General features: G+C 51.0%; 2 protein-coding genes across 3 annotated transcripts; both read right to left on the bottom strand.

Moving 5' to 3' along the window:
- Positions 1 to 8,363: 8,363 nt before the first annotated feature.
- Capzb (capping actin protein of muscle Z-line subunit beta) lies at positions 8,364 to 106,805 on the bottom strand. Of its 2 annotated transcripts, none has more exons than XM_052177873.1 (9): positions 106,357 to 106,467; positions 56,725 to 56,814; positions 38,258 to 38,379; positions 34,893 to 35,006; positions 19,484 to 19,625; positions 19,030 to 19,146; positions 12,738 to 12,803; positions 12,001 to 12,077; positions 8,364 to 8,840 (listed from the first exon to the last, which is right to left on the bottom strand). In XM_052177873.1, exons 1-9 carry the CDS (start codon positions 106,357 to 106,359, stop codon positions 8,753 to 8,755), a joined length of 819 nt encoding a protein of 272 aa, XP_052033833.1. In that variant the 5' UTR covers positions 106,360 to 106,467; the 3' UTR covers positions 8,364 to 8,752. The 2 variants fall into 2 exon arrangements, with proteins under 2 accessions (XP_052033833.1, XP_052033834.1); XM_052177874.1 differs by lacking the exon at positions 8,364 to 8,840 and adding an exon at positions 10,879 to 10,996 and having other exon boundaries at positions 106,357 to 106,805.
- LOC127681531 (40S ribosomal protein S27-like) lies at positions 68,157 to 68,391 on the bottom strand. Its single transcript, XM_052177875.1, has one exon. It carries the CDS (start codon positions 68,374 to 68,376, stop codon positions 68,218 to 68,220), a length of 159 nt encoding a protein of 52 aa, XP_052033835.1. The 5' UTR covers positions 68,377 to 68,391; the 3' UTR covers positions 68,157 to 68,217.
- Positions 106,806 to 128,929: the final 22,124 nt, after the last annotated feature.

Here is a 128,929-nt window from a genome sequence, read left to right as displayed (position 1 = left end):
GCTGAGGGCCAGAAACTCCACAGCCGGCACCCATGTCTTCTTGGCCCACACTTCTTGGGTTTTGCAGGCCAAGGAGCAGTGGGCTGCTCATTCTGATGTAGCTCCTCGGGTCCTTCCTCAGGCTTGTGTGTGGACATTGTGGTTCCAGACCAGGTTCAGCCACAAGCCTGCCAGGGGAGTCTCCCTCAAGTCACTCAGAGGGAGGGGGAGGAGACTGGGCCATGAGCCTCCAAGTGGCTATATTGAGACAGCTTTTACTGTAGCTCATACCAGCCTGAAACCCACAATCCTCCTGTCTCTGCTTCTGAGTGCAGGGACAACATACAGGTATATGTCAGCCTGCCAGGCTTCTATAAGATGCCCTGTAGGATGCCCCTCTCCTGGCACCTGGCCCTCTATAAGAGTCACACGGGTTTGCCACCCCTAAAGTTGAGGGCAGGGGAGCCAGAGGCAGAAGCTGGGCCTTGCCAGGCTAGGCCTCTCTGGTTATTTATCAGACCTGGGATCCCTCTCCACCCCCTTCCCTCTGCCCCTCCTCTTCTCCCTCCCTCCCCCCAAACTAGGACAATATGACCTCCCAGTCTTCTCTTCTCCAGGAAGGGGAGCAGTTCCAGATGCCTTCCCAGGGAACTAAGCAGCTGTGAGCTCTAACGGGAAGGCTTGAAGCCGCTACCTCATGGCAGGGACTGCTTTCCCCACAGGTTCCGTGGGCTCAGGTGGTAAGGTCCCAGCCTGTCTCCCAGCCCTGCCCAACAACTCTAAGCACACAGCTATCCCCAATTCCACACCCGAGTCAGACCACTGGGCACAGAGCATCTCTCTGTACACCTCTTTGCCCCCAGTATACAGAAGATGCTCAACAAAATCTCTGCAACTGTCTGGAGGCTCTTGCAGAGGTGGGAATTGTCACTAGCAAGCACTGAACTTTATAGGGTGGTTGGTGAATAAGAGCTTGATTCGCTATTTGGAAAGGTGTCATGTTACCTGTACAGTGTTAAAACTTTTGAATAAGGTGTTAGAGATAGTATATAATTACATCTTTCAACATTCCTGTGCATGTCCAATCCAGAGGATGCAAAGGCCAACTGTAGAAGGAGCTGTGTGGTGAACTGCTGAAGAAAAATAGCCTATGCTGGGCAGTCTAGAGGGAAACATCCGCAGGGATAATACTTAACCCACAGCACATCTGCCCAGAGGGAAACATCCGCAGGGGTAATACTAAACCCACAGCACATCTGTCCAGCCCATTTTCCAAATTGGAAAATTTCACAAAAGAGGCAGAGGTATAGCTACCAAGAGACATTCCAAATGACACAAAATAACGTCTTGGCTTGGGGTACAGCTCTGTTAGGAGGGAACTTGCCCAGTATGTGTGAGGTCTTGGGTTCAATCCCCAAGGATGACACAAAAGTGTGGTGGTACACATTTGAAGTCCCAGCACTCAGGAGGCAGAGGAAGAAAATGAGTTCAAATCCTTACGTATATTGTGAGGCTAGCCTAGGCTACATGAGTTTCTTTTCTTTTCTTTCTTTCTTTCTTTCTTTCTTTCTTTCTTTCTTTCTTTCTTTCTTTCTTTCTTTCTTTCTTTCTTTCTTTCTTTCTTTCTTTTTCTTTCTTTCTTTCTTTCTTTCTTTCTTTCTTTCTTTTCTTTTCCTTTCTTTCTTTCTTTCTTTCTTTCTTTTTCTCTTCTTTCTCTTCTTTCTCTTCTTTCTCTTTCTTTCTTTTGTATTTTGGAGTCAGGGTTTCTCTGTATAGCCCTGGCTGTCCTGGAACTCACTCTGTAGACCAGGCTGGCCTCGAACTCAGAAATCCACCTGCCTCTGCCTCCCAAGTGCTGGGATTACAGGCGTCCACCACCACAGCCCACCGCTACATGAGTTTCTGTCTTAAAAACAACAAAATCCGCGACATAGTAAGTTGAAATAAGGCACAAAACATCAATGTAAACAGATCTCAGAGTTCTGCGAATTTACATAAGATGTTTATATTCTGCATTTTATGGTTTATAAAAATAATTATTGAAAACCAAGCTCGGTCATGGCTGGAGATAGGTTTCAGTGGTTAAGAATGTACTGTTCTGCCGGGTGGAGGTGGCGCACATCTGTAATTCCAGCACTCTGGGAGGCAGAGGCAGGCGGATTTCTGAGTTCAAGGCCAGCCTGGTCTACAGAGTGAGTTCCAGGACAGCCAGGGCTATACAGACAAACCCTGTCTCGAAAAAAACAAATCCAAAAAACCAAAAAAAAAAAAAAAAAAAAGAAAGTCCTGTTCTTGGGATTGGAGAGATGGCTCAGCGGTTAAGAGCACCGACTGCACTTCCAAAGGTCCAGAGTTCAAATTCCATAACCACATGGTGGTTCACAACCATCTGTAATGACATGACACCCTCTTCTGGTGTGTCTGAAGACAGCTACATTGTACTCACATATAATAAATCTAAAAAAGAGAAAGAATGTCCTGTTCTTGCAGAGGATCAGAGTTCAATTCCCAGCACCCACATCAGTTTACACCAGGTAATCTGATGACTGCCCTTCCCCAGCAAGTAAAGAAAATAGAAAAGAAACGGAAAAGAAAACCAAGGTTGGCCAGGCAGTGGTGGCATATGCCTTTAATCCCAGCACTTGAGATTAAAGCCTTCCCACTTGGGAGGCAGAGGCAGGTGGATTTCTGAGTTCGAGGCCAGCCAGGTCTACAGAGTGAGTTCCAGGACAGCCAGGACTATACAGAGAAACCCTGTCTTGAAAAACCAAAAAACAAAAACAAAAAAAACAAAACCAAAACAAACAACAAACTAAGGTTGGTGGCACAGGCTGATCTTAGCACTGGGGAGGCTGAGGCTGAAGCAGGAAGAACACCTGAAGGATAGCCTGGGCTACAAAGCAAGTGAAATGCTAGCCTGGACAACTTAGCAAAAATAGCACTAACTAGTTTTTTTTTTTTTTTTCTGGGCAACTGTATCTGTGTACAGTAGCCAAGGGTGAGCCTGCCTCCCCCTCCCAAGTGCTGGGATTCCAGGCTTGCGCCACCATACCCAGCTCTGCAATCTCTCTTGGTGCATCTTGATTATAGAGAACTCTACCCTTTAAGAAGCATTGGGAGGCAGAGGCAGGCAGATTTCTGACTTTGAGGCCAGCCTGGTCTACAGATTGAGTTCCAGGACATCTAGGGCTATACAGAGAGACCCTGTGTTAAAAACAAACAACAAAATATAAAATATATAAAAAAAGGAGCAGGCTCAATCGTGAGTTTGCTCTCTAGTGATTTAAACATGTTACATCGCATGCTGACCCAGGACCCAGAGAGACACAGTAGAATGTATCTTCCTAACTCACAAGTATCCCTAAACAGGTGTCCCACGCATTGAGAGCTGTGCCTGGTAGTGGCACAGGCTCTTAATCCCAGCCTGGTCTACATAGTGAAACCCTAGCTTGAGAAAATAAACAAGACCCAAGCATCTGTACAGTGGCATTACGTGCCAGCCTGCATAGAGCCCCACGATGGGAGCCTGCTGCTCGTGTTCCGTGTGTGTCTAATAAACTCTCTCCTGCACTTCTGTCCTGGTGGATTCTCTCACTGGCATCACTAGTCTGTCACTGCCATTCCTCGTATGGCAGGGAAGAGGCACTACCACATCCGTGTGGCACCCAGGAGTGGTATAACAGAAAGATTGTCCTGGGCATCAAAAGCCTGAGCTACTACTCCACCCTCTGCTGAGGCTCCATCTCTCTCTCTCTCTCTCTCTCTGTGTGTGTGTGTGTGTGTGTGTGTGTGTGTGTGTATCAGCACAGGGCCTGCCTTGAAGTCCTTGGTCACTGGGCTTCTGAATGAAGAAATCTTGAGGCAGGAATCCTCGGGCCTCAGAGGTTGGGGCCATTATGTACAAGAGCTGAAGAGACAGCTTAGACCAAGATGGACTCCTGACCCAGGGCTTCTGCCATGGATACCTTACCCAGGCTGCTTACTGTTCTGTGAACAGACACCAGGGGTACCTCCAGGTGGCCGGCAGAGAGCCTGTGGGACATGCCACCAGCTGACAAGACCCAGCTCAGGAACCAAAAGAGCTATTCAACCCTTACCCCAGCTGATGGTGCACCTTTTGTGGCAAGCGGGGGCCTTTTTTTTTTTTTTTTTAAGATAAGGCTTCACTATGGAGATCTGGCTGGCTTGAAACGTGTAAATTCGCTTCTTCTTCCTCCCAAGTGCTGCTGGGATTACAGAAGTGTGCCACAAAGCTTGTGGGTAGGTTTTTTTTTTTTTTTTTTTTTTTTTTTATTTATTTTTTTTTTTTTTGAGACAGGTTCTCCCTAGATGGCCTTTAAGGTTGGTTTTTGTCTTTAAGACAGGGTTTCTCCCTAGAACCCCAGTGCTTGCCTCTGCCCTTGAGCTTTTTGTTTGTTTGTTTTTGTTTTTTGGAGACAAGGTGTCTTAGTCAGGGTTTCTATTCCTGCACAAACATCATGATCAAGAAGCAAGTTGGGGAGGAGAGGGTTTATTCAGCTTACACTTCCACATTGCAGTTCATCACAAAAGGAAGTCAGGTCTGGAACTCAAGCAGGTCAGGAAGCAGGAGCTGATGCAGAGGCCATGGAGGGATGTTCCTTACTGGCTTGCTTCCCCAGACTTGCTCAGCCTGCTCTCTTATAGCACCCAAGAACACCAGCCCAAAGGTGGCACCACCCACAAGGGGCCCTCCCCACTTGATCACTAACTGAAAAAATGCCCCACAGTTGGATCTCATGGAGGCACTTCCCCAACTGAAGCTCCTTTCTTTGTGATAACTCCAGCCTGTGTCAAGTTGACACACAAAACTAGCCAGTACAACTGACCCCTTGTCAACTTGACACACAAACACATCACTATTAAGTCTCAACCCTTACTTTCTTATTCAGCCCCAAGATGTAAATTACTTTAAAAGTCCCACAGTCTTTACACATTAAAAGTTCAATCACCTTAAAATGTTCAATATCTCTAAAATTCAAAGTCTTTTAAAAATTCAGTCTTTTAACTGTAGGCTCCACTAAAATACTTTCTTCCTTCAAGAAGGAAACATATCAGGGCACAGTCACAACCAAAAGCAAAACTCAAACTCCAATGGTTCAATGTCTGGGATCCAACTCACAATCTTCCAGGCTCCTCCAAGGGTTTGAGTCACTTCTCCAGCTCTGCCCTTTGTAGCACACAGCTTGTCTTCTAGGCTCCAGCTGCCTGTACTCCACTGCTGCTGCTGTTCTTGGTGGTCATCTCATGGCACTGGCATCTCCAAAATACTGCTGACTTCTACTGTAATTAGGCTTCACCAATAGCCTCTCATTGGCTCTCTTCATGGTGACAAGCCTCTGCTCCTATGCATGACCCCTTCAAGTCCTGGGCCATCAATTGCAACTGAGGCTGCACCTTCACCAATGGCCTTCCGTGGCCTCTCACTGTGCCAAGAGCCTCAGCTGCTCTTCATGACCCCTTCATGCCTTCAAAACCAGTACCATCTGGGTGACTCTTACACAGTACCAAGTCCAGCCATAGCACAAAATACAACTGTGACTATCTCTGGAACACATTCTCTGTGCTCTCAGAAAACACTTCCAAGAAGATTTCATCTCAGTGATGCTGGTCTCTTTTTAATCACCACTAATTTCTTAGCTCCAGCTAACCAGCATCAATAGTTTCAGCAACACAAAGGTTTGCTTTAGTGGTTCTGGTATCTTGTTACTCACAGTTGATTCTTCAGCCCCAGCTAACCAAAACCACAGAATCTTCACAATCAAAACATGGCCACTTTGTCTTTAATCTTCTCTCTGAAATTTCACAAGCCAGGCCTCCATCTTTTGCACTGTTCTTAACATTGTCTTCCAAGCTCCTACAGAACTTTCCACCGATCTCTTAATATTCTAATGGCTTTTCTAGCTCAAAGTTCCAAAGTCCTTCCACAATCCTCCCCAACACATGGTCAGGTTGTCACAGGAATACCTCACTACGCTGGTACCAATTTGTTTTAGTCAGGGTTTCTATTCTTGCACAAACATCATGACCAAGAAGCAAGTTGGGGAGGAAAGGGTTTATTCATCTTACACTTCCACACTGCTGTTCATCACTAAAGGAAGTCAGGACTGGACCTCAAGCAGGTCAGGAAGCAGGAGCTGATGCAGAGGCCATGGAGGGATGTTTCTTACTGGCTTGCTTCCCCTGGCTTGCTCAGCCTGCTCTCTTATAGAACCCAAGAGCACCAGCCCAAAGGTGGTACCACCCACAAGGGGCCCACTTGATCACTAATTGAAAAAATGCCCCACAGCTGGATCTCATGGAGGCACTTCCCCAACTGAAGCTCCTTTTTTTTTGGTGATAACTCCAGCCTGTGTCAAGTTGACACACAAACTAGCCAGTACACAAGGTTTCTCTGTATAGCCCTGGCTATCCTGGAACTCACTCCGTAGACCAGGCTGGCCTCGAACTCAGAAATCCACCTGCCTCTTCCTCCCAGAGTGCTGGGATTACAGGCGTGCACCACTACCGCCCAGCACCCTTGAACTTTTAAACTTTTATTTTTTAAAGTTTTATTTTATGTATATGAGTACTCCCTCGCTGTCTTCAGACATATCAGAAGGGGGCATCAGATCCCATTACAGATGTTGTTAGCCACCAGGTGGTTGCTGAGAACTGAACTTAGGACCTCTGGAAGAGCAGTCAGTGTTCTTAACTGCTGAAACATCTCTTCAGCCCAACCTTGGACTTTAAAATCAATTTACAAGAATGTCCTCCCTTAGCCGGGTGGTGGTGGCACACGCCTGAGAGTTGTTTGCAGCCTGGGAAAACACTCTGTCCTCTCCCAAGGGTCTTCCCTTTCCATCTGAAGAATGCCCCCGGGGCTCTGCCAGCTGTCATGGCTACAAGCGCTCTTTGACTTGTCCCATGCTGTCCCTTAGCTAGGTATCCCCACTGCACAGAGGGTCCGTCCCACTCACCCCACAGAAAGGTTTTTATGAGACAGGGTTTCTCTGTACAGCCCTGGCTGTCCTGGAACTCATTCTGTAGACCAGGCAGGCCTCTCCGCCTGCCTCTGCCTCCCAAGGGCTGGGATTAAAGGTGTGCGCCACCACTGTCCGGCCATTGTTCTGACCTTTAAAGGTTGCTTTATTAAGGTAATCAAAAGCCAAAGATGAGTTTATTTGTGCTTTATTTGCTGTGTCTCTCCCTCTGAGTTCAAAGCAACTAAATGTACTAAAAGCACTAAAAGTAGCTGTGTGTGTGTGTGTGTGCTGTGTGTGCATGTGTGAGCATGCTTGCACATTGCTAAGGGCGGCATGTGCTGGTGGAGTGCTTGGTTAACTGTCATCCCAGCATCTCACTTGGTGCTTTTTTTTGTGTTGTGTGTGTGTGTGCACACGTGCATGCTTGTACATTGCTAGGGTGGCATGTGCTGGTGGAGTGCTTGGTAACTGTTATGCCAGCATCTCCTTACTTGGTGCTTATTTTTGTGTTGTGTGTGTGTGTGTGTACGTGCATGCGTGCGCTCGCCTAGGCACCAGTCCTCTCCTGTGTGGGTTCTAGGGACTGAACTTGAGCCGTCAGGCTTGGTGGCAAGCACCCTTACCCACGAGCATCATCACCTCGCTCGCCCAGTCTCACTATGTGGGTCAAGCAGGCCTGGATTTTGTGCCAACCCTCCAGTTACGTCCTACCTTTCTGGTGCTGTCGTTACAGTGTGTGCCGACACGCCCAGCCTTTCCTTTTCAGTTGAGACAATATATGGCTATGGAGGCCAGGCCAACCTGGAACTCAGTCCTCCTGCCTCAGCTTCAACGTTGCTATTATGGGTATGAGTCATGACATCTGGCCAGCTCATTCTCTGGTCTCCTATGGAATTCTGTACTTTACATACAACCAAATATGAGAAGCCAGGACTGAGTCCGGGGTGTCACCAACACGGGGTGGTGGCAAGCAGGCAGGGGAGATGACGGGTGCTGTCCCCAGGGAAGGCAGCGCCGCACGTCTGGAGAGAGACGCAGGTAAGCAGGAAGGCACAGGTAGCACGGATTGTATCCCAGTTTCTTTTTATTTATTTTTTTTGTTTTTTTTCTTTTTTTTTTTAAGTATGGAGGCTCAAGTAGAAGATGTAGATTTTTTTGTCTGTTTAAGCTTTACAAAAAAACAAAATAAAACAAAAAACTCCTTTTGCATTCCATAAAAATTGACAGAAAAGCACCTGGCCAGAAGAGCAGCGGTCGCCAGCCCCAGCCCCACCCCCACCGTGGTCTCCTTGGGACAAGGGCACACCTGTGCGGGACAGTGCTGAGGACCTCACTTCTTCCTCCATAGCTGTCCCCTGTCCCCCGGCCCCGACTCCAAGCAACTCCCAAACACACACAGGATCAGATCTCCAGTTTTTCTTCTCTTTCACACACCAGTTAGTTCATAAAATTTTTTTGTTTTACATTTTTTACACCAATGTAACAAAAAGATGGAGGGAGCGGTGTCAGACAGGGTTTCTGTGCCTATAAACGGGCAAGGGAAGGAAGGGGGACAGGCGAACAAAACCACACGGTCTCTATGGAAACGTTGTGGGAAGCAGGCCTTGGAGCCAGAGGGGGGTGGTTATTGGACTTTATTTTGGGGGAGAGATGGCGCTGTGGTCGATGCAAACTGTTATGTGACCTGTCAGGGAGGGAGAGGAAGAGGGGAAAGGAGCAGAAAACGAGTTTTCTAAAGAAAGGAACCTAATGAGTGCACGGCATGTCCGCTCAGCGCGAAGCAGAGGTCTTTAGCACTGCTGCTTCCTCTTCAAGGCCTCCACCAGGTCGTTCTTAAGCGCTTCTTGCTTTGATTTGTCTGCAAACGTCTGCACAGACCTGCGGGGGAGAGAGGACATCAGCAGGCAGACCCATGAGAGGGAGGTGGCCTGGGCCAGTGTGGGGCGCCAGGCTTCAGTCTATCCTGGAGAGCGGGAAGGGGGCCCAGGTACCTCAGTACCTTGCTGGCCATCATGGACAGAGGTCATCTCTGCTCAGGCTGGGGGCAACCTGGCCTTTAGATCCCTAGGTCCATCATGGCGGTGCTGTTGGGAGCTTTCAGAGACCATGCAGCCCAGGCTTTCTACCTCACACCTGCTGCCCAGGTTTCTGGCAGAGAGGTGAAGGCTCTCGAGAGTGAGGACCTTTTAGTGAACCATCCACCCCACCCCCTCCACCTGCAGCAGAGGCTAGCTCGTTACCCTGAAGAAGGTCTAGCAACCCCCCTTCCCTACCAGATGCTTAGGAGCCAGCCTCCGAATGGCCGGGCCTCTGCTGCATGTCAGTGCTGCTGGCTGCAAACCCAGCCCAGCAGAGTCCCGCACGGCTGCCCTTGGAGAGGGTGAGCACCCTGGGCCCTGCTGTTGCCCACTGGGTTGGCAGGGAAGCACCAAAGCCCACACAGCTAAGGCTTGGAGGCCGGTACAACGTACAGAGCGCTTTGCGCACACACGGCTCACTCCTCAGAGCCCCCAGGGTGAACCCTCATCATTAAGTCTCATTTCCAGATCAGGCAAAGAAGGAGAGTTGGAGAAAAGTCCCCTGATGGTTCTTTCCACGACACATCGGTTAGTTAAGAGCATACTAAACTCTATGCAGCAACTGTGGAGAGCTCATAAGCGGTGGAAGAGGCAGGGCGCATGCTCGCAAGCGGCTCAGGTTCACACGGTGAGCGCACCATCTATCAGGAAGTCCATCCTCAAGTGCTCAAGTGGGGGGAGGGCGAGACAGAGTGGGACAGAGAAGCGAGTGTGACAATGCCTGAGGAGTCTTCAAGACAGTGAGGACAGGACCTGAGCAGCCACTGCTCATATGCGTGAGCTGCTGACACCCAGGGTACAATCGCCTCCTCAGGGGTGTTCAGGGACTCAAGAGGCCAACGCTAGACTAACAGTGAGGGGGGCTTAGGCAGAGCTGGGGCAGGGGTGGGGCACATGTGGCTGTCGGGCTGCGCTCCCCCCAGGACAGCTCTAGCTGCCTTGCTAGAGATGGCAGAAGCAGTATCCCTCAAAAGCGTTTTCTGCAGCAGGGGCGCAGGGAGGCCTGGGGATGCCACCAGGCTAGAGCTGCCGGCTGCTTTGGACCTGAAGTCAACGCATGGACCAGACCACACTGGCGGGGAGCCCAGCTCGGAGCCTCAGTGTAAATCCCAAGGCCTGTGTCTGGGCCAGGCCTTTGGTGTCCAGCCCTGGCCTGTGGGTCCTACCAGCCTTGTTTTGAAGCCTCTGGCTGCATCTGCATCTGTATTTGTCACAAGCCAAGTCATGGTCGTTGGCCATTGTCAACAAGCAAGATTATTTTCCTTCCCATCAGCATGGCCTGCTGGCGGACAGCTGCAGCTCATTAGGGGAGGGTGTGGGCACCAAGTGCCCGGCAGTGGCCAGTCTGGAGGCTTGCTGGCCTGGCTTGGGGAGGAATGAATGCTCAGTCACTCTTGGAGACTTAGAGAGAGACCACGCTTTCCAAGTCAGCAGCCCAAGGGGCCCTGGGGGGGGGGGTGTAGCTTGGAGACTTGCAGGATCCTTGGTAGAGGAGGCGGAAGAAGGATCTAGCTGTGCTGTGAGACCTGAGGTGAGCCAGCAGAAGGCAGGGCACACAGCCCTTGCTCCTTGGGCTAGTGGAGTGGGTGCACCTAGCGCCCTCTGCTGGAGAGGCTGTGATAATGCCACAGATTGAGCATCAGGAGCAAAAGCTCAAACCTGGTGTTTGCCCAGAGTGCAGAGCACACGCAGCACACACACACATGTGCACACTACGTGGGGCCGGGGCTACGCGTTAATGTGGCTGCCCACTAGCTGCGAGCAGACACAGGTTAGTGGCAGGGGCTCGGCAGGTTGGTGAGTCCTGTTTAGTTGGAGGCCTCACGCCCTTCGGACAGGATACCTGGGTCGGCTCAGTTATCAGGCTGGATGTAGACCTGGCGCTGGGTCAACACTTGAGAAAGTTCCCTCTGCAACTGCTTAAACTTGTGGTTGTCGGGGATAGCATCAAGAGATCTACAGAGAGTGTTCAGAGAGGGTGAAGCCGCAGCAGGAGAGCAACAGCAATGCTGAAGGAATGGGGCCCGGCAGCCGTGGGCAGAGGCAGAGACAGGGGAGGGCCGCCTCGGCACCGGGACTGACCGCACACTGCAACCGCAGAGATTTCTGCGGGCAGAGGCCCCGGTCTTTAGGGGTTCACACCTGCCTCCACACAGGCTCAGATGTTCCTCATGTTTCCCTCATTACTGGGGCTGCCGGCAGGAGAGGGTGCATTTGGTACCACAGCTCCGAGTCAGGCCTGAGCAGATACTTGGAACCACTGGATACCACTGCTGGGCAAACTCCCAAGTTACACCCTGCCTTTCCGGGCTGGGGAAGGACATCAGAAGATTGGGCCCCACAGACTCACAAAAGAGCCTGGCTGCAGAGCCCTTCCCAAGCACATCAGCTCTCCTAACCTTGTCAGCACCCTGCCTCTCAGATGGGACAAGGCCACTGAGAAAGGAGTGGGGCAAGAGGAAAGAGCTCAGACAAGATCCTGGCCACATGACTCCAAGGCCAGTGCTATCTCCGTCCCTCCTCAGTCACAGCTCTGTCCCCAGCTGGGCCCTGTCTGCCACTCCCACTACACTGGAGGCCACAGTGAGTCCTGCCTACTTCTGCAGAACTCAGAGCACGAGACAGCAGCAGGGCTCTCAAATGGAACCCCAGGCCAGGCTGCTCAGTTCTCTTCAGTGTCTTGAGCTCTGCGTGGGGCCTCCCAAGCCCAACTCCACAGGGCCTGGGCACATTTTGTGGCTGGCCGGTGGTCAGCTCCACCATGAAGGCTTCAAAGCTTGCCGTGGTCGATGAACCCAACGACCAGAACTGGGAGAGGTCAGAGAAAGTGCTGAGTCAACCTCTGAGCCTTTCAAACTGTGACGCCATCCCTGACCATGTCTTGTGATGAGGAGCTGAGAAGCCCAAGACCTCAGATCACTATGGGGTCTGGGAATCAAGCCCTGAGTTTGTTACATTACCTCAGCCCGTTGACGATGTCCTTTGTTTTTCCAAAGTAGATCTCATTCAGCGTGCTTCGGATTTTGTTTTCCATGTCCTGGGAAGGGAGCTGAGTCAGTGGAGCCAGCAGACAGGAACCCAGGCCCACACCCACCTGAACCACCCAGCCTGCAGTTCCTGCCTTGGCCACAGGGTGGAGCTGTGGGGCCGCTCCCTTGTGTTGAGAGCCAGTGCCAGGCTGCCAGAACCCCACCTATAATTTGTGTTTTGGGTCTTTCTTATCCTCAGGCATAAAGGAAGCCAACACCTAGGGGCTGATGGCCAATTCTGACCACTGCTGGGAACGGGTCTAAACCACATCACCAGAGCACTGCCTGGCCACCATCTCTGTGAACAGTTCTGTGAAACCAGAGAACATGTCTCCAGTCCAAACAACACCCCCCCCCCCCTTCCAAACGGGACATGGTGGTGACAGGCGAGACTGCAGCGGCCACAACTGAAGCCGCTCCAAGGCCCCTGGTGTTCCAACCATCTGTTTGCACCCTGAGTTCAGATCACTGTTCACACACAGCAATCAGGGGAAACAGGGCGGAGCAGGGGCGCTGGGGTGGGTGGGCCTGGAGCCCAGCTCCGCTCGCATCCAAGTCAGAAGAACTCAGAAAACCGGAGGCAGGGTGGGAACAGCTGCCGCAGATGGAGGCAGTGGAGGAGCAGGCCGGCTCATGCTGCCCGTGCAGGGTGAACCTGGACCACTCACCTCCACCAGGCGTCCGATGTTGGCTATGTGTGGGGAACAGTCGCTCACAGTTTCGTCTTTCTCCATCTGCAGAGACATTGTTTAGTCAGAGAAAACTGCAGCCTGCCACCAACAACACACCAATACTCCTGCCCTTCAGTCCTCTGTCCCTGCGTGTCACAGTCTTCTGGCGGCTGGTGGCTCTGTGGACCTGCTGTTACAAGGCCAGTTTTCTAGCACTAATGACTGAAGTTTTGGGTTGTACACAGCCCAGCCAGCAGACATCCCAAAGCCCTATCATTTCCAGGGTATTGTCTCTTGATGCTTGTTTGAGAACGGACTTCCCACTTGGCTCCTAAGGCCGCTACAGGGAGGGCAGCGGGCCACACTGGTCAGATCACCTATGGTCACATCACTCCCGGCAGCCACAGGTACAGACTGCAACTCAGGTTTGGGTGAGGCCTGCTGTGGCATTGGAATCCTCCTGTGTCCCAACATTGCCACATCTTGACCCACCCAGCAATGGCACCATGGACCCTGTCAGCTAGTACCTGCCTAGGAGGGACTCACAGCCCTTGTCAGCACCCCCGCCACCCCAAGGGCAGGAGCTAGCAGTGCAGGGGACCGTGAGACTCCTGGGTTACGCGGCCCAGGGCCAGCAGCCAGCTCAGAGTGTGAACAGAGGAGCCGGAAGAGAGGTAAGAGGGTCTGCGGGGTTCTGGCTTCCTGTGGTGAGCTTTATCTCCCTGACAAGGGCGCGACAGAGCAGAGAGCGGCCCATCTTCAGATGCACAGGGAACCAGGAGTACTAAGTATTTAAAAGCTAAATATGGGGGCTGAGGAGAAGGCTCAGTGGTTAGGAACACAGGCTGCTCTTCCAGAGGACTGGGATTCAGTTCCTGGAAGCCACGTGGAATGTAATTGTCTGCAACTCCAATTCCTTCCTCCTGAACCACTGAGATAAAGGTGTGGCCTAACTCAGGACAAGAGCTGGTAAAGGCCAGTATGGCAGAGCGGGCCCAACAGGTTCTAACAGAATTGTCCTGACTGGCACCTGCTTACACTAGTCAGAACTGGACCACTGAGGTGGCAGTCTAGCACCATGCTGCAAGCTGAGAATCCAGCTTAGAGTTCTAGCCTGGACCCATGGGCCTTGCAGAGCCACATGATGCTTTGCAGAACACAGTTCTGGTACTGCCAGGGTTGCGACTAAGTGCTGCCCAGAGGAGGTGGTGATGGGGCTGTGAGAGCCCGGGGCCTTGGCCTCCTAGCCTAGACCCTGAACTTTGCTGGGTATCCTTTGTCAAGGGGGTCCTGGAAGTCTTAGACTGTGACGTGTCTTCACAAAGCTGCCATTGAGAGTGTTCATGACTGCAGTGACAGCCACAGTCCCACTCCAGGTGTGGCCTGCACGGTGCAAGCCGACTGCTTGTGTGTGCATGGGACATAGCTGGGGAGCACGCCTCAGAAAAAGGACGGGGCCTGTCAGCCATTTTTGAAAGGAGTTCTTAGAAGCCAACAATGCTCATGGTCCCTGTGTCCAGCCTCGAGACTGCTTAGCTGCTCCGGTGGGGGGTTCTGACCAGTGAGCTGCCCTTCTCCAGACCAGTCTCTCAGTCCTCTGCTTTATGTAGAGGGAGACTCTTGCCTCCACAAGGGAAGGGATGAAGGCTTTGAGGTCTCTCAGGGGCCATTTTAGTGAGTGGTGGCGGCCTGGGACACCTTGTCACCATGTTTCAGAATCAAGAGCCACCTTCCAGCAGGAGAGGCTGGACCCCAAGACCCTCAAAGAAATAGTGTTTGTGTGTGTGTGTGTGTGTGTGTGTGTGTGTGTGTTAAGGGTTAGGGGGTGGACTCCCCAGGAGCACACGGGGCCCCAAAGCTCAAGACCCTGGCCCACGCAGGCAGTTTCCACGGCCCTTCCTCCCACACCTGGCTGGGGCCAGCCTGCTGGCAGCGCTGGCCCTCCAGGAACAGGGCTGTTTTTGCAATGCATCTATCATTACACCCTCATAAAGGACGCTGCCAGAAGGAAACATTTTTATGTTCTGTGGCAGCACAGATGTTCCATGAGGTGGTTCCAGCTGAGTCTGTAGTCAGGGCGGCCTGCCTGTCCCCATCAAGACCTTTCCTCCTCTCTGGGGCTGAGGTCCTCACACGGGGGTGGGGCGACGGTTCCCACCGCCACAGATGTCTTTCCTCATGAGTTCAGTTAACAAGAGGGCCCGGCCAGCAAGGTCCTGGCTCCTGGGTCATGCCCAGGTGCAAAGGGCCCTGTCCACCTTGGCATCCATGCCCTGGCCTTTACTGCATGCTAAGCTAATGAACACACACGCAGAGCCAGTGCATGCCTTGCAGCATCTACCACTTGTTAAAGCACGCACCATGCCCGGGGCCCTGCCGCCTGGCCAGAGACAATGCTCCCACAGCACCCTAGGCAGGAGGTGTGTCCGACTGCGCTGGCCACGTGGAGGACTAATGGGAGCTGAGGAAGGAATCGGATTGGCATGGGCTTCCAACAGATGCCACCACAGGGCACACAGAATTCTACAGAGTGTAAGCTTTGTCTGGCACATGGCTGTGGGGGGACAGGGCTACAGCCTGCACCAAGTTCTGGAGGATTCTGAAGGCAGTTTGCTTTGAGACAACCTCTCTGGTGGGTAGATATTATATATGTTTACTAGAAAAGCCAAAGAAAAACCACAGTTCAGGGTTCAGAAGTTCTGGGAAGGATCCAGCCCACCTTCTTCTGCCTCCCGGAGGCCCAGCACAGCCAGGCCCGGTCTGTGGGTGGTGGTCTCACATCAGGTTTTCTAGTGCCAGGCCATTTGACAAAGACTCAACTCTTAGATAGAACACTCAGATGGCACCAGGCTGACCACCGCACTCACTGCGGCCTGCTGCTGGCAGCCGAGCTGGCAAGGTAGGCTGGCTCTAAAAGTGCCCAGCCTTCATTCCCACCACCTGCAAGTCAAGGCCACGGGCTTGTCTTCTTACAAAACTATCTTGCATGGCCTAACTGCCAAGCCCAGGTCAGGAGGCCTTTCCTGTCAGGAACTACGGCAAAGACCTCTGGTGGCTGGGCCTTTCCTGAAGACCTGGGAGTAGCTGTGGCTGCTGGGGAAGGAGAGGTCGGGGGAGGCAATGACCAGAGAGCCCAATCTCCTCTCTCCATTCGTCATCCCACCTTTGCGTCTAAATATTTAGAGTCTGAAAAGAAAATGAAGCGAACATCTGTAGCCCTGCCCCGGATGGGAGTCTTTGGATCTCTTTCCAGAGATTTCCTTGCCTCATTCCCACGCCTCTGCTGTCACACAGGTGAAGTGACCTTTCCAGGCGGCTTCCTTTTCCTATCTAGGACTTGGCACACCGCACCTTTTCCCTTGGTCCCGGTCTTTCCACTGGGCCGCAGTGGCAGCCCACCAGGGGCACCTTCCACTACCCGCCTCTCTCGTGGAGTCTGCCTTGGCAGGAAGATACAAGGAAGCTGGAGAGAGCTCCTCAGAAGGCCTCTGCTGCCATTCCCGCCACCCCCTAAAGGCTCTCGCCCATCTAACGGGTGTCCCCAAGAGACAGCTTTGAGTGGAGGCAACGATAGGACACAGTGGGGGTGGGGGAGGTAACGCTCTCAGCAGCTGGGATGTGCAGCTGGGGCCATTTATCATCGTGACAGGTGTCACCAAGAAGGGTTCTCAACTCCCTCAATGTATTCTCAGAAGCTATATAAGGAAAACAGGACAAGGAGCAAACCTGCAGGACTCCTGGGACGGGACCCCTGAGGAGAACAGCCTCTGGTCTTCTGTACATGGGGCCTGGGAAATGAGGGAAGTGAGGGAAGCCCCCAGGGTCAGGCTGAGGGGGAAGAACTGCACTGGGGACATGGGGACCTACTCATCCTCGATGAGGGGTGCTCCTCACAGCTGGACAATGGCGGGCAGGGTCATGGCCTGGCACCATGGGCCTGGTGACAATGTCCTTCCTGGCACCGTGGAGTGGGTATGTATGACAGAGAAGGAAACCCTCTGCCTACTGATTGCCAAAACTGTGTTGTGTGTGTGTGATCACTCCCAAATGGACGTCACTGGAGCTCTGACCCCAAGAGTATATGGGAGAAAGGGCACTGTATTAGATACGTGGGTTCAAATCCCGGACCTGCTACTTTGGTTCTAGTCAGTTATGTAATGGCCAGAGTGGGCCTCAGTGCCCTCTCCTGTTAAATGGCAACTGCCTAGAATCTACTCGACAGAGACGGCCATATCTGCTTGCTGTAGGCTGATCCATACAACCTTCCTGGAACCCCAGCCACCCATCCAAGGCCTCCACAGAAAAATGTCCAGGGCTCACATGGGACTCAGAGTCGAGCCGCTCACCCCTGCTGCCATGTCCACTCAGGAGTTTACTTTGCTAGTGTCCATCTGTCCATCTGTGGCGTCTCCTCTTTATAGTTACTCACGTGGAGGCAAGCCTCAGCATTAACACACCATGGATGAATTATGGCCCTGGCCCTAAGGCTGCTGACAGCAGCACGGATTTCCTCAGGAAAGCCCCAAGAGCACAAGGCAGCAGAGGCAGTGGGGACAAGGTGTGCCGAGGACAGCCACTCGGCAGGCTACGTTTGGCTTGGCAGGGCTACTGAGGACGGCACTACTGAGCCAGATGTTTGCCATGGGCTGGCAGCGTTGACTTAAACTATTAGGAAGACGGACGACTAAATGTTACAGTTCACCGGGTGTGATCAGACAGTTCCCAGCAACAGGGAAGGCAGGAAGTAGCCTCCGGATGGACTTAAGGGTTCCCACCCATTCACTGGCTAGCAGGGAGAAGTGTGGGCAGGCTGTGTTGGAGTTGGCTGGCCTGCCCATGTCAAGGGCCTGAGACACTGAGGGTGTATGCCCACACAGCAGAGTGAGTTCTCACACAGCCCTGTCTAGAGGACCTGGGCTCCCTGTGGCCTCTAGCCCTGACACTGGCACAGGTCGTGAGGGTTTTGCACAGGAGACTGTAAGCCTCCAGTGGGACCCCAGATGTGCAGGCTGGCATTGGCCTTATTGCCTTTGCACCGCTGTTTTTCAACTGCATGTAGGTTCCCGTGTAGCTTGTAGACTGCAAACCTACCCAAGAGTTGCAAACCCAAACTTTTCTGCCATTGCTTCTCTCTCTCTCTCCTCTCCTCTTCCCTCCCCCCCCTCTCTCTTTCTCTCTCTCTCCTTCGTGAAAGGGGTTCTCTGTGTAGCCCTGGCTGTCCTGGAACTCACTCTGTAGACCAGGCTGGCCTCGAACTCAGAAATCCACCTGCCTCTGCCTCCTAAGTGCCGGGATTAAAGGTGTGTGCCACCACCACCCAGCTCCTCTTGCTTCTCTTAAGAGCTGTCAAAAATAAAGTTATCTTGGGTGGCTTGGGTACTGTGAAATGAACCTTCTAGGCAAGTATTCCACCACTGAGCCTCACCACTGAGCCTCATCCTAGTCCCCAGTACAATAATCTTATTGAGAGTCTTTTGAAGTCAGACATTCAAGAAAAGGAGGGGCTCTGTGTAGCGGGTTCCTAAGTGCTTCTCCTCCCGAGGACCTTGGCTGTGTTTAGTCTGCTCCTCTGTGCTCCCTGAGCACAAGACTTCCTGCCACACCAAACAGGTGGCATAAAGTGCTCCCCTAAGATGGGCAGGTGTGTAAGGGGCCCTGAAGGTGTCAAGGCTATAAACACGAACTCTGGATGGAGTGTAGAGGGGCTGAAGGCTGTCTGGGTGCATCTAGTAGTTCCTAATGTAGATGCTGAGAGACAGGGCATGCAGGGCTGAGAAGTTCAAGTTCTATGTTCTGCTCACAGTCTGAAAGGGACATCTTAGAATATGGCTGCTAGAGACAGTCAAGCAAAGGACAGGCGAGCAGACGGGACGGGCTTGGCAATCTTCAAGTGCACCAAGCCGGAGAATGGGCAGGCAGGTCCCACCAGAACCCTCTGCTTCCAGTAAGCAGGCAGAGCTCAGACCTGGTCAGGGAGGCGAGCAACTGGCACTGATCTGCAGGGAGCAGCTCACGTGGGGGCCCACGCCTAACCGGACCGCCAGCAAACTCAGCAAAGCATGAGCATGGACGACACCAAGCCCTGGTGGGTGACAAGCTGGCCATCACCCAGTCCTGTCAGACAGCTGGTGCATCCACATGCAGCTCAGCCGGCAGTGATGTGCAAACGTCAAGGACCTCAGCAGGTGGACGGGCAGCTGCTCAGACACGCTCTTTCTAATCAGGGCAAAGTGCGCATTTGCCTCTGGAGGCAGCGGGCACTGGCGCGAGGCTGGGGCGAGGGCTCTACCTGTCTGGTTAGGCTGCCTCCCAGGTTCATGGTGCCCGAGCCCGACTTGTTGGTCTGCAGCCACAGCATCACCGTGGAAGTCAGCTTGTAATGGGCGGTACGGCCACTGGACTTCTCCTGGGGGACAAGGAGGACATTGTAGCCTTGTAAACCGGAGCCGAGGAGGGAGACGTGGAGCCCCCCCCCCCTCCTGACACCAAGGTCATTCCTCTCTAATGAAATCCCCATGTTTGCACTGGACAGAACTGTCATTGTGCCTTCAGTTCTCTGGGGGCTTTCAGCATCAACGATCATGTCACCCTGACTTTACCCACGTGGGTTCTGGGCATGTTTAGGAGTCAGTGGGGCTCAGAGCCTAGCGCGTCCCTTGCAGAAGCATCTGGGGAATCAGAGCTGTACTGCAGTGCGGCGCCTGCGCTGGGAGACTGGCCGCCGGCTGGGGCGCTGTCTGTACCTGCACCTCCACCACGTGGATGGAATCCCAGCAACCTTTGATCTTCTTCGATCCATCCCCAGCTTTCTTTATGAGGATCACCCCAGCAAAGCCGTGATCCAGATCCCAGAGGTAGACTGACGAGACACCGCCTTCAAAATACCTGCAAGAGATGCGCCCACGGACCGTTAGAGTCAAGCCAGCAGGAGCAGAGTCCTCCGCCAGATGCTTCCTTTACTGCTCTGCCCACCTGGCCCTGCAGAGCACAGGCCCCGAGTCCTGGCCACCACCGTCCTTCCTCCGTGTACTGCTTGAAAAGCCACCTGTCCTGTTGTTCTTGTCACAGACTCATTTCTGTGAGCTGGCTCAGGCTGCCCTGGCGGGGACCAGCAAACACAGTGCCTTGAAAGCATCTGTCAACACTATCTAGTGACCAGGACAAAAGCACTAGGTGACCTAAAGTGAATCCCTAGGAAACGCCCTCGGTGCTCTAGAAGCATTTATAAGGTGGCACGGCCGTCTCTGCTCAGGTACCTCAGTTTCCCCCACAGGCCACACTGGCTGGGTCTAGAGTTTCAAATGCTAGAACTGAAGGAAGCAGAAATGCAAGCCCGAGGGTGACCTCCTTGTGGGCTCCCCTCCCTAAATTAAAAAAAAAAAAAAACTTTTCTCAAGAAAAATAAATTTAAAAATCACCCCATAATACCACAAATCGGCATTTCCCACAAATCTAATTTTTCCGAAGTTCCTTCCAGTCTTTGTTGAGATGTTGGATTTTTATATAACTCTAGGGGATGATGCCAGGATGGGGGAGCGTGGCAGTTTTCACCAGGCAGCTGATGCTCAGTCCTTCTCCACAGTGGCCAGTGTCCATCGGGAGGTTCCCCACTGGCCACAGAGCAGAGGCCATGCTGCCAGTGGTCTGCCACACCCACTTTCCCCAGGAACTGGAGTGTTCTCTGCGGGAGCAGGGCGGACAAGATGAGACTCGGTTCCTCAGACAGGGCCCCAACAATTCAAGAATGGACTTGATTCCACACACCAAGAAGGGGGACCTCAGGGAATTCACTCAGCTGCAAGTCTCAACGAGAATGTCTAATACAAAGGGACTGAAACCAGAGTGATTAGAAGGGCCGTTCTGGAATCATCCGGAAGCCCCAGCTTGGCTGGCAAGCACTGCCAGAAGGGAGGTGGCCACGGGGTGCTCAGACAGTTGTACCCCCATTATATGGTTTATGGTTTCACTCTGCGTGTGAAGCATTAATTAAAGAAGGTCCTCAACAGGCTTTGAAAACTTACCCTTACCTACTGTACTTTGATCATGGTGACATGAAACACGGAAAAAAATAATTTTATGTGGTTCACATTTATGAGTTTTTACATAAAGGCTTTTGTGGGTATTTTAAGAATGTGCTAAAATGTTGTCTGAAACCACATGAAGCCATGGGAGGCGTTGCCCGCCAGAACTAACAGCACACACATGGAAGCACTTTGATTGGCCTTTGTACATTTAATGAGTCAAATAGTATTAATATTGTTTAAATGCTCACATGCTATTTCAATGAGGTGGCTGTGCCACGGCTCCAGGCCTGCCCTCAGGCCTTGCATGTCAACAAGACTGTGGAATCCAATGTGGCCAAGCCCTGAGAAGTTAGGGGACCCAGCTGATAGCACTCTGAAACCTAACTTCAGTTCTGGCAAAACTCCTGGTTCTCTAAGGACCGAGGAGAAGGGGTCCAGGCAGGAAAGACCACAGGGCTCCGACAGCAAGGAGCTCAGTTGGGTGGGAGGACAGCAAGGAGCCCAGTTGTGTGGGAGGATGGTCCTTTTTTTTTTTTTTTAAAGTCACAGGTGACTAGGAAATCTTTTTTTTTAAAAAAAGATTTATTTATTATATGTAAGCAAGTACACTGTAGCTGTCTTCTGACACCAGAAGAGGGCATCCGATCTCTTTACGGATGGTTGTGAGCCACCATATGGGTGCTGGGATTTGAACTCATGACCTTTGGAAGAAGAGTCAGTGCTCTTACCCGCCGAGCCATCTCTCCAGCCTCAGGAGGGCAGTCCTTAAGAGAGGAAAGGACAGGCTCCTTTCAGGCCTGTTCCCTCATAGAAGCGGGAGCAACAGAGGGATGTAATCACAACACACAACCCAGATGCCACGTGCTCTGCTCAAATCAGGAGACAGCAGCTACCTCTCAGGAGGACCAGAGATGCCGTTTTTTGCAGAAGGTTGGGCCATGAAGGGAGGAGTGGAGCCCCACCCAGAAAGCCTCATAGCAGACTCATTGACAGATCACCAGGGTGTGCGTGCATGCGTGCGTGCGTGCGTGTATGTGTGTGTGTGATCATCTTTGCTGGTACCAGAGGAGTAGACGCACATGAGGCATAATTCCTATCAGAAGCCCTGGCGGCCCTGGCTGTCTACAAAGGAGAACAGACCTGCGGAGTGGTCTTGTGGACCTTGAGAAACGGGGGTTTCAGGGGAGAAGCTATAGTTGCTCTGTTTGGGAATGACAAGGTAACCATTAAGTGACTCGGGGCACAAGGGGGTACCTTTGCACAGGGGGATGAGGCAGGGGACACAAGGCAAGACCCTCGGAGGGGCTGGCCACTGCCAGTGAGGCCAGTCATAATTATGCACCTACGTGAGCATATCCTCTACCCCCCTCAAGATCCTTAAACTGGATCACAATCTGTCTTCTGAGTTCCAGGTGACTACTCCCTCCAGCTGCATACCATCAGTCACATTCAGAGTTCACGCCACAGTCTGCACTGCGGAACCAAAAAGCGAAAACAAACCACAATCAAAATGACCTACTCGAGAGAAGTAAAAGCAGCCTTCTGGCCCTGAGGACTTCATGGAGCGTTTGATGCCGAGGTGTGCAGGGGCCTTGGATGGAAAGTTGCTTTGGAACCTGAGCTGTAACTGTGACCCACCCAAGCTGCAGCCGCGGCCAGCCCGAGCTGCAGATGGAATGAGGAGATGGGCCTTGAGTGGCTTTGGAAGCTGGCCTACAATCCTGCCTCCTGGGACAGTGGCCAGGTCCAAATGCAAAGGTTTCACATGCACTGAGTCCCGGACCACAGCCTTTAAAAAAAAAGCAGTAAGGCCAAGGCCAGGACAGTCTTGCTGGAGCTGACCTTCCAGCACCCTCTGAGACACACACTGTGGTTCTAGGGGTCACTGGGACCTCCCTTCAGCCATGGTGGGGGGGGTTGTGGGGGTTGCAGGGGGGGCTCTGCCTGGGCAACTGGCGCAGGTCTGGGCACAGGCCATGAGACTCCAGTAGACTCAGACCTGAGATGACCATGACACTGACCCAGCTCACAGACCCAGCTATGTCAGAGGCTGAAGGAGGAAATGATGTTTCAAAGATGCGAGGTGGGGATTTTCTTCTGAAGCTAGACTGATTAAATAAAGCCAAGACATCCAGGGCCGGCGGCACACACCTCCAAGCCCATCCCTTAGACGGCTGAGGCAGGAAGGTCTAGAGTTGGCCCGTGAAAGGAATGGGCTGGAGACAGCTCTGTGGGTGAGAGACTTTCTGTGCAAACAAGAGGACCCAAGTTTGAAAAGATGTGCTGGGTCAGCGACATGGCTTAGCAGGTAAAGACATCCACTGCCAAGCCTGACCTGAGTTCAATCCCCGGGACCCACATGGAGGAAGGAGAGAGCTAACTCCCACAAACTGTCCTCTGACCTCCATATGTAAATAAATACATTAAATAAATACATTAAAAAATGTAAGTTAAAAAAAGAAAAAAGCTGAGGCCGGATGTGTGGTGTGTGTTTCTCTGCAACCCCAGCACGTGGGAGGCAAAGGCAGGGGAAGCCAGTCCGCTCTACAGAGTGAGTTCCCCGTCTAGCCAAGGCTACATAGTGAGAAACAAAACAGAAAATCCAAAACAGACAACAATCAACAAGAAAGAAAAGCCAGGCATAGCTGCAGGTGTGCTCGCCTGTCAACCTAGTGTTGGGGCGCAGAGACGGGCAAGCCTGGGGCTCACTGGCCAGCTACTCTCTGTGAAAGGCAGCTTCAGGCTCAGTGAGAGACTGCCTCACAGGAATAATGCGGAGAGCAGTAGGGGAGACACCTGAGGGCTCCTCTATGAGCACACACGCGCACACACACGCATACAACCTAATAAGGCCAAAAACAAAGCTGAGAATATTGATTGGTACCAATATGGTGCCAAAGACTATTTCCTCATGTGGAAATCAGGGAGTTGGTAAGAGTGAGCCTCTCAGCCCTACACCTGTGACCTGGGGCTGCACAAGGCTGAAGAGGTAGATACTGAGTGTCATAAAGCTGGTTCACAGCATCTTCCGTCTCTGTCAAAAGCTCCCGCTACACAGTTCTAGGCACAAGGCACTCAACAGCTCCCAAGGCAAACGCTTCTGTTTTGGATACTGGGCACAGTTAAAAGCTCTGCCTTTTAGCGTCACCTAGAACAGGAATGTCACACTCCTCACAAAACTCAAGATGGCTCCCATGGACTCTAAGAGTTCTCAATCTCATAGTGTGTTCTTCCTGTCACCACGACCCACCTGTCTACCCGCCCGACACCCTGTAGCTCGCCAGGGTCCTTCCTATGGTGGGAGAACAGAGAGCCAACACTGGTAATACCTGAGCCTCCCGTTACCCAGACTGCTGGGCAGAACGGTCCTCGGCTCAGCAGTCCACAGCAAGGTCCACGCCGAGCCTGCAGACACCCCAGGGACCCCTGCAGCCAGCCACTTGCCTCCCACCCTGTACATGGATTCGATTCTGCTGTCGCCCACAGCCCCAGGCTACCCTCCCAAAGGGATCACTGTGACTCAGACTCTATGAGAGGAAGCGGGAGGCAGGAGAGTAAGCAATGCCTTCTGGACAGACACAATGAGGCCTGGGGGAGGCCCTGGGGGGGGGGGAACCGAGGTCCCCCTACATGGAGGGGCTGAGCTCTGGCACCTCTGTCAAGATGAAGGCAGACCAAGACAAAGGACGGTCTCAAGACCTCTGAGAGAGTCGACGGCTAAGGGAGACTGGCTGCAAAGGCGCACGCAGGTCTAGTAACCCTGTAAGCCTGGTCTAACTGGTGATGCCTTCATCCGGCGTCAGGCTGGCAGTGCCAGATGCTCTTGGATCCTGAAGCTTTCCCTTTCCTTCGTCACCTTTCTGTCACAGCCAGGGCCTTCTGAGACCTTACCAACACAGTCTAGTAGCACAGACTGTCACAGATGGCTGCTGGGACATTTTTACTATAATCACAATGTAGGCATGGCAGGGACAAGGTCTTTCCTGCTTGATGACAGAGTTTGTGGTAGGGAGAAAAAACCCCACAGAATGGAGCCTTCCTAGCAGGAGCAAGGCTCTAGCTCTCAGACACCAGACTTCTTCACGTGCCTCCCCAGACTACAAGTACCAAGTCCTCAGTTACCAAGAGTGGCTGGCTTCTCGGACTACCCTTCACATCCTTCTTATGTGAGAAGGGTACCTGCTTTCCGCAGGCGAGGGCAACTTAACTTCAGCCCAGGACTGAGAAGAACCTCCAGTGCCCAGAAAGGCTCTGAAGCCGGCTCCTTCTTTCTGTGTGACGAACATTCCTTTGCACCCAGTGGCTACAAACTCCTGATTTGTCTATCTCCTGCCAAGAAGAGAGCCCAGGAGCTGCCCACATGGGCCAGAGGGAAGCCCAGGGAACTATGGATGTCTATAACTCCAGGGCTGGGCAATAGATGCTGTTCTGACTGCTTATACCAGCTCAGTTTAGGGGTGTATGTGGACAGTATGCTTACAGACAGGAGAAGGTGCCTGTTAGCAGCATCAAACTATTTCCCTTTGCACCTCTGTATGCTCTGAACCGCCCAGGAGGCCTTCCCTCAGAAACATGAAGTGCTGTTTGATGTGAGCAAAATCCCGCCTCCACGGCTTGGGAGCTAGTCTTGGCTACACACAAAATAGAGAAATTAACCTTGGCTTTGGGTGGCTGAGCTCAGATATGACACAGAAACCTAGTCACCCTTGTTTGTGTGTGAACGGCTGTTTTACCACAGTTTATAGAACATGTCTCAGTCTGCCCACAGACAAGGGGCAGGGATTCTGTGGAAATTCCTTCCAGTACACACAGGTGCAACGATCCCCTGAGCAAGCATACCGATCGGCTTAGGCACGTGTGACTTTAATGCCAGCCATGCTCACACGTGCACATCTGGGCCTCGGCTGTCCTTTACAGCCTCTTTTTACAGCCTTCTGTTTTTTGATTTGAAGGGAAATGAAGACTTCTCTGGGAACAGCTGTGTGACTGGAGGAACTTGGGGATCTGAGAGGGCATCTACACTCAACGCTGCAGTCACTGCGTCTGCTGCAGCCACTCCCTCTGCTCGGACACTCCTCAGGGAAATGCAGCCGGCTCTGTGGAGCCCAGGCCTTGAACAAGGCGCTGGGATTACCAAACCACCTCCATTAACCAAAGCTCCTTTTTTGGGGGTGGGGGGGTGGCTCGGTGGGCCAAGTGCTTGCTACGGAAGCGTGAGCGTGTGAGCTGGGAGTTCCACAACCCACATAAGAACTGAACTGGCCAGGGCAGTGTGGGCTCTCTGGCCAGCCAGGCCGGCTAAGCAGTAAGCTCGGGTTTAATGACAGACCTTGTCGCAAAAAAATAAGGTGGAGATTAATAGAAGAAAACATTTGATGTCAACCTCTGGTTTCCACACATACGAGGGAATGCTTTCCTACACACACACACACACACACACACACACACACACACACAAGGGGACATGGACGTGTTTATGCGTGAACTCATATACATATAACCCCAAGTAAACCAAAACTGCATGCCAGAAGGGTAGGGAATCCAAGGAAGTCTCAGGCTGAGAAGTAGGCAGCTGGAACGGTTGTCTGGAGTGGCTGGTTTAAGGCTTATATTTTGTGCCCACACCAGATCGACTGGCCTTGTGCAACATCCTACCTGCAGGCAGAAGTGACATAACCTTCAGGCTGTAATTAAATGTACACATGAAAACCACCAGGAAATCAGAGCAGGCCAGGAGCCCATTGGTGGCTCAGAAGCCAGGAAACGACACTTAAGACCCTTACAAGGAATTCGGGAAGGAAAGCCCCTGCCTTAAGGAGCATTATGGAACTCTGTCCTTGATCATCTGCCCCAAGCAACCGTCCGTCTGTCTGCCTGTCTGCCTTGGAGGCTGCTCAGCCGGGGAGGAAGGCACTCTGGAGAGACAAAGCCTTGACAGTGGGGGAGCTAGGCCTGGCTTCCAGAGAGATGTTTTATTCCAGCATGTAGAACCACAGAAACCTGAGTGTGACTGAGGGCCATATGACTTCACGAACCCAGAATTTGGGGGGACTCAAAGTCCCTGATCATTTTCATAGACCAACTGCCTTTCCATGCACTCCTGTTTTCCTTTTTTTTAAAAAGTAGATGAAACTCAGACAATGCACAACACACCAAGGCGACCGAACCCCTGACTGTAGTCTCACAATGCCAGATGGTGGGAACTGGAGTGAGCTCTTTAACACTAGTCTCCTGGGGGTGTAACATTAAGTTCTACAGGGACTCTGGGAACTGCAGCAGATACCCATCTGAGAGCAGGGGATTGAGGGGTATGGGAGGTGGGTCGGAGATCCCAGGAGAGCTGCGACCTAGGCTGGGCGATCAGGAAGCTCAGTCCACTCTCGGGGCAGAGAGGGTCCTCACCGCCCATCTTCCTATTCAGTTCCAACAACTCAGCTGCAGTGGGCCGGGTCCTTAGTGGCCCCCCCACCCTTCACACAGACAGACAGACAGACAGTGCTAAGTTGTGCTCCCAGGAGGCAAGATGCTTTCTGAGAGCTGGAGACACAGACCTACGGGCAGCGACAGGGAGAGGGCCACTGTTACATGCTGGCCTGCCTCGACAGCTCTAGATTTTTCTGGCATGTTCTCCATGTTGCATGCCTCATGTTGACCTGGCTCTCCCTTCTTCCTCAGCCTGTTGTGGGGGCTCTGCACACCTGGGCCCGCAGTTCCGGTACTAGAAAGAATAGGGCCTTGAATTATAAACCTCACTTGGCCAGACAGAGAGAAGAGCCAAGCTTGGGACCAACCAGTGAGTCTTTCTTTGCTGGGCCTCTGCTCCAGGCTCCATGCCAGGCCATGGAACCTTCCAGAACCCCACCTTGAGCCAGTGCCTGTGGGACCATGCACCTCTCCCTGCAGTCTGTCTAGAACTGCCCTTAAATCAGACCCCTGCCTTCTCCACTGCTCAGAGAACAATCATGAGCCACCCTGCCTTCTCCACTGCTGTGCAATACCACGGACCAAGGATGTGCTAGGAGGGGCCACAGGACCCAGTACAGAGCTGTATTCACAGCCAAGACATCAGAATGGGAAGAGAGAGAAGGCGGGGGAAACGGGTCCAGAGTTTTACCCGTGTCCTTACCACAGTGTATCCTCAACCTTCCACTAAACTACTTTTACTGCTACTTGATAACTAATTTTGTTACTGTTCATGAATTGTAATGTATACACTTTTGCAGACAGAGCTTTGTAGAGGGGGTCACAGTCCACAGGTGGAGAAGCACAGCTTTAATAGCTAGTGAGACTTCAGGGTCTTAAAAGGGCTGAGCAGCTTTTGCACAGGCCCCTCCTACGGTTTATGCCTCAGAGGATAGCAGGCTGGTCCCAGAGCTGCAGGCTCACACCAGCCAAAGCTAGTCTTACCAGCAGGCTTCCTAGAGGACCACAGCCTCAGGCGTGTTTGACCAGCTCTCCATCTATGCAAGGTAGACCAGATGGTTACCCCAGCTGTGTCAGTCAGGCCTGGTCCCTGCTCTTGACTCCCTCAGTGTCTGCTGCACCTCATCTTCAGGACTTACGAGATGCTACAGGCATCTGTCCATTTGTCTGTCCGTAGTCTGTTTCTGCTTCTTCAGTCTACTGGGTGGGAGCCATGTGAGGCAGGGTTGGGTCTGGCTCTATCGTGGCTGAGTGTACAAGCCTGGCCCAGTCCATGGGATGGCCTCTATAAATGACTGCTGGATGGCCTCTCCAGCTGCCAGGGTAGGAACCATCAGCGCTGCCTATGTCCTCACTGTACCCCAAGGGAAGATTTCACAAGAATCATTAACTCTAGTTCCCAGACATTTATTTGATGCCTTACTATGTGGGTGTTGGCTGAACACAGCTTGGCCTGTGACACTGTTGGCATAGCTGTCACTGCGCCAAGGCCACCACCACTGAAATAGCCCCATACCACTCTCAGACAGCGTCTACACAGTAACTGCTGCAAGCAGAGTTAAGTGTGTGTCATAGGAAGTCAACTTTATACCCAAGTTACTCAGTGAGAAAGGGCACGACCCCCCATGTACTGACCCACAGAATGAGATGATGCCTTCACAGGTGGTTCCTGAACCCCTGGATGGGGGGGGGCGTCCTCAGCTTTGACATGGCTTCCCAACTCTGCGGGATCTCCCCAGGAAACCCCTCCCAACCATTTCCAATTGTCCCAACAGAGCGGACCCTGAGGGCCTTCATCCTTACAGCACACAGCACAGGGGATGTGGTTTCAAGGTTCTAGGACACTACAGTGACAAGCTTTCACATACAAATGTATTGTCTCCCTCTCTCCCTCCCTCCCTCCCTGAGCCAGGGTTGCTAAGATGTCAGATCCTGAGAACAGGAATTAAGGAGCCTGGAAAGGCCATCCACCAAGCACCCCAACTACTCCTGCAGAGGCTCATGGGCCTCTGGCGCTGCCACAGGAACGTCAACCCTGGTTCACTCCGTAAAGTTCTTCCAGGAAAGCAGGGTTGATTAGAAAAGCTAATTACAGCTTTTGAAGATCTTCTCAGACCCCAGACAAAGCAAGAACACAGGGCTCCTTCCCACCCTGATCCTGGACCCCCAGACTCTGGCCTTCATTAAGTTTTGATTTCAATCAATTGCACACCCCCTAAAATTAACTTATAAGGCCAATAAATTGCAACCGCATGTTTGAAGGCATTATCTGCTCTGAGCTAAGAGCCAGGGATTGCAGAGCGCAGGGCAAGATGTCTGCTCCAGATGGGAGTAATCAGCTCTGGAGGCCAGCGGTGCCAGCCCCCCTTCTCAGTTAGAACATCTGGTTTGGGGTAGAACCAGAGGCCAGGCTAGATCCAAACTGAGAGTTGGAGTAGGGTAGGTCCCTGTCGTCTCTGAGAACCTGAAAGATCAAGGTGATGAAAAAGATCAAGGCTCCTATCAGCCTACTGTAGCTGCTCTGGCTGGCGAGAAGGACCTGTCCCCAGCAGCGAGGAGACATTGCCCTGCATGGGAGCACTCATGTCCAAGCTTCTCCCAAGAGAGTTAGGTCTCGGGCCATGCACTGAAGCTCTGACTGTCAGAACTAGACACGATCTGGGACTGGAAGGGCTGAGGATGGCCGCTGCTGGCAGATTGCACAGTGGCCCATCAGTTTGCTGGCATGCATTCCCTACATGGAGCTGGCTGTACTACCAATGACAGAAAACTTCCTTGGGACTTGGAAGAGAGAGATCCCAGGACCAGGGTGGAAGTGACAGAACTGAAGAGGACCTAGAGCAGGTGGTACCCCACTAAGCACACCTGGCATTTTCTATGTAGTTTCACAAACCAACTCTATCTAAAGCCTGGTGCTATCTGGGCACTGCTGTCATGGGTACTCTCCAGGAAGAGAAAAATTATTGTGATTATTCTACCCAGGAGGGCAAAGGACGAAGGCAGCAAATGAGGGTGGGGTGGGGTGGAGACGGGCTGGGCGGAGGGAAGGAAGGCCGGGGAGGTAGAGTGGGGAGGGGGCAGGGAGCAGAGGAAGCAGGAACCAAGGGACTTCAAAGGTAGTCAGGCAGTGCCCCAGCTTGGATCCCTGGGTCCTACTTGCCCCTGTCCATCCTGAGGACTGCTAACCCTTTATCCCTAATTGGGAAATGTTCACAAGCCCGCATGTGTGCTAAATCCCCATGGGAGATATAAGCCAGAGGGCCTGCAAGGCAGCCACTCTGGCCCCAGCCGCCACTCCGCCCAGACGGACTCCATGTGCGGGTGATTACCTCCAATTCCCTACAAAGTCAAAGTCTTTACAGACTCAGGATCAAAGCTGGGGCCTGAAGATAGAATCTAGTCTCTCCTTGGCTCTCACGGCCGAGGACCCTCAGGGAGGCACAGAGCACTCCCCGTCTCTGAGAGGGCTGGTCTGGGCTGAGGCAGCCCAGCACACGTCCTGCCCACTGTCTTCTAAGGAGAGCTTATAGGAAGAAAGACAAGGTCACAGGCTTTTCGGCAGGCAACCATGACCATAAGCAGTGTTGATGCTGTACACATGGCCTCATGGGCAGCAAACCCCGGCATCTAGGCCCCTTATCTGTTTGGAATGTACTGAGACTCCTGTATGTGTTGGTCCAGTGTGGCTTTCCCAGTATTAGGGAGAGTTAGACCCTGAACACGAGGCTCCTGAGGTTCAAAGAAGCCCCTATGTTCCTCACATGCTAGGGAGAAGCCCAGTGTTCTCCACAAGGACCCAGCAAGTTCCTCATATGCTAGGAAGGTGGTTGCTCAAGCCTGGCCTCTACTCTGTACCTTGCCTTGATCCAAGAATTCTGAACTACAGGGGACTGTCGTAAGTTGAAGACGGGCCTGCTTTCACACACCCACCCAGGGCACCGTGGCTTCAGTTACTCAGCCTTCCTGGGAACAGCATGGGCCTGGCCTGCTTGGAAGTGCCAGATATTTAACTGTTCGTTTTCCTTCAGGAAAGGGTGGCTTTGCTTGAAGATACATGTATTTCCAGTAGACCTGAAGCCAGTCTGCTTCCTGGACTCTCAGGGGACAGTTTAGCATTGGGTGGGATGTCTCCTCCCACAGGGACCTGTGTGTTTGGTCTGCCTGCCAACATGAAAAGGCGAATGCAGGTATCTCAGGGAGCTCCAAAGCTCCACTCACGGGGACAGCCAAGTCTTCCTGTGGCATAGGCACAGCAGGAAGGGGCAGCAATGAGGGGAGAGGCATGGCTGCCCCTGGACCCCCGCAACAATGTGGAAACCCTCAGTGCCACACGAAGGTCTCCTAGACACACAAGACCTTTGCTCCAAAGCCCTGGCAGAAAGAGCCCTGTCTCCAGGGCCACTGACACCCTAACAACACCCAGAGGCAGAGAACTGGGGGTAAATGATCTTACGTACTTAAAAAATGAGAAAAAGATTATCTTTTTCTTAATATTTGCCCCAGAAATGGGGTGGATCAGTTCATGTAAGTCCTCCCAAATGTTCTTAGGAAATTCCTTAGCCTCTGATGACAATGGATGGTAGGACCCACGTGACAATCCCCAAACGTTCCCTCCAGTGAGCTTTGGGGAGAAGCTCTGATGACAATGGATGGTAGGACCCACGTGACAATCCCCAAACGTTCCCTCCAGTCACGTGGAGAGAAGCTACTATCACTGTGTCCAGCCAGGCAGGGGACCCCTGTTCTCTAAGAGCATCTGCATGCACCCCCTCTTCTGGCTCAGCTGCAGAGTTGGAGCCTTGGGCACCTGGAGCAGGAAGAGTCCATCCTGTCACCCTCCTTAGAACAGAAGAAGATGTCCACCATAGTAGCCAACCAAGCGTCTCAGCGGTGTCCTTGCATGTGGCCAGGAGACAAGCAGAGACAAAGGGCGGCAAAGGGGAGAGCACTGCTGTTTCTAGACCTGGCCCTTGCCGGCAGCCCAAGGCAACATGAGGGAGAAACACCCATGGTTATGTCCGTGAATACTCAGAACCGCCCTTAAACCAAATTTAAACAGCCTCAAAGGTCTTGGTGAGGCTGGGTGGTCTCCATGGACTCTGCAGGGACACTTGAGGAAGCTCAGCTCCCCACATGTGGAGACCCAACATACACTTTAGAGAGGCACTGCCCACTCCTATCTGCTACCTGGGGAGGGCTGTCTTTCCAGAGAGTTCTAAGGTGTCTGCGAGAAACTTTCAAAGTTATAAAAGGCTATGAAATATGACAGGCTTTCAAATCTGCTTCTGATCTCAGAGACCAGGTGTGTGCCGGTCCAGGGTGGCATCCTGGGGACACTGGTACCAGAGTTCTGCCCACCTAGACTTTGGACATTAGTTTTCAGCTCTAGAGTCACCTCCGGGAAAGGCAGCAAGCGGCACTACTTTCCCACCCCCCAGCTGTTCACTGACTTTCTTAAATGTCTGCTACTGGCTCTTCTCCCCAGCCCCGCTGTCTGCATACGAGCAAACATACATACGAATGAAGGACTCTGGGTGACAATGTGTCCTGATTAGCTTTTATCAACTTGACATAACACAGTCGCCTGGGAAGAAGAAATCTCAACTGAGGAACTACCTCCATCAGACTGGCTCGTGGGCAAGTCAGTCGGGGCATTTTCTTGATTAATGATTTATGTGGAAGTGTGGGAGCACCCAGGCCATTGTGGGCAGTGCCACCATTCAGAAGATGTAAGAAAGTTAACTGAGCAAGCCACAAAAATAGAGCCAGGAAGCAGCAATCCTCCATGATCTGTCTCGGCCTCCCCCGTCAAGGATTAACTAAACCCATAAGCCAAGTAAACCCGTTCCGCCCTAAGTTGGCTTTAGTCAGTGTTCTCTCATAGCAACAGAAAGCAAAGGAAGGCAGGATGATACTGTCCCCCTAGCTTGGCCATGTTCTGGTGCTTCTTTGTACTTCTGAGTATGTCAATTCATTTCTGTAGGCGGCCACACTCACGGTCACCAATGACTGACTTATCACTGTCTGACTCTCAATATTGCTGCAACATGAAACTTGACTCCCCTTGGACACCCGGGTTGAAGAACTCACTTACAAAGCCAGAGCAGGCTTTTAGCACCATTGGGAGGAGCGATCCCCAAAGGGGCAAAACGGGAGATGTGAGACCCCTTAGACACAAAACCCCGCTCTAACTGCGAGAGTAATGGTTGTGCAAAGGTCAAGCAAAAGGCGATCTGAGTCCCAGCTCTCTCCATCCCTGCTCTCTCCATCCTCCTCAAGGGGGCCTTGTAACTTTTCATTAAAACACATTTCATATAAAGCCTCAATGTAGGTTGAGACAAAGATGCCACACAGATGTGTGTGTGTGTGTGACACACTGAAATGTCACCACATGCTGGTCAAGAAATGTCACCTGATGACTGTCTGTCTGAGAAGGAGCCTCTTCCCCCAAACCATGTCAGCAAACTGATGCCCATGGAAAGACCAGTCCACCAGTCCATAGTACGTGACCTCGTAAGGTCACATACACAGATGCAAAACCAAGCTCAGCCTTCTCCTCCTGCAAGCCTAATCTGGTCACTCTCTGGCACGTCCTGGGAGTGTGCCAACCCTTGTCCCAGACGTGGGATTTGTACTGACTTCGCACTACTATATATCTAGTACAGAACTTAATTTAAAATGAGATTCTATTGATTAAGCACGGCCTTCTCTGGAGCCCAACCTCAAAAGTGTCACAGCTAAATGGCCTAGCGTTCGTGGGCCAGGGCGGTGTGCAAAATGAGAGCACAAGTGAGCTGAAACAGGCACACTGGATTACTTTTACAGAGATGATGCATGCATGCACGGGGACCTGAGTTTCCATCCCTGCACACACGTAAAAAGCTGAGCATGCTAGTGTGAGCCTGGAACCCTGGCCCTTGGCGGGGTTTGGGGGGGGTGGAGTGGGGGGGTTGGGGGTTTGGGGGGGTGGGAGGTATGAGATGAGGAGGATTTTTGAGTTTGCTAGCCAGTGAGGCCTGCCGAGCAGGTGAGCTTGCTTCAGCAAGATGCAGAGCAACAGCAGAGGATGCTCGGCACTGACCTCTGACCTCCACGTGCACGTGCATCCACATTCACATGTACATGCACACGAACACACACTCATGCCTACATCACACACATGCAAAGGAAGGAGGGGAGGGTAGAAAGACTGCATGAGACCTCAGTTCACTCTGCCCTGGGCACTGGACGATCAGTATGGGCCCAGAGCTCCAGTCCAAGCACGGCTCTAACAGCTAAGAGCTGTGGTGTGTTCTCACACACACCTATCACACATTCAGTCAGCCCAAGCCTCACAGAGAGACTGAACTTTAACCGTGCATTTGTGATTGATCAGCTCTGTTTGAGTCTTAGCTCTGCCCCTGCCCTGGACAAACTCCTTATTCTCTGTGTGTGAGTGCGACATGCTGGCTGTGCCACTGTGGTATCCAAAGCACATTACTGTTACTGAGAGAGTGAGGATGTGAGACAGTAAAGTGCTCTCCCCACTTACCTGCCACAACTGTGAATGGTAACAGAGTAACATGGTCATGTCTGCGTGGGGAGCTCTGACTTTTAGCAAGCTAGGTGACCAGGCAGCGCGGCCACGAGAGAGCTCAGCCCAGCCACACTCTCATACAAGGCCCCCCAGCGAAGCTCTTGAACTAGCGTGCAGAGGGTCACTCACAGGTCTCGGTATTGGTCGAAGGCATTGTTGGCCTCTACCTCCAGCTTTCTGAGCCGAGCAGATGGCATGGCCCCATCTTCCAAAGGAGGGTCATACTTGTTACTCCACGGTGACCTGGAAGGCAGGGAGGAAGGAGGAGACGGTTCTATGAATCATCCCAGAGACACTCAGCACCAGCTCAGCTGCCTGAAGTTCAGGGGCCAAGTTTTGGAGTTGTACAAAGCAAAGGTTCCGGAAGAGCCGGCAGACCGACTAATGCATAAACACCTTAGCTCCAAGCATTGCGTCCTCCGGAAAACAAGGCTACCATTTGCTACTGTGTACTATTTCGAGGAACCAATAGAAAGAATGGCAGGAGCCTTGGCCACAGACACCATAGTGTTTCCCGATTCCTCTGTGCTCACTACAGCGGTCGGCTGGTGCCCCTCACCTCCCTGACTTGCTAGAGGCACCTCAGGCCTCAGACAATAAGTACTAAGAAGATGGCTGTAAGTTACAGGAGAGGCAGTAAGCCTGGACACTGGGGGGTGGGAGGGATATGCAGTGTCTGGCTCCCTAGGGAACACAGTCACGCCCCAAGTCACAGGGTTAAGTACACAGAAGCCTGGGGAGTCAGGAGAACCAACCCAAAGACTTGCAGCAGTTAAGGAACGCCTTCTGCCACACAGGAGAACTTTTAGTCACTGAGGGAAATGGGAGGTGATTGAAGAGGGTCTCCTGTTAGTTCCCAAGGGTGGAAGTCTCAGGCTGCATCTTCCGGAAGAACTAAAGAGGAGGCTGGAGAGATGGCTCGGCCATTAAGAGCACTGCTGCTCTTCCAGAGGACCCAAGATTGATTCCAGCACCCACGCGGCAGCTCACAAGCTGTAACTCCAGTTCCATGCACCCACCATGCTCTTCTGGTCTCCAGAGGCACCAGGCATGCACCTGGTACACAGACATACATGCAGGCAAAACATCTACACACATAAAATAAAGTAAAAATTTCAACAAGTGAGGGAGTCTATGGAGGGGAGGGGGAGGGGGAGGGGAAGGGGAGGAGGTGTGATCACCCAAGAGAAGCCCTTGAGCTGCTTCCTCAGGGACTCATGCGGCCTTCCTTTCTCCTTACACAGGGGCATTAAGCCTTACACCTTTTCAATTTGGGACTAACATTAAGAGAGAAAAAATACGCTTGCTGTCCCTTGGCCCCCCACCTTGTCCACACAGATATCTCTTTCTGGTACTCAGTCTAGCCATGAGCCACAGGAAAGGCGGAAGCTAGGTGTTGGGGGTGGCTGTAGAGGTACGGTGTTCTCAGGGACAGTTGGTCCAGAGTGTGCTGGAGAGGGGGCTGAGCTGCTGTGTGTGTAGTCCCTTGGGGGCTGCAAATGTACCTACACACAGAAACACACCCACCCACAGAGGGCGGGGCCTTTTTAAAAAATAAATAATTCATTTTATGTATGCGAGTACACTATAGCTCTCTTCAGACACCAGAAGAGGACATCGATCCCACTTCAGGTGGTTGTGAGCATGGCTGGGAACTGAACTCAGGACCTCTGGAAGAGTAGTCAGTGCTCCTAACCTCTGAGCCATCTCTCCAACCTGAGCAAGGCCTTTAGAAACCTTCCCATGTTCAGGTGTCTAGACTCAATTCCCAAACAAAACAAGAAACTTCTTTTCCAAGTTCAAGCCCACCCACCACTCCCCAACAGAGTTGGGGGGACCACACCCCAAGACCAGCACTAGCTTGAGTCTTTGACAAAAGGGGCCTGTGGGATGTCTGTCTTCATGGCACTCTGACAGACTCTGCAGGTCCTGCAGACAGGGAGTAAAAATGGAGCTGAGGCGGCAGTGCGTGCCCACAGCCCTGGCCATTGTGAGACAGGTGCAGGAGTCACGTGTGAGCCCAGCCAGGGCTATAGAACCAGACCCTATCTCCACACAACAAAATGACGACGACGAACAAAGGCAGGAGGAGGTCGAGGGCAGGAAGGAAGGAGAGAAACTCACAAGGCTTCTTGCCTCAGATTTCTGAGGCCAGCTGACAGGTGCAGACGGTTACCACTACTCACAAGTCAGTGAGGTTTGGCTCTTCCACTGTGGGGCAGTGAGCAAGAACCCAAAACTGTGACCTGGCCCCCACCTCCCCAACCCTGCTTCCTCTGAGAAGCTCCTGGCAGGGCAAGTCCCCTCTCCACACCAGCTCCTTCACACGGCACAGGAGACCCAGCCCATGGCTCTCTTTGAAAGCAATCTGGAGCCAGCAAGACGACTCAGGCAAAGGCGCTTGCTGCCAAGCCTGATAACCTGAGTTCAGTCTCCAGGACCCACATAGTGGAGAACTGACTCCTTCAGGTTCTAACCTCTATAAGTGACAGACACAGACAGACAGACAGACAGGCAGACGCACACCCACACCCAGAGCAGCGTGCTAGGACACAAGCATCCACTGCCGTGCAGAGCGGGGCCTGAAGTCTAAGCAGTCTGTAAGTGTGTTCCACATTCCTCCTGCCTCACTGACTACAACGGCATTTCAAGCCGTTGGGCCTGGAGCCAGGGTAATTGTAGCTAGGGGAAAAATCATAACATTACCCAGAATATTCTTGGTGGAAGGGGCACTCAGAACACATTTAAAAGCTTAAATGGAGGTCATTTGAGAAAAGACAGATGGACAGGAATGCTTGGATTTCAAAAGTCAGGCCTTTCATTTCCCCAGAAGGCTTCTTGTTTCAGCTAACAGGGTTCAATCCGCGCTGCTGGCAGCGGCCTCGCCATAAGGATCTTATTTAGGCAACGATCAAACACAGGATGGAAATGTGTGGAGAAAATCAGAGGACCTTGAAGTTTCAGATCCAGAAGGGGAGAGGGGAGTCGAGCCCTCTCCTTCCTGCCTCTGCCCCCCTCCCCAGGCTCCCATTCCCAGAGTCCTCTGGTGCCTGGGGAGTCGGGGTGGGGCCTGCAGGGTGAGGCCCTGGGGGGGGGGGTGACAGCTGGACTCCACCCTGCCCCGCCCTCCCACTGAGCAGCTTCTCACCTGGAGCTTTCAGATTTAAAAACAAGAAAAGCAGACCCTGTGGCCACTGAGATGGTCTCAAGGACAAGGGCAGACCCAGTGGCCACTGAGACTGGGCTCAAGGACAAGGGCTTTCTGGGGAAACCCGAATGAGCCCAGGCCTGTGAGGGCTTTCACTGGGGCCTTGTGCTCCCTGGCCTGCCTCATGCTTATCACCTTCAAGGAAGTCTCCTCGAGGGTTGCCCCTGCACATGTGCTGGGGACCAGTTCTGCCCTGAGTCGAGAGGAGAGAGAAGGACAGACAGACATGTAGGTGGGCTCCCCGGGTGTCCCCATGCTGCGAGGTGCGCCGCCGAGGGGAACTCACCTGTAGGAGTCCCCGTCTCTGTTGTAGTCACACAAAAGGTAATCCTTGCCCACCACTTTGTCTCTGGCAATTTTCAGGGGCTGGTCAACAGAAGACAGGAGATCTTCACACAGACTGGGGACCTGGCAGAAATAGAAGACAGGGAGAAATGTCATTAAAGGAACACCTCCATTTCAGGTCCTGGTTGACATCTGGCTCGTAGTACCCTGCCAAAATTCGGAATCTGTCTGTTCCTCCCCACATATGCTCAACACCAACCGCGTCTCTATAAAGAAACCTGGTCGCGAGTTGTTGTGGAGCGTGACTTCCAACGTTGTCTTCTTTCCAAACCCGGGTGTGGCTTTCATTACCTGACCACTAGGGTGGTCTGTGAGTATGAGGATGTGTGTGCTGGGTATTGGTCTCTGGTGGACAAAATACCAGCTCAGGCCCTGAGAAGAAGGCAAACACTTCAAATACACAGGAATGTGAAGAACTCAAAGAATAACGGGGCTCTGGAGAACTCCCGCAGGCTCCCATGCCGGGAGGAGTTTCCAGTTCGTTCCAGGCCTCTGGCCAAGCATCGGCAGGCTGTCACAGCTGGCTGCATCTGCTACAGAGGTGGATGTCCATACACCTTCCTCAGCAAAGCACAGTCGGCTCACCTGCAGCTCTTCCTGGTCTGCACAGCAAAAGGTTCCAGGAGCATGGCTTTGTGGTGCCCGGGGGGGGGGGGGGGGTGGGTGGGGGGGGGTGGGGGTGGGGGTGGGGGTGGGGAGCTGGAACAAGTCACAAGGTGCTGTCAATCCCCACCACAGCCTTTGAGGGAGCAGGCCAGGGCTACCTCCTCCCAACACAAACATCAGTCTCCACGAAAATACTCCAGGAAGGGATGGCAGCCCTTGTAGAAGTGGATGGCTTTCTGCTCAAGTCACTTCTACCCTGTTTCTACGTCCTGACTTTCTCACCCCGGGGCCTGAGTTTACCAGGACCCCTGCTTCGTCGGTTACCACAAGGGGCTAACAGAGGGGGGCCACGCAGCTCTGGCTCTATGCCCCTCCCAAAGGCCAGAACTACTAGGGCACATCACAGCCCACTGTACAAAGTACCCCTTGCTCCATGACACTGTCCAACTCTTATACTTACATTGCCCCCCGCCAAGGAGAAGCACATCCTACTCCCCCACCCCCCCCCATCCCCCCAAAGCACGACAGGCTTGTTTTCAGAACCCAACCAACAGGCAGGGTCATTTTCAAAGTTCGCTTTGGCAACATCTATCTGTCACCTCTACATGCCTGTTGGGATGTTGAACCAGGTCTCACAAAGCACGCTCTTTACCTAAGTGCCCATGCCAGGGCATGACGTGGGTAGCCATTACCTTATTTTACGGATTACAGAGCTGAGACCCAGAATCATTTAAGCTGTCCAAGGTTCACACCAACAGCTAGCAGTGAATATAGAAATCCAATCCTGGACTAGGTGACTGACTCCCAAACTCCTTCACCCTGTCACTCTGGTCTCTAAGGACAGTGAGCAGTAACAGTCCGTAGCTCCTTCCAGCTCCCACTGCAGCTCAGTTATAGCTAGAGTCCTCCACCCGGGACACCCTAGTCGTGGAAGGGAGTGAGTGCTCCATAGCTCCCATGAGGTAGGTAGGTCTGAGGCACTGGCTGAACTTTATGGGCCCAGTGAAATGACCCTGGCTCCAGGCCTTCATGCTGCAGCTACTGAGGACCCACTCGCGCCACTGGGGGGGGGGATGGGGTCTCCTTGCAGATTGTCAAGTCCTGTCTTGAGCCTCCTAGTCCCCTTTGTCTGGACTCAGTCCACTGACTGGGTAGCAATGCCGGCCCTCTCTGTACCTCAATGAGCCTTGCTGCTTCAGACAGCGGATGCTGAGGGATGCTTGGGAGGACAGATCTCCTTTACCAGCCAGGCTGGCAAGACAATGGCACCTGCCAGGAAAGAGACTCCATTTCTAGCTGGCACAGTTATGTGCCTTTGTAATCCTAGCTGCTTAGGAGGCTGAGGGAGGAGGATTATTTAAGATCATGAGTTAGTGCCACATCAGTATGCCCAGGCCTGGTGGCACAGTTCTGTAAGCCTCAGTACTTGGGAAGCTGAGGCAGGAGGATCCTAAGCTCAAAGACTGGCTGTGTTGTAGAGTTAAGCTTCAAGCCTACTTGAATAACTTAAGACCTTGTGTTATGAGAAAATAGATGTCTGGGAAGATAGCTCAGTGGTGGCGAGTTTGCCTACTGTGCGTGAGGTCCCCGGTTCAATTCTCAGTGTCTCAAGTAACCAGCACAACAAACAAATAACATCACCATCAAACCAACAGCCCAAGCCTGGCCTCAATAGTCACAGCGATGACAAAAGGACAGAACCAGGCAAACCATGCCAGCCACCAGCCACCCTGAAGAGATACTCCTGGACCTCTGCAAGCCCACAAGTCCCAACCAACCACAGGAGAACAGACACTCAACTGAGCCCCTCCCTGGGCAGCACACGGTGGAAAGCTATGGTGACTGTGCAGAACACAGGATGTGCGCGGTATATAGGGTAAGTCACAGCTAGCTGGCTCTGCCTGCTCAGGTTCCTAAAAGACAAGTTCTTAAGTTGGATCATATTTTCAAGTTCTGTTTGCATCAATCCCTCTTCTGGTCAAAGACAATTTAGTCTATAGCAGCCACACTACGGAAACAAGTGCAGACTACACAGTGTGGCCAGGGAGCAGCTGCCCCAGGTGCATGGGGTGCGTGCGTGCGTGCGTGCGTGCATGTGTGTGTGTGTGTGTGTGTGTACACCATGTGTCAGTGCTGCTCCTCATGCTGTCCTCCCTCCACTGGCCTCCTAGCTATCTCTTCAACATACTAGTTTGTATAAAAACCCTCCCCATTGAGAGTTGGTGTAGAAACTGTAGGCTGCTGCATTAAATTGAATTTTGATTCACAAGGAAGACCGTGCCTTAGATGTTACACAGGACAGCTCTTTTTATTTGTTCAATCTAACACTCAACCGCATTCCCCATGTCTCCTCCAGACCTGTCCTAGACTTGCACTTTTCTCCAGGCATCCCAGAGTTCCACTGATGGATGGCACGGGACCCTGAGTGCTTCTGAGCTGGCTGCCTAATACCCCCAGCAGAGACTATTCTTCCCTGCCCTTGTCAACTCTCCTGGGTTAATGCTGTGCCTAGGGAGCCATGAGGGGACCCCCAGCCCAGCACCGTGTCCCATCAGCTGCAGAGGGTTCTCAATCCATGCTTGGGCCCCATGGGGGTGGGCATGGGGTGGGTATGGCGGTGGGCATGGAAGTGGCTCTTTCTGCCCAAGAGCATCCTGGAGAACAGTGGCTGCTCAGCTCTGGAAACCAGTCGATTATCTAAATCCCCACCTCAGCTCGTCCTGCTCCTAGCTGTGTCAGGATTCAGGGTGTCAGAATCCTGAGTTTGCAGCAATGAATGAGCTGAGTGACCAGGTCTACACACCCGAGTCTACTTTGTACTACAGTGCAGTGAGGAGCAGAGCCAGCAGAAACTGTTTGGCTGTGCTCTACACTGCCTGCCATCATTAGCTTTTGTATAGAACATCCATCTAACATCAATGGTGTTGGCCAAACCAGGCTGCTGAGGGTTCAACTTAATTTCCAGTGACCTGGAATAGTAACGCTGTACCGCTGTCGGGACAGGACCTGCCTTTGCCCAGGAGAGAGGGCTCAGAGTGCAGCGGCAGGAACTACCAGGCATTCTCACCTGGGTTTGGGGTCAGCCCAAGCACAGCAAAGAAAGCTTTAACAGGAGACAAGACAGTGGCACATGCCTGTGGTCAAACTACCCAGGAGGCTTGACTCCACTGAGTTCGGGACCCACAGAGACAACATGGAAAAACCAGACAACAGTGATGATAAACCATAAAAAAGACGAGTGTCTGTCACCATGGGATCCAGGCCATTGCCATCACCCCTTTGTCCCCAGGACAGGTTTTCAGAGACGATTTTTTTCTTTAAGACTCATTCATTCATTCATTCATTCACTCACCCACCCACCCACTCACCCACCCACTCACTCACTCACTCACTCATTTTTGAAGAAGGTGCCCATGCCATGGTACAGACACAGAGGCCAGAGAACTCTTGAGGGAGTTGGCCCTCTCCTTGCACTAGGTGGAACCTGGGAATCAAACTCAGGTCTTCAGTCTTAGTGGCAATGCTTTTATCCATTGAGCCATCCTGCTGGCCTACAGACCTCTGCTTTAAAGAGAGGCTCATGGGACCTGGGAAACAAGCTGGCCCAAGTCACACAAGCCAGGAGCCAGCATCTAAGGCGGCCCAGGGACACCATTCAGCTGGGCTGAGAGAGAAATCGCAGCGCTGCTCCTGCCCAAATGGCGTATTTTCCTACTATCTAACCCAACAGCTGATCGCATGAAAGGCGACACAAATCAGAAGCTTCCGGCCACAGGCAAGGCCGTGTGCACTGTCATATGGTTCCACTTTGCCTCTTCCTCTTCTCCATTAGTTATTAATGTTGAAAAAAATCATTCAACCAGAAAAAGAAACTTGAGATGAACCCTTAAAAAATAAAAAAAAAGGCACAAAAGCTGGAGCGGTGCAGCTCTCCGGATAATCTAATCCCGGCGCCCTTGCCTTTCAGAAGAGAACCTCTGGACCTTGATTTTTTTTTTTTTAAAATGGCCAAATGAACACATTCCATCTTTTGATCTGCCTGCTGGCGGAGAGCCCGCCACTGGAGAGATAAGGATCGAAAGCAGACCCTGTCCATTCGGGTGCACATGCAAGTGAGTGGTGGGGAGGCCCGGCTGCTCAGAGTCCTGGCTCGCCCCACTCCAGACGAAAGGGGTGGGTGACGGAGACCCCGATGGCCAGCAGGGGGCTCTGCTTACAACCTGATTCTTCTGTTTTCCCCATGGCCCTGAAGTTATGTTTTTAAAAAAAAATCAAACAATGAAAGCAACAAGAGTGTCCCTAGAGGCACACTTGGCAGCACCAGGACAGCACACAATGAGAAACCAGACAAGGCCCAAACTCTGCTCTGCCATCACTAGCCTAATCCGGGAACTGTGTGTGTGTGTGTGTGTGTGTGTGTGTGTGTGTGTGTTCAGCACCCTGGGAGAAACTCTTTCCACACACTAAATACCGAGTGCCACCACCACAGACAAGTGGCCACACGCAGTTCTGAGGCCAGCATGGTCCAGCCATGGGCAGAGAGAGAGAGGAGAAGGTCATGCCAGCAGGCCCTCTCCAGACTGCCAGGGCAGTACAGAAACCTGAGGACACGAGGGGAGGCTGGGGCTCTGGGGACAGCACAAGAATGACAGGAACGGTGAGGAAAACAGGAGGGGGCAGCACACAGCTCTCCAAGAGACACCAAGGCAAAAAGGAGAACGGTCCCTGCAAGGCACACAGCAAGACAGAAAGAAGGCCAAGAAAGCAAGCTGTCCCCACCCAGTCAGGCTGGGAGGACAGCGAAGGGGACTGAAGAGTAGTGTGTGTTTGCACCCACGACCCACTAAGCAGGACCTGCTCTCAGTGCTCAACCCCAGCACACATAACAGGGCGTGACCCCAGCTCCTCCAGGCCCCACCTTTGTCCTTCTTCACCAAACACCAGACTCCTAAGCAGAAAGACAAAGCATAAACCTCATTTGAATACCCTGCCTTGTAGGGTCATTACTAATACTGTTAAATGTACATGTCAAGCGTGAAGTCCCTTCTCAACTTTAAAATGCTAAGTGAGCCACGAACCTGGCTGAGGCAGCTGGCAAAGTAGTCCTGCCCCTAGACGGCTGCCATAGTGGGCTAGTGCCCTGGTGACTGAGGGCCCAGAGCTAACGGAGATGAGATGCCTGGCACGGACATGGCACTGGACCTCTGGACAAGCCATGGGGACCCAGCTTACGTTCCCCAAGGCTGGTAAGTTACACTCATGGTGCACCTTAGTGTTTCCGGCTCGGGGCGAGGGAGCAGGGCCCCACAGCCCTCTGCCTATCCTAGGGCTCCACTAGCAGTTAGGAAGCTCTGGCTCAGTTTTGAACATTTCATGGCTATGGCTTAGATAATTTTCTTATCTCTATGGCCATCCAGGACAGGGTTCTCAAAAGCTCACAGCACTCTGTATAAAGCAGTATCTGTGAGTTACAAACTGTGGAGGCCCTGCCCCTCACCAAATACAAATTACATACCCTGTGGGCCAGGAGGGAGCGTCACAGTCACACCAGCATCTCCCAGCTCCGTGTTCAAGTCAGATTCGCTCATCAATGCCAGTGCTAAGCAGCTACACCTAATCACTGCAAGGCAAATGGTCTCATGTCGTCCAGGTCAGCCTCGAAGTTTCTATGTAGCCAAGGATGACTTTGAGCATGTGAGCCTCTTGCTTCTTTGTCCTGAATCCTGGGATTATGGGCATGCACCACAACACCCAATTTATGCAGTGCTGAGGTTGAACCCAGGATTTTATGCATACTAACCAGGTAAGTACTCCACTGACTGAGCCACATCCCCAGCACACTAACTTTCCTTTGATACATGCTCACTATAGCCTTGGCTGTCCTGGAACTCACTCTGTAGACCAGGCTGCCTCCCGGGCGCTGTTACAAACATGTGCCACTACTCCTGGCAGACTTTTTAACATGTATGATGTTTTGTCTTCATAAGTATCTGTACATCATGTATGTACAGTGTGCACAGAGGCCGGAAGAAGGAAGGCATCAGAGTCTCTGGAACAGGAGTTACAGGAAGTTGTGAACTACTATGTGAGTCCTGAGACTTGAACCCAGGTCCTCTGAAAGAAAGAGCAACTAGTACTCTAACAACTGAGCAGTCTCTTCAGCCGCACATGAACTTTAAAGGGAAGTATGGAGTCAGTAACGCCCTGGCTCCTTTAAGCATGGCAAACTCCAAATTCCTCCAACAACTGCCTCCCCCAGCTGCCCAGCCCACATTCCTGGCCTAGTTCAAACATTCAGGGGAAGGAGACCGAGCATGTTATACTCTCATCAAATGTCTTTACCTGTCTCCCACCCCACGCCTGTTTATGAGACAATCTAGGCCCTCCCTGCCCAGGATGGAGTCTGCCAGCACTGCGGAGAAAAGACCTTCCGTCTCTGGTCTTTGGAGGAGGCCCCAGCTCTCTCTAACTCACTTTTATGTTCTTGTTTTTTTTCCTTATCAATCAAAATGTAGAATGTAAGTTAAGGGAACATCCACTAGACCCTCCTGGTTAGATGTTCCCAAGCTTTGGTTTCCAACAGCACCAAAGGCAGATCCTAAACAGGGAAATCCCGTGAAGGCAAGGCCAAAACCAGGGTCTTAGTGCAAATGAGTCATGTCATGCCCTCATCCAGCCCAGCCCCCACCTCCTCAGCTTTACCTGCTCCCTGATAGCTGTCTAAGCCACCTGTGTCCTGAAGTGAAGCCAAGGGGGGCTGAACACTCTGGTTCATTTTCCTGGAGTGCAGACAGACCAAAGTCTAGCTCTTGATCCCCTCTCTAAAGGGATCCCCCAAGCATCACTGTAAACAGCGAAGGTTCGCAGCGCATAGCTTGCCACCTTCCAATGTCAAGGCAAGCTCAAATTAAAAAAAGACACAAGCAAAAACAAAAACCAGAGCCTTTCTACAATTACAGAAACTTAACTTTCTTATGCACAGCAGAATAAAAACCAACAGGAGGCCGATGGGAAAGTGGCCCCAAGCAAAAACAAGCATTTTGGAGCGATGGAACCTGAAACTCTAACACAGAAGGGCAAAGAGGCCTGCGTACAGTTAGGAGCCCTGTAACTGGGGGAAGATCTGCAAGGCCCGTGGAACTCTGGCAAGCCTCTGGGATGGAGAGCTGGGGACCAAGGGGAGCCACCCACTTCAAGTTCTCTTAGATACACGCCTGAGAATGACACGTGGCCTTGCCATCCCTCCAGCAGCCTCAGGTCATCCCTTGCAGGCCACAGAGGCCCACCTGGCTGAGGAGCTGGGGTGTGCTCTTCACCCGCGGGTACCTTCAAGTCTGAGAGGGAACACGCTCCTGCTGTTTCAAAGAGAAAGGGTATGAGAAAGCTGAGAGCTGGGACTCCGACAGTCGCACATCCCCATGCACAGGCAGATGATATAAAATTGCAGAAAAATGGCACATGCAAGGTTGCTGCTCTTGACCTACCGTGACCTTCCCAGACCAGCAGGCCCCACAGCAGTAGGCTCTCAAGGCCCTGCTCCCCTGCTGTCACTAACTGTGGATCATCACTCTGAAGAATGAGCTTGTGCCTGCTACCTGCTGCTGACTGGCACGGGACCTGTGAGCGCAGACCCAACACCGGGCTCAACCCCCAGGTCTCCGGCAGACATGCACCACGCAGACTCTGCCAGCTTGCCCCTTCCACTGCCACCCATCTTCGATGTCTCACCTGCTCCAGGAAGCTTCTCTTGCCCTTACTTGTCAACGTGGATGAAGCCTGTCACTCGGAGGCACCCAGTGTGCTGGGCTCCGGACGCCTGTTCTAGAACTCTGCTCTCTAGCTGAGGTCTTCTCACTATCAGAACAGCTGTGCTTACCCACAGGAGATGATCACAAGATCGGACCTGTTAACATTTCCTTGTACAAATGGATGAAGGACACTGGACCCTGAGACTCCAAACCATTCCCTCGCATGTCCCCTCAGCTGCATGTAGCCTCTGATCTCAGCACGTGCAGTAAACAACCCAACAGGCAGCACTGTGGCTGGGGCTGAAGAATGGCTCAACAGCTCAACGGAGACAGACAGGAGACTAGAGCCAGCACGAGAATGTAACCCAGCAAAAGGACACCATGTCAGAGCGTCCAGACGGATGAGTCGTGGGAAGGAGGGGGTGGGCAAGACAGGCCCAGCTGTGTTCTCTGACTGTAATCCAGACAAGAACCTGGAGCCTTACAGGCCCAGGGTCAAAGGTAAATCTCCAAGAGTATGCTCTGGCTGTGGAGAGAGGGGCCTACAAACAAGGAGACTGACGAGGAGTGTCTAGGGAGGTGTGACTGTACTCACACCCAACAGGATGGCCAGGTAGTGTTCTCTGGTAACAGCTGAGCATGAGAAGCGAGTCTCCGTGACCCCCAGCAGTCTCCACCGTGCGTTGTCTAGAGAGCCTCCATCATGCTGGTCTCTCTCCTGGACTCATCCCAGGGGTTCTTTCTGTCACATGCCCTGCAGCCTCAAGGAAGTACTAGAGGTGACCCTTGTCAGCAAGGGGCCCACCCTGGGCTGGAGCAAGAGACGTCATTAGAGAGTATAGATGAGGAGAACTTACCCATGGCCAGCCAGTGAGCAAAGCACTGGCCACTTCTGCCCAGGGCCCACAGTCCTCCTTCCTAAGCAGGCTCAACAAGGAGGGGAAAGGCCGCTGGCTTGCTGATCCCCAGGCCCCAGTTTCCCTCCATTCTCATGCCACAGAATCCCATGAAAACAAGAACTGTCACCTCCTCGCTCATCACATCAGTCAGAACCACCTCTAACTGGCAATTCATGAAGCCCTTTACCCATGGGAACTTGGCAGAGTCCCTTGAGAACAGGGACATTTCAAACTCTTTCCTGCACAGCTGAGGAAACGGATCCTGGGCTTGAGACAATTGCCTTGGGCTCACCTGGATATTTGGGGGTTCAGAGGGAGGGGCTAAAACCCAGCTAACTCAGACCAACTCACTGGCTGCACGGTGATGTCCCCAGTCACACAACTCAGTTCCAGGAGACTTCCAAATCCCCTTTCATCTCTGATCACACATCTTGTAAAGTGTGTACAGCTCTTGCCTCCCAAATCTGGGGGGTGGGGTGGGGTGCTATGTCCACCTATGGTTGACACACAGCCAGGATTTATTTTACACACTCAGGAGTTGGAAGAATGAACACAATTCTCTCTTTGGGGTCTCAGGAGCCAGTGGGAGCGTACTTGGGAACTAGGGACTTGAAGTTACAGCGTACAATTAATTTTCAATAATCCTTCGTCGTTGTATGCAAATGGAAGGAAGGCCAGAGAGTCACTGCTATGGGAAGGCAGGAGGACCTCAGTTTAGAACACATCTGCCACACCTCCCTCCTCACACTGGCGATGGGTGGGGGGAAACTGACTTATGTGAAGGATACTCATTTCTAGCCTGGCATAAATCTCCTGAGGGCTGTGTTCTCAACTGGGAATGCTTTTCGAGCTTCTAGTCAACAGTAATTAAGTATCCCCATACTTTCCAGAAAGAAGGGTGACAGAGATTAAGGACAGCCCAGTCTCCTGTTTGGCTCAGCATCTGTCCTTAGAGTGGCCTGCTGTCAGGTCCCCACTCTGGGCCGCCATCTGATACTTGTCCACCATCTGTAACTTCAATTTTGCTCTTAGGCAAAGGTTTCAATTACATAAAAGGTAATAGGCCCGCCAGGACCTGGCAGTCTGCAGTGTGGCCAGAGCTGCTCGCACCTTTCCTGTGGTACACCAAGCATCCAGAATCATTTGCAGAGACCAATTTCACAGAGGCCTAGGGCTCAACAGCCCAGCCTTTCAGGAGGCCTCTCCCAGGCAGGATCTGTGCACATTATGACTGACAGGGTCGATAATGAGTCTTAACTGCTAGCTCAACAGGCAGCAAAGGGGCAGGCGCAAACCACCAATTACAGAGCCAAGTGTCTAGCCAGATGAGGGCCACTGACCCAAGAGGAGGGTGGGCCCAAACTCCCAAAACACCTTGCCAAAAGCAGGGCAAAGCCTTGGGGTGTCTGGAGCCCACTCTAGCCCCAGCTGGTGTTGCCACTTGGTGTTGACACCTGACTTCAGGGTCCTGTGTGGGTACCACGGCTGCCTCTCTCCCCATCGGCATTTCTCTAATAATGGAGGACAGAGTCGGGCGGTGGTGGCGCACGCCTGTAATCCCAGCACTCTGGGAGCCAGAGGTAGGCGGATTTCTGAGTTCTATGCCAGCCTGGTCTACAGAGTGAGTTCCAGGAGAGCCAGAGCTATACAGAGAAACCCTGTCTCAAAAAAACCAAATCAAAAAAAAAAAAATATGGAGGACAGGTACCCTTGCGGCATGGAGAGGTAAAGGCCACACTGGACAGACACTGAGCAGCGGCCTACTAGCATTTCTCTGGTGGTGACATCTGTATTCGAAGCCAGTCATCTGCTGGTGACCCGCAATAATGAGGAAAAGCTACTCCTGGGAGCAGCTGTGGGCATGACCATGTAGCAGACAATGGGCTTTGGAGCCACTCAGGCTGGGGCTGATCCCAAGTCAGAGTTAGCAGTCAGCTGAGAGAGTCTGGGACCAAGCACCTGTGTCCCCCACCTTTGGAAGACAACCCTCGGAGCCCTGTAGAGCGCTGCTACAGTTCTCCAGTGGAAAGTAGACTCCGGGACCTGAGGAGGGGTTAGTGCATGAGAATGGAGAGTCCTGGACCCACCCAGGCAGCTGCTGCAACCAAGGGCAAGGTCCCTTCTCACCTGGGAGGAAACTGAGACCACGCGAGGAGGGCAACCCACTTTAATGTGCCCAAACACCCCTTGCTTCACCTTTTAGACACCGAAACACATCAGCACCCGAGAAACCCCTGGCTAAGGATTCTGCAGGAGCTGAGCTGCAGGTATGGTAACCCAGGCGGCCTCGCAAGGGAGGGGCACCAACTGGACACATTTGCTTAAAGTGTGGAAACCAACTAGCTCTCTGCTTGGGGCTCTGGAGTGATGCCTGGCCGCTGGCACCACAGAGTGTTTTCTGTGTCAGTGACCTGAGTAGGTGTTAGCAGGTGAGGCGCTCCAACAGCCTTCAAGAAAAGAAGACTCGGACAAGAAGGGGAGAAAGCTAGAAACTGTCATTTCTCTGACGGTCTGGAAGGAGAAACTCCTAAGCGTGGGAGGGTAGAATGGATCTCTAAGATCTGGCTCCTGCAGGCGGTGGCTGGGGATCGCTCGGTGCGTCCTTGTTCACCACGACTCTGTAATCACCATTTAATCTGTGTGGCCTACCCCATCTGCTGCCCCGCCTTGGGCAGTTTGTAGATCCAGGGCACTCAGGGACAAAGGTGCTCACTCTGCATCCAGGAAGTACAGTAGGCGGATGAGGAATCAGCTAGACTTCTGAACTCTGGAGAAGCCAATGGACACAGACTCAGGTTTGCCCCTCAGATCCTCAACTCGATTTGGACTGGAGGCCTTCTTCCCACTTGGAAGCTTCGTCTCTTCAGATCAGGGCAAGTGAGGGTAGACTGTTCCCATGACCACCCAAGGACCAGTGGAGGCCTAACCTTCCCTCAGCTCCAGCTTAAATAAGCGGAATCCCTGTCATCAAGAGCTGCCCTGCTGTGGCAGCCGAGGCTGGGGCTGGGCGCACCTGTGAAAACACAGCCCACAGCCCGGAGGGTGGCTCTGGGCGTGAGCACAGCCTCTGGGTGGGCAGGACTGAGGCTCCGGGTCAGTGAGGCCAACATAGCATCAACTCCGATTTATTAGGCACCTCCCTGCCTCCCCTGTTGGCACTTTGGAAGTGTGTTCCTGAATCTTCCTCTTACCCCATGAGACAGGTTTTATGGGCCCCATCTTATATTGGAGGAAACTCAGAGAGGCAAAGTATGTGTGTCTAAGACCTCAAAGCTAGAGGCACCCAGACCCAGGCAGTCCTAGGCAGCCACACACTGCTATAGTAACCCTGGGACTCAATGTTGGAGGCTGTGTGGTTCAGAACTGAGAGAACTGAGTGTTCCTTCTGCTAAGAAAGGGCGTGCTGGAAGTAGAGACCTCAACAGGGGCACCCATAGCCAGGTTCCTCTGCTTCTGGACCTTAGAACCAAGTCTGAGAGAACGAGACCACTAAGCTGGCAGAGATGGCAGCCGCCTAGAGCCGCCAGCAGAGCTTCCTGATGCGAACCAGGCATTTCCAGTCACGTCTTCACACACATCGCCTTTCCTTCCGTTCACAGGCCTGCTGGCTGTCAGAAATGGTCTACTGTGCGGTGGGTTGTTTTAAGGAAGGGGACAGTGGGAGTCACCAGAGCTGTGACACACCCACTGCATGACAGGACTGGACTCCAGGAGGCAGGCCCTCACCACCCCATGCTTCAGTTTCTCATCTGTACCTCACAAAGTCACTTCAGACGAGGCAAGGTCACAGTGAAGATTACCTGTGACAAGGGCCCATAAAATGAATTTATCATCTCCTAGCTCCTACTAACATTACCTCTGTTTCCCCAAGAATGGCGTCAGATTCTACATGTGAGAACAAAGTCAATTCCCATCCGTATCCTGGACCTCTCAAGAGTCACAACTGTGCACTGAGTTTCTGACATAAGGTGCCAGTGAACAGAATACCCGGCCAGGGGCTGCTCTGGCCCACTGGGCACACTCAAGTCTACTGGTCCTCTTCTAGAGCTGTTTAAGACTCTAAGAAAATGTACCACTGTGGGCTCTCGGCTCCACTGCCTGGGCAGAACTCACAAGAGGTAAAATTAAGTCATGTGTGTGTGTGTGTGTGTGTGTGTGTGTGTGTGTGCGCGCGCGCGCACGCCGGCGCACACTGTCCAAAGTCAGGTCTTCCTCACCTGCTCACCTGCTTTCCATCTTTTCTCTTCTCTTTGGTGGGGGTGGGATTGTTTGAGACAAGGGTTTTCTGTGTAGCCTCATAGACCAGGCTGGCCTGAAACTCGCAGGCCCTCTCACCACACCTGGGCTCACTGATCTTTCTGTCATGGACCCCTACACCTGGGGCCATGGCCACCATGCCTTGCTTTTCTAAGTGTGCAGCCACCCAGCCAAGCCTGGGAAGTGGGTGGGGAGGCCTTCCAATGCCTTCCGAGCCTGCTCATTACCCAGCCAAGTTCATTCCAGGATATCTCTCCCTCCTTAACAACAGCCAGAATGCTTCCCTCCAGAACTAGAAAGGGCCACGAGGGGTGGAGTAGGGGGATTTGTATGCCATACCCAGCAGTGACTGCATTTGGGACAACTCCCACAAACTGCCCAAGTGGCATGAGGTCTCCAGGGGCATGACGGGACAGGTCAGAAGGCCAAAATGGCCAGGTATGATTATACCTTTGGGCCATGGAAACCGAGTGTGTGTATGTTGGGAGGCCAGTGAAGGAGCCGGTGTCTTCCATTGGCACGTCCCCTGTGTCCCCAGCTCTCCTGTCACCAGTGGGCAGACTGAGCATACACTTATTAGCCCTGGATTTACAGACGAGGCCTTCCCTTTTTGTAAGTTTGGGTACACCTACGAACAAAGCCTCTGAGTTATTATAAGAAGGAAAAGTAGGAATTACAAAAGGAAAAAAACAAAAACAAAAACGCCCCCCCACCCCTCCAGTGATTGATGTCTGCAAGCTGAGTCCTCCGCTCCCCGCCCCGGTCAAACAGATCCACAGCTATATTTGGCATAGTCTTAAAAAGGCAATGGACGGACGGACGGCCTGGTGGGTGCCAATCTGTAGAAACAAACTCCTTCCTCAGCTCAGGGCTCAAAATATCCCCCAGCAGAGAGGCTCCAACTCTAGCAGCCAGTGTGCAGGGAGAGGCCCTAGAAGGTCAAAGGAGCACCTTCCTGTCACATGATCCCTGGTCCACATGGGTGTGTGGTATTTTTGAAACAGCTTAGCAACCAATTTTGGTCAGTTTCCCTCTAGCACAATGGAATTAGTATGTAATAAAAATGATGTTTTGACCATCTGCAAAGGACAGTCACTCCCACCAGTCAGCACGCTCTGGAATCCCAAGGCAGCAGAGGCCATGATGCTGGGGGGTGGGGGGGACAGAGTGCTGTCCTGGCAGGGCCACGGGCCTTGGGCCTGGCTGCCAAACACAGGCCACACTCTGATGAGACTCGGGAAGACACAGACAAGACAAACGGCTCTGCAGCAGCCTGGTTCTGATATGTAAATGAGGGGGAGCAGGGCAAACCCCAACACCCCAAGAACAGCTCCTTTCCTTGCTGGCTTGAGCAGATGAGCACACAGGAAAGCTGGGATCCCTGGGTGAGCCCCACTAAAGACACCCCTGACCCCAGACAACGGAAACATAGCCATAGGTAGTGCGAGTTTTCTGAAATTACAGCTTTGGGAAGAAACTAAAACCACACGTGACACAGAACACAACAGGACACAGAACAACAACGTGTACAGAATGAGAGGACTGACTCCGCAAGTTTAGTTTAAAAAGAAAAAACTGCCATGTCTAAGCATGACAGGAGAAAAACCTCAGCGAGGGAACACACGTTTAAAGCAATTCTTACAGCCATTGGTGGATCCAGAAGAGGCAGCTCCCTCTGCACACATGCACTGTGCACACAGGGACGCTGAACCAGGCCGTCTCTCACGCGTGGCCACTGCACGTTGGTATGCTTTTAACGAGCCATGCTCGGCTGGACCCTAATCTGTTGAGACGTCACGCCCCATTTCCATCCTGACATCCATCATGCTTCAATTAAAAATTAGTAAGCACCCCAAATCCCAACCCACTCTCTGAGAGGGGTCTGCGGTCCAGGCGATGCCAAGGCTGGCTCCACATGAAGCTGCGTCTTTCAAGCCACACCAGGAAGCTATGGAAGTTAACCCTCAAACGCCTGGCGCTACGAAGGGAAGTCTTTCATGTCCCACAGAATATCTTTAAAGTGCAACAAGTTAAAACTATACCTAGGTATGGTAGCTTAAGCCTCTGATCCCAGTACTAGGAGAGCTGAGGTAGAAGGTCAAATCCAACAATAGGATATATAGCCAGACCTTTTATAAAAAAAAAAACAAAAAACAAACCAAGCAATAAAAAAGAAAAATTTTGTAGAGCATTCCTGTGTCCTAACATCTCACTTTTTTAATGTTCATTGGCATTTTGACTGCATGTATGTCTGTGTGAGGGTGTTAGATCTTAGAGTTATAGACAGTTAAAAGCTGCCATGTGGTTGCTGAGATTTGAACCCAGGTCCCCTGGAAAAACAGCTGGTGCTCTTAACTGATGAGCTATCTCTCCAGCCCCCTAACATCTCACATTAGGAGGGAATCAAGCTATTCGCCATGCTTTCTACACAAGGGAAAACCTGGCACATCATGAAGACATGCCATGCTGTCTCTTGCTGGGTGTCTCCACTCAAAGGTGACCCAGGCCCTGAGTATAGACCAGGAGAGACCGGCATTCCTGATGCCATCTGGCCACACACCTCCCCTGCAGCTTCAGTTTCTCAAAACGGTGGGTTAGACATGTGGACCTTCAAAAGGTTATTATAAAAACTCAGACGGAAACTCTGCGCTTAGCTATAGGCCTGCAGAAGTATGAAGCATGCAAGGTTTCCATTCCTGTGACCAAATTCCTGCCACAACTTAGAGCTAGGACATGTCTCCTCTGGCTTGTGGTTTTGGAGCTCTCTCTCTCTCTGTCCACGGTTGGGACTCTGGGTCATTTGGGTCTGCGGTGCGGCCAAACATCAGAACATGCAGTGTGGGGTGCGGCTGCTCACCTCATGCACACACAACCAAAGGAAAAAGGCCCAGGGTCCCCACACCTCCTTCACAGGCTTGCCCAGAAGGCTAACTTCCTGCTACTTGGCTCCACCTCCTACAAGTTCCACTGCCTTCAACAGTGCCATCAGCAGAGGGTCAAGCCTTTCACACATGCAACCCTCTGGAGGTCTTTAACTGTTGGGCACAGTCAACCGCTAGCCCTACCCCCAAGCCTGGTCTCCCTGTCCCTCGGCCCCTTTCTGGCCCGGTGTTTGTAGAAGACAGGGTGACTAGAGGAAGTGAGCTCAGGCGCCAGGGCAGATGTAGTTTGGGGCACAGGCGGCCGGAGGCAGAACCCTGACCCGGCATGTGGTGGAGGGCGGCTCTCAGTCTCTCCTTCCTTTCCTGTCATGCTGCTATTCCTCCCTGGACCTGAGGGGAACTAGCATCTATCTGCAGCAAAGCTACAAACATCTCAGAGATGAGGGATGGGGGGCCCCAAGGGGAATCTGCAGCTGGAGCATGATGCTTTGGTCGCCACAAGAACAAAACAGCCCGCTAAACACCACGAGCCATCAGAAGAATGTGTGCCCGCCCCTTTGTGCTTCCTCGTCAGGGTTATTTCAAAACTGCAGTAATAACGGAGCTGACCGCCAGCTAAGCACATTTTCATACAGAGTTTAAAAGGCAACTCTCCCGGCTGAGCAGAGCGGCCTTGGTCACGCCTCCAACAATGGCCTCCCTCATCTACACAGGATCAGGCTGTGACCAAGAAAAAGCCAACACTTCCCAGAGTGCACTTGGCAGAGCACACAACATGTAGAGAGTGGCGGATGGAACAATCACTACAACTTCAAGTTTCTCTGACTTCCTAGATGGCGCTGCCATCCTGACACAGCATGCTTGTGTGCATGCATGTATGTATAGGTATGTGTCCGTGTATGCATGTGTCTGTGTGTGCTCACGAGCAGCCTGAGAGTATCTCCTTTATACCCACTTTCTCTTCAAGTCCAGCATGAGGCAGCCAGGCTGCTCACAGAGCTGCTTAACTCCTGAACTCCCACCCCCAGTCCTGAGAGCCCCCCCAGTCTTGAGGGTTCCCCTAGTTTTGAGGGTCTCCCCCAGTCCTGTTTGCACCCCCACCCCCATCGGCCTGTGTTTGTCTCACACACCTGCTCACAGCTGGAGCTTCGGACCTATAAACCGAGATGGTTGCACTGGGGACTTGCAGGCTGCTGGGAGAGTTTTATCTGGGATTGAGGGTCAGCTCCTCCTATCCAATTGTTTTCCTGGTGAGAATGTTCTCAGCCCCAACAACAGAATCAAAGTAAATGAGCAGAGCAGAGAAGGAAGGGCTGAAACCCCAGCTCTCAGGGGTGCCACATGGCTTCTCATCTGGGAAGACGCAGGACACGATGGAAAAAGCAGACTTGGTTCCAGGGCCCCATTAAATCACTTAGGTAAGCTGGAAGGCCTCCTGGGGCGGATTTCAGTTATTCCTGTGGCTTTACAATGTTGAGTATTTTAATATTTTCACACAGTATCTCAGTGCCAGCTCATCCACATAATTTTAAAGCCCATTATTTTGTTTAAATTTTTAAAAAAAGTTTAAAAAAGAGCTTAATGCTTAAAAAAACAGATGTAATAAAACGTTTTGTTGTTAAACCTTTCAGACTGGAAAGGACAGTGCTGCTGAGGGGCTGGCTGAGAAAGCTCGCCCGCATGGGGGCCCAGGTGGGGGCCTGGGTGAGCTACCTTTGTAGATGCCTGCAGCGGTGTGACCCAAATGCAAGATTCTAGAAACTAAAGCAAGGTAAGCTGGGGAAGGGGGTCATAATAATAAGCTTTATAATCAATGCGCATTGTGGGCTTTATCAGTACAGATGGACTCAGAGTAAGACCAACACATGAAACTCATCTTCTCTGTAGGAAGAATCTCAGAGCCCAGAGGTGGGGTGTGGCCTGGGAGAGAAGAGAACCGTTCCTGTGTTTTGAATTTCACACAGAGCCCAGATGGCCTTACTGGCTTGAGTGAGAGCATATGAGGTGGGTACGCACCAGGTCGATCAGATCACTGAGGTTTTTCTCAATCTGCTGTGGAGGCAGGCGCCTCATCAGGTCCAAGGCGCAGTCCAGCTGCTGATCGCTCTGTGGAGGAACAAAGAAAAGTGCTTAAGTCTTTACACCGATGATAGGAAGAGCTCCTGCAGAGGCTTCCAGCCCTTCTGATGCTGCTTGCTCAGGATACAGAGACCATAGGAGCCCTGCGGGAGGCCCTCTGCTAGGCCTAGATGGGTCTGCAGCCTGGATGGATGCTGTGCAGACAGCCTGCTCCCTGTCTGTGTGAGATCCTGAAGGAAGAGAAAGCAAGACGGCAGGCAGCCCACCAAGAGCTCCTAGTCAGCAGAGCTGACATCTCTGACATCTCCAGGTGCCAACTCCCGGGCTGGTTCTACAGTAAGCAGATTCTTGGAGAAAGTTATGGTGACCTCTGCTCTAAGCTGAAGATGAACACCATCAGGTGACACTGCCAGGCCAGGGACCCTGATAACTGCACCAGAAAGAAGGAAGCAAAGAACTGGGACCGAGGTGCCCGATGGAATTACGAGGGCATCATTCGGTGCCTCAGAGCTTCCTGGGCCTCTCTGCAAACTGGTCTAAAACCTGAGGCACGGAAAGTCAAGAGCTAGTTGTGCGTGGTGGCGCACACCTGTAATCCCAGCACTTGGGAGGCAGAGGCAGGCGGATTTCTGAGTTTGAGGCCAGCCTGGTCTACAGAGTGAGCTCCAGGACAGCCAGGGCTATACAGAGAAACCCCGTCTCAAAAACCCTAAATAGGTAGATAGATAAATAGATAGGTAGATAGGTAGGTAGGTAGATAGGTAGGTAGGTAGGTAGATAGGTAGGTAGGTAGATAGGTAGGTAGGTAGGTAGGTAGATAGATAGATAGATAGATAGATAGATAGATAGATAGATAGATAGATAGATAGACGCACAGATAGATAGAAAGTCAAGAGCTTGTGGCGGGTTGGCTGGGAGGAAAAGCACCCGCTACCAACCATGGCCACCTGAGTTAGGGCTGACTGCTCACGAGTCATCCTCTGACTTTCACAAGTACACTTTGGCATATGCACACGTGCACAAACACAAAATAAATGAATGAACTTTAAGAAAGGCTCACTCTAGCAGTAAAATACAGCACAGTGAACTGTGCCATCTGCTGCCCGCAGGGTACTGGGGACCAACTCTGCTCTCGTCCCCTGAGCACCTTTCCGGAGTTACACACGGTGTAACCCCACTGACTGACATTCATGGAGGCCCCAGTATACCAAGCGCCAGAGATACAGAAACAGTCAAGGGCGGGGTGAGGGAGAGGACGAGGCTGAGTGGGGCAAAACCGTGAAGAGCAAAGGGAACTTGGTGCACAGCGGGTTCAGCACAGAAAGTCAGACCTGGGACTTTGTGAGGAAAGTGTGCTTGGGAGGAGAGAGAGGACCGGGTCAGGGTGGGGTCTTCTGAGGACAGGCAGCCATGGGACTCCCCAGTACCAAGAGGCTTTGATTTATATCTGATACCTACTGTGGTCCAACTCAGGACTTTTGAAAGCCCTACATGAGTAAGCCAGAGAGTTTCACAGAATATACACAGGAATCCTCAGGACGCCACATTTGGCTGTAATGCGCCACAACCATCTCGACTCTACTAACCGCAGCAGGCATGAGGCAGAGGCCTACTTGTGTCCACCACAGACTGGCACAGGGCTATCTGGAGCCAATGTTATTTTCACATATACATACATGGCAGACTGCTAAAGGAAAAAAAAGTCTGTCCTTTGCTCAAGATCATTTGATCATTTATTCTCAGAGAACAAACTCTAAAGAAAACAAAGTATCCCAAGCTCCTGCTGCTGCTTCTGTTTAACGAGGCATTCAATCTCCACGCACTTCTTGCTTGTACCATACACTTTTATGGCAAGATACTGCAGCCAAGGCCATAGTAGCATGGATTTGGCTCATTAGCATGGGAAGGTAGTGTGACACATCCAGGGTACAGCAGAGAGAGCTCATGGACTACAGAAAGGCAGTTCCGCTCTCAGTGCCTTGGGCCACTTTCTTCACCTCCACCAGCTTCCACTGTGCACAAGATGGGGAAAGGAAGCTGGGTATGGTGACTTGGGTCATAACATGCATGGGGGTCAGCACACAGTAGCAACATGCGCTTAGGACCTGGAGCATCTTATGTAAATATTGTTCAGGCCTCACATATGTAAAACACTGACCTAAGGGGCTGGAGAGGCGGCCCTGAGGTTAAGAGACTGTGTTGCTCTTCCAGAGACCAGTTTGATTCCCAGCTCACACTAGGTGGGTCACAATCATCTTTTTTTTTAAAAGATTTATTTATTTTATTATATGTAAGTACACTGTAGTTGTCTTCAGACACCCCAGAAGAGGGCATCAAATCTCATTATGGATGGTTGTGAGCCACCATGTGGTTGCTGGGAATTGAACTCAGGACCTCCGGAAGAGCAGTCAGTGCTCTTAACTGCTGAGCCATCTCTCCAGCCCCGGGTCACAATCATCTAACTCCAGCTCCAGGGACCCTTTACAATCCTGACCTCTAGAGCACAAGTATACAACTGTATGTGTATACATGCACATACCACACACACACACACACACACACACACACACACACACACACACACACAGAGTTTTATAATACCCCCTCCTATCTTACTGTGGCTACAGACCACCACAAGGTGTCTGATCTTATCTCTGCCCGCCCACAGTGAAGCCCCTGGAGTAGGAGGTGTGCTTAGGCGGCAGACCGGTTGCTTAGTGTGTGCAGGGCCTGTGCTCAGTACCCAGAATAAACCAAGCACAGCAGTACTGCCTGCAATGTTAGCACTTGGGAGGCAGACAAGACACTCACAAGCTCACCATCAATGTCACCTATGTAGTGAACACAAGACCATCTGGAGACACATGAGACCCTGCCCCCAAATATCGGTTTGGGCAGGTGCTAGAGAGATGGCTCAGTGGTTAGGAGCACATGCTACTCTTGCAAAGGACCTGGGCTCAGTTCTCAGTACCCTTGTGAGGAGGCTCACAAATGGCCACAACTCCAGTGCAAGGGCATCTAACGCTCAGGTCTCTGAACGTGCACACATACAAGCATGCATTTAAATACAGTCATTTTAAACGAAGACTGGAAACTCTCCATGATTCCACTGGATCTAGTGCTTCTCATCCAGAGATGATTGCTGTGGGACTAGCCATTTCCACCTGACCTGCTGTCAGGACGCATGAGAACACTGCTGCCTGTCATGACAGGAGGGATGCTGTCAGGACTTAGAACTAGGGGTCAGGAATCCCACTCAGCATCCAACACACAGGACAACTCCCACACAACTGCCTGCTAACTGAGTCAGTTTTTGTTTTGACTTTTGTGGGAGAACAAGGGAGCAAGCTCCTAGTACTCTGGTCAGAGCAAGGGCCCTCTTCAGAAACACTAGGCACGCGTTTACACAAGACCACTCAGGCCCTAAAACTTGTGGGTTTTAGAAAATAGACATTAGCAACCTTCCTCAGACTGCTAAAGAAAACGTCTACATATGTAAGCCACCCTCATTTACAACTATAACCCCAATGCATCTGGACTTGTGGAGAAGGTGAAGGCCAGAATGCAAGAGCACCATTCTGATCTTGGGGCAGCCTCTTCAGACCCCCAAACCCCAGCGTGCCCTCCTCAACCCCAAGGTGCCTCTACAGAAGGCCTTGCTTGCAGACTGCCAGGCTGCACGCCCTGGCAGGCCAGTCCCTACCCCGCTGATCTCACTCCAGCTCACTGGGTTCTGTGCTGCCCCAATCCACCCTAACTGGAAATGTTTCACAACGGATTTCTGGGGCTAAGGATGTTTAACTCTCATTAGGTAAGGAAATGACTAAATGCTTCCCGTAAGTGAAGCAACATGGGAAAGCCTACTGACAGCCCGTAAAAAGTTAAAATTAGAGCGGAATGGACTGGAGCCACTCGCTACGAGCCACACCAATCCTGGGGGTCTGAGGGGAGCAGCATCAAGAACACCGAGAAAGCAGGGTGGTGGGGAAGGGTCCCCTGTGGACAACCCAGGAGACACCCACAGTTTCATGAGGTGCAGAAACAAGTAATGGGGGAACTTGTCCGCTATACATGGATGTATGTGTACCTCAAACTAGTAGAGCAGCCTAAGAAGAGTGAATACAGAATTCCTTCCTGTGGAAGAGTTACACAGACACCAGCAAACAAGACAATGTTGTCTGGGTCTTGCAAGACACACTGTGAAGCTTCAAACTGTGCTAATCTGTTACTTACAGTCAGCAGATAGATAGATAGATAGATAGATAGATAGATAGATAGATAGATAGACACACACACATACATATTAATATTTATTTTATGTGTATGGATGGATTGCCTTTATGTATGTCTATGCATATGCCTGGTACCAATGGATGTCAGAAGATCCCATCAGATCCCATAGATCTTGAGTTACAGATAGTTGTGAGTCACCTTGTAGGTTCTGGGACTCGAACCGAGGTCCTCTGAAGATCAACAAGCACTCTTAACTGCTGAGCCAGCTCTCCAGCCCCCTAAATGAAGTACTAGGAAGAAATACCACAGGAGCAAGTGAAGACAGGGTGCAGCAGAGGAGGAAGTCTTTCCTGTGACTAGATGTCTGTGTGACTTCAATCTGTGCCTGGCTGTGGCCTGTATGCCCTCTGAGATGCCTCCTAACTAGACGCCTCTTTCCTCCTCCTAAGAGCAGATGCATGGCTGGGTCCCTCTGCCCTGCCTATCTATAAAACCACCCTTCTGGATTCGCTAATCAATAACTGGCATGGACAACCTTGGGCCAGGCCTGAATTTGGCCTGAGGCATGAGATTTGTTCCCAATTATCACAGAACTGGTTGTTTCTGTTTTTGTTTTGTTATTTTTGGTTTTTTGAGACAGGGTTTCCCTATGTAGCCCTGGCTGTCCTGGAACTCACTCTGTAGACCAGGCTGGCCTCAAACTCAGAAATCTACCTCCCAGAGTGCTCTCTGCCTCCCAGAGTGCTGGGATTACAGGGGTGCGCCACCACCGCCCAGCTGATTATCACAGAACTGAGCCAAGGGCCAGGCACTGTGCTATGGCACATGACGGGGACACAGCTGGTGCAGTGGTTGACCTTTGTTCCTACACCCATCTTCTTAGGCCGCCCTCCCTCACAGTTACTTCTTATTTTGTAAACTGCAAGCCCTTGACTAAAATGGCTTCTTGCAAGTGCCCTCCTTCAGGAAGCCAGTTTTCTGGACTTTCCTTCCCACTGCACTGGTGGTCATGGGATGGGATGAAAAATGAGTAGCCAAAGAAAGGCCATCCACCACACCTTCCACAGCTCTCTGCCCATCCAATTAGTCACTCAAAAGTTATTTTTGTTGCCTAGGTAACCAGCTCTGTTTTTGATGCTCAATAGTGAATACAAAGTCCCTGGTCTTTACAGAGCTTACAGTGCAGGGGAAAAAAAATCAAAATCAATTAGGAAAAAACCACCCTGGGACAAGAGTGGAGAGTAGGAAAGGATCCGGTGCCAGCTTCTGAAGTCCACCAGCCAAGGCAGGACGGGCTGGCTTCTGCTACCTTTCCCATGACTTTAAAAAAGTCACAAAACTGCCTAAATCACCTGGCAACAAGTAAAATAATGTTCATATAAGCGGGAACTAAGAGTCAAATCAAATACCACGGGCTAAAATAACTGGAGAGTACAGGCGCCTGCGGGTCATCCAGTCTTTTGCACACAGCCACACCTGCCCTGCTAAATACACAGAGACAAAGTTCCCAGGGAAATCATCAGCAAAGTTAGCATCGTCGGTTCCGGTGCAGGGCACACGAGAGCCGGGCACACGGCTCGCCGGGCACACGGCTCGCCGGGCACGCGAGAGCCCGGCACACCCCAGCCTGGGATAAGCCCAGCAGTCCTCGCATACACACTCCCTCCGCGATGAGAGCTGGACTGAAAGCCAGTCAAGACTCCCAGGGACATGGAGAGGGGGAGTGTGATTCTGTATCCTAGGCAGCCCCTGGGGGAGAGAGGGGCTGATGGTGATGGTGAGAGCTTGCCTGCTGCCCTGGGGTCAGCACAGCAGAGGGGGAGGAGCCTCGGTCTGGAGGAGGAGGGGACTGGGCCTTGTAATGAGTGACCTGTACTCAGCCCCAAGCTTCTCACCCCGTCAGTGTCAGTGTGGCTCTTGTCTCTTGTCAGGGGGGAAGGCTTGTATTTTTGTGATATCTTCTCTGGATTCTTTAAAATCCACTGCTCTGTATAGGTGTAGGAGCTCCTGAAGAGTCCGGAGGAATGTCACCACCTCTATCACAGGAGACTGATTTCCCAAAGTCAGCCATAACTAGGCACTCTACCCTCTCCAGCATGCCTGGTCAGCCTCCCTGCTACTGGACTCCCATGTCCACATACATGGACAGCCCTTTCTTCTCAGAAGTGGGATGCGTCTCATGACTACTTTGGCAATCCTACAGCAAGTCTGACCTTGAGTGACTTCTGAGGACAGATGAGACTGGCAGCTTCTTTCCACAGGAAAAGAAGCTCTGACTTTATAAGACTGACAGGCCCCTAAGCCCCAGCACTATGTACGGCTCCCACTGTGACTACACCAATACAAGAATGGCCTGGCCAGGGTGTCCCTGAGCTGATGACCACAGAAACTACTCTGGAGGAACTTTGGAGACACTAGGGACTCTCAGGTAACCTTGTCAGATGGCACTAGCACACAAAGTTTCTCACAATGACCACTGGGGGGCAGTCTCACTAGATGAGCCTTAGGCAGAACAGTCATCTCACGCATGCTCAGAAGGCTGCAGAGTCAACAGTTAATAGGCAGAACAAAGGTGGGGTTGAAAAGCTAAGAGTGCATGCACTCTGGGCATCCTTTGAAACATGGCCCAGGGAGAACCAGGAGCTCACACTACTAGTACTTGAGGCAGAAGTGAGCCTGGTCCTCCTGACTGGTCAGCTGATCTGGACTCTGGTGGCATCTGTATGTAAACAGAGCCTGCAGAGCTGGTTTACATTCCAGAGAGGTTTAGTGAATACTCATTTCACAGACTGCACAGGGGTAAGCTGCTGGCGCCTGGAGGCTGGGCTGACTTACCACAGACTTGTGGTGTCTCACTTGACCAGGACTGGCCTCCAGGATGGTCTTGTGACCCAGCAAGCAATTGTTTAGCACAATCTGTTTTCTGCCTTGGAACACAGAACAGTTTGTGCCGGGGGCTCTTTGGGAGAGAAAGGAGGGCAAACCCAGCCTCTACATCAGGTGACTCCTCAAAGACACACATTTTGGTTTAATAAAATGAAAAGTGATTTTTCTAATGAATAACTGCCCCTGGGAGGCACACTGGTGACAGTGGCCCAGACACAGTGTACTCTCAGGGTGGCATTTGTTTCCATGGAAAATCTACTGAGGGGACAAAACAACATCTACTTGAGCAGAAGGTACGTCCCTGAAACTTTGGGGTCTACGGCACGCTGCCATGGATGGGTCAGTGACATCTCTTAAAACAGGCTAAAGTGAACATCACGTGACACATCAGGAACCTTTTAGCACTGTCTTGGATCATGCAGACATCCCTAGAAGATGGTAATCTCTCAGGAAGAAAGGAGCTCGGGTCCCTGAATGTCCTGCCAGCTCATGTGCAAGAAATAATCCACTGCTTTACCTCAGCAGAAATATGAGCCCTTTAAAGCAAGCAGCATGGTGCAGAAGCAATCCCCTTCTGACAGTGCGTCCTTCTCACACTGCGGAACTCTCAGCGGGCCATAAGGACATGGCTTCTCTGCCAGGACAGGACACGTGCTGGGCACTCCAGGGCCCATTCTTCCCTGGTTTCTGTCTAACTTGACACAGGCTTTCCATGTGGGCTGCCAAGGGTCTCTAGGAAGCAGGGGTATCACTTCAGGTGCCAAGTCACTTCGTATCAACTAAGGAGGACAGACTTGAAAGCCAACATCTGCCCCACAAACCCCCTGCCTTGTGAGCCATTGATTGACGTTCCCTAACGCTGCAGTGAGAGGAGGGGCAGAAGGACAAGGGCGGACCAACTCCACAGGTGCTGTCAAGAGGTCCTCCAGGGAGCACCTGGCAGCCTGTTCCCTGATGCCTTCTCATCCATCTGTCCCACAGCGGTTGCCCTGAGAACAGCTGACTATCATCTCCTTATTTCCTGGTGTCTCCAAGCCCACCCGAGGTTATCAAAACTGTACCAATGTGACAGGCTTAGAAGAGTCCCAAGACACCTAGACATCTGAGCCAGCAGTGGGAATTTCCATGTGTTTCTCCCTGAGGAAACTAAGCAACCTGCACGCAGCTCCTGTCTAGGTCTACAGCCACCATCGACGGACTTTCCCTGACACAGTCCATGGAAGCAGAGTGACCCTCAGCAGCGCTTCTGCTTACAGTATCAGCTCCCACCCGTAGGAATCAGGGTCGTTTCTCCATGGAGCCTGGAATTCACTCTGCAAGGCTGGCGGAAAGGCAGAGTTCTCTGACAGGAACAGGTCTCCAGGAGGCACGGCTGTGTTGGCACCTCTGGGCTCTTCTACCTCTGTCTAAGGCAGAGGTCCTTCTTGTACCCTCCTCTTCAACACTGATGGGGGCTGCCCATCCCATCACATATCTGCTCTGTGTGCTCAATACCTCACCCCTCCCATGTTCCTACAGGTGACGCTGCCTGCTGTCCATGCCTTGGACTCACTAAGGCAGCAGGGATGGCCGAGGAGAAACACGCAGGTCAGATGACAACAGGAAGTATGTGGCTCTGCCACATTGCCAGGACGTTCTTGGGCAAGCTGGCTAACCTGGAACAGAAGCTCTCGCAGGAGATACTCGCTCGCCTGTCCAGGCTTGGAAACATAGAGCTGTTACACTGGCCGGGTCTCAGAAACTTTCTAGCTCAGTACATAGACAACCCTACAGCAGGTGAACCAGGACCCAAATCCAAGCACCGTCACCAGCTATAGCTTAACCACTGCACAAACTGGAGGGTGAAGCTGGACTGGCTTCCTCCCCAAAGTACCTCAGAGGTTCTGTGTCGGGAGGACTGACTGAGCCACAGTATTCAAAGGCCTGGGCTCAATGGAAGGAGATCGATCAGAGAAGGCAAGAGAGGGCAGCAGACGGACATGCCTCAGGCAACTCAAGAGTCTGAGGGTGGACTACTTGCTGTTTTCCCCAAGGCATGGTGGTGCATGCCTTTAATCCAAGGGCTTGGGAGGCAGAGATACTCCAGGAGTTCAAGGCCAGCCTGGTCTACAGAGTGAGTTCCAGGACACGGAGAAACTTTGTCTTAAAATTAAAACAAAAAACTCAATGTGCAAACCAATTCCAAAGGCAAAGAGAAGGAAGGGGGTGCCAGTTTCACAGGTGAGCAAAGGCAGTCAGACAGCTCAGGCCTCTTGGCCTGGAGCCAGAGCACTGTGACACTGAGACAGAGACTGCCCTCCACACCCACATGTTAGCAGAGGCCACTGAACAACAGTATCCAGTCTAACATCCACTTCCTGTAGCAGCCTGCAGGCTCAGACAATCAATCAGCAACAGCGAGGGTCTTCTCCCAGGACGGGGTTGGGGGTGGGGGGCCCAGTTCTACCACCAATCTGTCTCCTGGGATTACAACCAGGGTCTCACACACCACTGACAGGTGATTTCTTAAAAACACTAAAGCTTTTTGGAGACAGTGTCTCTGGTTGATGGCTTCCTGGCCCCTTTAGAAGAGTCCACAGGGCGCCATCACCTGTGGTCTGTTCATTAATGGTTCGCAGATGTCTCCAGCTGCTGCCTCTGCACCATCCTGGCTGGTTTCATGTAACCAGCGACTAATCCCTCCACTCTGTCAACTGGCAGCTACACACACAATTAGGGGCAGTCCCAAGATGTCTCCAACAGACGGCATGTGTGCTGTTCACATCCACTTCGATGGAATGGGAGACAAGAAGACTCGGCTCACAGGCCAGACAATTCACCCAGAGTGTCCCTGCATTCCAAACCTGGAAGAAAAGTGTTTGGAAAAAGGTCTGCACATGCACTGGCCGAGAGAAGTCAACTCCTTTTGTAATAGCAGCAGCCAACTGACAAGAACCACTACATTCCACATGCTATTTACCCCAATAAAGTACTTGCACAGCTTTCAAAGGTGGTGGTGGGGGGGATATGACAGATCCACTTCCATCAGCCAATAGCGCAGATAGTCCCAAAGCAGCAATATATGAAGAATGATGGGGAAAGTCTCCATCGACCCAAGCATTTTACCTACAAGTAGAACAGAGCTATTTCTTGATTTAGATCTAAAGGAAGGCTTGAAAGGAACACAATACTTATGCATCATTAAGCCCTGGGTGGGCTGGAAGACAGCTCAGAAGTAAAGCTGCTTTCCCAACCCACATGAAGCCCTGGGTTCAAGTCCCAGCACAGCAACAACAACAACAACAACAACAACAACAACAACAACAACAAGGACTTGTAGCTATTTTAAAACATTTTTAAACTTTTAACTCACACCCACACTTGCACATATGTGCAAGACAGGTACCAATCAGATCGAGGCCTCTATGCAACCTGCCATGCATTTCTTTGTGCAGGGTCATTCAGAATCCTCCTACCAGCTACTTTGAGTATACAGTTAACTGCAGCTGCCTGCTGGGCTGTGGGACACTGTTGTCCCAGGCAGATGCACCTCTGCACTTGATTTCTCCTACTCCCCAGGCCCATGTGTGAAGGACATCTGTACCCAACTTCTGAGCATTGCTGTCTGCTTGTCCCCACTCAAAGGTAGGTGCTACTCTCAACTGTCAATCACAGGTTCAGAACAGCAGACAACAGAATCCCCACATCCCTCCACTGTATCAACAAAGCTATTCTGCTGATGGGTACCTATGACGCAATACTTTACCAAAACGTGACATGCTTGCAAATTTAAACTAAGACCTGGTACTCCTCTCTTCTGGTTTATATCATGACCTAGAGGGCAAAGAGATGACCCCCCCCTCCCAAAAAAAGACTCTGGCTTCACTGTTCAAGATAAGGTAGCCTGGCAAATCTGTCAGACGAAAGACAGTAAAGGTGTCAAGCTTACACCTGCCATATCCTAGCGGTGGGGTCTGGACAAGTCAGTCACCTTCCTAATCCTTAATTCTTTCATCTGTTAAATACAACTAACTGTGCTATCTCCAGTGCAAGGTTACTACTGGAAGGCTAAGAAGCACCTGTGGAGAAGCCCATACCATCTAAAACTGTGCCCAAGGAAAAGCAGGGATCACAAAGACCCTCTCTCTTACAGCTGATCCAGTCCCGGGGCCAGGCTCCAAGGTTTCTTTCCTTTCTTTCTTCTTTCTTTCTTTCTTTCTTTCTTTCTTTCTTTCTTTCTTTCTTTCTTTCTTTCTTTCTTTCTTTCTTTCTTTCTTAATATCCAAAATGCGTTTATTGGGAAGGTTCCCACTCATCTTGAATCAGGGGCTTTCAGTGCTGCTTCCTCCTGAAGGAGCATCCTTCTGTCAGCCTTGCTTTTCCACCTGTAGGCTGACAGAGGACAGTGGAGCAGCCAACACGCAAGACTACCGTTTGTGCATGGCTAAAGACCGTGGTGATTTTATAGTATCCTAGGCATTTCACATCCATAAAGTAGGAATTGGGGCTCTGCCACGCCTGCCCTCTGCTTATCAGTTAACATTACCTGAAGGTAGACAAGTCAAGAGCCTCCAACAAGGGCTTGGAAAGCCAGTTACAAAGCTAATCCCTTTGGCTCTTCATTAAACCAAAGCACTCTCTCTAAGAGGACTGGTGCCCCCCTTCCCCCACCTGCAGCTCCTCTGAGTTGGCACATACCTTGGCAGCAAGACCCAGCTGCAGAGGCTTGGAGTCCCTCCCCCATCCTCTAATGAATGCTGAGGGCAGGGTTTCTGTCAGGGAAACTGTCAGGGGAAGGAGTCAACACCCATGAATGGGCAGAAAGAGGTGGACGGGACAACCCTGGGCATTACTGCTGAGTACCATCAGGCTATCGCCTTGAGCAGCCCTGATGACGTCAGGACAGCTCCCACTATGACAGAAGTAGCAGGCTCCACCTCACAGCCTAGGAGACATCAGTAAAACTATAGCTATAGCTTTGTATGTGTGTGTGCACATATGTGTACTTGTGCATATACACAAATGTACGTGTGCGAACCAGGAGACAACCTTTCTTATTTTATTATTTAGATAAAGCCCTCACTGGCCTAAGACTGACTCTAAATAGGATCTGCCTGCCTTGACCTCCTTGCTGGGACTGTAACACACAGCCAAGGTCACTGCCTTGAGTGCCCCACAAGCCCATGCTCCCTGTCCTAAGACCCTGACTTCTCTTAGTGACATTTCTAGTTATTCAACATCTGGGTTGGTACCACTGAGCTACAGAGGAAGTGGTCAGTACCTTGGACGATGGATGATGAATGAGAAAGGTCTACCTTCAGAGAGAGGTCTGCATTTAGATTTAGACCCCATCAAATCTGTGTGCATGGCCTGGGGCAGGCCTCTAAGCTCCAAGCTAAAGTCCTCCCTAGAAACTAAGGGTAGGAATGTCCCTGCTTTGTGCTTTTAAGAGGAAATGGTGTGACTAATACATACCTGGGACATTCAGTGTTCAATGACCTTTACATGTGAGTCAACAGGAAACAGAAAGGCAAAGAAAAGATTAAAAGGTCTCACATTTCAAACTGAAGGCCTCTAGCCACCTCTAGGAAACCATGCTGGATTCTCCATCACAGCACGTCCAAGACTGTGCCCAGGGAGACCCGGAGATCCGTGAACCTGGATGGTTCTGAGGGCAGATCAAAGGGGATGGGCCAGCTTCCTGACTTGGACTATACATCTATACAGGTACCTGTAAGAATGGAACCACAGGAAGGCCAGGAGAACCAATCTCTACAGACCCCAACACTCGGTTTCTCAGAATGGCACTTTCCATCCCAAGGCAAATAAACTCTCATCCAGAGATATATGCCCTCATCCGACAGCTTTCACTAGTGGTAAACACCCTTAGTTGGGGATATAGCTCACCTGTCACAGGCCAGCAGTCACAAGGCCCTGAGTTAGACCCCCAGTATTGACCCCTCAAAACTTGACAATCACATAGCTTTCTGTAAAATGTTGCCTCTGAGAGCAGGAGAGAAGAGGCTGAAGGAAAGGCTGAGAGGCCTATCACCTCTACACTGTACATTCAGATAAACATGGCTGTCAGGGCTACATGCAACCCTACAGAGAACTGGAACACAAAGAACCCCTCAGAGGCCGGAGCTACACCCACAACTCCATCGAGCTCTGAGCTACATACAACCCCCACCGAACACTGGGAGACACACTTTCCCAAGCAGCACAGGAGTAATTTCCAAGAAAGAGAATACACAGTGTGCCTCAACTGCCTCTGCCTCTCAGCCCCGTGAATGCCTGAGCTGCCTGGGCACCCACCCTCTGCAGAGTGAGGGTCGGTGTGAAGAAGGGGACCCTACACCAGGGGACAAGTCACAAGGGCAGCAGGGTTACTGTCACAGCAAGATGTCCTAGTACTGCAGTGTTAGAAAGGCATCTATCTGGGATCCTCCCACCAGCACGGAGAAACCAGATAAACTGCTACCCAGGGGCCTCAGCAAAGCCAGCTTCAAAACTCACCCACGACACAAAGAGAAAACATCTTTGCTCCACTTTGCCAAGTTTGTTTGATACTTAGCTCATAAATTCTGTGCCAGATAGAACAGGGCCAAGTCCGGGGAAGCGAGGGGGTGGGGTGGGGGGGGCCCTGCTCAGCTTTCTGCCCACGGATAGGTAGAAGGCGTTTCCCCCAGCTAACCCCTGACTCCCCAGACAACAACAGTGTTTGCATGGCCAGCAAGTGCTCGGCTTTGTGCAGAGCCCACAGAGAATGTGTCCATCCCTCGAGCATTGTTCTTACCTCCCACCGCCCACGGCAGGAGAGGGGCCGAGCGAGCCAGGCACATGGCTCTGAGGTCACGTTCCTCACTTGAAGAACTGTGGGAAGAATGCTTTCGGACACCCTTGTCACGGCTCTCCCAGCTGGAATAACTGCTTCGGGAGAGGCTGGAGAAGTGGGGAGTGCAGACCCCCACATGACACAGAGGCCATGCAGGTGCTGGGACCATCGCTAGTGACCCCACTGCACTCTGTACACAAGCCCAGATCCATGCTTGAGGTAGGTGCTGCTCAAGCAGGAAGTGGGGGTGCCCCTGCGCCCCTCAGGAATGTGATGCTCCCTGCAGCTTTGGGAAGGCAGATTGTAATGAGAAAATTCTATTAGGAAGTGAATCAAAGACAGCCAGAATGTACTGAAGGAAAAGAAGACATTTCCCAAGATGACCCACTGGTCTTCCGGCACTGGCGTCTCTTGCTTCTAAGTGGCAGGGGCGTGGACTGCCTATCTGTGTGCTGTTTCCCACAGAGTGAGACTCTGCACAGGGCCTGCAGACCATGTCAGAGGCTGTGTCTGCACCTCAGCGCTGGAACTTAGGACTGGTTCCAAGACAGTAAGGACACAGGTGTCAGGCCTGAGTCCCCAGCAAGGGCTGCCCCCGGAGGCCTCACGGTCATCAGCAAGGCTTGCTCCCTTTCTTCCTGTTTCCCTTGCGGCCTTTGGCTGAGGAACAGGACTTTGCTCCTTCTCAGGAGGACTAATTCCAGAGCAAGGGGCGGTGTAGGAATCCGTTTCTAATCAATGATGGAAAACAGCTTTGCTCTTCAGCCAGATTTATTCTCGTGTGCGGTCCCTCCAAGACCACGTGGTATGGAGCATAGAGGGCCAGCCCTCAACAGCATCGGCTGGCACAGAAGCGGCTGGCCTTAACTGTCTGTTCACCTGAGATGAACACCACAACCCGAGGGAAAGAGGTGAAGTGCTGGGCTGTCCCAGCCCCACCAATGGGCATCATGGTTTCCAAAGCATCTTAGGACCCCCCCCCTCCAGTCCTGTAAAACACAGCCAGACACGCTTGGAATGGAGTGCGGGAAAGCCGGTATCAAGTAGCAGGAATTTTGAATTAGAATCTTTGTTCCTTAAAGAATAGCAGACTCTTGGGGAAGTTTAGTTACTCCAGAGTCCCCTCCCTCCACAACCCCCGAAGCACTCCGGTCCCTGCTAACAGTTTCCCAGGGAACGTTCCTTTTCACAGGCAGCCTGCTCACAAAGCACTGGCCACTTGGTAGAGCTTCCTCCCACTAACAATTCTCTTCTGTCTGCCACACCCAAGTCCAGGCTATTCTGGTTCTATGCCACACAGCATTCTCTAAAACCAAAAGAACTGAAGCTGAGCTGTCAAACTTGTCAGCTGCTGTCCCCCAGCCCCAGCTCCACCTATGTCCTGTGCACAACAGACTTGGGACACTTACTGGGCTTACTGTGTGCCACTTAGAATGTTCCTGACAGAACTGGCCCTTAGAAGTAAGTATGTATGCGTGTGCATGTATACATGAGGGCAACCTTAGGTACTGGTTTTGTTGCCACCGCATACCCCAGGTTAGCTGGCCTGCAAGCTTCGGGGGACTGTCATCTCTCTTCCCATCCCTTCTATCTCACCAGAAGATTACAGATGTGTGCTACAGGTCCTCATGGCTTGGAGGCAAGGGCACCTGCACCATCTCCCCAGCCCACTGTTCGCAAAAGAATGAGGTCTTAACCCCCACAACTTCTGCTACAGCTCTTCCAGTTTCACTCCTGATTTTAGTCCAGACACGAAGCCCAGAAGATTAGGCCAGGGTACATCCAGGGCACGGAGGGTGGGAGGGGGGACAAGAGAGTACAACTCTTCCCACAGCTAAGGGAAAACACACACACACACACACACACACACACACACGCGCACGCGCACGCACACACATGCACGCATTGATTAGTTCAGTGAGCTGCCTAGAAAGTACCTGAGAACTCTCATTCAGGGGGCGTGTTAATAAAAGTGATCAATGGCCATCAGAAATGGATGCTGGCAGGGTGACGTGGGAACAATCAAACATCTCTCCTGAAATCCAACCCTAGCGACTCTCTCCACCCTTTCTTTACAACAGCAAAAAGGTGAATCTGAGTCCAGCCTAAGACCAAGTGTTCAGAATGACAACGGGGGTCCCAGCAAGGCGGTGGTACCCTGAGCACACCAGGAGTCCGTTTGCTCAGAGACCCTGCTTCCTTCCAAGTGAGGCCAGGGGGTGTGGAGAGGGGCCCGCAATGCCCTGACCTGAGACACAGCTTTGTGCCAGCCCAGGCTGGGGCAAAAGAGTCTCACCGGTAGGCAGGGAAGAACAACCTGTCAAAGGGGTGAGGGTGCGAAGCAGGCTCAAGACACAAACTACACTTCACTCACTGAGCGACTACCACAGCGGGTGGCAAGGCAGCACGTCACATGGCTGCAGTCACTAAGACTATAAAACTGCAGGGACCATTTCACCCGCTCTCCAGGTGCCTTGGGAACAAACAAATACAAACAGAGGAAGCCAAAACCAAACCCTTTGGACACGGCACTGGATGCCTTTGGAGAGCCAGGCACTATTAGATACTTCTAAATTAGGGAAACAAACCGCCGAGGGCCAAACTGCTGTCTAGACTGCAGGTCTGCAGCAGCGCCCTGGCCTCTGTGCCCGGCTCCGGCTCCACAGCCCTGCTCTCTCCTCCTAGGACTTTAGCCCTCATAGCAGATCCGCCCTGGGACCTGGAGGCAATGAGCATGCAAACCATTTTATGGACTAGATAAAATTCCAGCGAGATAGCTACAGAGTAGTTTTGCAACTAAGTTTCAACTTGGGAAGAGAAAGAAAAACAATTTAAGGGGTGGACTCGAACCCTGTGACTCAGGACTCCATACAGAGCTATCAGAGGCTCTGACATAAAACACACAGCCCGAAGAGAAGGCAGCCTTGATTGTGTATTATTACATAATCACATTAAACACACCGCAACTTGGCAACTTAACAGGAAGTTTCCAGAAGACCTCAGATGATGCTGTTGCAAAAAAAAAAATCCCAAAATATAAAGGAAGTTTTATCCATAAAAAGTAATTCTGAGTAAATTATCCTTCTTTCCTGCCTCAACAGGGTTCCTCTGGGTAGCCCAGGCTAGCCTTGAAAGTAATCCTCCTGCTTCAGCTTCCCAGTACTAGAATTATGGGTATGCACCACCAAGCCTAGCAATTCTCTTTGTTTTTTTGGATTTTCCATAAGTAAGGCACAAGCTTGCCCATTTACCAATTTTTCCTGATCGTCTGTGTGGATGGATGGACGGTGCACTCTATAAAATGTCATGCATTGCCAAAGGAAAAAAAAAGGCAACCTTCCACCCCCAAGATCCCTTTATCCACACATCCCAGAGGGAACAGCCAATAGGACAGCCTGGTCCCTTGAAAATGTTTTCTGCTAAACAGGGTAAGGTTCAGTGTAGAGCTTTTGCCTAGCATGCACAGGGTCCCGGGTGTAACCCTTAGCTCCACAAATGCTACTAACTTCTTTAAGGAATCTGTATGGTCCACTTGTGTGAAATGACCAGACAGTGGGGGCCTGGGGCAGGGTGGGAACAGAGATGGTAAGGGAGGCGTTCTAAGATTAGACTGTGTTCATGGTTATACAACTCTGTACAATTACTAAAAATTGACAGACCTGCCTTAGACAATGAGTGCTGGGAATTTTTATTTGAAAGGAAGAATGAGAGAAAGAAAGAAAACAAAACCGTAAGTCTCAGAATAGAGGAAGAAATGGTGGTGGCTTTAAGGAAGGCAGTCATGGCTTAGTCTGTTGCCACAAAAACAGGGCAGGAACATGTGGTACATCAGGGGAGGCTCACTGCAGAGATGAGTGGGAATGAAGAGGGGGGGTGGAGGGAGGGGAGGGGAGGGGAAGGTTGGTTCACAGCCTAAGTGCTATGCACAGCTCGGGCAGGACACACGGTGCACTGGAGAACTGAAAACACTTGGCTTTTCCTCAACAGGAACTATAAAGCCACGGGGTCAAGATGTGCTGGGGATGCTGCGGAAGTGATCAAACGAAGTGGAGGAAATGGGTGAGAGCTAAAGTGTGTGCTGGGGAAGTGAGGGAGGCTAGCGCATTACATAACGGGCTTGGTAAGCAGAGGCACACAGGCTGGATGCCGGCACAATTCTCTGAGGAAGTATCTGGCTATTAAGCATCAAATGCGATTACAATGTTCTTTTCCTTCTATGCCCTACTCAAAGGTGGCATTGGACAGAGGTGAATTGCCCCTGCTGTGTAGACATGGAGACCCATCTCCCAATACAAGCAGCGGCTGAGTCTTCCGCAACCATTACTAGGTTTGCAGTGTCAACACTCAGATGTGGATGGCATGGGTGAAGAGAGAACTGAACTTAAGAGTGTTAACCGATGACTGACTGAAAGCTCCTTTTCTTGGCAGGGAGGATGGTGTTCTTTCCTCCTCTTACACATTTTTGTTTGCTTGTTTGTTTTTCGAGACAGGGTTTCTCTGTAGAGTCCTGGAACTCACTCTGTAGACCAGGCTGGCCTCGAAATGAGAAATCCGCCTGCCTCTGCCTCCCAAGTGCTGGGATTAAAGGTGTTCGCCACCCCTGCCAGGTCCTCTTACACGTTTCAATCCAAAGTATTTTACAGCAGAACTTCTCAGACTACGATCCATCCATCAACTGGGTCCTGTCAATTCGAGGGGCTTTATTTCCTTCAGGGACAGTCTTTTTGTTTGTTTGTTTGTTTGTTTGTTTGAGACAGGGTCTCTCCTATGTAGCCCTGGCTGTCCTGGAACTCATTCTGTGGAACCAGGTTGGCCTCTCAGAGATCTGCCTGCTTCTGCCTCCCAAGTGCCAGACATCTAGCTCAGACACACCAGAAGAGGGCATTAGAACCCATTACAGATGGTTGTGAGCCACCATGTGTTTGCTGAGAATTGAACTCAGGACCTCTGAAAGAGCAACCAGTGTTCCTAACCACTGAGCCATCTCTCCAGTACAGACACATTTTTTTACAAGTGTTATGAATATTTTGTCTGCATGTGTGTCTGTGTACCATCTGTGTACAGTGCCCAAGGACACCAGAAGACGGACCTGGGAACCGAACCTGGGTCCTCTGGGGTATTAGCTAGTACTCTTAACTCCTGCGCTCTCTCTCCAGAGCCCAGACATATAAAAATCTAACACTGAGCCAGGCGGTGGTAGCGCACGCCTTCAATTCCAGCACTTGGGAGGCAGAGGCAGGCGGATTTCTGAGTTCGAGGCCAGCCTGGTCTACAGAGTGAGTTCCAAGACAGCCAGGGCTACACAGAGAAACACTGTCTCAAAAAAAAAAAAAAATCTATCACTGAATATGTGTTTCATCAAAAGTACAAACTCACTGTCCCAAACCAGACACCCCCATGCTGATGACCACAGTGGTCGTGACCCCAGCCCGCATCAGAAAGCTTTACTGTGAGCGCTGACAACCTCTGCAAACTTCAGTGTGATGGAATGCATTTAAAATGTGGCTAGGATTCCGACAACCTCTCAGGAGCCTGCTTCCCCAGGCTCCACAGAGTTCCACGGCTCTTCTTCCAAGTGTCCACGCAGTGGCAGAGCCACGTGACCTCAGTTGACAAGCACAAGTCCCCAAGCCCAAGGCCAAGAAACCTCACTCAAAACTGTCCCAGCAGCTCGCAAGCCAACACCATGCTTTGCCACATCAATGTCTATCAGTAGTTCAGCAGGGTGCTTAAGAGCCTGGTTCAATGCCTGGCTCTGCCCAAACAAACAAACAAACAAACAAATGAAGATTTAATCACCTGCTCTCTCTGACCTCCATCCTGTGTTCTAAGTGATCTTCAGAGCAGCAGAAGGCAGAGGGTATTCTACTTTCCAAGAGTTTTGGAGACAAATTAACATCGTGCTTTCCTCATCCTGTTTAATCCACAAAGTTCAGAAAAAAATCTCCCACCCTGTCTCCTTTTTGAATCATGAGTGGGACCTGGGTCTTGCGACTGTGTGGACCAAAGGATGATGTAGTGGCCCACATTCCCTCATCCATGATAATGCCCAGCATCCCCACTGCACTGCACATGACCCTGCCTGCTGACTTTACTTCCCCAAGAGCCAACAAGCTGTCACCCAACCACCATGTTTCCTAGGGACGCTTTGCAGCAATGGGTACTCAATGATTTCCACCAACTTTGCCATTTAGTTTCCTCCTAGTTCCTTTACTTTGGTCACGGGCCTTCTGACCCTGGTGGCCATTTGGTCACCTGGTGTCTTTCTCCCACCAGACCTGGAGTGAGTATCACCATGCTCTGGCCCTGGTCACATTTCTGGACTGGTTGCTGCCTAGTCCTGGACTACCCTAGCATTCCAGGACACAAGGGTTAAGGCAGCAGAGGCAATGGTCAGTGGGAAGAGACCGCTGGCCAATGCCCCAGGCTACCCTGCTCCCATCTGGCTCCCACATGGCCCACGCAGCTGCCCAGGTGGTTTCCATTTGCAGATGAAGCCCCAGCAGCCCTGTGGCCACAGAAACGCCTGACCTCGGAGTCTCTTGGAGGCTGACATGCACAAACCGTACTTGTGTGTCACTGAGCAGAGCTAAAAGGTCACACTCCACAGCTGGAAGCCGGAGGGCTACAAGAACAAAGTGGGACCTCTTGGACATGCTGATGACAGCCAGTCAAAGAAGGCCCTAGGACTGGGGCTAAGAAACAGTGACACTGCCCTTCATGCCTGACTCAATCTAAAAATGCGTCTGTATTGTATGTGGCACTCACGGTAGGAGAAGCTAGTCTTTCCCACGTGTCCAACAGCAGCATTGTGCAAAAGAGGAAAGCTGGAGTCCTAAAGAAAGCAGAGCTGAGCCCTGCTGAGTGGCTCAGGGGTAAGGCCTGACTCACGTGAGGTGGAGCCTCGGACCCTACATGGCAGAAGCGTCAACTTCTATAAACTACCCTCTGACCTCCGTGTCAGTTATGCACATACAGAGACTTCTGTACACAGCACACTATACACCCATGACTGTGCCAGTCTATAGCAGGAGCTGCCAGTGGGATTTTCAGTCGGGCACTGCATGGGTGAGCTCATTATAAAAGATCTTGCAGCAGCACTTCCATTTCAGAGCTGAGGCGACTATGGCAGAGATGCCAAGAACTTGCCAAACTATACCTGGTGGGGCTGGGATGGACTCTCAACCCAGAATCACAACATTAACTACCCTGCCCTACTATCTGTAACTGTTCTTTAGTAAAAGCGGTGTGCGCATGCGCATCCCCCCCCCCCCCCCCCCCCCCCGCCACCAAGATAAAAGATAAAAGGCCAGAGAAGCACCCTTCAATACAAGTCTTGCCCAGGCCGTGGCTTGGGGCAGGGCTTTTCTTCTCTGTGGTACGCTACTAAGTCTGTAACTTCTCTCCAACTATAACAGCAGGGTGTGGCCATGACATTCATCGTTTAAGACCTTGACAAGCATGCAGCTCTGCCCCTGGCATTCGGGCCAGCTGGTCATGAGACAGGGCAGGCCTGGTGAGACTCCCATATTACTTAACTCAGCTCCTCCCCTCGGGCACACAGTGGGAATGCCACGGCTGAACCTCAGCGGCCCGTGAGGATTAGGGGCAGAAGGGTACACTGGAGTGGCTCCTGGGACACCGTCTACCATGGCATCCTTTCCAGGGAGTCCCAAACATGAGACTTTACAACAAATACCTCTGGGCCCACCCCAGGAGATACTGAAAATACAGTGTTGTCAAAGGGAGGGAGGCTGGGGACTTGCTTTGGAGTCACAAGGCCTGTTAAAGGCTGAACCCACGAGATTCAAACGAGGCTTGGCCAACACTGGGGACGGCTCCATTGCCAGCTGCTGCCCGTGCAAGCTGCAGGGGGAGATAGGCAGGACGGAAAGAAAGGATGCAGCCTCTCATCCACGCCCTACAGAGTCACAACTCTGCCGAAGCGCAGCCAGCTCTGCCAGTGCAGCTAGCTCCAGGGTCTCAGGTCACACTCTAAGCCAGGTTAACTTTTAGTGCTTAATTTAGGAGGGAAAAAAAATTATGGCAGCTATCTGTCTGTCTCTCACAAGCACACACGCACACACACACACACACACACACACACACACACACATACCCCTTTTTAATATTTTCCTTCTTTTTGAAGAAAAGATTTATATGTATGTGTATGAGTGTTTTGCCTGGCACTGGGGGTCATAAGAAGGCAGTGGATTCCCTGGAACTGGAGTTAGAAGCAGTTGTGAGCCCAAGGTCTCACTGAACTAGACAATGGCTCTGCCCAAGTTAGACAAGGCCTGGCTATGTTGCCCAGGCTAACCTGGAACTTGTGTGCCTCATGTCCTCAGTCTCCAGAGAGCTGGGATTCCATCATGCTCTCCCACACCCAGCTCTGCATTTCCTGTTCTATTGTGGTCAGAAAGCTTTAAGTATCTCCCCCGGGTAGGGACCTGTGACCAACACTCCACTGCTGCCTGGCCTGTGGGCACAGCAACAGCAGAAGACAAGGCCTTTTCACCTGCTCAATTCCCGTCTGATCCAGGCAGGGAAGAGATGGGGCCACTGGTCCCAGCTCTTTCCAACTGGACAAAAATTCAATCCCAACAAAGCCCAGAAGAGTAAAAAGGCAATGATGTAACTATAGGTGGCACTCTTGACAACTGAGAGACAATGTCCCTACGCAAAACGATACCAGGGCACCTGCAAACAGGCGCCTTAAAAGACTGACACTAAGCCACACGGAGCAAGACAGGCTTGCTGCGCCCTGCCTTAAGAAACCAGACCACGGCTGGGCAGTGGTGGTGCAGGCCTGTAATCCCAGCACTTGGGAGGCAAAGGCAGGTGGATTTCTGAGGCCAGCCTGGTCTACAGAGTGAGTTCCAGGACAGCCAGGGCTATACAGAGAAACCCTGTCTCAAAAAAACCAAATCCAAAAAACCAAAAAAAAGAAAAAGAAAAGAAAAAGAAAAAGAAAAAGAAAAGAAAAAGAAAAAGAAAAAGAAAGAAAAAGAAAAAGAAAAAGAAAAAGAAAAAGAAAGAAAAAGAAAAAGAAAAAAAAAGAAAAAGGAAAAGGAAAAGGAAAAGAAAAAGAAACCAGACCACAGGGCTGGTGAGATGGCTCTGCAGGTAAGAGTACTCACAGCCTGAACACCGGCCCCGGGTCCAGTGGACCCGGGTCCCTGGAGCCTGCAATGGAAGGAGAGACCTGCTTCTCCCAACTTATTTTCTGACCACACACCAGCACGCATGGCACGTGCCAGCACTCTGAAGGGCAGGAAACCAAACATGAGCATCCTGGCCTCCTCCTGCTGGGCTTGTCCATGAGACAGAACGGTGACCTCTGAAATTCCCTTACAGTTCACCATGGGGCCCCTTAGTGTGGCTGGCTCTGCAGGAAGTCCATGATGCCAACTTAGCATGCGACACAGCATGTTTGCAGGAGCTGAGAGCAGAGGCCCCTAGGTTGCTCCTTGGCGGTGCAGGAGAAGAAGAACCCGCGGAAACCATTACTGAGGAGAACTCTCTCCTCCCAGACAAGACAACAGAATCCAGAAGGGCAGAGACTGGCCCAGGAGTCCTGGGAAAGAAGACCCTGACCCTCGTCCCTTCATGCTTTGAGACTGGTGTTCAGACTGCTATGAGAAAATCATGTGTCCCTAAAGAAGGGAAAGGCAGCGAGAGGGAAGCATCTAAGCTGAAGAAACGAACGCAGCGCTTGTTTTGGACAGGCCCCAGTGACATGACCGCGGATGTTTGCCTCTGGAATGGCAGGAAGATGTTTATTATTGGAAGACTCGTCTCTGCTGTTACATGACTCATTCCTGCCTGCGGGGCCTGCTCTCATCTGTAGCCAAGGAGAAATTGCTGAATTACCAAGCTTGCAAAAGTTATCACTGACCAACAGATACTCAACACTGCTGGACCATCAGCCCGGGGAGGGCTGTGGCTGGTCTCTTGTTACCACCAGCTGTTTCTGCTTTGCTGCAAGGCCTGAAGGACACCATTTAACTCAGCATGTTAGGTGGTGGAGGGGGGCTGCTCAAATACCCAGGATTTGTTTGGGTTTCAGTCCCTGGGACAGGACTCAAGGGTGTTAGGACCAAGGGCAGAAGCAGGAGAGTCAGAGAAAGGGTGGACTGTGGAGGCAAGCAAGAAATCGCAGGCAGACATCATGCGAGCCTCCTAGAGGGAAGAAGAGTACTCCCATAACTGACGAATGCATGAGTTTCCCGGGATGGAGCTCCCAGAGGGAGGCAAATGCAGAATTGTGACACCACCCATGTGTGCTGCCCCTGCAGTGGCCAGGCCCCAACAGGCTTGGGCCTGTTCTCCCTGGGTGTAGCTCAACGGTGGCCCTAGGACAGAATGACACTCAAGTCTCCAGACCATTCATTTCTGTGGCTTCTCATCTCTGATGGTTGGAAAGGGCCATCTCCTCAACACATGTATACTAAAAACAAACCTGAAATTGATCACCCTCAACTGAGCAGTTACGCTGCAAACATCAGTGGATATTTATTAAGCATTTACTATGTGCCAGTAATAGCAGTAGAAAACATCTGAATTATTAGTGTAATTATTTTGTTAGCTTTCTCCATCTCTAATCCCTGACCAGGGACTATGGCCAACTCCTGAGGAAACCACACCTGACCCAGCCTCCCTACTTCCATACCTCTTGGCCAGAGCAAGCTTCCCAAGAGTCAAAGCTGGCTGGCCCTCAGTGCTGATGAGCTTCAAGTGCTCCTGGGAAAAAGAAAAACCTGCCCTTGGTCTCAGGGGACTAGGAGGGCCTGCCCGCCTCACCATCTGCCTAGGATTCCCTCAGTGAGCTCTTTCCTGTTCTACATGCCATAGTCCTTCTGCCTGGACAGCAGTTCCCACACTGGAGCCTAGCGCTCATCCCATGCCGACGCCTTCCCCTTGCTGAGCCCAGACAGTGCTAAGATGGCGCGAGTGCCCCAAGAAGCTGGGCACTCTGCATACAGCACAGCACAGGGAAAGACGGGCACCTGTAACGGGAAAGGAGGGCTGGATCCACCAGACAAGGGAATGGATGGAAGGGCCCAGAGGGACTGGTGGGGGCTCCCAAGCTGCAGAGCAACCACAGGCATCCTGGGGGAGAGGACAGGAACCTAGGCCAAACTGAGTCCAACTGAGGGGTACAGAGAGGCAGTCAATGCTCTCGTAAGGGTGTCCATCCCAGAGAAAAGCGAGGGGATCTAAGAAGAGAGGGGCTGAGGCGCGGAGCTCAGAGTGAGAGTGCACGCTTGCGGTCATGAAGCTCTCTGTGTTGAGGAGGCAGGGAGGCGAGTGCCCAGAGAACAATGAAACACAGGAGCACCGAGTATTTTCTGAAGCATTCATCAAGAGAATTGGCTCTTCTTTTGTCCACTATACAACTTGCCCTGGAATCCTAACTTCCCAGCTTGGAAGCTTCTCAGATGAACTCCATGCTGGCCATGAGTGTCCCTGGAATGTAGGTCTGCCAGTGCTTCTGGAAGGACCAGGATGAGCACACGGCTGTCCTGTTCTTGTTTACGTTCATCAAGGTGAATGACATCACTGAGAATGACCGTTAGCCCCGAAGCCTGGACAGTGCGCAGGGTGCCGAGCTGGGAGCGTGGGTATGGTCACCAGTAGAGGGAGAGACACCATGGCCCCTGCGATGTATGAAAGAAGGCTAGAATAGAAGCACAGCTTGCCAGCATTTTTCTTTTTTTCTTTTCTTTTCTTTTTTTTTTTTTTTGGTTTTTTGGATTTTGGTTTTTTCGAGACAGGGTTTCTCTGTGTAGCCCTGGCTGTCCTGGAACTCACTCTGTAGACCAGGCTAGCCTCAAACTCAGAAATCCGCCTACCTCTGCCTCCCAGAGTGCTGGGATTACAGGCGTGCGCCACCACCGCCCGGCTTGTCAGCATTTTTCTTATCACCAAAGGCATCGATCACACTAGAGAGTTCTCTTCCAGGAAAAGGAACCTAGGTCACCCCTGCCAAAACAGGTAAGGAGCAGACAGAGGTGGCCACGGGTGCCATGGAGACATCTTCACACTGGGAACTAATACTCCACGATGTTATTACTGTTGCTCATTGTACTGTGTGTATGGATAGACACAGAGGTCAGAGGTCAACTCTGCAGTGCCGGGTCTCTCCTCCCACCCTTGCATGGACTCAGCCAGGGCCTCTACCCACTGAATCATCTTTCCAGCCCTAAATGCATGATTAAAACAAAAAACAAAACAAAACAAAAAAAACACACCACAACACAACATGAACTCTCTGGGTATTAATAAAACCCTCAGGAGAAGACCAGATGTAAATCCAAAGCATTGCCAGCTGCTCTACTGGGAACTTAAAAACAAAACAAACAAACCAAAAACACCAGCTCTCTGGTTTCATGCAGAGACTGGCATGCAGAGACAGCTTTCCAACAGCAGTGGCCTCGGAGCTCAGTGGCAGAGCGCCCGCCTAGCACACGGGCCTGGGTTCCATCCAGGAAGAAAGGAGGGTGGGGATGGCCCGAGTCTTGGGTTCTTTATCACGGGTGCTCGATCTGTAAGTCCACTCCCACAGGCAGGCTGCAGGGCCACCCTCCTCCTGCAAGCCTCGTACAGAGTTCATTTCAGACCGCCCGTCTCGCCACGTGAAACCCTCAGACTGTTCCACTTGGTTGAGGCACGTGGTCTATTTGGGGAAAGGAAAGAGAGGAATCTGTGGCCAGAACCACTCAGATCCTAGGACTCCAGCAGCCAACACAAAACCACAGAAATCATAGTGGGAGAGGAAGGAGGCCAGCATGGAGCCTCAGCAGTCTCAGCGCAGGCCACGCTGGCATGTGGCACCCCCCCCCCCAGGTACGGGACAGACACAGTGACAGCCTCTCATGTCGACAGGACTTTCTGCAGTATTTCCAGCCACCTTCAGCATAAGCACCAGGACACTACTTAGACTGAGGGATGGTGGGACCCAGGGGCTAGGCAGGTACTACACCTGGATTTTTAAGCCCCCCGTCCCCCCCCCACCCCCCCCCCCACCCCCACCCCACATCCCAGCAAGGCAGGAGCTCCTCAGAAAAGCAGCCATTCTAGCCAAGTCTGGTTGATCCTCTAGCGTGGTAGAGAGTCATGGAAAACAAGGGATGAGAACCACTCTCAAAGGGAGGACGCTGCGTGCGACTCATGGACTCTTTATTTATTAATTTCCTGAGGTTTCTGGCTAATTAGGCCCTCAGCCATACTATAATGGATCAAATTTCAACTGAATTTAAAAAAAAACGGTTGAAAGCGGAAGACATCACAGCTATCAGAAGACTCTGGGGGCTGCAGATGGGCCCACAGCACTTGCTTCCAGCCTTTACCCCTGCTAATGAGGCAGCTCTAGTTCCCCATCCAGCGGCACGCAGAGGGTGCTGTGTGATCCACCGTGGACACTCGGGGCGCTCTCTACCATCCACATTTGCAGCATATAACACACAGAGTCCAACAGTGGGAAACAACATTCACTGCAGCCAGTAAGGACAGTAGATGAAAATACATCTTGCCACACAAAAATGAGCAAGTGTCTACTGCTTTATGGAGCCCAGACCTGAGAGAAACTCCCGGTGTGGACAAGGAGGCAGCAGACTGACACTCAGCTGGGGTATTATGAACTGACATGACACAAAACCCACCCGAGGGCACTGAGAGTTGTGAAAGGGGACTGGGGAGGTGGCGCACTTGCTGTCTTGTAGAGGACTGGGGTTCAGTTCCCAGCAGTGACAGACACGGCAGCTCACAACTGCCTGTCAACTTCAGTTCCAGGGGATCCTGGCACCCTCTTCCGAAGGTCCTGTGCACCCAAATGCTGTACATAGATACCTGCACACAATACCTCTGACAGTGGGAGGGAAAGGGCAACAATGCCTTCCTAGTTACGCCTTTATATGTTGTTTGCAAACAATCAGTACTGCTTTGGCCAGAGAAACTGAGACCACAGTATCTTGAGAGAAAATGAGAAACCCATTTGAAATAGTTCTTAAACTTCCCCCTGTCTTCCTCAGTCTCCTAGCCCCTCTTTGACAGTTAGGGTAAAGGGTTGAGGGAAGAAATGGCACTCCTGGACTCCCAGCTGGGAGCTGGGCACTACTAGCACTGACAGCTGTGTGGACATCGGCAAATGAGGAGCCCTGCTCCCACTCGGGGCCGTCTGTAACCGAAGGCCACTAAGGATTGCCACCGCCACTGACAGTGCCCTTGTAGCTAGTATCTCTATTTGTGCATCCAGGCCTGCATCTGCAAGTCGTCTGCTGCCTCACTGCCCTGCAGGAAGCAACCACTCATGTCTGGAAAGCAGGGGGGGGGCAGGCATTTCACTTTCTCTTCCCCACCATTGTGAGCCCCACTGCAAGGATGTGCTACAAGAAGGCGGTGCTTGCTTCCTTGCATCCATTCCTGGAGTCCTGGCTTGGCACACTATCCACGGGACCTGCTGGGAGATGTAGAAAAGAAACTTCACGGGCTCAGAGAGGGCAAGACACTTGCGCAAGGTCACCCGCCAGGAGGGAGAGGTAGCAGGGTCAACTTTCTAACTCCGAGCAGGCAATCCAGCTCACAGTGGATGAAAGCCTTTGGGACAGGCAGGCAGCCAGAGAATGCTGTCAGAAGAGCCAGTTCTACCTCTTCTCTCCCCACCCACTGCCATTCCCTAGAGCTGCTGGCAGAAGCCCAGCCTCCCCTGACCGATGCTGAGCAGCGCCCCCTAGAGGGCACTGCAGTGGAAGCAGGCTGCTGTGGATGCTTAAGGAGATGCCTCGTGCAGACAGACACAGCCTGTCATTCCTAAATCCTACATCAGAAGAACCACTGTCTCAGCAGACGGAAAGCAAGCAAGCTGTGAACTTCACTTTCAAAGTCGGAGTTTCAGATGTGGAGCAAACAGCATGTACTTTACAACCGGCCACTGGCTGCGTAGACAGACTAAACAGGATGGGCCTTGCGCTAAGTGCAAGCCAGGAAGGACTCTGAATGCTACAATTAACCAGTAACGTAATGATAAGCAAATTACTTAACCTCCCAGAATCTCAATTTTCTCATCAATAAATTAGGATAATAGCACCTCGCTGGGATGGATGAGTGGAAACTGAATCACTGCACTCAAACAAACGAACATTCTCACTTCCGCCACTCTCCAGGCACAATACACAGGGCAAGACTATGACCACTGGTCCTGCTAGGGACACAGCCATTAAAATGACAAGTAAAGGGGGACTTGTAAAAGCCCTCATAGTCCAGTACTCCCGTTACACACAGGGGGTGAGGATAATAGACTCTCTGACTCTCCAACATGACACTTGCCCGGGGTCTTAGCAAGGAGGCAAGTTTCAAGTGTACTAGGCTAAATGTCTACACTGGAGGGAAATTGCTTGTTGAAGTCATCTGTTTTAAAACAATTAAAACCAGACTCAGTTTACTGGACACAGTGGTCTGTGCCTATGCCCTCAGCAGCTAACGGGATGAAGCAGAAGAGCCACTGTCACAAACAGTGAGACTCGCTTCTCAACAGAACCAACAGCAAGTGAGCCTGGCGGGACGAGGAGGGCCCGGCAGGCAAGAGCTACAGAGGAAGATCTTGTCTCAATGTAAATAGGCAAAGTGGTGGTACTCTTCAAGCCTGGCTTACGATTACTTTTACAAAGATTAATTTTTTATGTGTATTGAGTGTTCTGATTAAATGTATGTCTATGTACGTATGTGCAGTGCCCGAAAGGGCCAGAAGAGGGTACCAGATCCTCTGAAACTGTAGGATGGTACTTATAAGTCACCATGTGAGCGCTGGGAATCCAACCTCAGTCCTTTGGAAGAACAGCCAGCCAGGGCTCTTAACTGCTGAATCTTCTCTCTAGCGCCAAGGGTGTGATTTCTTAGAAATCAGTAAGCAAATCAAGTTCCTTTATATGTAAACTCTTATGTCAAAACTCTCTCCTATGACCCCACCAAGGCCATCACAGTGTCAGCTCTAACTGTAGTCTGTGGAGCAAAGGCCTGATTACACAGAACCTGGATTGCTTCCCAATCCAGGAAGCAAGTCCTGCTCCGTGAACAACAGTCCCCAAGACCAAGGCCACACCCACCCGGGGGTGACTGATGTACTGGACCTTCCGGAGACGCTTTGAGGAAAGATTCTGAATGATTTTACCAGAATGCTTGAGAAGACCAATCTTAGCCTGACTTGGATGTTATACAGAGTAGCCAGCATATGGCTATGAGCACCAAGAATCTATTTTTAGGAGGTGGAGGCAGGAAGAGCAGCTCTTGAGATGCTGAAAGCAGTGAAGACCCTCATCCTCTCCTGACCACCAGCAGCAGCTATAGCAAGAACTTCTCTGTGGCCATATTAACAAGTCTTGCTTCTGAATTTCCCTGCCTCCAGAACTGAGAGGAAGGGGCTTCCATTGTTTATAAATTATCCAGTCTAAGGTATTTGGCCACAGCAGCCCAAACAGACTAGACTGATGTACTGATTTTTGATACTCGTAACTGCACAGCCTTGTGTGCAAGCACACACGTACAGCAGGGCGGTATGGGCCCAGCTGGCTTCCTATTGTGTTTCTGAATAGCTTGTGAGGTACAAGCCACTTTTGGATCCAACCAGAATCAAATGTGAGGAAAATAAATCACCTATTTCCTCTCCTCCTGCAATTCAGCTCTCTCTGTTCCGGACCTCCATCCACCACAGAGAAGAGCAGCGGCCATTTACTGAGCACTTACTATGTCTTACTTAGTATGGAGCCACACTCCATCACTGACACTGTAGGCCTGACTGCGTGCTAGGTAAGCACAGGCATTCCCTGCTTCACCTCATCTGACTGCTGGCCCTAACAGGGAGCAGGCAGTCCAGGGCACCAAGCCCAAAGATGCAAAACTCAACAGAAAAGGGGGCAGGATTTAAACGCAGAGAGCTTGGCTTAAGCGCCAAGGTTCGCACATTCAAGAACAGCCTTGTTGCTAGGGCAGAGAAAACACTAGCCACACCCATTCAGTTCTGGAGATGTGTGGAGGAAACATCCGAAATGAAGACAGATCTGTGCTCCTGGGCCCCAATGGGAAGGAGGAAGGGGTGGAGATGGGTCTCGACTCCCTCAGCTTCAGTCCACCAGCGGCAGGCTGCCTGGAGGGAGCACCAGGGCCACGTGGAGTGAAGGGGGCACACACAGATACTGAGTTCCTTTTACATTCTGAGCAAGTGAGTGAACTGCACAGAGGTCAGTGTCCTGTGCTCCCTCACCACCAGGGTACCCTCCAAGGAAACAAGGTGACCAGAGGTACCCACTAAATCAACGACATCTTACAACTCTTGAGCCTGGAGGGACCCCAGTGCTCTGATATCCAAGCCACAGACTGAGGCGTGGCACAGAGGGGATGCTTCGACCACACACACAGCACATGGACTTCAGGGTCCTCGCACAGTGCCCTTGTTACCCCACGGCATTTCTGGGGATACCATCCAGAAGACGGGGCTGAGGGAGGTTCACAGGAGGAATGGAGAGTGAGCCGGGCTTGGCCAGCACTGCTTTTCTTCTGGACAGTAAATCTAGCAGGGGCATCACGCTGGCCATTTTATGGCTGGGCCTGCTTTAGGAAGAGGGGAAAGCAGATGTAAAGGAAACCATGGAATGGTGATAAAAGGGCACGCAAGCCCAGCAAGCACGGAGTTGGAGGCCGGCCAGGCAGAAAAACACGCCCGACCACAGTTAGTGTGCTCAGCAGCAGACTACAGCAAAACCAAATGAGAACTGAGAAGCCACAGCGGGGCTGAGCCTTTCACCCTGTCAGAGGAGCAGAACTCGGGTCCAGTGAGCCCTGGACAGACATGCCCTGCCCCACCTTCTCGCCAAGTTTATCTAGAAATGATCTTCACACCTTAAACATCCTCAGACCCCAAAGCCCAAACACCATTTATCAGCCAAGTCAGTGGAACTGTGTGAGTCCTAACTTGGGCCCCAAGGCACCACGGTGAGGCCCCCTCGGTGAGCAGCTGAGCTCGCTGGAAGACAGCCATGCAGCTCCTCGCCTCGGTGACAGACGACACAGCTCCTTTCTAGCCAGCTTCATGCTTTCTTTACCTCCCATACAGTGAAGTTCTCCTCAACCCTCCTGGTTCAGAGACCCCGAATCACATGACTGTTTGGGTTTGAAACACAATTTGGGTCCATGAAGCACCCCTCACTATGTTCCCCACATCTGTTTGCACAGTCATATCAGATGCTATGACGGAGCCTGAATCCACGGGATGGGGGCAGCGGAGCACCAGGAGCCCTTCTAGCCACCCACTCTGACCCCTCAAGAATGGAGCCTTCCTCTAAAACCACCCTGGACACCCAGGGCCTCAGCATTCCCAGAGAAGCCAGACCAACTCTAAGGGTTGGAACCACACCTCTCAAGGCGAGGAGAAAGCGGGCCTGCGCTCACTCGCCGGAAAATGTCCAGTACTTAATTAGCCTCTCCTCCAAAACACAAGATGAAATATGTGGAAGAGAAGAGCAGTGGTTCAGGCCTGCAGCCCACACTCAGGAGGCCGAGTCGAGAGCGACGGCTCACTGGTTAAGGGCACTTGCTACCTCGCAGGGGCCCAATGCCCTCTTCTGACCTCAGACGGCACCTGCATGCATATGGCGCACATTTGTACACTCGGACCCTAGACAGACAAGATAAATACAAAGAAATCCTACGGCTTAAAAAAAAAACAAACCCTTTAAAACAAACAAAGCAATGGCCAGTGAGAGGGCTCAGCAGGTAAAGGCACTTGCCACCAAGCCTGATGGCCTCAGGGCCATGACCCCTGGACCCAATTGAGTGGGGGGTGTTCGGGAGGGAGGTGTGAAACAAATGACTCTTGCCAGCTGTCCTCTGTCCTCTTTACATCTCCACATGTGTGCTACATCCAGCCCACATGAAATAAATTCGTAAAAAAAACCACTATAAAACAAAACACATAGAAAACTCTTATTTGAGGCAGGGTCTTGCTACGTAGACCAGGATAGCCTCAAACTTGGGGCTGCTGCCTCCAAGGGCTGAGATTAGATAAAGCATGCATTATCCCGCGTGGCTGCCAAGCCTATTTTTTAAAGCTGCACTATAACTATCTCTCCCTGGAAGATGTGCGTAAGGCAGGCTTCCGGACACATGCTGTGAACAGTCTTACAATGTGGAGAAGCTGGTAACGTTCTTATTGTGCATTCAATTACAGACGAGGTCTGGCTGGCTATACGGTGCTGGCTGGCCTGGAATTTGCAATGCTCCTCTGCCCACAAGTGTGGGAATAACAGGTGGTGCTACCACATGGAGTTTTGTTTTTTTCCCCAGGCTGGGGCTCAGATAGCCCAGGCTACTCACTCCGTAACCAAGGATGATCCTGAACCCCTACGGATCTGCTGCTTAACCTTACCGGGTGCCAGGGTTAGAGCCAGGCACCACCGCAGTTGCTTTGAAGCTTATTTTTAACTCTCCAAAATCAGTACAGTTGGTCCTTTGGTATCCAAGAGGGTTGGGAACTGAACCGCCCACCTCCCCACCTGCAGTGATCTGACTGAGAAGTAGCCCCCACAGGCTCCTGTACTGAACACTTGGTCCCTGGATGGTGGGACTGTCTGGGGAGGCTGGGAAACTCTTAGAAGGTGCAGCCAGCCTTGCTGGAGAAGGCGCGTCATTGCGGGCCGGCTTTGACAGTTTATAGCTCTCCTGACTGACTGTTCACACTCCACTTCCTGTGTGGGTAAAGATGCATCCCACCCGCTCTCTGCTCCCCAACACTGTGGGCCCCCAACCCAAATAAATGTTCTTTTGTGCAAAGTACTATCTAAGCAGAGTAGTCCAAGTACCGGACAGGTACCACAGCCTCAGACACTGTGTATCCACTCTCATTTTTATTTTTGCTTGGTTTTTGGTTTTCAAGATAGGGTTTCTCTGTGTAGACCTGCTGACCTAGAGATCACTATGTAGACCATGCCAGCCTTGACCTTGGATTTTGTTTTTAAAATGTCATTTTCTGTGTATGTCTGTGCATGTGTTCTCCAATATTCCTGGAGGCCAGAAGAGGGTGTCAGATCCTTTGAAGCTGGAGTTAAAGGCATTTGGGAGTCACCCAGTGTGGACCTGAGATCGGGAGTCACCCAATGTGGACCTGAGATTTGAACTCCATCTAATCCCCTCTGGTAGAGCAGTAAGTAATCTTAATCACTGAGCCCCTCGTCCCGGTTTTTGTTTGACTTTATTTTTTAAGAAAGGGTCTTGGGCAGGAGAGATGGCTCAGTGGTTAAGAGCACTGACTGCTCTTCTAAAGGTCCTGAGTTCAAATCCCAGCAACCACATGATGGCTCACAATTATCTGCATAACTATAGTGTACTCATATACATAAAATAAATAAAATAAATCTTAAAAAAAAAAAAAGACAGGGTCTTGTGTAGCCCAGTCCAGTCTCGAACTTGATATATAGCTAAGGCTGGCCTTGAACTCTGGAGCCCCGTCTCTGCCTCCTGAGTACTGGGATTATAGGTGTACACCACCTCACCTGGCCCCCTCCTGGACAGTTTATATCAACTCTAGGTTGCTCATAATACTTACTATAACAAAATTTACATGCAAATGGATGTTACATTATTTAGGAAATAATGACCAGAGAGAAAGAGAGAGAGAGAGAGAGAGAGAGAGAGAGAGAGAGAGAGAGAGAGAGAGAGAGAGAGAGTTTTATATCCCTGCTGTAGCTGTGAACAAATAGCCCCTCTCATAGCTTCTGTGGTGTATTTTCTCACTTGTGCACGCTTTGCTGAGTTGCCCATTTAAAAATATTGCTAATGTTGAAGTCCCTAAGCACACAGAGGCCACCAAGCCATATGACTGAGCAATATTACCAATCAATTCACTAGCAACTCTTACTGAGAACCTTAATGCAAAAATACTCAGCGCGCCGGTGGTGGTTTAGCACGCCTTTAATCCCAGCACTTGGGAGGCAGAGGCAGATGGATTTCTGAGTTCGAGGCCAGCCTGGTCTACAAAGGCTGAGTTCTGAGTTCCAGGACAGCTAGGGCTACACAGAGAAACCCTGTCTCGAAAACAACAACAACAACAACAACAACAACAAAAAAAAATACTCAGTGTATGCCAGTTGCTTTTCTATTGCTATAATAAAATCCCATAACCAAGGAGACTTAAAAAAAAAAAGGGTTTATTTGGGCTTCTGGCTATAGAAAGTTAGACTCTGATGGCTGAAGCAGCAGCTGACAGCTCACATCTGGAACCACAAGCTGGAGGCAGAGCACTAACTCGGGGTATGGAGAATGTCTAAAACCTCAAAACTGGGCTCCAATGATATATTTCTTCCAGCAAGCCACACCTCCTAGTGACCCCCAAATAGCCACCAACAGGGGATATCAGACACTTGGGGGAGACATCCTGCTCAAGTCACCACAACAATGTACATCCTAAGCAGAGGATAAAAGAAATTGTGATCAGGCCTGGAGGGCACAGCTCAGTGGCAGAATAGAGGCCTAGCATGAGAAACAGCCCTAGGTTAGAGGCCCAACACCTACCCACCCCCCAAAAGGAAACCATTTTAAAGGAAAGTCAGTAAGCAGCAGCTCTGGCAGGGAGCCAGACAGGAGAGACCATGAGGGCTGACCCTGCAGAAAGGAAGCCATCTCAACTTGCAGACCACGTCACATGGAGGAAGTGAAGCTTGCTCCAGGCAGGCAGAACGAGGTTGCTCACAGGGCCCCAGAGAACAGCAGCCACGCAGAGACACTCACTGGGCTACAGGACCAGAAGAAACTCGGGAGAAAAGTGCTGGTCCTACAGTTTCACTCCTGGGGACTTCCCTAAAGAAAGACAACAGGGGGCAAGTAGAATAGGCAGGCAGACGTCTGTCTACTGCACAGCACAGGAAAGAAGTAACAAGCCTCAACTAATAATCACATGACACCCCCCCTCCCCGACAGAACACTGGCTACAATGCCTTCTCCAGGTGCCATGAACATAATACTCTGTGGTCTTCACACCCAACACTTTGAAGGCCACATGAGGGACTACATAATAGGCAGCTCTCTCTCTCTCTCTCTCTCTCTTTCACACACACACACACACACACACACATGCACTCGCAGACACATGTATAAGCATGCATGACACATACACACTGCTGAACAATGTATACACACACATACACACATATGCACACGCATGCACATGCACACACCTGCACACACACACATTACCCCCAGCACCCTGTTACTGCTGGGGAAGCTAATCAGGAGCCACAGATCAAAGTTTGAGTTCAGCTACACAGAGAAACCCTGTCTCAAAAAACAAAACAAAACAAAAACAAAGTTTGAGTTAAAGCCATCACTGGACTTCTTTGAGCAATCAGAACACCTGCTTCAAGCCCTGCCTCAGCTGACATTAGCAGTGTATGTACCTTACACCACTTCTAGTGGAATGTTCTAAACGTAAAGGCTCTAGTGCACGGAATTCTGGGAACTCAGCAGAGGCAGGCATGCGGAGCTCTTAGGGCTGCCAGTGCCATCAGCGCTTGCCCACATTTATCCCAACACACAGTCCATTACTCAAGGCTTGGAACCTCAGCCCCTCCTCCCACTGCCCCCTTCCTTAGTGACACGGTGTAAGAGCCATCCCCACACAGCACCCAGTTCATCACACAAACGTGCAGGACCAAGATGGTCCGGTGCCTGGAACCCAGCAACTGGGAGGTAGAGGGAAGAAGAACGGGCATCAAGGCCATCCCTGGAGACAGAGCAAATCCAATGCTAGTCATGGCTACAGAAGGCCATCTCAAACTTTTTATAAATTAAAATCTAACAGAAATGGCGCAGGACCTGAGGTCAGCCTTAGCTCTGTCTGCACTCTGCCAACCAGTCATACAGTGGGAGGAGCCCTCCTGGGGACCCAGCAACTAGTGATCTATGATTTCAACAACTAGTTCTTCTGGGGCTAGGCATGTGGTTCAGCTGGTAGGATACCTGCCCAACAGGCAAGAAGTCCTGCACTGGATCCACAGGGCCACAGAGAACCAGGCATGGTAGCATATGCCTATAACACTAAATGGAGACTTAGAAGTTTTGGGTCATCTATGATGACACAGGAAGTTTGAGATCAGCATGGTCAACCTGAGCCCTCTGCTAACCCCTGTCTCAAGAACAACAACAAAGCTAGAAGGAAGAATTCTGAACATTCTCACCATAAACAATGATAAATGCCCAAATATACATTCTATAAAATACACATGGACATAATTTTATGTTCAGACCATGTTGTTCTTGTACTAGCCAAGTGGTCTATAAGACATCTCAGAACCTTCTAAGCCTCCATTTCCATATCCACACATACAAATGTAGCAAGAATGGCACAGAGGCTAGCCTGGTGCTCCCCTTGCACAATCAGCATGGAAGCAACACTCACAGGGAGGCCCAAGAGCAAAGGCTGAACCCTGACTACAGGGCCCTCCCTACCTCACTCTGCCCTGAACTATACAGAATTTGGTAGTTCAGGGATTCTTAGAACTAATCCAATATGACAGTTTGCGTGATAAATGATCAACTCCTTACAGATACACAAAGTCTATTCCAAGTGCCCACATGTGAAGCCTAAGAGCTCTAGCACTGTGTACAATTACTCTGCTAATCCTCTCCCCTCTGACGACACAGGCACATGTCTACGGATGGGGAGCTGGTCTTGGAAATGAAGCGCTGCGTTGAGCTTGCAGGTCCGTAAGCAGCCATGAAGGATGCACATCTGAAGGGTTTCCCCATCACTAACCCAAAGCTGCTTTCCTCTCTCACCTCACCCCTTTGTCTCACTTCCTGCTTACTTACTAACCGTAGTCCTGCCACTACCTGCTTTAATATCAAACACATGCTGGGTCGGAAACGTGGCTTAGCTTGAAAGATTTTAACTCATCTTCTCAAGGACCCAAGTTCAGTTCCCAGCACCCATGTCAGGCGGCTCATAACCACCTCTAACTCCAGCTCCAGGGGATCAGATGCCCTCTTGTGGTCTCATGGCAAGCACACAGAGACGGGTGGGGAGGGGGAGTTGCTTTTTAATCAGGCATAAGGAGTGATGGTTCACTCCTTTAATTCCAGCACTTGGGAGGCAGAGGCAGATGAATCTCTGTGAGTTCGAGGCCAGCCTGGTCTATATAGCAAGTTCCAAGCCAGCCAGAGTTACATAGTGAGATTCTGTCTCAAAAAACAAAATAGCCAGGCAGTGGAGACGCACGCCTGTAATCCTAGCACTCTGGGAGGCAGAGGCAGGCGGATTTCTGAGTTCCAGGCCAGCCTGGTCTACAGAGTGAGTTCCAGAACAGCCAGGGCTATACAGAGAAACCCTGTCTCGAAAAAACCAAATCCAAAAATAAAATAAAATAAAATGTCAGACATGTGCCCTCAAACAAAATAATAAACTCCTGAGGCAGTGACGTTGGGGAGTCGGTGGCAATTCACAAATGTAACATGGGTGAGCAGAAGCCGAGAGGGCCCATGACAACTTGCCGTCTTCAGAAGAGAAAAAAAGTGGGCCAGAAAACAGGTTTAATATGGGAGGGGGGCTGACAAGGACCACAGACAAGCATTATGCCATGGCTCCTTCAAAGCCTCTAGGCACCAAGTATGGCTAGCACACCGAGGTTGGTCACTCACACTCAAAGAAGGAAAAAACAAATCCATTTTCCCCCCGAGTGGCTTACATTATCACCCGGAACAAAAGCCCCATTTCAAATAGCTGGTTCCCGGAGCGCAGGAGCAGGAGCAAGCTTGGTGCCGCTCAGAACTGGTGAGGTTTGCAGCCTGCCTGCTTAGAGAGCTGGTGCAACACCAAGTGCCAAGCTCACAAACCAAGCCAAGGGGTGGCCACACTCGAGGGTCCTTTTGGGTCTAACAAAATGATTCCAATTTGGAGCATGGAGCTCTTCCCAGCACGCAGTGAGTTAACAGACTATGTGCCTGGCTTTGCACTGACTCCTTCATTCCTCATATACCCACTGGAAATAGACCCCCCAACTCCCACCCCCACTCCTGAGTGCTGGGGACTGAACCCAGGGCACTTACCCTAGACAAGCACTCTCCCACTGAGCTACAGACCCGGACGGAAAAAGCTACTTTATTGTTGTTGCGTTTTAGTGGAGGGTTTTTTTGTTGGTGGTGGTTTGTTTGTTTTTGAGTCAGAGTCTCATGTGGCCCTGGATAGCTTGGAATTCAGCGATCCTCCTGCCTCTGTCTCCGAAGTACTGAGATCAAAGACATGCACTACTAAACCAGTGAAAATAGCAATTTTTATTCTCACCATTTCAGAGACAAGAAGACAGACAAGGACCCCATCCTGGTCTTCTACCTCCAGTGCACCCGCCCTTTCACAGCCTTGGAATCTAGACTGCCTGGGATCAGAGAGAAATGCCAAGAACTGCAGGCAGCTCCTGTAACTAAAGGCTGAGTGTTCGCCATCCAGCACAGCACTGGCTGCGAGCAGGATCCCAGGGGCTACTCCCAGCCTTTGGTGTCAAGAGTGAGCTGGCCTGACCTGACCATCCCTGCTCAGCTCTTCCTTTCCCCAAGACCTTGACTCTGGCTGGTTTAGCCTAGTGAAGTGGGCTTAAGAGCTCCAAAGCACCAGGCAGTGGTGGCGGCCCAGGCTTTTGATCGCAGTGCTCTGGAGGCAGAGGCAAGCAGATCTCTGTGTGTTCAAGGCCAGCCTAGTCTACAAAGTCAGTCTAGGACAGCCGGGGCTATCACACAGAGAAACCCTTTCTCAAAGAAACCAAGGGGGTAGGGGAGGAGAAAGAGAGGAAGAAAGAAACACATACACACACACACAGAAAACTGGACACTGCTAGGTCTCCCATGCAAACTGCCCTGCTCGCTCACCCACGCACCCACCGTACCTGTACTACACTGGACCACACAAACACTGATACCTATCAATTTTTACCTACCAAAAAAATGGCAGTCTCACATGGCTCATCCTCATATAGGGAAGCTGTTCACATCATTAAGAACAAATAGGCAAGTCCGTCAGTCAACAAACACCCATGGAGTCACAACACATGCCAGGGACATAGGGATATTGCTGTAGCACTCACAACAGAGCAAGAGGATTTATTGTTGTCCTCCCCAAAATAATAAACTCAGCAGACAGAATAAGAATGGGGCATGTCTGAAGCCACCTACCTCACAAGTGCCCACGGCTTGGGATGTGAATCACAGGAACATAGATAAGGGAACCCGGAGGTTCCCACCCACAGGCTTACCCACCAACAGGTCCTATCAGGCACTGTCATGAAGGCTTGATTTGCCCCCGGCTCTCTAGAAGCCATATGCTGCCATTCCTGCAGAAAGCCCTGTCCCTCCCTGTGCTGAGTCAGGCCCTACTGGTGGAGGCAGAAACACGACCAGTGCTTCAGGCTAGAAGGCTCCTTTCTAAAACGGCATGGCAGGGTCCCTCCAGCCTAAGAGCTGTTTTTCAACAATCTGACCCAAAATACAAATGACTACCTCCTATACTAAGTCCAAACTTTCTCAGTCACTGTGGCTAAACCTACAGGCTTCAGTTTCTCATCTATAAAATAACCATCCTGGAAGAATCCGACTGGCAGAAGCTTTTGGGAAGGACAGGCCTGGATTCGCATGGTAACTGCTCGTGCCTCGCTGGGCCCCCAAGCGAGTCACCACTCTGAGCTTTCATATCTTTATCTGCAACAGGAGAAAATGGTTCTAGGGCTGGGGTTGACAGAACCAGATATCTAGATTGTGGGCATCCTCTGGCAGAAGGAAAGGGGCACTTGTGACTAACTCGAGCTCTAGGAGTGGGCACACAATCAACCATGCAGTTTCCTGGTGACCTCCGATTCCAGGACCCCTCAGTGCAACCTCAAGTCCAAAGCTGTCACTTCAAATCACAGGACAGCCAGAAACAACCATTTGCAAATGTGTGCATATGAAAATGCTCATGGCTGAATGAGACTTCAACAGAGGGGCTGTCTGCAGGGTGCACACCAGAAATCCTCGACAGTGGCCAGAGATGGTTCAGCATGGAAAGGAAGGTGCTTGCCGTACAAACCCCACAAACTGAGTTCAATCCCTGGAATTCATACAAAGTTGGAAGGAGTTGTCTCTGATTTACACACACACACACACACACACACACACACACACACACACACACACACACACCATCTTCAACAGAGGCTGGGTGTGACAGTACAAACCTTTAATCCTAGTACTTTAGAAGTGAAGGCAGGGGCCCTGGAGATATGTCTCAGCAGTTAAGAGCACTGACTGCTCTTCCAAAGGTCCTAAGTTCAAATCCCAGCAACCACACGGTGGCTCACAACCATCCGTAATGAGATCTGACGCCCTCTTCTGGTGTGTCTGAAGACAGCAACAGTGTACTTACTTTTTATAATAATAAACCTAAGCGAGCAGGGACTGAGCGAGCAAGGTTAACAGGAGTGAGCAGAGCTGACCAGAGCGAGCAGAAGTCCTAAATACAATTCCCAGTACCCACATGGCAACCATCTGTATAGCTACAGTGTACTCATATACATAAAATATTTTTTTTTAAAAAGTGGAGGCAGGAAGATGAGGAACTCAAAGGCATTCTATAGACGAAGCAACCTGCACCCCAAGCCTAGGTCCTGCACCCCAAGCTAGGTCCTGCACCCCAAGCTTAGGTGAGGTCACCAGACAGAGATACAGACAGTAAAAGCATGCCCATGTTGCACAGGGAGAAATTCTGGAGTGGCTCTGAGAGGCCAACCTGCTAGGGCGAGATTGCAGTACAGGGTGGGCGCACACATGCTCCTCCCCATTTAGTAGTACAAACTACAACAGAGGAGAAACATGAATATATAAAACCAGGGAAAGCCAGCAAGCTCCAAGCCTCCAGCAGAGAAACCCTGATCAAGGGGACATGGGCGAGCCTGACCTGAACCCCTTATGCCAGCCACAGCTCCCCGGAAAACCCCCTGGTGCCACTCGGAAGCTACGTAAGAGCCATTTGCACCAGCTGAGCTGGTACAGGCAAAGGTATCTTTCACAGTTTGGAGCACAACCACACATCATAATAACATTTTGGTCAAGAACCAATGACGCACGCCATGTGTGGTCCCTAAGCTGAGAGCGCCTGGTGAGAAGAACCTAGTCATGAGGCATGGGCTGGGTTTTAAGTTAGAGATGGTTCCCCTGGCAAATACAATCCCGCAATTTTTTTTATCTGTAAGAGCACTAAGGTAGCGGCCAGTCAGAAAATGGTTTTAGAGGAGATGCTGATGAGTTCAGCACAAGAAGAGGAAGCTTCAGAGAGCAGTTTAAGCAGAAGTTCAGGGTCAGAGCCTGCATTTCCCCACACTGTGGTAAGAAATCTGAGGCCAGAAGCACTAGACTAGCATTCTCTCTCACCAGGCTGGAGTTTACCCGGGCTGGTCCCTAAGGCTGCCAGCTTTGGGTTAGGGGCTCCAACTACAGCAGTCTCCCAAGGGTGGTGCTGCCTCCCAGCCCAGTTGCGAGGGTGCAGGAAAGGCCAGCCTTTGACTTCTCATGGTAATAAATAAAATTAACCTTGAAAGAGCAGCCAGCATGCCTCTCACACTTTAACCATGCCAGGCACTGCCTACAGTTTCCATACACGCTCAGGCAATCCCATTAATAACCTCTCCACAGCAAAGCCACGGGCAGTAACCACCGTGGCAGGACGATGGTAACTGCCAGGCCATTGCTTTGGAGCAAACAGGATTAAAGGGTTGCAAACGGCCACAGGGAAGGTAGAGTTGTTGGAAGCAGGGTGGCAGCAGGGAGAGAGTGGGGGGGGAGGCACAGGCGAGGGAAAGCAAGGAGGCCCACCCGCCCGCCGGGCGCCTGCCCGCTCGTCCGCGTCCGTGTGGGGCTCTCATCCCCCTCCCTCTATGTGTGTCTCCAGCTCCCCCAGAAGTTTAAGACTGGGGTAGATGTAAGAGCTGTCCACAGAATGAATGACAAGGAGAACATGGCTAGGGGTGGGGGAGGCTGGAGAGATGGCTCAGCGGTTAAGGACACTACTTCCTCTTTCAGAGGACCCAGGTTCCGTTCCCAGCACCCACTCGGTGGCTCCAAATCACCCCTAAGTCCAGTTCCAGAGCCGACACTCTCTTCTGACGTCCACAGGCACCAGGCATGCATGTGGTACACAGACACATTTGTAGGCAAAACACTCATACACATGAAATAAATAAACCTTATAAAGAAAGAAAGAAAAACAACCACAGGCAGCGGGGCCCGGAGTCAGGACAGCCCAGGCAGGCCCTGGTTTCCTCATCTGTACCATGAGAGTAGCGTGGGCCCGTCTCGGACAACTGCATGGGATATGAAAACAGCCCTTTAAGGCAGCTCCCGCTGCTGACAGCCATGCTGCAGAACCTCCTACACAGCAGAATGCCTCTGTAGTCGGGGTAGGGGGGTGGGGGGATGGGGGGATTGGGGGATGGGGGGTGGTCTCAGGCACTGACGTGCCTACAAGCTACAGCACACTGGGCTAAATAACAAGTCACCAACCAGCAGGCCCAAGCTGGCTGTCACTGGGCTAACCATGCAGAATGCCCACTCAGTGTTAACCATCTATCAAGGCTCTATGGGTCCCATCATGTAGGATTTAAACTGATCAGAAATAGTTGTTTTGCCGGGCGGTGGTGGTGAACGCCTGTAATCCCAGCAGTCTGGGAGACAGAGGCAGGTGGATTTCTGAGTTGGAGGCCAGCCTGGTCTACAGAGTGAGTTCCAGGACAGCCAGGGCTACAGAGAGAAACCCTGTCTCGGGGGGGAAAAAAAAAGTTGTTTTGTCAATGACAAATCACCCAATCAGAAAGCCTTCGTGGCGATCTCTGGGGGGCAGATGTAGCCGTCAACCAGTTGGCAGCTCTCTCCAGCTCACTGTGCCTATCGGCCTTTCTCCACCACACCGTCCTTCCCAGGTAGCCTGGCCAGACTTTGGCACCTCTCAGGTGTATATACCTATGAATGCCCCCCTTTCCCCCCTCCTCCATCTGCAGGAGCTCTTTACACAGCACGGCCAAAGGACGTGTGCTAAAATACCATCGCTCTCTCGGCCTGCTCAAATTTCCACCTGCTCTGGGAGAAATGTCACTGGCTCCACACTGTCCAGACCAAATGCAAACCCCTGAGCTTAGCAACTGGCATCTGGCGGCAAACACTTCCTCTCCGTGTCTACCCAGTGGTTCTCAAACCCACCCGCTGACATCACACTGACCTTGGACTTGGTACAGCGGACTCTCAGGCAGATGGAGCCCCACCCAAGCCTCCCCCTTCCTCTTTGGCTGGGCAAGGTCTTCCTGGGCTTCGGGCCCAGCCCCCAAGCTGACCAAGGTCGGGAATGTCTACAGGGCTTCCTGGAAGAGGTGGAACACCTGACTAAGTCGCACACGTGGCCTCCAGAGTTCTTCCCCAGAACTTTTCCCTGTCAGCTTACAAAACTTCTTCAACACACCTCACCTCCTCTCCAGGGTGAGAGGACAGGGACTGTGGCTTCTGTTTGTGTCACATACAGTTGGGTGTACAAAATATGACAGAGAGTAGCTATAGCCCCAGCTTATTGTGTGGAACGTTTATTTAAAAATGTCATTTCAGGACCAACGATGGAAGAAGAGAACCGACTTCCCAGAGTTATCCTCTGTCCTCCACACACTGACTGTGGAGCACCTCCCCCCACATGAAGAAGATAAATTTAAAACCATTTCCTTTTCCTAGTGTTCCTATGCAATGTTCATCAAGGAAGGAGGGGAAGGGAGGAGGGGCACTCACTTAGGTCACACAGAAAGGCAATCAGGGCTCCACCCAGACACGCCCCACTCTGAAGGCAGCAAGACAACCTCCTCTCAGCTCTCACTACCTGCTTACCCAGTGCCCTGGAACAACACTTCCTGAGCACCAGGCAGCCAGTGCGTGGTACAGGTGATAAGGCTCTGCTCGGACAGGCCATCCCAGGCGAGCCAGGTGAGCCAGCATTCCGTCGTTGCCCCCTCAAAGGGGACTCCACCCATAAAGACACCATATCCAAATCTGATTCTCTCTCTCTCTCTCTCTCTCTCTCTCTCTCTCTCTCTCTCTCTTGTGATTTTTGATTGAGGATCTCTATGTATCCCAGCTGGCCTGGAGCCCTACTCTATAGAGTAGGAAGGCCTTGGGTTCACAGAGATCTGCCTGCTTCTGCCTCCCAAGCACTGGGATTTTTGATGGAGTTCACACCCATGTCTAGCTCTAAGTCTAGTTTCTTATACACTGCTGTCTGTGGTCCACGGCTGACCCTTCATCAAGCTTTTGCAAGGCAAAACCTCACAGCTTCTGGCAGAGTGGATGGCACATGGCTAGAGCCCCACAAATATCTCCACCTCCTTACACTGAAACGTGTCTGTGGGTGCCTAGCACAGCACTGTACTAGCCGATCCCAGAACCAGTGAACATGCAGTAGACTCTTCCAGGCCTGCATGCCCAGCCTCAGCGAAGGACCTGCGCCCAGCCCCTATACCTGAGATCAGTACTTCTGAGACCCCCCTCCCCCACCACGCCTCACAAAGTGGCTAAACTACAGACCTGCAATTCACAGGGTTCACTTGACCTTCTGAGCTTCAGATACTCCTTGAACAAAAACAGGCTGGGCAGTCACAGTTTCTAGACCCTAGGCCGGTGACAGTGGGGGATGTCCGCCATATCCCAAGGATGCATCTCAGGATGCAGGCTGCAAACACACACACTTCATTCCGCTGGACCAAGCCGCACTGTTCCCTTCCATTTCCTCTACAGCTCATGCTTAGGAGCCTGCACTGACAGTGACTACTGTCTCCCTTATCATATGGAAAGAGTGACGACGTGTCTCTCCCACCAAGTTGCTCAGGCTGGACCTGAACTTCTGAGTAGCTGGGAGTTATAAGCGCGTGGCACTGCCCGGTTTCCAAGCTCTATCCCAGGCCCCCAACTGTGGAAGCCAGAAGACCCGCATCCGTGTCTGCCCTGCTCACTGCTGACTCCCAGCACACAGGCAGCACACAGCAGCCTTGAGATACACACACACCGAAGCAGGGGTGCCCCAAAGCTTCAGACAGGGGCCTAGTAAGTGCTTCGTAATAAGCACTTCCCATTCTGGCGAGCAAGGTTCTGAACGTTAGGTCCCTTGTCTTGAGTCCACCTTCCTCCTCCATAGAATGTAACAGTATTGCACTTCCAAATTATAAATAGAAGATCTACCTTCAAAGACACGTTTGTCATCTTCTTAACCTTAAACTAATAATCGCAGGCCACTTATCTGAAGGACACTGGCTGGATTTACTTGAACAGGGCAAACACACGTGGGGTCTCTAAGTCTATATAACTATACAACAAGTGTTTTAAAGTTCTAGTGTTTGCTTGCTTATGTATTTATCTACTTGTTGGGGGAAGGGAGACAGAACTATGTGACAGGCAGGTTAGAGGAAGCCTTGGTTCTACACATGGGTTATGGGGACTGAACTCTACTCCCCAGGTCTGGCAGCAGTCACCTCTAACCCCTGAGCCATCTCTCTGGATCTTATTCACAGGAGGAGGTATATTAGCGCCTACTCCCTGATTTCGCCTTTTAACAAGAGGAGCGAGCTCTCCTACCAGCTCTTGTCATCAAGTGCCATCTGTGTGCTAGAGTGGCAGGTCCTAAGGAGCCTCCCAGACCTCTCACTGCTCCAGCCCCACCACTGAGCACCAGCCTCTTACCTCTCAGAATAATAACCTGGAAGTCAGAAGTCACAGCTCTGCTGGTACTTTGATGCTGATGCACTTAGGGACAGTAGTAAGACTGTCTGCTAAGGGAATGTAAATAAACCCCATTTGCCTAACCATTCTTAATGGGGACAGTAACCTTGACTCCAAGAAAAATCACGGACTCCACTGCAAAGTCAAATGCAATTACAATCCCTCCCCTCGGTGGGTACGCAGAGCTGGCTAGCCACTTGCTCCACCAGCACAGTACCCACTGCAAACAGAACTATGGTCGCCTTCACTCATCAGTTATGACGCAGCCCCACTCCGCCACTTCTGGTTTGTCCAAACTACCCACACCAGGTTATCAGGTTATTCTAGCATAGTAGACAGTCAGAAACCACGCAGGGGACTGGGGTCCACGCTGAACAAGTTAATGAGCATCAAACCCTGGGTGGCTGGGCTCACAGACCATCCCAGATCACACTAAGCGATCTCCTGCTTCTTTTTTGAAACAGGGACTCACCCTCGCCTCGCTGCTGCCCAAGCTGGCCTTGAATGCCTTAAACAGCTGAGATTACAAGTAGGTGCACCACACCCAGCCTTAGATCTTTCAGAGGTAGATACTGTTCTGGGACCAGATAGACAGGGACAGAAAACATAAGACCAAAATATGTCCCCAAGGAGCTCGGGATCAGGCCCACAGGCTATACTACTGTCTCGCAGTGGCCATTTCCTAACAGGAGGGCCACCCAGGGTCTGCAGAGGTAAGCACTTGCCCTCCCTGGCCATGACTGAGCACTCTGTCATTACGGTTTGCAAACAGTGTCATTATATCAGATATACAACAGCATACAAGGAAGGCCGCTGTCTGGAGGCTGCTAGGCATGCTCCACTGGCCAAGAGTACTCTCCGCACGCATACTCTCAACAACATTTTGAATAAGTTACAGTGAATGCCCCCAAGCTTTTCTTCACCTGTCAGATGGAGAGCACAAAAGCTGAGATGACTCTGTGGGAACAAAGTCCCATCTGGCCGCTCCACCACCCTCTCCTGCTCTGGTGCTGGGAGCACACGTAGAAAACTTCGGTCTACTTTGAAGAATATCACCCAAAACTGTCTTGAACAAGTCCTTCCCCCTGCAGACTAAGGTCAGGGGTTCAGACCCCCCGGCCAGTTTTTAGCCAATAGGGAGAGTCTGAAAAACAGTCTTTCCTATGCTTTTAATCAATATATAGAAAGTTTATTAGTCAATCAGATTTAGTCGTCCCCAATTCAATTGCTTAAACAAGGAACAAGGCTCCTCAAAACCATCTAGGGTCCAAAATCCACTCCTAAACATCTCCCAGGCAGGAGAGGAGCCTCCTGTAAGGCTGTACGGAGCAGGTGGACTGCACCCTCTCAGCCTACCTGACAAGGCTTCCTTGATCATGTGAGGTAGTTCTCCAGCCCTTCCACCTAGATGGTGGGCCTGTTCTGCAGGTATCCAGGTAGATTAGGGGGTGCAGGGCTATGGGAGAGGGGAAACAACTCATCTAAGTAGCTCCTCAAGTAAGCTGCTAGCAGAGCGTGTACCTGTCCTCATTCCCAAAACAAACACCAATGAGTAGAGTCAGGGAGTTCTCTCTCGGGCCTGTGAGTTTCTGCTCACCTGATCCGAGGCACCTCCATAATCAGCAGTTCCGACCCTTACAAGCTGACAGTTCAGGGGGAAAGGAAGGCTACGCCGGCTAGGATGCATCGTGTCCAGGCCATGCGCTGGGCTGCTGAGCTTGGTGTCCCCCAAGTCCCAAGGCTGCGGGCCTCACAAGAGCGATTGTGAGTTCACCCCCCTGTCCTCTTGGCTTACCACAACGTCAGTACTCCTCTGCTCCCTACTCAGACAGGGCGCCCCTCAAGACGCGCACTGTAGGAGCTGCACTGCCACTAGGGCCTCCCGAGGGGGAAATGCCCCATTCTGCCTTCCGGGCACACAGATGCTGCCCTTCTCTCCCTCGATCGCTCGTTGGCTCGCTCTCACTCACACCGAAGCGGCCTCCTCAGAAAGGGGCAAGCCTAGGAAAGGCACAGCACCCAGACCAGACCACAACCCCCCCATCCCGGCTGGGGCGCTCCCCCGCTCGCTCGTCAGAGGCTGCCAAGAAAGAGCGTCCCAGGAACAGGGGAGGGGACACCTGGGTCAGGAGCAGGACGCGGAGCAAGCAGGGTCTACATGGGAGGGTGAGAGTGAGAGCGGCGAAGGGCTGACGCACGCTGGGCTAAGCCGTGAGAAGTCGGGGGAAGAGGACGGCTAGGGCCGGGGTGGGGGGGGGGGAGGGAGGGAGGTGCAGGAGGCGCACAGAGCTGGAGTAGAGAGGCCAGCCTTGAGGACAGCAGAGAGAAGATTCCATGACGCTGGAGGAAACAAACCTAGGCTGAGTTCACTGGAAAGGGGTTGTCGGGGTGCAGGCTGAGGTTATGGAGAGGAGAAGAAGAGTTTGGGGGAAGGCGGCCTAGCCTGGGCCACTGGAGCGAAAACCACGGTCCTAGCTGGAACCCTGGGACCGAGGCAGGGGCCCAAGTTCAGCCCATGGGATGAAGGCCTGCGAGAGGGGTGCCTGGCCTGGCCCCTGAGGGAAGGAAGGTCTAGCCTGGGATAGGCGAGACTAGCCTGGACATGCAGGGGGAAAGAACTGGGCTCCACATGGAGCCCAGGGCGGGGTCATAGGCTATCAGGGCCTCCCGCTGCCCACTCTGGACCCGAAGAGTGGCGTCTGCTTAGGGTCCGGGACCCCGCCCCTCCCCCACCCCGGATCCCCACCCTCCCCGGGCCGGCGGGTCGGCAAGGGAGTGGACGCGAGCTCCCGCGGCAAGGGGGGTCCCGGGATAGAGCCATGAGGGGGTCCCTTTACCATGGTGGCGGCGGCGGCGACGGTCCCTGTCCCGGCGTCTGTGGCTCTCCCCCCCGCAGCAGGGCCCTGCGCTTCCACTTCCCCGGGTGCCCAAGAGTGAACATCCGGGTCAGCGCCCCCCTCCCCCTCGCCTCCCCCCGCGCCGGGCAGCCACCACCTTCCTTCCCCGCCCCGGCCAGCCCGGCCCGGCCCCCAGCCGCCAGCTCGCGACCAATGAGCGCGCGGGGCCGCAGCGATCGCCAAGTATGGAGCGCCGCGCGGGGGGCGGGGACGGGGGCGGACCCTGTGGCCGAGTGGGCGTGTCCTGCCGCGAGAAGGGCGGGCCAGGCGCAACGCTCCTGCGCAGCCCAGGGCTGCCGAGTTCCGGAGGGACTGGGTCTGCTTGTGTCCCTCCTCTTGACTGTCAGCCTTGCTTCTCGCAGCCGCTGGATGCGGGGTAGCTGAGGGTGGAGCGGTTCACTGCTTCCCCTGGGCGGAGGATGCGGAAGGCGCTCAAACTAGGAGGGGACCGGCCCTCCGCGCCCCACCCGGACCCGGAACTGGTGCGCCGGACGAAGCCCGGCCCCCAAAGAGCGAGCGAGCGAGCGGAACCAGCAAGGGGACGCCGGCTCTGCCACCCCTTTTGCTGAACACCTGCGATCACGACCACGCGGGCAGCCTTTAGGTACCAAAAGATGACAGGTGGATAAGCCGTTAAGGATTCCTGCCTGCACTTCATAGTTACCAGAGTAGTCGTGGGAAAGGCCCGGGTAAGAAGATTAGAACATTTGGGTTCAATAAATGCTGGCTGTTACATACACTTTTTTACATTATGTAGAGAGAATCGGCCCATTTCCCTAAATGAGTCGCTCTCTCGAATCATATAGTGACTCAGAAATCCCTCTTGTGTTCAGGTCTGAAGATTGAATGTAGAGCCTCAGACATGCCTAGGCTAAGCTCTTCCACTGAACTGCAGCCCCAGCCAGAAATTAGCCATTCAAAAGAGTGAATTTTGTTCTGTTATCTAGAACTCAAGAGACCTCGAATTGCACGTTTTGCTTATAACACTCCCCTGCATGGCTTGATCACCCTCCGGTTAGAGTCATATCAGGTCAAGAGAAAGGATCAGAAAACTTCGTATCTGCGGCAAAACTGTGCCCTAGGCCTCTGAGCTCATAGTCAAGTGAAAGCTTGCAGGGACAGCCACCAGCAGAGAAAGCATCCAGGTAAGTCTCTCAAGAATGACATAGACCAGTATTACAGGAGTTCAGAGAAGGGAGCGGCCCTTAGAAAGTCATTAACCGGAAGTATTTATCGTGTAGCTATTGGCCAAGCACAGTGTAGGCAGGCAGGAGAGATTACAGCTATGAGCAAAATAGCCCATGCTGGCATAGAGCTTGTGGGTAAGATTTCACTTCCAGGAATAGAGCCTCCTACATCCTGGGTAAGAACCCCTGTCCTGAGTTAAGGCCCCTTCACATTTGAAACCTGGTTAGAGGCCGGGCGGTGGTGGCACATGCCTTTGATCCCAGCACTTGGGAGGCAGAGGCAGACAGATTTCTGAGTTCGAGGCCAGCCTGGTCTACAGAGCTAGTTCTAGGACAGCCAGGGCTACACACAGAAAGGCTCTTCCTGGCCGGCCAGCTTAGCTAAGTCAGCATTCTCCAGGTTCAGTGAGAGCCTGTCTCAAGTAAGGTGAAAGGCCTGGAAAGATGACTCAGCAGTGAAGAACCCTTCTGTGCAGGGACAGTGAGGCTGGACACAGCAGGCATGGGTTCCCACTGTGTCTCTCTGTCTGGAATGCTGTCAGCTCTTATCACCCTTGGTCTTACATCTTCTGATCCACCGTATGACCAGGGGTTTGTGCTCAATATTTCAGAAACCTCAAACTACAGACTGGGGTGAGGGGGGTGGGGGTAGGTGTAGAATCTCATTGAGACAGATTGGATTTGCCAAAGTGTACCAGATCAAAACCTCCAGATAAAGTGTTTCAACCTAGACAGATCATGAAAAATATGTTGGGGACCACCCCCCACCGAACCCACATACACTACACATTGTTACAAGAATAAAGTACAAGACACCGGGCAGTGGTGGGTACAGGTGTAGCACACCTATAATCCCAGCACTCTGGGAGGCAGAGGTGGGCAGATTTCTGAGTTCGAGGCCAGCCTGGTCTACAGAGTGAGCTCCAGGACAACCAGGGCTATACAGAAACCCTGTCTTGAAAAAAACAAATCCAATAATAAAAAAAAAATACAAGAAAAGGAGTCCATACTGGGGAAAGGATATAGTCAAGATGCTTGGACTACAAAAGACACACACCTGAGATTCACAAGAGCAAGCCTTCAGTAAACACAAACTTGGACAATAATTAAACACTGGCCACACATCCAGTGCCTAAAGCTGCCACAGGACTTCCTACAGAAATGAACATGTCGCCGGGCGGTGGTGGCGCACACCTTTAATCCCAGCACTCTGGGAGGCAGAGGCAAGCGGATTTCTGAGTTCGAGGACAGCTGGAGCTACACAGAGAAACCCTGTCTCGGGGAAAAGAAAAAAAAAACATGCCTAGTGTGCCTCAAGAGCACTGGGGAGCTGGTCCTACAGTAGCATCTGAAGCCTGTGCAACAGGAAGCGAAGTCCTGATTCAACACAACTTCAGACCACAAAATGCAGTTACTGAGGAAACGGGTTAATCCAGCCGTTTCCACTGCGGGGTAGTAGGGCGAGGAAGAACATGCCTTCCAGAGGACTCATGTCAGGCAGTTCTCACAAGCCCAGAATTCCTTCTCCAGGGGAGTCCAACACCCTCTTCGGGTTTCTGCAAGCACCTGGACACATATGGCAGACACACCCACATATGTAAATATGTAATTTATTTCTAGACGGTTTCTTTGTGTAGCCCTGGCCATCCTAGAACTAGCTCTGTAGATCAGGCTAGCCTCATTGAGATCCACCTGCTTCTGCCTCCTGAGTGCTGGGATTGTGTGCCACCACCACCCAGCAAAATGTAATAAATTTTTAAGACTTTAATCTTGGGCTGGAGAGATGGCTCAGGGGTTAAGAGCACTCACTGACTGCTCTTCCGAAGGTCCTTGGGTCAAATCCCAGCAACCACATGGTTGGCTCACAACCATCTGTAATGAGATCTGACGCCCTCTTCTGGTGTGTCTGAAGATAGCTACAGTGTATTTACATATAATAATAAATAAATCTTTAAAAAATACTTTATTCTTAAAAATATATCTGTATGGTGGAGAGCGATCTGATGCCTGATACCAACCCTGACCCATACATGAGCACACGTACACAGACATGCACACACAAGGAAACATTTAATTTTAAAGTTCTTTATAATAGGAGGGCACAGGAACCCCCACAGGGTTCAGGGGCATACACTCTATCTCTACCAAGGAACCCCATTTCAGATTATTTAGTTCTGTGGGAAACAGGTGTACAGACATACCTGGCAGGGGCTTGTGGGAGTGGGTTCTTGGGAGTCGGTCCTCTGGGTGGGCTCTGGGGACTGGAGTCAGGTGTAGTGGCATATTCTTTGCTTCTGCAACATCTCACCAAAGGCCCTATATCCACAGTTTCTGTTGCCTCCTCTTCTAATGGGGGCTCCCCAGCGAGCTTCTAGCGGGATGCTAGCGTCAATGCTTTAACAGATATGGGACCCATTCCTGGTGGTCTTTATCCTCTGCACCCGCTTTTGTTAACAGCTTTATGTCTTTCATAGTTCAGATTCCCAAGAGCACGTCTAATTGGCCAGCTCATCCTTTTATTCACGGGGGACAGATCCCTGGTGCCGGTCTGCAGGTTGACAAATCCCACCTCCTCATCTGTCACCACATATGTGAGCATGAAGGCTGCAAGTGACAGCCTACAGGCTCTGGGTAGAGAGACAAGCACCATAAATATTTTTAGTACTGTTACTCCTCCCCAGGAGTGTGTGTGTGTGTGTGTGTGTGTGTGTGTGTGTGCGCGCGCGCGCGCATGTATGTGTGTACATGCGTGCATTCGTGTGTGTGCGCGCAAGCCAGAGGTCAACTTAGGGTCTTCTCAGAATGGCCATCCACCTTTCTTTTTTTTTTTTTTGAAAGAGAAGCTCCCTGGCTAGAAGCTTGCCCCTTAGGCCAGGTGAGTTGGCCGTGGAGTTCCAGGGATCCTGCTTCCGGCTGCCCCACCACCCCCACACTAGGATTACAACTGCTTGCCGCCATGCCTGCTTTTTATCCAGGTTCTGGTGATTGAATTCCCAGTCCTTGTGGGTGTGAGGCAAGAACTTTTAAGAGTCAGCTCCTCACTCTGGCAAAAGATCACTTTCCAAAGGGAGCTGTCTCTCCGGCCCTGCTTTCCTTGCTCTGGATTCCTAACCTTGCCAGGCATGGTGGTGCACACCTGTAAGCCAGCACTCAGGAGGCTGAGGCTGGGTTTGCCCCTGGCCTGCACCCTGTAACCTCATCATGTGCACATTTATTGTTCTGCCCGCCACCCCTGATTCTAGTCGTGAACTGCTGACCACTCCCCCGCCTTTATGACTTCAGCATCTATAAGCACAGACCGTTATCAATATCACTTCTCCCTCACTGATTTCTACCCAAGAGTTCTCTTCCTCTCTTCTCAGGCGTGGCTCCTATTCTTTTACTGCCTTGTGTGTTGTGATGGTTTGTATCTACTTGGCCCAGGGAGTGGCACTATTTGGAGGTGTGGCTTTGTTTGAATAGGTATGGCTTTGTTGTAGTAGGTGTGTCACTGTGGACTTGGGCTTTAATACCCTAATCCTAGCTGCCTGGAAGCCAGTCTTCCACTAGCAGCCTTCAGATGAAGATGTAGAACTCTCAGCTCCTCCTGCCCCATGCCTGCCTGGATGCTGCCATGCTCCCACCTTGATGATAATGGACTGAATCTCTGAACCTGTAAGACAGTCCCAAATACATGTTGTCCTTTATAAGAGTTGCCCTGGTCATGGTGTCTATTCACAGCAGTAAAACTCTAAGACCTCTATCTTTATTGAGATCTCAGAGATCTCAAACCTAACTCTTACCCCGCCTCCTGACTGTATTAACACAGGAGCATCCCTTTAGCCTTGGGGAGACTTGCATATTTTTGACCCTGCCAGATTCTCACATTTACCACACAGGTGCACAGGCACACATGATAAAGTGTGTGCATGCGTGAGTGTGTGCATGCGTGCACACACACTCTTAATAACAGTGGTCATACTTCCTTATAAACATCCATTAGCCTTTGCCTCCTCACTTTTCAACTGACTGACCCTAGTGACACCCCCTTGTCCCCTGACACTGCACCAGAACGTTTGACCATTTCTGGAGAATTCACTGTGACTCTCTTCATTTTTACTTGACATCCACAGACTCACTGAGTCTGGCCATCCTACCATTCATTCTGTAAAATGGGAGTTTCTCCTCTTGCACTTAACCCTAAGCCTAAGACCTTGCTTCACACTTCACAGATACAAGAGTCAGCCCCATAGGAGCCTTTCCTGCTTTTAAAATGAAGGGGCCAGCAGGAGAGAGTGGTATACACCTTTAATCCCAGCACTTGGGAGGGAGAAGCAGGCGATGGGATCTCTGAGTTCAAAGCTAGCCTGGTCTACATTAGTGAGTTCTAGGATGGCCAGAGCTACAGAGTGAGACCCTACTTCAGAAAAAAATAATACATAAATAAATAAAAATAAAGCACTTGTGCCCCTGCTGAAGCCCACCCTCCCCAGCACATGGAACCTTCTTGATCATCAGCTTCTCAGCTTCAAAAACCATCTCAATATCTGCTGTCATCAAAGTTAACAGCCGGGCAGTGGTGGCGTACGCCTTTAATCCCAGCACTTGGGAAGCAGAGGTAGGCAGATTTCTGAGTTTGAGGCTAGCCTGGTCTACAGAATGAGTTTTAGGACAGCCAGGACTACACAGAGAAACCCTGTCTCGAAAAACAAAACAAAACAACAACAACAAAAAAGTTTTAACGCCAACAGCCAAAGCTTGCCTGGTCCCTACCTGTTAGCCATCTCCCCCATATTTCTGTTCCTGTTCATATGAGAACCTGTGAGTTCATGGAGGCTGTGGAGATGTCTCAGTGGGCAGTGTTTGTCACACGTGCATCAGGACCAGAGTCCAACCTCCAGCATTCATGCAAAAGCTAGGCGCGCATCTGTAACGGAGGTGCTGGGAGCTGGACACAGGAAGGTGCTGGGACTCCATCGTTCAGCCAGTATGGTAGCCGAGATGGCAAGCTTCCGGTTCCCTGAGAGACTGTGTCTTAAAATGAAGTGGGAGGCTGGAGAGGTGGCTCAGTGATGAAGAACACTTGTTGCTCTTGCAGAGGACCCAGGTTCGCTTCCCAGCACCCCCGTGGTGGCTCACAACATCTGTGATGTCAATTCCAGCAGATTCAGTGCCCTCCTCTGACCTGTGGAGGTCATCAAGCACACAAGTGAGCAGGCAAAACTCCCACGTACAAAATAAGAAGTCTAATAAAGTGGAGAAGCAATCGAGAAATAAATGTGTGCCTACATGGGCAAATATACCTGTGCACACATGGTCATGCACGCACACACACGCGCACACACACACACACACACTCTGCCAGAGATGATTCTACATTATTGAGTCTAGGTCCCCCTCAGGGGATAGGGTTTTACACAACCCCAACCTGCCCACAGATTTCACACCTCCCAAGCTGACTTGGGCATCTCATCTTGCAGAAATCAGAGACCTCTTTGTGCCTGGGCTCACTCCTTACTTCTGATGTCTGCCATCATTCCTGAAGCGACCTCCACTCCCTCTGAACTTCCTCTTCCGAATTTTGCTTTCTGCATGGAAGTCTTTAGCACGCAGAACGTGGCAGGTGCTTGATGAACGAATGTATTAACATGAACCTATATCAACATGATAATAAGATGAATGGGTCAGCAATTGGGAATGGATAAAAAAGTTTTGTCTGCTTGTTTTTTTTGTTTTTTTGTTTTTGTTTTTTTGGGGGAGTTGTTTATTTATGTATTTATTTATTTATTTATTGTGGTACTTCCTATGTGCATTTGTTGTTGTTGTTCTGAGACAATCCACCTTTGTAGCCCTGGAATTCCTTAGGTAGACCAGGCTGGCCAGGAACTTCAACTTCCACCTCTGCTTCCTGAATGCTAGGAATAAAGGTGTGCACCTGTCTTATCATCTCCTTAACTCCTTCCAATAAATCTTTGGAACTAGCAGCTTTAGGCTTGGCTGTGTTTGTTCTTGTTTCTGTTTTAGAAGTGCTAGGGATTAAACCCAGGGATTTTTTTTTAAGGTAACTTTTTTAAAAAAAAAAGATTTATTTAGGGGCTGGAGAGATGGCTCAGCAGTTAAGAGCACTTACTGTTTTTCTGAAGATCCTGAGTTCAAATACAGTAACCGTCCATAATGAGAACTGTCGCCCTCTTCTGGTGCATCTGAAGATAGTTACAGTGTATTTACATATACTAAATAAATCTCAAAAAAAAGAATGTCTTTAAAAAGAAATATTTATATTATACATACATAATTTATATTATACATGCATATATATTGCATAATACTTATTTATGTAAGTACACTGTCACTTTCTTCAGACACACACACACACACACACACACACCAGAAGGGGGCATCTGATCCCGTTACAGATGGTTGTGAGCCAACATGTGGTTGCTGGGATTTGAACTCGGGACCTCTGGGAGAGCAGTCAGTGCTTTTAACCGCTGAGCCATCTCTGAAGCCCCTGTGAACAGTTTTTTGTTTGCTTGTTTGTTTTATTGAGACAGGGTTTCTCTGTGTAGCCCTGACTGTCCTGGAACTCACTCTGTGGACCAGGCTGGCCTCGAACTCACAGAAGATCCACCTGCCTCTGTCTCCCAAGCCCAGGATTAATGGTAACACTTTTTTAAGAGAGATTTTTATATGATGCACTCACCTCTTCCAGCTTATCTTCCTGCCCAGTCTGCTGCCTTATCAAACTGGAGAATAATCAGTACTTTCTCTCCACATCCAAACCTCCAGTTCTCCTCCCTCACTGAAGTAATGCCAAGAGCATCCACAACCAACCCATCAGCCATCGAGTGCACAGCTCTTTTTCTCCCCAGGACAGTTGACACCCTTGGCTCCGCCCTCTCTTCGCGGTTTGCTATGACATCACAGGGCTCTTCTGGTCTTTGCTCCCCATTGGTGTGCTTTGCAGACCTGGTTCCTTAGCCACTAAACCCTAGGGCTCCTTAAGCTTGGCAGTAGTTTCCCTACTCCTCTCACGGAGCATTCTTTCTTTACTCTGTCACCTACATGGTGGTCAGATCATAGTCACATACATGGTCAGTAAGCAGCCTCAGCTGGGAGCTGCTCACCCCAGGACAGTAAAGGCAAGGGCCCGATAACCAGAGGAAATTGGAGGACTCTTACCAAAAGAAGGAGGAAAAGGATGCTGAAGAGTAGAAATACACTCATTCCAGGAATCTTGGGTAAATATAAAATTGAGGGGTTAGGGGTGTAGGGGTGTAGGGGCCTGCTGTGCATGAGGCCCCTGGGACCAGTCTCCAGCACTGTAGAGCTGAGCATGATGGCCTATGCCTGTCATGCTAGCACTGGTGAAGTAGAGGCAGGAGGATTGACAGTTCAAGGTTGGACGGTGGTGGCACACACCTTTAATTCCAGCACTTGGGAGGCAGAGGCAGCCGGATTTCTGAGTTCGAAGCCAGCCTAGTCTACAAAGTGAGTTCCAGGACAGCCAGGGCTACACAGAGAAACCCTGTCTCGAAAAAAACAAAAACAAAAACAAAAACAAAAAAACCCAACAACAACAACAAAAAAGACAAACGACAGTTCAAGGTCATCCTTAAATACTTAGCAAGTTCAAGGCCAGCCTGGAATTTAAAAAAATACATTTTTTTAGAATTTATTTTTAAATTATATATGCCTGTGTGGGGTTATATGCATGTGAATGCAGGTATCCACAGAGTTCAGAAGTGGGCATTGGATCCCATGTAACTCCAGTTCCAGGAAGCCGTGAGCTGCTATGTGAGAGCTAGGGACTGAACTCGGGTCCTCTGGAAGAGCACCAAATGCCCTTAGCTGCTGAACCATCTCTCCGGCCCCAGATTTTTGTAAAGATGAGTATACCAAAGACTAAAAGAGGCTTTTGAGTCTCAGAAATTTCTATTTATTGGTACATAAAGTAAGACTGGATGCCGGAGGGTTGAGGGGAGGGGAGAACACACTGCCTTCTTTTGAAGACAGAAAACTGTGGTTTGTAGTAAAAAGAGTCTGGCCGCCCTTGACTCAGAGCTTACATCAGCCTTTCCCACCACTCAGCATCCTGACAGGACATGTAGCCACGAAGGGGAGCCGGCCAGAACACCGGCCACCCATCTGTGCAATACAGCCCCAGGCTGTGGTGCCAAGAGCATCTTTCATTCTGAGGTTTGTCACAATCATCTTGGGGTTTTTGTTTTGATTTTTTAATAGGTACCTGGGAGAAGTCCCAGCTGCGTTCTTCTGGACCAGAAGTGTTTGTATCCTGTCCATCTGGGGAATCTTGATCAGAGATGTAGGAAGGCCTCTCACATGCGGGCCAGCTGTTGGGAGTTTTTATATGAGCACATCTGGGGAGAATTCACATCCAGTGAATTAAGCTGGCCAGCCAGCCAGCCACTCGGGTTGGGCTGGACTATATAATATACCCAAGGCTGATTCTCACCTAGGGCCTGGGATAAGTAGCCCCTGTCTTTCCTGATGGCACTCTGCAACACACCCTCAAAAGCTGGGCTTGGAGCCTCCTCCTGTTGTGTGTTCCCATGGAAACCGTGCACTTTGTACACCTTATCTCTTCCTCTGCCTTCAGCGTTTGTCCCACTGCTCTTTAGCTCCTTGAGGTAGGGCCGGTGAGTCACTCCCTAACCATTAGATCCTGAGATACAATCTAGTGCTGCAAACGGAGCCTGTCAAATGATGACCCAGAAAAACTCCAGTCATCCAGGACATAAAACGTGGTCAGTTCCAAGTCCTCCCATCCCTCCTTCAGATTAGACATTGCGATGGTCCCAGTGAAACCCCAGATGCAGACCTTACCTAGGATCTTCCCCAGTGAAGGAACTGAACTGAAAGTGTGGTCTGCTCCGAGGCTGGGATACATGGAGAGCGACCTGTGTTCCCAGCTGCTGGAGGCTGAGGCTGGAGGATCACTAAAATGCTTCAGTTCAAGGTTAGCCTGGACAGCATAGAAAGATGCAATCTTGGGCTCGAGAGATGGCTCCAGAGGTTAAGAGCACCGACTGCTCTTCCAGAGTTCCTGAGTTCAAATCCCAGCAACCACATGGTGGCTCATAACCATCCATAATGTGATCTGACTCCCTCTTCTGGAGTGTCTGAAGACAGCTACAGCACACATAATAAATAAATCTTAAAAAAAAAGAAAGAAAGAAAGATGCTATCTCTATAAGAAAAAATACTACAAACAACAACCACAACAAAATACAACCAAGGCAGAGGTAGGTGGATCTCCTTGACTTCAAGCCAGCCTGGTCTACATGGCAAGTTCTAGACCCACCAGGACTACATAATGCTACTCTGTGTCCAAATAAAAGCAGCAGGATCTGGGTTCAGCATTTAGTTTCCGGCACCCCACAGCATTCTATAACTCCATTTCCAGATGATTTAAAGTCCTCTTCTAGCCTCCATGGGCACTGCTTATGGTGCATGCACACACACACACACACACACACACACACACACACACCACCTTAAAAAATAAAATATAAAAATATATCAGCCTAATTTTCTGTTCAGAGGAACCATGGGACATACATCATAAGTGGGCCTTTGTTGAGGTTTTCAACTTCTAGGACCAGACTAGACCTGAGAACCTATTTACTCATGGTTGTCGACATCACTGTTGTTACAAAGATCCAGACTGAAGTAAAAATAGTTACATGGACGGCTGGGGATGTAGTCAAATCGATACAGCCCTTGCCTAAGACGCATAAAGCCCCATGTCTAAGCCTCAGCACTGTGAGTATCAGACATGGTGGTACGTGACGGGATGCCCGGCCCTCAGAACGTGGAGGCAGGAGGAGTGCGGAAGCTTAAAGCCATCCGCTGCTACATAGGGAGTTCAAGGCAAGCCTGGGGCACATGAAATGTTGGCAAAGCTGAAGAAGCAGCAATGAACAACATCCCGGCCAGCTGTTCTCCCCAGGTGACAGGAGTCTGGTGAAATGAGCCACTGTACCTGTCCGTTTTGTCAACTTTGACAGACTCAAGCTGGGGTCATCTCGAAAGACAGAACCTCACGTGAGAAAATGTCCCCAACTCTGTCAGGTTGGCCTGTAGACAAACCCGTGGGTCAACTTCTTATTTAATGATTGGTATGGGAGGGCCCGCCCATTGTGGGCGGTGCCATGCCTGGGCAGGCCGCCTTGCTGTGCTTTAAGAAAGCAGACTGAGCAAGCCACTGGAGGCAGTAAGCAGCGTCCCTTCCGGCTTCTGTTTCAGTTCCAATCTCCAGTTGCGTGACTTGAGTTGCTTCCCTGAATGCTCTCGGGGATGGAGTGTAAGCTGTAACCTGAAATAAACCCCTTTCTCCCCGACATACTTTTTTGGTCATGGTGTTTACCACAGTCCCATACCAAGATAATCACTAAGCCAGAAGCTGGGCAGATTCAGAACAAGACGCAAAAGAGAAAAATCTAAGGCCATGGGGCGGTGTGTGTGTGTGTGTGTGTGTGTGAGTGTGTGAAGTGGTGACCGAGCCTGCATCGTTAGTGCTGTTCCTCAGCAGCTTAAACCTCCCAGACAGCTTGGTAAAGAGCTTGGCAGTTAGAGGACTTGCTGTTCTTGCAAAGGACATGGGTTTGGTTCCCAGCACCCAGGTCAGGACACTTACAACCACCTCTTAGCTCCAGCTCCTGCTGATCTGGTGTCCTCTTGTGGTCTCCTCAGGTACTACACCCATGAGTCTCTCTCTCTCTCTCTCTCTCTCTCTCTCTCTCCTCTCTCTCTCTCTCTCTCTCTCTCTCTCTCTTCTCTCTCTCTTTCGGTTTTCCGAGACAGGGTTTCTCTGTATAGCCCTGGCTGTCCTGGAACTCACTCTGTAGACCAGGCTGGCCTCGAGCTCAGAAATCTGCCTGCCTCTGCCTCCCAAGTGCTGGGATTAAAGGCGTGCGCCACCACTGATTGACTATAAAAATAACTCTTACAAGAAAAAAAAAAAAAAAACCTACCAGACAGGATCAGATATCTGTAGTCCAGGACCTTGTATGACCAGCACAGCATAAAACATGTCTGTCAAGAACACCTTGCCCAAGGGTCTCCCTTAGGTGCCAGGCTGGCCACTGCCATGTCCTGGGCTTCACCTGCACTTCACTGCCTGCCTCATATGATCTATTCAGACTTGTCAACACTAACACGTTACGTGACCGCCTCACCCGTTCCCTCTTTCTGAGCACACTGTCTATATTGTCCAGCCTCCCTTGGAATCATGTGAGTCCCTCGTAAGCCCTGTGACTGTTTTTTGAACCAGTGGTGTGTGGGGAGGAAATGACATGGTGCCATCTCAAAGCGCAGCTGTAATGTGTCCCTTGAGTCCTGTTCCATGTTCATCAGCTGAATGAATGCAGAGGATCCGAGGGAAGACGTCAAGATGAGAAGCCCGTATCCCCTCCAACGGGAACCACGGAAGGGATCATCCAATCAGATGACGCTTGAGGGAGGAGGACCTACATCAGTGTTGAGTGTTTCATTCCGGCAGCTAATGTCTCCTCCCCATTACACGTTGGAAATTCCCCTTAATAGCTTCCAGTTGATGAAGAGGCATTTGGAGACTGGCAGTGGTGGCGCACGCCTTTAATCCCAGCACTTGTTCGAGGCCGGCCTGGTCTACAGAGTGAGTTCCAGGATAGCCAGGGCTACACAGAGAAACCCTGTCTTGGAAAGACGAGAGAAGGGAGGGAGGGAGGGAGGGAGAGAGAGAGAGAGAGAGAGAGAGAGAGAGATGTTTGGAATGTTTAACATCATTGGGATCACTGTGAAAACGCAGTGGTTCAATTCCTCTGATCTTAGCAGTAGAGTGGGAAGGATGGACAGGGACCATACAGCGCCGTTCCTGGCCGGCCGGGCTTTGAACTGTGCCCTGACAGCTCCCCACGTGCACATCTCCTTCACTCTTACAGCTCAGCCCAAACAAAGAGGTGTTTAGAACACGATCACGGGCTCCAGGTTCCTGTGGACTTTGGTCTCTGCACCCCTGCTGAGGGCGCCTTACAGCAGAGCCTCCACCACGCCCCACGGGCTGTGACGTCAGCTAGAAGGGTGTGGTGCCTGCGATCCAAGTCCGCGACCTTCACCAGCGCTCAAAGGAGGGTAGCGAAGATGACAACCGTTTCCTCCAGGTTACTTTATCCGTGTTTATGAAACCGATCTTTTACCAAATCCAGAGTGTATGATCGGCCTTCTCCATCGGCTTCTTCTTTCCTTTCATAAATTCTTTATCATTGGTTCAGACATGTGAACATCTGTAGCCCAGCTGGTGGCGCTGTTTTAGGAGAAGTTGCTGAGGGAAGTTGGTCACTAGAGGCGGGATTTAAAGAGTTCATAACAGACTGGGCAGTGGTGGTGCAGGCCTTTAATCCCAGCACTTGGGAGGCAGAGGCAGGTGGATTTCTGAGTTCGAGGCCAGCCTGATCTACAGCCAGGGCTACACAGAGAAACCCAAGTTCATAACCTTGCCCTACTTCCAGTTTGCTCTCTCTGCCTGGTGCTCACAGTTGAGGAGGTGCACCCTCAGCTTCCTTCCTGGGCCTGCCACCATTCCTGTCCCTCGATACCATTCTGTTTCTGCCAGGATGAATGCTTACCCTTATGGAACCAAAATAGACTCCTTGGTATTTCTCTCTCTCTCTTTCTCTTTCTCTCTCTTTCTTCAAAGATTTATTGTTATATGTGAGTACACTGTAGCTGTCTTCAGACCACCATAAGAGGGCGCCATTTCTCATTTCTCATTACAGATGGTTGTGAGCCACCATATGGTTGCTAGGATTTGAACTCAGGACCTTTGGAAGAGCAGTCAGTGATCTTATCTGCTGAACCATCTCTCCAGCCCCCAATAGTTTTCAATCACAGCACCAGAAAAGTGACAGATACAGTCTGCTCTCTGTCTCTCTTACCTAAATAGCCACACCTCCTCCCCCTCCCCTTGTAGTCATGAAGGAGCAGATGGTGGAGTACCCTATATCCTGGTGTTCTCATCTGTCAAAGGGGATGAGATGCCACCCATGTCCTGTCATCGCTCAATAATATGGGCAAAGCCAGGCATGGTGATGTACACCTGTGATGTATACCTGTGAGCCCAGATAGAATTCAGGAGGCTGAGTCTCTTTGTGAGGCCAAGGCTAGCCTGGTCTACATAGACAATTCCAGGCCTACAGAGGCTATATGTAGAAAAAACATGCCTATGTATGTATGTATGTATGTATGTATGGTATAGCAACTGCCTGCAATGTGCAAGTCCCCGAATTGGATCCATAGAGCCACAAACAACAGCAGCCACACCCAAACAAACAAGAGGCCATTTATAGCAAGATGCAAGCACGCATACAGGCAAAGAAGACAATTAGCCTAGAAACAAGTGCTGCTTTCCTTTTGGAATGTAAACCAATCTTTTTCTGTCACACACATATGCATAATTTACCATAAATCACACACACATGCATAATTTGCCATAATGAGCTTTTACAGGTTTTGAAGTTGCTTTTTTCTTTCTCTCTTTCTTTCTTTCTTTTCTTTTCTTTTTCTTTTTTCTTTTCTTTTCTTTTTTTTTTCCTGAGGCAGGGTTTCTCTGTGTAGCCCTGGCTGTCCTGGAACTCACTCTGTAGACCAGGCTGGCCTCGAACTCAGAAATCCGCCTGCCTCTGCCTCCCAGAGCACTGGGATTACAGGCGTGCGCCACCACCGCTGCCCGGCCAGAAGTTGCTTTTTTCTTAACCAATAAGCTCATCATGGACACTTTAAGGATCCTCCCAGGGCAGAATGTTTAATGGCGTCCCAGTATCTTTTTTTAATGGAAAAATCTTGATCAAAAAACAAAACGCGGGCCTGGTGAACTGGCTCAGCATGTAATGGATTCTAAGACTTATTTATTTATTATTTTTATGAGTACACTGTCACTGTCTTCAGACACAGCAGAAGAGGGCATCTGATCCCGTTACAGATGGTTGTGAGCCACCATGTGGTTGCTGGGAATTGAACTCAGGACCAGGAAGAACAGATGGTGCTCTTAACCACTGAGCCATCTCTCCAGCCCATGTAATGGATTCTACAAACATGACAGACTGAGTTCAATCCCTGGAACCCACAGTGAAAGGAGTTTCCTACCATGCCCTCTTCCCTGTACCCCCTCAGCACTCACACACACATATACACACACACCACACACATATATACACTACATATACACTACACACATATATCACATACATGCACACTCATGTATTCATGCATTCACACACACCACATACATACACACCACGCATACATATACATACATACCACACACACACATATCACACACACTCACACACACCACACACAGGCACACCACATGCACATATAACAAACATACCATCATATTCATGCATGCACACTCATACACATACCACACACACATACATACCACATACACAACACACCCATAGCACATACACTCACACTCACGCATTCATGCACGCACACACACATAACCACGGCTACCACACTAATACTAGAATATAATAAATGCCCCCCAGAATTGCACTGTTTTTTTTTAAACTATCATTAAGCGTCTGTACGCAGCCCTCCATCCTCATGCCAAATTATTTTCTTAGGACGCACAAGAATAATTCAGTTATCAACAGAAGGACATGCAGTCTGACTTTTTCTTCACCCGTTGACAGATAGCCACAACTCGACTAGCAGTGTATGAGAATGCTATAATAACAGTAATAACTATTACTACTACTACTTCCTGGCCAAGAAGATGATTGTGGGGGGAAAAAAGACGATAAGTATTTGCTAAAGGCCATCCCACGCCAGCTGTGTTTACTTGTTGAGCTCCATCTCCATGTCTGTGGACCAAACAGCCGTGGTCCTTTAGATTTGTAGTTTATATAGTGCATCTTTCAACACCCTGAAACCTTGACCCAAGTTGTAGCTGAAGGAAAGAGGGTTTCTGGTAAATACGGTTTCCAGTCGGGAGCCCCAAGCCAAGTCTCCCCATCTTCCTGGAGAGGACCACCTCTGTGGTTGGAACCACTGGCAATCCATCAAAAAGGGAGGGTGGTTGACCTGGAGCTGAGACTATAAGTGCTTACAAGAAATGAAAGACAGGGTTTGGGGTGAAAAAGTCATGCTTCCGGGTACAAAGGCAAAACCACTAATAACCCAAGGATTCGGCGTTCCATCTGACCTACTCCGATACGGTCACTATGGCGACAGTCTCCATAAACAGCCTCGGCAGAACCGAACGAAATGAAACAAAACAAAACAGAAAAGGGAGGTATTTTAGGGATCAAGGCAATGTCAAATGGGGTAAATATTGGACACAGAATCTGGTCTTTTAAGAACTGATCCTCCCTCCCTTGTGGGAGGCCGGACAAAGGCTCGGCATATCACAGAACGCAGCCCCAGCCCGGTGTCTTCAGGGTTCAGAAAGTGCAGCCAAGAGAACGGAAATAAAAGGGTACGAACGGACGTTTAGATCCTTCTCACACCCTCCGCCTGGGACACTCAGCTGAGCCTTCTGTGGAGTCCAAGGATGGAACAAGGCTGTGTTCTCTGGAAAAGAGGCTGGGCCTCGGGCTCCAGGGAACTGGACTTGGTTCCCCCTTCCCTGACCTTGATTCCTGAGCCAGCAGCAGTGATGGAGGGAAGCATCTTCAAGCCTTACCAAGTCTCTGGGGCATCCGCATCTGCTGCAGATTCCTTTGCCGCTCCAACCTTGTGCTACTCTCTTTGAATCCCTGACTCAGCGAGCTCCAGTCCAAAGGGCAGAACTAGCTGTATTATTTCTTCTTCTTCTTCTTCTTCTTCTTCTTCTTCTTCTTCTTCTTCTTCTTCTTCTTCTTCTTCTTCTTCTTCTTCTTCTTCCTCTTCCTCTTCCTCTTCCTCTTCCTCTTCTTCTTCTTCTTCTTCTTCTTCTTCTTCTTCTTCTTCTTCTTCTTCTTCTTCTTCTTCTTCTTTTCTTTAATGCCAAGAAAAAACTTGAGACAGTATGCTTTGCCGACTTCTTTGCTGACCCTGAATTCTTCACTGACCCCGAATCACTTCCTCTTCCAAGTTAACCCCTTGTTCCCCTGTCTTTCAGACTGCTAGAGAGCAGAACACAAAGACAGTGTTCTCTGTCGGGCAATAGGAACAGAACCCAAAATCTCCTGCCTGTCCTCAAATGGACAGCGGGCCTGGAGAATTTATCAACAGCTGACCATTGAACACCTACTAGGACTCAGCAAGACCTAGAGCTACAGGGATGAGCAGGACCCGGGGTCTTTCTCTCTCTTCCCAGCAGTAGGAGTTGAACCAAAGACTCCACTCACGTTAAGCACGCTCTCCACAGCCACCTTTTTATTGGAGAAAGTCTCACAATATCGCTCCGGTTTGTCTGAACTCTCTACAAATCCATAGAGAGCTTCCCGCCTTTGGCTCCCAAGTGCTAGGACTAAAGGCACGTACCACCACACCTGGTTGAGCTTTTCATTTTCAGTCAGAGCCTTTGCCTTGGAAATAGTTGCAATGACAGGCCTGTGCCTTCGGACCAGGCAGAGATGGAGTATTTTATAAACTGTCAGTGTGTGAATGTGCACCACCGTGCATCTGTGGATGTTGGTCCTCTCCTTCTGTCACGTGGCTTCCAGCGGTGGAAGCAGGCCATCCCGCTTGGCAGCAGGTGCCAGTCCCAGGACTTATATTCTTGATGAAGAGTACATTCTTTTTAACCCCCAATAGTTGATTTTTTTAATTCACTTTACATTCCAATCACCCCACTCCCAGTCCTACATCCTTACAAACCCCTACTCCCATCACCCCTTACCTTCTCCACAGAGTAGGGGAGCCCCCCTTGGGTATTTCCCTCCCCCCACCCCCAACCCCCCCCCCGACATCTAGTCCCACCAGGGCTAGGCATATTTTCTCCCACTGAGGCCCAACCAGGCAATACAGGTAATGGGCGAAGATTACATTCTTGTCTGAGTTCTGTGTACAATTTCTGTTACCACAGAACCTTCTCTGACATTTGGACATAAGCTACCCTGTTTCTGTGGAGGCCATAGTAGAGATGGGTCAGAAGTTAAGAGTGCTTTCTGCTTTTCCAGAGGACTGGAGTGATGTTTCCAGCACCCACATTAGGCGGCTCACAACTGTCTATAGCTTTAACACCCGGAAATCAATTGCCTCTGTTCTCGGCAAACAAGAGCATTCACAAGCACATACCATATGTGAGTATCTACTCACACTTATACGTACTTTAAAAAAACACAGATACATCTAAAAGGATTGCATGTATATCTCCTGGTGTTTACCTTTCTTTCTTGCACACTGTAGCTGCAACATCTGCCTTCCTATGGATAAAAGCAGCAGTCTCTTGGAGGTTTCTTCTTCCATGGGATTCTACACTGGCCCCGCGCATGCCTGCAGTCCCAGCAGATCAAAGCGATTCATTTCAAATTAATCAGATTTCAAATCTGAGTTAAGAATGAAGATATAGCTCAGTGGGTAGAGCCCTCACCTAGTGTGCAAGAAGCCCTGAGTTCAATCCCCAGCACGGTGTTAACCAGGCCTAATGCTGCAGGTCTGTCATCCCAGCACTTGGGAGGCAGAGACTGGAGGATCAGAAGTTCAAGGTTATCCTCTGTCTTCATAGGGCGTGCTGGGCTACATAAAACCCTGTCTCAAAGCACGGGGGCGGGGGGGAGAGAGAGAGAGAGAGAGAGAGAGAGAGAGAGAGAGAGAGAGAGAGAGAGAGAGAGGAAGAAAGAAAGAAAAAAAGAAAGAAAGAAAGAAAGAAAGAAAGAAAGAAAGGAAATATAAATAGAAAGATGTCTGTGTGAATTCTAGTGAGTATAGTAAATGGATTTCTTAAGATGCTGACAGGGGAAGTATTTGGAATAAATAAAAATTACAAGCTACAGGAAAAAACACCTTTCCCAGCAAGCATGTGAAGTAGAAGCATGTTATGTGAAAACCAGGGAGAAAACTCATGAGGGCGTTTGTAACCATGTGATGAGATTTCCAAGGATGTTTCTGTCTCTAGTTGCTAATCTTGCTGTAATGCAGATAAATGACTCTTTGAAACTTACAGATTTCAAATGAAATTAAGTCAGGGGTGGTGGTGCATGCCTTTAGTGCCAGCACCCAGGAGGTAGAGGCAGTGGGATCTCTGTGAGTTCTAGGTCAGCCTGGTCTACAGAGTGAGACCTTGTCTCAAATAAACAGATGACAGATAGATAGATAGATAGATAGATAGATAGATAGATAGATAGATAGAGATAGATAGATAGATAGATAGATTTGATTGATAGATTGATAGAAATTAAGAGCCTCTTCTCAGGAACTTAGCTTTGCACACACAAGGCAGAGGGATTGTTTCAGATCTCTATCCAAACCCAAACTGGTGAATTTCCTTTGGCATCTGCTCAGATCCTAGAGATGAACCACATCCCTTCTCTGATCCCTTCACGTGTGGGTTTTAGCATTCTCAATAAGTCCATATCATTTTAAAGATGTTTAGCATTTTATAAGCTGGGCATGGCAGTGCGCACACAGGTGGTCGAAGCAAGAGGGTCATGAGACTAGCGCTAGCCTGGCCTATATAATGAGATCCAAGCCATTTTGGCTACGTAATGGGATGTTATCTGGAAAAAGAAAGTATCTCACAGAAGCCGTATTTGATCAGGCAGTGGAGAAAGGAGGGGGAGATAGATGGTTTTTATGTCGAATAATATTGATGAGTCCCTTTGTAACGGCTATTCCTGGCTGTCAACTTAACTATATCTGGAATGAACTCTGACCTGGATATTGGCTTGGAGATCGTGAGGCATAGTGGCTATGACTCCCAGAAGATTAAGACAGGGAGATCTTGGGCTGGAGAGATGGCTCAGCAGTTAAGAGCACTGACTGCTCTTCCAGAGGTCCTGAGTTCAAATCCCAGCAACCACATGGTGGCTCACAACCATCCATAATGGGATCTGACCCCCTTTTCTGGAGTGTCTGAAGACAATTATGGTGTACTTACATATAATAAATAAACAAATCTTTAAAACAAACAAACAAACAAACAAAAAAGACAGGGAGATCTTTGAGTTCAAGGTCATCTGGGACAAAGCAAGTCCCATATCTAGGCCTGGTGGCACACACCTTTAATATGGGCCACACCTTCTGCTGGAGACCTACATAAGGAAGGACATTGGAAGAAGGAAAATTCACTCTCGTTTTCGCCTGCTTGCCTTGTGGGACAGAGCAACTGCTAGATCCTTGGACTTCCGTCCACGGCTGCTGCTGACCATTGTTGGGGAGTTGTATTACAGACTGTAAGTCACCAACAAATTCCCTCACTATATAGAGACTGCCCATAAGTTCTGTGACTCTAGAGAGCCCTGGCTGATACCCCCTCGCTGAAGTTCCATGTGCCAACACTGTACATATTTGATTCTCAGCTATTCCTCACAACCCTGCAAGGCAGCTTTTACGCAATAGTCCTGAGGAGCTACTGAGATTCAGAGGAGTTTCCAAAATTGCCCAGCCTCATGAGCCTGAACCTCCAGATACGGAGACTACAGTTCATTCTTGTATATTGATCAGTTTCACGGGGCAATGCCAAGCCTCACCAAACAGTGCTGATGACTCACCCTTAACACCTGTGTGGTATAGAAAGACTGGCTACCTATGATTGGTCAGACCTGACCAATGACCTCATGGTCTGCCACTAGGGTGGGTAGGGATGGTGAATTGACTGTCTCATCAGAAACATGGAAGAACCAAAGAGGGCAGAAGGATGAGGCAGACTGAGGAAGCCCGGCCGCTCACTCAGGGTCTCACGTCTAGCAGCCTTACACCACTGCTGCCTCACACACAGATCTCATTTTCTGAGTTAACTCAAGGAGAGCACTCCTGACAACACACACACACACACACACACACACTCACACTCACCCTGTGCCATGTGTGCAGTCACACTTGAATCTCCATTGTTTTTTCAATAAGACTGGAGCTGTTTCCTCACTTTGGTAGAAGTCGGTTGTATTTTCTGGACACTCAGATTTGACCTTCTCAGCATCTCTACGGCCTGTTTCTCGCAGCTGATCCACCACCTCTTTTGAGATACTCCAGTTTAATTCAAGTCCAACCCTTTACCTGGATGCCTGCATTATCTCTGGGAGTTAAATGAAGGAGACTTTCATACCCGGCACAGATCACAGTGTCGACCGCTCACCACGGGGCCTTGGTTCTTAAACAGTCTGTGGTCTTCACAGTCCAGCCTGGGACCTAGACAGTTGATCAGACCATTGGATGCCCTCCTGAGAACTGAGAAGCTTGTGTTCCAATGGTCCTGGGAGAAGGAAGAGTGTTTTGGAGCCATGGCTTCTCCTCGGATTGAATCCAGCTTACTCAGAGCCCCTTGGGACCCAACTTGTCTAAGTAAACATGGATTCCTTGATGAGTTTCCAAAAGTCAGGAACGCTGTTTGGTCTGGACAGGCTGTGCGGCCTAAACCACCACTTAGAGATCACCAGGGCCCTGTGTAAATATTTTAGCCACAGATTTGAAGAACACAGTGTCTTTAGGGATTTCCATCCCTTCTTTGCAAGTCACGAATCTGAAACTGTGTCGCTTGTTATTAGATGAAAATTAATTATGTGTTGTATCTATTGCTGACAAGTCTGGGCCCCTTGATTTGATTATAACAGCTTTGGAGGTTATAATCCAGTACTTCCCCATGGAGGTACCGGAGTGCGGGAGGAGCCTGGTAAGTAACACGCCCCTTTTCTTCCTGGTTGAATCAGCAAAGGAAGAGTAAAGGAAGAGCAGACATAGAAATCTAGAAAATGAGCCAGGCGGTGGTGGGGCACACCTTTAATCCCAGCACACTGGGAGGCAGAGGCAGGTGGATTTCTGAGTTCGAGGCTAGCCTGGTCTATAGAGTGAGTTCCAGGACAGCCAGGGCTATACAGAGAAACCTGTCTTGAAAAAACCAAATCCAAAAGAAATCTAGAAAATGAAACTTAAAAAAAAAATCCTGGGGGAGGACAGTAAGACTGGTTATGATGAAGTAGATTGTGGGCTGTCTGTCTGTCTGATTATCCATCCTGCAGGTTTAGCCACTCTAGCCTAAACTATGCTGGTCAGGAGCTGACCCCAGGCCTCAGAAGTCAAGCCTGCCTACAGACTGAAGGCCATTAGGCACTCTGTCCGAGAGAACAAAAGAGAGGAAACTTGGGGTCTGTATTCTGTGGCTGTACCAAAATACCAAGGCCATGTAAGGAAAGAGGTTTATTTGGGCTCCTGGTTCTAAAAGCCCAAGGGCTCGGTCCCGGCTACTCCTCAGCTTC

This window comes from Apodemus sylvaticus, chromosome 3 (genome assembly GCF_947179515.1).
Source record: "Apodemus sylvaticus chromosome 3, mApoSyl1.1, whole genome shotgun sequence".
Lineage (NCBI taxonomy): Eukaryota > Metazoa > Chordata > Mammalia > Rodentia > Muridae > Apodemus > Apodemus sylvaticus.
This window is presented reverse-complemented; position numbering and strand designations above follow the sequence as displayed.

Bases quoted from the DNA above. Each gene is read 5' to 3' on its own strand.
- Capzb (XM_052177874.1), bottom strand. The intron at 38,380-56,724 runs GTGCGTACCCAC...TATTTCTGCCAG, and splicing joins TCAGTGATCTGATCGACCTG to GTCCCCAGTCTGTGTGAAGA. The intron at 35,007-38,257 runs GTGAGTTCCCCT...CCTGCCTTCCAG, and splicing joins AGAGACGGGGACTCCTACAG to GTCACCGTGGAGTAACAAGT.
- LOC127681531 (XM_052177875.1), bottom strand. From the start codon at position 68,376: ATGGATGTGAAATGCCTAGGATACTATAAAATCACCACGGTCTTTAGC.